General features: G+C 44.0%; 1 protein-coding gene, 1 non-coding gene and 2 pseudogenes across 3 annotated transcripts; 2 read left to right on the forward strand and 2 right to left on the reverse strand.

Moving 5' to 3' along the window:
• Window positions 1-7,366: 7,366 nt before the first annotated feature.
• On the forward strand, window positions 7,367-79,680 carry NYX (nyctalopin). Of its 2 annotated transcripts, XM_004281363.3 has the most exons (4): window positions 7,367-8,112; window positions 55,381-55,847; window positions 61,577-61,654; window positions 78,142-79,680. In XM_004281363.3, exons 3-4 carry the CDS (start codon window positions 61,633-61,635, stop codon window positions 79,551-79,553), a joined length of 1,434 nt encoding a protein of 477 aa, XP_004281411.1. In that variant the 5' UTR covers window positions 7,367-8,112; window positions 55,381-55,847; window positions 61,577-61,632; the 3' UTR covers window positions 79,554-79,680. The 2 variants fall into 2 exon arrangements, 1 of the variants encoding a protein (XP_004281411.1); XR_007474840.1 differs by lacking the exon at window positions 61,577-61,654 and having other exon boundaries at window positions 7,387-8,112; window positions 78,142-78,246.
• On the reverse strand, window positions 25,631-25,732 carry LOC117197266 (U6 spliceosomal RNA). Its single transcript, XR_004477798.1, has one exon. It is a non-coding gene; the product is annotated as a U6 spliceosomal RNA (small nuclear RNA).
• LOC125963074 (BTB/POZ domain-containing protein KCTD2-like) lies at window positions 35,306-39,264 on the forward strand (annotated as a pseudogene).
• Window positions 79,681-134,980: 55,300 nt separating the features above from the next.
• Window positions 134,981-135,925, reverse strand: LOC101284447 (signal recognition particle 14 kDa protein-like; annotated as a pseudogene).
• Between the last annotated feature and the right edge of the window lie 8,254 nt (window positions 135,926-144,179).

The following is a 144,179-nucleotide window of genomic DNA, read 5'->3' on the forward strand; positions in this document are numbered from 1 at the left end:
TATAGCACGTCTTTTCGTTGTCTTTTTTTTCCCTTCGGCTGCGTTGGGTCTTCGTTGCTGCACCTAGCTTTCTCTAGTTGCCGCGAGCAGGGGCTACTCTTCCTTGTGATGCGCGGGCTTCTCATTAAGGTGGCTTCTCTTGTTGCGGAGCACGGGCTCTAGGTGCACGGGCTTCAGTAGTTGTGGCACGCGGGCTCAGTAGTTGTGCCTTGCGGGCTCTAGAGCGCAGGCTCAGCAGTTGTGGCGCACGGGCTTAGTGGCTCCGTGGCACGTGGGATCTTCCCGGACCAGGGCTCGAACCCGTGTCCCCTACATTGGCAGGCGGATTCTTAACCACTGTGCCACCAGGGAAGTCCCTTTATCTTTTTTTTTTTTTTTTTTGCAGTACGCGGGCCTCTCACTGTTGTGGCCTCTCCCGTTGCGGAGCACAGGCTCCGGACGCGCAGGCTCAGCGGCCATGGCTCACGGGCCCAGCCGCTCCGCGGCATGTGGGATCCTCCCAGACCGGGGCACGAACCCGTGTCCACTGCATCGGCAGGCGGACTCTCAACCACTGCGCCACCAGGGAAGCCCCCCTTTATCTTCTTAACAGGGTCTTTTGTAGAACACTTTTAATTTTTTTTAAAACGTTTAAAATTTTGATGCAGCCCAATTTATCAATATTTCCTTTTGTGGGTCTTGTTTTTGGTGTCATGTCTAAGAACTCTTCACTTAGTCCTAGGTCCTAAAGATTTTCTCCTATTTTTTCTGATAATTTTATTGTTTTACATTTAAATTGATGATCTATTTTGACTCAGTTTTTACTGTGTGAGGTTTAGATTGAGATTTACTTTTTTATCTATGGATGTCCAATTGTTCTTTCTCTATTTGTTGAAAAGACTATCCTTCCTCCATTGAATTGCTTTTGCAACTTTGTCAAAAATCAGTTGTTTATCCCTGTGTGGGTCTATTTCTGGGCGCTCTGTTCTGTTTCATTGATCTATGTGTCTATCCTTCCACAAATACCAGAGTTTCAATTATGTTTCTAGCTATATAGTAAGTCTTAAAATTGGCTAGAGTGACTTCTCCCATTTTGCTCTTTTTCAGAACTGTTTTAGCTATTCTAGTTTTTGCCTTTCCATATTAATTTTAGAATAAGCTTTTCTACATCTACAAAAAATTTTTGCTGGGATTTTGATGGTTATTGTCCTGAACTTATAGATCAATTTGGGAGAGAACTGACATCTTTACTATGTTGAAAACATATATATAATATGTATTTTGAATTGAGGTATAATTGATGTACAGTATTATATGTTTTAGGTGTACAACAGTGATTCACACTTTTTAAAGGTTCTATTCCATTTATAGTTATTATAAAATATTGGCTGTGTTGTACAATATATCCTTGTAGCTTATTTATTTTATACAGGGTAGTTTGTTCCTCTTAATCCCCTACCCCTATCTTGCCCCCTCCTCCCTCTCCCCACTGGTAACCACTAGTTTGTTTTCTATATCTGTGAGTCTGTTTCTTTTTTGTTATATTCACTAGTTTGTTTTATTTTTTAGATTCTACCTATTAGTGATATCATACACTATTTGTCTTTCTCTCTCTGACTAATTTCACTTAGCATAGTGCCCTCCAAGTCCATCCATGTTGTTGCAAATGGCAAAATTTCATTCTTTTTTATGGCTGAGTAGTATTCCATTGTATATATGTACCACATCTTCTTTGTCCATTCATCTTAATGGACACTTAGGTTGCTTCCTTATCTTGGCAGTTGTAAATAATGCTGCTATGAACATCCGGGTGCATGTATCTTTTTGAATTAGTGCTAAAACTTATATCCAGCCAACAGGGAGATTATCTGGTACTTTTCACATGGAACACTCCCATTAATTCATCCTAGGATCATGCTTCTCTTTTGGAGCATGTCCATGGTGCAAGTGTCTCCATGAAATGCCACATTTTGTGGAGAAAGTTCATGCAGGAATATTAAGGAGTCCAGCTGCTAGTCATGGCAGCCTGGGTATTTCAGACCAACCCTCCTGTTGAAGATAACCATAAAAATGCAAGTGTAAATTTCATGCAGTCATTCCTTTTCTGAGCCAGTAAGCACCTCCTGGAAGGGTCAGCAGAGAGACAGAGGTCTCCCAATAGCCAATTAAGTAAGTTAGTAACTGCCTGTGCAGAAATTGCAACATTCAGCTAATCCCAAACTTGGAAGAAACCTTACACCTTTTCAGTTTCATCTTCTTAAAACTCATTATTTTGAGAGTACTTTGGAGTCTTCCTTGAATATTAATTCTCAGCATGCTTCGAACTTAATTACCATAGTGTTCCAGAATTTTAATAACACAAAATTTTAATGGCAGTTTTCATCAAGGAACTGTGTCCTTGCAATGTACTGTGGAGACTTCCCGTAGGAGTTCTTTTGCTGGCATACACTCAGGCAGAGCCTTCTCTTTCACAAGGGGCACAGAAGCTGCCATGTGCAATTCACACTCTTGTTCATTCTGTAGATTTCAAAGAGATCTACAGTGTTAACAGTTTATCTTGTAAGAGGACCTGTGGGATAAATTTATCTTGGTATTAGTGTAAAACAAATAGGCTTTGCTTCTAAGAAACATGTTTTTCTCTTCTGAACACTGTGGAAGCTGTACATGATTTCACTTGCCACCTCCCCCCGACCCCACCGAGCCCCAGGTCTATGGCATTTACTGACGATATCCCTGGTTGAATCTTCACCTACTCATTTTTTCTTTTCCAACTTTTTTTCATTTTCTTGCATGGAAATTTATAAGTTGCCTCCAAATTTTAGAGATAAGGTATAAATATATAAAATGAAACTTAGCACTATTTTTTTTTTTAGTGTATTGTTTTGGTTTCTTACCAAACAAGAAGGAATATCTTGAGGACAGGAATTTAGATTTAATGATGATAATAAAAATTACTTTTTAAGAATTAAAAAAATTTTTCCTAAAATTTGTCAGCACAGCAACTCAAGTAATCTTATTCATTTCCTGCTTAGGAATTGGGTGGGATACAACTCTTCAGATTTTATCTCTAGCGGGAAGTTGGGTTTATCTTCCTGTCTTGTGGCTTTCCAGAGGCTCAGTCCTGGATGGTTCCTATGAATGTGTTATATACTAGGGGAGATCAAACAACTGATGTGATTTGTTTTGAATGGTAGCGTCAATAAGGTGGACATAGCTACAGGCTTACTATGTTTTAATGATCAAGCAGCCAAAATAAAGGTGTTTTTAAAGGTGTGTAGTACCAGAAGATAAGGTTATGTTTGGGTAACAGCCCCGTTTAGAAAGCTTAAGAGGGCTTCCCTGGTGGTGCAGTGGTTGAGAGTCCGCCTGCCGATGCAGGGGACACGGGTTCGTGCCCCAGTCCGGGAAGATCCCACATGCCGCGGAGCGGCTGGGCCCGTGAGCCATGGCCGCTGAGCCTGCGCGTCTGGAGCCTGTGCTCCGCAACGGGAGAGGCCACAACAGTGAGAGGCCCCCGTACAGCAAAAAAAAAAAAAAAAAAAAGCTTAAGAAAGGAACTAGCATCATCACCCCTGGCCCTATCATGCTTTTTCTCCTCTCACATGTTTTCCATTACTTCCTAGTGAGGAAGCATGGAGGGTTCCTGTTTAAGGCCCAATCTTCTATTCGTGCCTTTCCCAAGAACCTAGTGCTGTGGTACTCTCTCATCTATTAGTGCATCATCCATATTGCCCTCTCTCCCAGATCATTCCTTTATTATCTCCCATCTCAAAGCCCTCTCTTGATCTCATGTCCCTCTCCTGCTTGCTACTCCATTTTTCTCCCCCCCACCCCAGCCTGTCTCCACAAAACCTCAAATTCACTGCAACTGCTTCCTTACCTCTTGTATTTTTCTTTTACTCTAATCAGCTTTTCTTCTCCATCATTCCACTGAAGTGGCTCTTATTGAAGTCACAGTCGCCTATTCTTCCTCATCTTACTAGGCCTTTCAGCAGCCAGCGCTGACACTGAGCGCTGTCTCGTTGACCCTTTTGTCCTAAGGTTCCCACAAGCTCACACTTACCTGGGGAGGGCCCCAGGGTGCAGTCATTAATCAGCCTCTCTGTCTCCAGTCTCTCCCTAAGTGCTTTCATCCATCTTTATGGCCTCGGCTATCATCTCTTTTAATTATTTAATGTTTTATGTAGATAATACATTCACTTATTTCATGTGATATATGAAGTTATAGTGAAGTTTTATTTCCACCTGCCCCATCCCAACTCGTAACCACATATTAGTTACTTGTATATCCTTACAGAGTGTCCATATACAAAAGTAGCAATGTATGAATATACTTTCTCCTCAGTTTACATGAAAGAACACTATAAACATTGTTCCATACCTTTTTCCTACTGTACAATATATACTGGAGATTTTTACATATCAGTACACAGAAAGAGTCCATTCTTCTTTACATTTGTATAATCAGAATATTCTATTGCGTGGCTATACCATAATTATCCAACTATCCTCCTATTGATGACCACATAGGTAGTTTTCCATCATTTGCTATTACCAGTGATTAACTTTGTACACATATGGAAATTGGAAATTTGGGTACATGTGAACAAGTTGTTCCCCACAGGAGTTGAATCAATTTGCACTTCCACCAGCAATGCATCAGAGAGCTTCTTTTCCCATAGCTTTGTCTGTGAACACAGTGACAAACTTGTATTTTGGCCAGTGTGACCGATTCTATTTTTTACCTGTATGGTTTTAATGAATAGTTCTCTTCTGAGTGACCTTAAACACCTTCCCGTATGTTTAAGGGCTATTTGCATTTCTTCTTCTGTGAATTATCTACAAATATCTCTTGCTTATTTTTCTTTTGTGTTAGTGGTCTATTTCTTATGGATTTGTAGAAGCTCTCTATATTAGGAAGATTAGTTCTTTGTTATAAGAGTAGCCAATTTTTTTTTAACACTTTGTCATTTGTATTTTCACTTTCACTTTCACATCATGGTTTTGTTTCTCAGCTATGCAGAGAGCTTTTTTTTCTGTTTAGTTTTTTTTTTTTTTTCTTTGCGGTACGCGGGCCTCTCACTGCTGTGGCCTCTCCCGTTGCGGAGCGCAGGCTCCGGACGCGCAGGCTTAGCGGCCAGGGCTCACGGGCCCAGCCGCTCCACGGCATGTGGGATCTTCCCGGACCAGGGCACGAACCCGCGTCCCCTACATCGGCAGGCGGACTCTCAACCACTGCGCCACCAGGGAAGCCCTTCTGTGTAGTTTATTTCATCAATCTCATGGCGGAGGGATGGCTGAGAGGCCCTCCATCTTGACCTTGCATCATTAGCCAATGAACTGAGTACCTGGAAAAGGAGGCTCTGTCCCCCTTTCCACACAGCCAGGCAGGGAGTCAGAGTGGTGGGTTGGGAGGCACTGTTTAGTTATTTTTAAACTTTGGTCATTTTCCAGAGCCATCTCCCAATCATCAACATTCTGGACGATGCCCTGGAGTCTGAGGGTTGTCAGTGCCAGGTGTGAGGGTGCTAGTGCCAGGCTAGAAACTGCCCCCCAGGGACGCAGTGGCCCCCAACCCGTCAAACTGGGTGGGCAGGGTGCCTGGTGAGGAACAAGGCAGCTCCAATCCACTGATGCTGCAAAGGAGCGAGGTCTGGAACGTGACTCCAGCTGAAGCTTCTGGAAGGTCAGTGTGGGTGCATTCAGAGTTCAAATTCTCAATGTCCCCCAATCCTGGCCTGGGGCTGGATGAGATTGGAGGGCTGGCCTTAAGCTAGAGCGAGTAGAAGGTACATCACGAGCTCTCCCGTGGATGTCTCCCTTCAGTTCAAAGCCTTATCTCAAACAGCCTCTATCCCTAGGACATGGCCCTGGGGACATAGCCCGAGCACCTGCGTGGCCTCTGTTCCTCAGGGGTGACCTTGCTCGCTCTTCCTCAGAGCTCTGGGAATTTTCTCAGCCTACTTAGGAGAAGCTGTCTTGACTCTTCCAGTCATGAACAGAGTTCCCCCACCCCCTCCTGGGACTGGAACTCTGTTTTCCAAAAGCTAGAAGATTGCCGAGTAGGCACAGGGCAAAGGGCTCAGCTGCTTTTCCCTCAGGGCAGAGTCCCCTTTAGCTCCACTCTCACTGGCTTCTGCGAGAGACGTTCCGATGGGCTTATTTATTTATGACTGAGATCCAGATGATGAGGCGACATGAGAAACATACAAAGGCTCCATAAAATTTAGCAAAGACTTGGGCAGCAGCCCATGTGGAATCCATTTGTTTTTCTATTTAAAAAGGGGTGGGGGAAAGCCTTCATTCCATAGCCGCAAAGGAACTTACACCATCTGCTCATCTCCCAGCCAAGGAATACAATTCCAGGAAGCAGGAGAAGGGAGGCTGATCAGTGATGGCTGTCAGCTGTGAACAGCTGTTTATTCTCAATGACTATTTCCACGTAGACCCATTGCAGGGATCTGCTGTCCTTTACACGGCAGAGACGAAACAAAACCCACCCCTTCCTCCGCCCTTTGACACGCGGTGACCCTCGCTCAGTCCTGCCTGGGACTCGATGACAAGCCCAGGGGCAAAGAAAAGCTGGGTCTCAACGGACTCTGACCTACCTCACAGGGAGTCTGTCCCCGCAAGGCAAGAAAACAGCCTTCAGTTGTTCCAGGGACTAAGGTTTCACTCTTCCTGTTGCCAGGAACTGAGCTTCTGAGTAGCGACTGTCCGCGTCCCACACAAATAGCTTCGTCTGGATTTGCAGCAAGATCTGGGCTGGGGGGCTTTGCTATGAATTCTAACCCTGTGATTTCAGCACATGTCCTCTCGATGTTGTAAAAGCGTGTGTGTGTGTGTGTGTGTGTGTGTGTGTGTGTGTGTGACTAGAATCACTTCTGGACAGGAAGTTATACAGGCAAAAAAACAAGCAAAACAAAACAACCCCAAAACAAACAAAAAAGATGACGCTTTGCTGTGAGTACAAAGGAGCCACAGCTCAGCATGACGGGTCCTTCCAGAGAGATAAGGAACTGGACAGCAAAAGTCACACGCCGCCCAAGCCTCAGAGAGGTCGAGGTGAAATGGAAACTTCCTGTTTATTTTAGTCCTTTAAAGCCCCGGGGGCGGGGATTTAAACCATGGCTGTGGCACTGGGAAGGAATCAGAACAGCTAGATCAGTCCAGAAAATTGTGGCGTTGCCTGGCTCATCGACCACGCCCTCGCGTTCCCACCTGAGGACAAAACGGAGATAATAGCATAATCACGCAAAGGAGTGACCCAGAACTTGCACCATATGCTTTCTTTTTTCATTTTTTCAAAAAAATTATATATTTTTAAAATTCTTGGCTGCGTTGGGTCTTCGTTGCTGCGCGCGGGCTTTCTCTAGCTGCGGCGAGCGGGGGCTACTCTTCGTTGAGGTGCGCGGGCTTCTTATTGCTGTGGCTTCCCTTGTTGCGGAGCACGGGCTCTAGGCGCGCATGGGCTTCAGTAGTTGTGGCTCGTGGGCTCTGGAGCAGACTCAGTAGCTGTGGCACACGGGCTTAGTTGCTCCGTGGCATGTGGGATCTTCCCGGACCAGGGCTCGAACCCGTGTCCTGTAGTATTGGCAGGTGGATTCTTAACCACTGGGCCACCAGGGAAGCCCCCCGTATGCTTTCGATTAACCTAATTTAACCTTACAGCGTCCTTCTTGGGGTGGGGGTGGGGATGGGGAGCAGATACCATCCTCGTTTTTTTTTTTTTTTTTTTTTTTTACATAATAGAGGCCTCCCAGGAGGCTAAGTGACCCAATCACACACAAACAGCAACTCAAAGGCTGAGTCGGGAACTGGCTTGGTCTCAGGCCCTCCCCCTAGCCCAGCTACTTCCTCCTAAATATCTCTAAGCACTCAGTTTCTTGGGCCTTTAGTTTTAGCACCTGGGCTGCAATGCTCACGCTCATAGTCTCGCCATTTCCACCATCCGCACTTGGAAGTGAAACCGCACACCCCAGATTGGGATTCGAACCCACAGTCTCTGGCTTAGTGGGGGACTCGAACCCACAGTCTCCCAGCTGAAACCTCACACCTCATCTCAGGACTTAATGAAGTTCAGATTCTTTAGGTCTCCGCACAGGAGGAATTCAGCGAGAGGCAAAGTGATAGGTAAGTAGATTTATTGAGAGAGATACGTACTCATTCCATAGACAGCGTGTGGGCCATCTTGGAAAGGGAGAGGCCTGGGGGTTGTGGAGGTGGTTAGTTTTTGTTTGTTTGTTTGTTTGTTTTTGCGGTACGCGGGCCTCTCACTGTTGTGGCCTCTCCCGTTGCGGAGCACAGGCTCCGGTCGCACAGGCTCAGCGGCCATGGCTCACGGGCCCAGCCGCTCCGCGGCATGTGGGATCCTTCCGGACCGGGGCACGAACCCGTGTCCCCTGCATCGGCAGGCGGACTCTCAACCACTGCGCCACCGGGGAAGCTCGAGGTGGTTAGTTTTTATGGGCTGTGTAATTTCATAGGCTAATGAGTGGATTATTCCAACTATTTGGGGGAAGTGGTGGGGATTTCCAGGATTTGGCCACCACCCACTTTTTGGCCTTTTATGATCAGCCTCGGAACTGTCACGGCGCCTGTGGGTGTGTCATTCAGCATATGCTAATGTATTACAATGAGGGTATAATGAGGCTCAAAGTCCACTGGAAGTTGAATCTTCCACCATTTTGGACCTAGCCGGTTCTAACCAGTTTATGTCGTATCCTAAACGGTTATGTCATTCTCTTAAAGGTTGTGTCCTGCCCTATTCCCCCCTGTCTCAGAAGGTCATCCAACCCAGGGTCACCCAACACCTCAGAGTAGTCCCAGCTAATTCTCAGGACGTGCACAAGCAAGGGCTTCCAGAATTTAGCACAGGGATGCTCAAACTGTGTCATACCTGTGGAGCATGTTAAAAATACATACGGCAAGGATGTGGAGAAACTGGAACCCTCATTCATTGCTGGTGGGATTGTTCTCTGGTGCAGTTGCTGGGGAAAACACTTTGGTGGTTCCTCAAAAGGTTAAACAGAGAGTTATCCCACGACCCAGCAATTCTACTACTAGGTATCTACCCACAAGAAGTGAAAACTTATGTACACACAAAAATTTGTACACGAATGTTCACAGCAGCATTATTCATAATACTGTAGTCAAAAAGTGGAAACAGGGCTTCCCTGGGAAGATCCCACATGCCGCGGAGTGGCTGGGCCCGTGAGCCATGGCCGCTGAGCCTGCGCGTCCGGAGCCTGTGCTCCGCAACGGGAGAGGCCACAACAGTGAGAGGCCCACGTACCGCAAAAAAAAAAAAAAAAAAAAAAAAAGAAAGTGGAAACAGCCCAAATATCCAGCAAAAGATAAATGGAAACAAAACGTGGTCTATCGCTACAGTGGACTATCATCCAGCAATTTAAAGGAATGAAGTACTAACACCTGCTACAACATGGATGCGCCTTAAGAACATGCTGAGTGCAGAAGCCAGTCACAGAGGACCACATATCATATGATTTTATTTAAAGGAAATTTCCAGATTAAGCAAATCCATAGAGACAGAAAGTGGCTTAGTGGTTGCCAGGGGCTGGAGGAAGGTGGAGGATGGCAGTGACTACTAATGGGTATGGAATTTCCTTTGTGGGTGATGAAAATGTTCTAAAATTAGCTAGTGGTGATACTTGCAAAACTGTGAATATACTGAAAACCACTGACTTGTATACTTTAAAAGGGTGAATTTTCTCATCACAAGGAAAAAAATTTTTTTCTTTTTCTTTGTATCTTTATGAGATGATGGATGTTCACTAAATTTATTGTTTACTTTAAGTTCACTTAAACTTATTCACTAAACTTATGTAAGCCATAAACTTATGCTATAGACCTTAAACTTATACAGTGCTGTATGTCAACCGTATCTCACTAAAGCTGGAAGAGAAAAAAGGGTGAATTTTATGGTATGTAAACTAGATCCCAGTTAAGCTATTACCAAAAAAACACATACACCTGGGCCTACCTTCAGAGATTCTGCTTTAGCAAGTCTGAGGTGGGAGCTGGCCAGCTGCCTTTTTAGTAAACTACCCTAAACGTTGGGGAGAGAGTGGTTTACAAGGAAATGTATGACGCTGAAACCGCACAGTTCAGACTGGGACTTGAACCCAGCCAAAACCCAGATTGGGACTTGAACCCACTGCCTTTTTTTGGCCACGCTGCACGGCTTGTGGGCTCTTAGTTCCCCGACCAGGGATTGAACCCAGGCCCTTGGCAGTGACAGCAAGGCGTCCTAACCACTGGACCACCAGGGAATTCCCCCCACTATCTTTTTTTTTTTGGCTGCATTGGGTCTTCGTTGCTGCACGCGGGCTTTCTCTAGTTGCGGCGAGTGGGGGCTACTCTTCGTTGTGGTGCGAGGGCTTCTCACTGCGGTGGCTTCTCTTGTTGTGGAGCATGGGCTCTAGGTGCGCGGGGCTTCAGTAGTTGTGGCTCGTGGGCTCTAGAGTGCTGCCTCAGTAGTTGTGGCACACGGGCTTAGTTGCTCCGCGGCATGTGGGATCTTCCTGGACCAGGGCTTGAACCCGTGTCCCCTGCATTGGCAGGCAGATTGTTAACCACTGCTCCCCCAGGGAAGTTCCCCCTCACTCCCTGCTATCTTTTAATTGAGATCACACACCTGGTCTCAGGACTTAATGAAACTCAGGTTCTTGATGTCTCCTTACAGAAAGAATTCAGTGAGAGACACAGTGATAGGTAAGAAGTGGATTTATTTAGAGATATACACATTCCATAGACAGAATGCAGTCCCTCTCAAAAGGCAAGAACGGCCTTGGGATAAACACACCCCACACACCGAGTGTGGGCCATCTCAGAAGGCGAGAGGCCCTGAAATATGGGGTGGTTAGTTTTTATGGGCTGGGTAATTTCACAGGCTAATGAGTGGGGGGATTATTCCAACTATTTGGAGGAAGGGGCGGGGATTTCCAGGAATTGGGCTACTGCCCAGTTTTTGGCCTTTTATGGTCGGCCTCGGAACTGTCATGGCGCCTGTGGGTGTGTTATTTAGCATATGCTAATGCATTACAATGAGCGTATAATGAGGCTCAAGGTCCACTGGAAGTTGAATCTTCTGCCATCTTGGTTCTAGTTGGTTCTAATCAGTTTTTGTCATGTCCTATGGCTATGTCATTGTTTTAAAGGTTATGCCCTGCCCCCTTCCCTCCTGTTTCAACATCACTCACATCCCTGAGGAGCTCACAGTCACACTGGGGAAACATAGGGGTCTCTTAGGGGACAATTCAGGGTCAAAATGTGTGGTCTTAGAGAAGAGTACAGTTGTGGAGAGAGAGGACCGTTGTGGGTCAGGGTGGCCTGGGAGGGGTGGGAGAACTGAGCAGAGCCTTAGAGGAGAGACAGGATTATGCAGACAGAAGGATGCATTCTAGGTGGGAGACTGGGCCTGGGAATGTGCATGGCATGTGCTGGGAGTGATTGGGGGTCTGCGCAGACTGACCGGACGGTCAAATTGGGGAAGTTGGGGAAGGCAGTTTTGCAGGAGTGGGCTGAGGTCCTCCCTGAATGCCAGGATGCATTGCAGCTGAAGATGTGGACCCAGAGATGATTATAATGATGTGAAGAAAGCAGGTTTTAGGAGGAATAGCCTGGCTTTTGTGTAAAAATGTACTGTAAGCAAGGAGTGGCAGTAAAAGGCCAACTGAGAAGCTGGGGCAGGAATCAAGAAATGAAATGGTGGGGTTCTAGGCCTGGGGCTTGATGGGGGACTGCAGAGGAAAGAGCAAAGTCAGAGTTTAAAGGGGAAATTAGAATGAGGTTGGCTAATGGAGAATGAAGAAAAAGAATCAGAGGGAACGCTATACAATCATGGACCCACAGCTGTTTCCCGAGTGAGACCAGGACCTGGTTTAAATCTCAGCTCTGCCACTATTGGCTGTGTGACTTGGGCAACTCACATGACCTCTCTGTGCTTTAATATTTCCAACAGTAAAATTCAAATAATAGTAACTGCCACATAGGTTGTCATGAGGTGTAACTGGGAAAATCCACTTGAAACAGGGAACACTGGGGAATTCGAAATGGGCTTTTCTGTCTTGCATTTCTACAGGCCACCTTCTCCCTGGGCAGCCTGAGGAGCCATTTGCTTGGGAGTGAGGAACGTTTTCCTAAGTTTCTTGCGAGAATCGGAGAGAATTTCTTGGAGAACTTAGATCACAGTATTTCTTCCAGGATCGACAGACAGTACCCCTTCTACCATCGATGGGGCCACGGGACTTGTCTTTGAGGAGGAGGATATGATTTAGAGGAAGTGAAAACCCAGCCTTTGTCCCTTCTGGTCACCAGGAATTGTGGGAAGAAACATAGAGGCAGGGCCAGGAGAGGTGTGGCAGTGGGTCCCGAGGTCACTTTTCTGGGCTTCTGGCCAGGAAAGGGTGGAAAGTTGGAGACATTGAAAGGGAAGCCAGAAGCAGGAGGCCTTTGACCAGATTCACCTTTGGTACCTTAAGAGGAGACTGGAGGTCACATGGGGAAGTCTTGGAGGTGCAGCATGGTGAGATAGAAGGGCAGGGCCGTAGCCATCCAGGAGTGTCCCATGGTGCTGCATGGCCTGGACAGAAATTTCTGTTCTGGCTGGATTCAGGCTAAGAAGAGGGAGTCAGGCTATAGGTAGAAATTTAGGAGTCCACATCCATTGAGCCCCTAGAAAGTTCTGCCCTGGGAAATAGAGAGTGGTGCAAAGGTCAATTACAGTTTGAGCTCTCAGAAAGTGATCCTTGCAAACAAGCTTGGTGAGCTCACTGACGAACAGGGCGGGGAGACGCATAAATTAGGGAAGATGAGGACAGAAGGCTGGAAGCACCCCCAGCTAAGGGGAGGACGAAAGACAGTCACCGAAGAGGCCAGCAGTGTAGCAGGAAAGCTGGAAAAGTACTGTGTCAAAGAGGCCAGAGACGGCCAGGGCTTCAGTTCCATGAGTGCTCAGGGCCCCCCCACTGCACTGGGCGGCCAAGTGAGGCTGATCTCTGTGGAAAGAGTTGCATTCCCTGCATCCTTCTCATAGTCATGCTTGCCTTACATTTTAGTGTGGGCGGGCTGAATTGTCCAGGCCTTCCTTGAGTGTACTTTTCTGGGGGAACCAGAGTGCTCTTGTTGGATCCCAGGCTGACAGGAAAGCATCCTGGAGGCCACCCAGGCCCCTACTGGTAGAGGCCCTGCTGAGGCCACACCTACTGGAGCCAGGACAGATGAGTCAGGGCCTTTGACAGCCCAGGGGAGTACTCCCTGTAAGCGGGGAGCCTGGGTCCTGGCTCCAGGCCAGAGGTCATGGGATCAACTCAGTCCCCGTCTACTTCCATGGCAACCTGGGCAGGGTGGCCCCATCCCAGTGCCAGCATGGCAGAGGCTGTGGGAGTGCCCAAGGGCAGGTGGGTAGGTCACTTCTGTGGCCAGGCCTGCCTGGTCCAGATCCCCGAACTGGGCCAGGAGGGTGTGTTGGGCAACTCTCTGAGGACGGCAGTGGCTGTACACACAACCCCCGATTTCCACATGACTTGCCCCTTCTTGTTCTTCCTGCCCGGGGTCATTTTAGCTGTGCCGTGGTTACTTTCCATAGCACTTGAACTGGAAAAGGAAACTAAAAAGAAAGAGCGCCTCTATTTGGACTCAGAGGGAAGTTTGGGGATGGCTTTTCAAAGCCCTGGTTGAGAAGGGAAGAGTGGGGATTCATTTTCTGAGGCTCTCGGATGCTTTGAGAAATTATAGAAATGACAACCGTTTATGCGATAATTCATCCTCATGGCACAACATGGATACAGCATAGCCCTGTTTGCCAAGTGGTTTTGAGATTTTTATGATTTGAAACTCCTGTGTTTTCTGCCAACTTTTATATGTGAAAGCTGTTCTCTCGAATTATTAAAGTAGACAATTCATTCTGGCATTCACCACTGTAGTTTGACCCTGGAACCTCAAAAATCAGTCTTCTCAGACTTCCCTGGTGGTCCAGTGGGTAAGAATCCATGCTCTCAATGCAGGGGGCTCGGGTTCGATCCTTGGTCTGGGAGCTAGATCCCGCATGCATGCCGCAACTAAGAAGCCCGCAGGCCACAACTAAACATGCCTCAACTAAACATGCCGCAGCGAAGATCCCGCATGCTGCAACTAAGACCTGGCGCAGCCTAAATAAATAAACTAGTTAAAAAATATTTTTAAAAATCAGTCTTCTCACTCAGTAGTCAGTAACATAAACTCCAAGCTTGTTCATTCATTCATTCAGTAAATAGTTTTTGAGCACAAAATGTGTGCCAATATACTGCTTGAAGCTGAGGATGCAGAGATGAAACATATAGTCTATGGGAGCAGGGAGGGAGCAAATAAAAACAAATGTATCCTGGGCTTCCCTGGTGGTCCAGTGGTTAAGATTCTGCGCTTCCACTGCAGGGGGCACAGGTCCGATCCCTGGTCGGGGAATTAACATCCCACATGCTGTGGGGCAACTAAGCCTGCGCGCTCTAGAGCCCGAGCACCACAACTAGAGAGCCCTCGGCATGGCAACTACTGAGCCCATGCACTCTAGAGCCCATGTGCCGCAACGAAAGAGCCCGCATGCCACAACTAAGACCCGATGCAGCCAAATAAATAAATATTAAACAACAACAACAACAAATGTACCCTTCCATTCCATGTGAAAGTGTTATGCTAGGTGGTACAGATGCTGTCTCCTGGGGGCCTCCTGAGCTCACTGGCAGCTGTGCTAGGCAGGTAACTGCTTTCTACCTCAGGGCCTGCCTCTCTCAGCTTCTCAGTTTGAGAACCTGGAGGGGCAACTGGGAATTGTAGGGAGAGAGTGTTTACCAAAGGGGAATGGGAGTTGGTGAAGAAATGCCCCAGCCTTATCCTCCACTGGGACAGATTTGAGGCATGTTTCCCGCCCCCTCCCCCAAATCAGACGATCCCCAGCGGAATTCAGCCTGGTTGCTCTCAGTGATAATCAACTCATAAACTTATCCTTTATTGGCTTCCCTCTGTCTCACTTTCCCCACTCTTTCACTGGTGATTCCTGGGGTCACCTCTCAAATAACAACCTGCACCCAAAATCCTTGTCTCAATGTCTCTTGGCTTGCTTTGGGGGGAGCACAAACTAAGACAGGGATGTGAACAGTGTCGGGGGGTTATGGGAACACAGAGGAGGGGCTCCTAATCCAGATGGGGTGGGTCATGACAGTTTCATCAAACAGAAAGCCTTGAACCAAGTCTGGTGAGAAGCCTGAGTTGGTCAGGCAAAGAAGGAGAAAGGGTTGTTTTCCAGGCAGAGGGGCCAACAAGTGGAAAGGGATAGGTGTGTAGGAAATCGTGGAGAACTGGAAATAGTTCAGAAGGACCAGGATGCAGGGTACGCACATGTGAGAGCTGTCCAGTGATCGTCCTTGCAGCCAGGGCTGGGGTGGGCTCTGAGTCTGCGGGGTCCCTCTCTGCCCTATTCCATTTGCCATCAAGTCCTTTCTCAATTTCAAAATTGGGTCACCATAAGCAAGCCCCCCAACCCAGTCTTCTCCTCCCAACTGGCGCCCGCTGGCAAAAAGAGACAACAGCTCATATTGAAATGCCAACTTTTTAGCAAAAGTTTAGAAATCTTTCACAAACGTAAGAACAAAAGCACATTTCCACCCTACTGTTTCGAGGGAAAGAATGTGGATAAAGCAGCCATTAGTCAATCGCTTCGTCCTGCAGGAAATATTTATGGCGCAGCTACTGGGAGCCAGGAGGGTGCACAGCCAGCACAAAGAAATGGCAGGCGCTGTTCTCACAGGGGACGTCTCTGTGCCCAATTGCAAGTGGACCTGTACCTGAAGATGAACCATAACGCTCATACCAAGTAAAAGTAGCCAGTTGAACAGAGGGGAAGTTTCTCCTTCCGTTTCTCCTGCTACTTTTCCTTTCCTCACTTCCTCCCTCCCCCTGTCTCCTGCCCTTCTTTCCTTCTTCCTCCCTTTGAAGGAGGAAGGAGAAACAAATGAAATATAGTTTCCTTCTCTTCAAGTACCCACAAGGGCAGAGCTAACCTTGTTCTTTTGTTTGTATTTATTTTTCTGAACAGGTAATACACACAAGAGAACAGAGGTAACCTGGGAACGATCTTCCTCCTCTGTCCTCTTGTCACTTGGTCCACTCCCCAAAGTGTTCTTGGGACAGGTTTCTTGTGTATCTTCCATAAATATCCTGTGCATTTACCAACATATCTGATTGTATCTATTTTTGGAGCCCCATATAAATAGTAGGATTCTATACACCACCTAAACCTTACATTTTTACCTAACAATAATTCCTGGAGATGTTTCTACATCGGTGTATCTGGAGTGGTCTCATTTTGGAGGCCATACCATCATGTATTTGGCTAGCCTGCCATCGATTAGATATTTAGGCGGCAGATGGTCTTTTGCTGTTACAAACAACACTGCAGTGTATGTTGTTGTTTGATGTTGTTGTTTGTCGATCATCTTGTACACGTGTGGATATACCCGTAGGATGAGTCTTTAAAGGTGGAGTTACTGGGTCAAACGGATGAGCAACTTTAACTTTTTTTTTGCGGTACGCGGGTCTCTCCCTGTTGTGGCCTCTCCCATTGCGGAGCACAGGCTCCGGACCCGCAGGCTCAGCGGCCATGGCTCACAGACCCAGCCGCTCCACGGCATGTGGGATCTTCCCGGACCGGGGCACGAACCCGTGTCCCCTGCATCGGCAGGCGGACTGTCAACCACTGCGCCACCAGGGAAGCCCCGAGCAACTTTAATTTTCATAGATATTGTCAACTTGCCCTGCATAGAGGTTATGCTTATTTACATGCTGGCCAGCAATAAATGAATAAGCCAGTTTCTCCACGCCCTTTTAAACACAGCATATTAGTTTTCTATGGCTGTGTAATAAATTACCACAAACTCAGTGGCTTAAAACCCCACCCATTTATTAGCTCACAGTTCTGTAGTTCAGAAGTCTGGCATGGCATGGCTGGGTTCTCTGCTCAGGGTCTCACAAGGTTAAAAATAAGGTGTTAGCAGGGCTGAGTTCTTGTCCGGAGGCTCTGGTGAAATATCTGCTTCCAAGCTTGTTTTTGTTGTTGGCGGAATTCAGTTCCTTATGGTTGTAGGACTGAGGTCTGCCTCTGCTGGCTGTCAGCTGGGGGCCACTCTCAGCTCCTAAAGACTGCCCACAGTCCTTGCCACATGGCCCCCTCCATCTTCAAGTGAACAACAGCTAATCAAATCCTTCTTGTGCTTTGGATCTCTGCCTTCCCTGTCTCTGACCTCTATACCTAGATTTAAAGGACTCATGTGATTAAATCATGCCACCCAGATTATCCTAAAGTCACCTGATTTGGGAACATTATCACATCTGCAAAATTCCTTCACAGCAACACCTAGATTAGTACATGAGTGAAGAACTGGGAGAAAGTGATGGTATACCATGGGGTGGGGATTTGGGTGACCACCTTAGAATTCTGCCTGCCACACACTGAATTATCAAACTTCTTCATCTTTGTAAAATGTGAGAGATGAAAATGGAATTTATTGGATTTTTCTCTTTCTATGTCTGGAAATCTTTTCACATATTTAAGATCCATTTACATTTCTTTGTTTTTTTTGGTGAATGATATCTGCTTATATCCTGTGCCCCTTTTACCCCTGGGTTTCTGGTCTTTTTCTTTTCCTTAAATTAGAAGAGCTCTTTATACGTTAAGGATCTTTGCTACCTTAATGACTTTGTTTGTCTTATCTATTTTACCTGGAACCCCACCCTCCTCCTTGCTACCTCCAGAAGCACCATTCATTCTTTACAGCCCAGGTCAAACCCACATTGCCCAGAGGGCCATGCCTGACCATACCAATGCTCATTTATCAACTCCTCTTGACTCTTTTCTTATGCTGTTCTATGTTGGTTACTCTTGGCTCCCCAGCTGTGATGTTGAGTGTTTTCATTGCAGGGATTCAAAGAGATTCAAATATAAGACTGAGCATGTGATATGCATAAAACTAGTATCTGTAAACCGATAAATTGATGCCTTGAACTGGAAGTCAAAAGTGTAGGCTTTGTCTTCACATTTCCTATGTTCATTACAAATACGCATCACCATACATCCCTAACAGCCTTGTCTTTGTGACTTCCATCCATTTTTGTAATTATTAAATGATACTACATGAGTAACCTCTCATGTAGTCACTCATTTTGTTAGTTTATTTCTCTTTGGCATGGTTTAAGTAGTAAAATTTGTCTCCAAATCTAACATTTTTGGATATTATTTGATTTGAAATTAAGATTTTATCAGAGAATATGTGTTCATTTCTTAAAGAGTCAAGTAGAACTGAAAGGCTCATAATAAATCAGGGCAATCACCCTGCCCCAGGCTTCCCTACTTCCTTCACTTTTCTTCCAAAGCAGATATTTTCAGCCCTTTTCTCTCTTCCTCCTGATATATCTCTCCATATTACTAGTTAATACACTTAAACCACTATGTTTTATTTTCTAAGTTTAGACATTATCTGTGGACTTCCCATCATGGTGATGAAAACTGGACCTTTTCAGATACCCTGATCCCATTTTCCCCCTCCCTCTGCTCCCCCCAACAGGGCTATATTACATTTTTTGGTTAAAACAAGTCAGCATTTCTGTTATTATGGCCAGGCAAACATTCACTGCTGAGCTAGATTGAGCTCCACAGCCACACTTTCTTTCTGACTCAACAGCTCTATAAATGTGGCTATATCAGTAAGGATGCTCTAAGCTGCAAGTAACAGAAAGCCCATCTCACCAACAGTGGCTAGAGACTTCCCTGGTGGTCCAGTGGTTAAGACTCCACGCTTCCACTGTAGGGGACATGGGTTCCATCGCTGGCCGGGGAACTAAGATCCCACAAGCCACGCCACATGGCAAAAAAACCCCAACCAAACAAACAAACAAACAAAACAAAACAGTGGTTTAAACCATAAGTCTCTTTCTTACTTTCTTAATGTGTGTAAAGCAGGAAGGCCAAAGGCTGGTTCAGAGGCTTGGCAGTGTCATCAGAACCCAGTCCCTTCCCTCTTTCCATTCTGCAATCCTGTGTCCTGGTTTTCATATTCAGTTTTGCTCCTAATAGCCACAAGGTGGTTGACACAGCTCCAACTGCGTCATTCAGGAAGAGAAAGAAAATTCCCCTCCCATGCCTCTGTCTTTTATTTTGTTTGGAGGGGAGGTAATTCCTTTCCCAGAACTCCAAGTGGACTTCCCTTTATATCTCATGGGTCAAAACGAGGTCGCATGAGCTCCCAGCTGCAAGGGAAGCTGGGAAAGCATTTTCACTTTCTATAATGAAAAAGGAGATGAGGAATGAGTAGCCAACCAATAGCATAAGCCTGTTGGGCTGTTTTTTTCCACAAGTGGCAGAAGACTCAACTTAACGTGGCTTAAACAATAGTGAGGTTTGTCATCTTGTAAAAGAAGTCCAGAGCTAGGGAATTCCAGGGTTGCTTAATTTAGCCACTGACTCAACAGTGGCAGCAAAGTTCCAAGCCTTTTCCATCTTTCTGCTAATTGTTGGCTTTGGTCCTCTGGCTGGTCTCGTCATGGTCACAGGGGGGCTGCAGCAGCTGCAAGGATCACAGAGCGTCAATTGGATTGAAGAGAGGATGTCCTGTCTCCTTGTCTTTTTCTTAAGTGTGAGAACTTTCTTGGAAACTTCACAGCAGACTTCTTCTTGGGTCTCATTGACCAGTGTTGTGTCACGTGTTTATTTGTAAACCAGTCACCATCAAAGGGGATAAATTACCATGATTGGCTTTGACTAATCAGTATTCTCCTTCTGGGGGACAGGAGGAGTCCCAACACTCCTGAAGTAGATGAAACTGACCTATACTTAAACGAAGTCAGAGTTCTATTAACAAAGAAGGAGGGATGGCTACTGCGGATAATTTCTGCCACACCATTTTTTCCTGGAGTTTATAATTGCCTAGATTTTTTATTCACCTATTTTTTAAAATTCCATGAATATTTATTGAGGCTCTACTAAGTTCTAAGCACTCTTCTAGGTATTGGGTATTCCTCTTAAACAAGAAAAACTTAGTACTTGGTTCAATGGACTTTACAACAGGATCATACAGGTTAGGAACATTGATTAGTGGGTAGTTGTCTAAGCTGTTATTAATAATTATCTCCCGCAATTTTCATGTCTGCATGTACTTGTTTGAGGAACTCAGTCTGCTCAACCATTATTTATTCTTCTTTAAACTTTCAAACATTTCTTGACCTGACTCTGAATAATTAATTTGAATTCTTAGGAGAGGTTTTACAATTTCAATGGTCAATTACTTTTCAGATCCCTCAAAATGGATAATCAACAAAACAATCTCACTTCCCTAGAAGTGAAAGGACCAATATTTTTGTTTTCTTGTGATGAATACTTTTAGGACCATCCAACCATTCCTGATAATGTTTAACTACTGTTCTCATTGAGAAATAAAGAAAGATGAGACACACTATGATATAGAAGGAAGAGGGATTTTTAAAAGACTTCATGCTTTTTTCAGATAATCCCATTCAGGGCGCTTTCCCCCCTATTGAATTAGAATAAACAATAGATGGTCTCAAGATTTGCCTCTACTGTCCTTAGCAATTGTCTTCTGAAATTTCATTTCTAGGAACTACAAAATTTCAGAAGTTTTTCTTTCTTCTAAACCCTACTGTAACTTTGTAAGTTTTGCTTCTCCAAAGTCAGTATTTATACTTTGAGCAGATGTGCCAGCAATCTCAGTAGCATGTTCTTTATGGCTCATAACAATGACAATATTTATGTAATCACTCAGTTAACTACCACAGTAGAATGTAAAGTTCAGGGGCTTTCACATTAACTATAGTGTTTTCATAAAAAATTTTAGTAATGATAGGAACAACTTTTTGTTTGAATTTAGAGAAATCTTTCTAAGAGATAACGTTTCACTCAATACCACTGGCTAATTCTTTTCTTTTTTCCCTAATTAATTATTTATTTTTTGGCTGCATCGGGTCTTAGTTGCAGCACACGGGATCTTTCATTGCAGCGCGTGGGCTTCTCTCTAGTTGTGGCGCGCAGGCTTAGTTGCCCTGCGGCATGTGGGATCCTAGTTCCCCAACCAGGGACCAAACCTGCATCCGCTGCATTGCAAGGCGGATTCTTAACCGCTGGACCACCAGGGAAGTCTCCCACTGGCTAATTCTTAAGAGTCTTTGGGGGACTTCACTGGTGGTCCAGTGGTTAAGATTCCCCGCTTCCACTGCAGGGGGCGTGGGTTCAACCCCAGGGAAGTTCTGCATACCTCGAGGTGTGGCCAAAAAAAGAAGAAAAAAAAAATTGAGGCTTTGGAAGAAAACTCTTCTACAATTGTTCCACTTTTTGTTAGTGCTGATAAAATATTGGTTTTAAATATGTGAAAATTGATGTTTAGTACAATCTGAAATCATGGCTCTGTTAGGTAATGGGGTGCTCCACTTAAATGACAACTGTTTATTTGACTATAAAAATACTCTTCCATTTTAATAGAATAATTTCATGAAAATTTTCTTCACAGACATAATAGAAGCTGCAGAACGGGTAGGGAACTGATGGTTCTTTGGCTGTGTTTGTGAAGTCAGATTTCCCACTGTAAAAAACATGCCACTTTTCCACTGAGTATAAATGGTACAAGGTCAACATTTTTAAAACTACGTCTTCTTCTCATGTCTTTTGCACTCATTTTGACACTGAAACAAAAAACTGCATTTAAATATTTCCTTGAAGGTTTCCCCAGACTCTTCAAACAGCCTGGAACGGTTGACAAAGTTAGGCCAACTGATTCAGGCACAGCCCGCCACGGACAGCCATGGAGCATTCCCCTGGGGGCCCAGGCCTTCAGCTGGTGAGGAGTTGCCCAGTGCTTCCCAGCCTCCCACTGGACTTTGCCCCTTGGCACTCCAGCTCCTGGTGCTGCATTTTCCCTCTCAGGTCCAGTCCTCCTCTTACCCTTTGGTCTCCTTGAATGATCTCAGCTACCTCAGGCCTGGCGCTCACCGGGCTCACCGAATTTGGCCTTGCCACCAGCTCTTTCTGTTCTAGCTGCATCCTGCAGGGGTCCTGCTCTGGCCTGGCCCCAGGATGGACCCCTGGACTTCCTGGCCACTCCTCACCACGGTAGAGTCATGCCCCATGTTACAGGGATAGGGATGACGTGACTGTCAGGTCCCGAGGCCTGCTTTTCAGGGTGTGTCATGTTACCCCCCAACCCCCCACCATGCATGCGTCCCTGCCGAGGACAGGCTTTGACATCCACTTCCTGATTACCGAGCATCCTGTTGGACTTCCTGATGGTTGTGCCCCATCCATCCATGTTACGGCGTGATCTGATACACCTCACTACCTGCATTCAACAGACCTCCCTTTGCCCTGTTTACCAAAGGGCCTTTCCACCTCCACAGGCCACCCTCTCCCTGATTTCCAATTGAGGCTACAGTGTTACATAATTATAAACTTCCTTGAGTGCTTTCTGTGTGCTGACACTGCACTATTTCCCATGGATTAGCTCCTTAAGCCTAGTTACAGCCCTGTGAGGTAGATAGTATGTTCAGCCCATTTCACAGCTGAGGGAACTGAAGCTTCCAGAGTTCCTGTCACTGGGCAAGAGTCACCGCAGCTTTCCGATTCATTCCTGGCAGCCGAACTGAATGACTCATGTGGCCCTATGCTAACTCATCATCCAGCTAACAGGTAACCTGTCAATTCACCTCCCTCTATCCAGAACATTCCATTCCTTGATCACTAGAGCTTTCATCCCTACTGCCTCTGAAACTAACTCATAATGCCAGCTGCCCGTTAATATCTAGCAAGGCTTCTCCTTGCCCTGGTAGGACACAGTGCCTGTCAGCTTTAAAGGAGGCCAAAGGGATACCCTACAATGAGGGCAAAAGGGAAATATGGCATGGGCCAACAGACATTGGGCTCCATGCGGACAATCAGAGAAAACAACCCAAGACTCTCCTCCCTCCCACTGCTTCAGCTGTCCCTGTTGAAAAGCTAAAGCCCACTTTCTCCACCCATGCAGGCTCACAGGCTTCCTCAGCCCCGTGGAATTCCACTGTCGGTGGCCCCTCTCTAGGCACCCCACAGCATCTTCTACCACTCCCTGCCTCAGCTGGCTCATCGAGAGCCTGCCCCATTTCCTCCCCGTATGAGTTTCCTATCACTGCTGTAACAAATGACCGCAAACTTAGTGACTTAAAACAATACCCATTTATCATCTTAAAGTTTGGAAGGTTAGAAGTCCAGACATCAAGGTGTTGGCTGCGTTCCTTCAGGAGCCTCTAGGGGAGAATACATTTCCTTGCCTTTTCCAGCTACAGGCTGCCTGCATTCTTTAGCTCATGGCCCCTCCCTCCATCTTCAAAGCCTTCAGCGTAGCATCTTCCAATCTTTCTCTCAATGTCTCTCTCTCTCTTTCTCACCTCTGCTTCCATCATCACATCACCATCTCTAGCTCTGACCCTTTTGCCTCCCTCTTAGAAGGACCCTTGTGATCACACTGGGTCCAGCTGGATAATCCTGGCTGATTTCCCCATCGCGAGATCCTGAACTTGGTCACATGTGTAAAGTCCTTTTTGCCACATAAGGTGACATAGTCACAGGTTCTGGGGATTACCATACCTCCCACCACAACAGCCTGCCCACTAGAGATGGGAAGCAGGAGGACACGGGGGAGGAAGTACTGGGTTGTGGCAGAGACCTTGGCTAGCTCTAGTTGATATGTACTGTGGGAAGAGGAGGTGGATCAGAAGCACCAGAGGAAACCTGATTTTCTTCTCAGGAAAAGGCAAAGATCTTTCCTTAGACAAATTTGGAGAAGCTCAATTCTTCCTTGCCCTACCCAGCTGCCTAGTGGGGAGATGGCAGAGGGATGGGGCCGCCCATAAACCAGGTCATCTTAGCACACCCCATAAGATGGATGGCCAGAAAGGAAAGCCACCACTTCCACACACATACCTACTCTTGCCCTGTCCATGTCCTGCCCCCTGGCCTTGCCCCTGTTCTATCTCTGCTTCTAACCTAGAGACTTGCCTGCTCACCTTACTTTCCCATCCTTGGCCCCAATGGTTGTTGAACCAGGCCCACCCTCTGGCTCTTCCTACTTCAGAAGAAATGTGTCTACCATCCTTGGTCCCCTGAATGCCAATCACTGTACCTCAAGGAGGAGGACATTGCTCAGGGAACTGTTCCCCTCGCCCACAGGCATTCTGACCAGAATGTGCTGCACACACAATCTTCCCTCAACAGAACATGGGTCACTGTGAGCTCAACTTTGTAAATAATTGTGAGGTGGCGTTTTTTTTTTTTTCTTTTTTTCAGCCCCACGATCTCAAACAATGCTTAATGATTCGGTCCATGTAGCTATAATTCATCAAGATCTTGGAATTTAGGGGGAAATGATGATTTGCAGTGACATGCAGATAGACTATTTAAAATCACGGTTGTCCCAGAATAGCCAGGACATATGCTCAACATCTGGAAAACAACCGTATGAATGGTGTGACCGCAACAGATACCAGAGAATTGGGAATTTTAAGAACTATACTGAGGGTTTCTGGGTCCTAAGAACAGCAAAATGAAGTCCTTGTAGATTATATAGCAAACTGTTTTTATTTTTCAAACCCTCTTTATTATAAAATAAAACACAGACACAAGCAAAGCAAATGTATGACAATGAATTATTTTAAGCCGAGCATCCTTTTAACTACCACCTAGGTCAAGAAATAGAGCTTTGCCAGGTACCCTAGAAACCACTTCATGTTTCCCATCCCAATCATAGCCCCCTCCCTTGCCCAGAAGTAACCATGATCCTGACTTTTATGTTAGTCACAAAAAAACAAGTGTTTTATCAACCAATTTTGCATCCCTACAGTAAGTTTAGCTTGTCTTTTAAAAAACATTTTTTATTGGAGTATAGTTGATTTACAATCTTGTGTTAGTTTCAGGTGTACCGCAAAGTGATTCAGTTATACACATAATCATTCTTTTTCAGATTCTTTACATATATAGGTTATTACAGAATATTGAGTAGAGTTCTCTGTGCCATACAGTAGGTCCTTGTTGGTTATCTATCTTATATATAGGAGCGTATATATGTTAATCTCAAGTTCCTAATTTATCCCTCCCCCCATGTTTCCCCTTTGGTAACCATAAGTTTGCTTTCAAAGTCTGTGAGTCTGTTTCTGTTTTGTAAATAAGTTCATGTGGCATTTTTTAGATTCCACATATAAGTGATATCACATGATATTTGTCTTTCTCTGACTTACTTCACTTAGTATGATAATCTCTAGGTCCATCCACGTTGCTGCAAATGGCATTATTTCATTCTTTTTAATGGCTGAGTAATATTCCATTGTATATATGTACCACATCTTCTTTATCCATTCATTTGTTGATGGATGTTTAGGTTGCTTCCATGTCTTGGCTATTGTAAATAGTGCTGCAATGAACATTGGGGTGCATACAGCTTTTTGAATTATGGTTTGCTCCAGATATATGCCCAGGAGTGGGATTGCTGTGTCATATGGTAGTTCTATTTTTAGTTTTTTAAGGAACTTCCATGCTGTTCTCCATAGTGGTTGTACCAGTTTACATTCCCACAAAAATATGGAATGCTTCATGAATTTGTGCGTCATCCTTGTGTAGGGGCCATGCTAATCTTCTCGGTATCGTTCCAATTTTATTTTATTTATGTTTTTTTATTTCTTATTTTTTATTTATGTTTTAATAAATTTACTTATTTGTTTATTTATTTAGGCTGTGTTGAGTCTTCGTTGCTGCGTGCTGGTTTTCTCTAGTTGCAGCGAGAGGGGGCTACTCTTCGTTGTGGTGCGCGGGCTTCTCATTGCGGTGGCTTCTCTTGTTGCAGACAACGGGCTCTAGGTGCACGGGCTTCAGTAGCCGTGGTTCGCGGGCTCTAGAGCTCAGGCTCAGTAGTTGTGGCACACGGGCTTAGTTGCTCCGCGTCATGTGGGATCTACCCGGACCAGGGCTCGAACCCGGGTCCCCTGCATTGGCAGGCGGATTCTTAACCACTGCGCCACCAGGGAAGCCCACGTTCCAATTTTAGTGTATGTGTTGCCGAAGTGAGCACTAGCTTGCCTTTTAAAAACTTTTATTTAAATGTCTTCTAAGTCACTTTTAACTTATTTCCCCCCTTCCATCCCTTTCTTTTCTTTTTTTAAATAACTTGTTTGTTTGTTTTAATTTATTTATTTTTGGCTGTGTTGGGTCTTCGTTGCTGCACGCGGGCTTTCTCTAGTTGCGGTGAGCAGCGGCTACTCTTCATTGCAGTGCACGGGCTTCTCAATGTGGTGGCTTCTCTTGTTGTGGAGCACAGGCTCTAGGTGCACGGGCTTCAGTAGTTGCGGCACGCGGGCTCAGTAGTTATGGCTCGTGGGCTTAGTTGCTCCGCGGCATGTGGGATCTTCCCGGACCAGGGCTGGAACCCGGGTCCCCTGCATTGGCAGGTGGATTCTTAACCACTGCGCCACCAGGGAAGTCCCCCATCCCTTTCTTTTCTTTACAGTTTATCTGTTGAAGGGCCTGAACCATTTTGTCCTGTAGGGTTTCCATTTTTCTGGAAGTTGCCCATTCATATTCATGGCCCATTCCTCTGCCCTCTATCAGAGGAGACTTGGTCTGTGAAAAGGAGAAATGGCAAACATGACCACCTTACCGGCTCATCCATGGTCTTTTCCCAGAGATCTTGTGAGGGGGACTGGTGCATACTTAGCTCTCCGTGGCTGTGGTGACTCCTGTTTCCTCAGCCTGGTCTACTGGGCTCTGAGCAAGCCCAGCTGTCCTCATGAAACTCCCTCCTGGTGCCCCCCACCCCATCCCAGGGCCAGGGGACCTCGCACACAGCCACAGTGCCTGGGCTTCATTCCCAGCTCTGGCTGGCTCCAGTGAGGTTGTGCGGGAAGCACCCAGCCCTCTCCACAAAAGCTGCTGTAGAGCCTGCCTGGGACGGGGCTTGTCCTCCCATAAAACGGCCTTGCAGTGGGTCAGGCAATCTCTGCCCGTGGTAATGCATCTGGCAAGTGGCTTCAAAAGTGAGCCTGTGTGGGGGACAGGGGGCAAGATAGGGGTAGGAGATTAAGAGATGCAAACTACTATGTATAAAATAAATAAGCAATGAGGATATATAGTACAGCACAGGGAAATTTGGCCATTATTTTGTAATAACTTCAAATGGAGTATAATGTATAAAAATATTGAATCAACACAAAAAAGTGAGAGTGTATCCTGTGAAGCACAGGTGAGCCTGGAAGTGTTTTTTTGTCACAGTCTTTTACTGTTCTGTCCTGTGTAGGCCTACAACATGGGCTGGGCTGCCCCAGGAGGCAATGGGAGGTCCTAATCCAATATTGCCCTGCAACCTGGGTAAGAGGGCCCGGCCCTGGGCTCCATGCTTTGGAGGGTGCCACATACCACAAGAACCTACAGAATACATACGGTAGAGAGTGCGTGGGCATCTCCGCCTTGGAATCCAGTGGTCAGTGCTGGCAGAGCCCTGAGCCCGGAGCTGGTGTGACTCACAACCGTTCGGGCCCCAGGGAAATACTTCTGCGCAGCGGCTTACACTGTGTTTTCAAAATAAAAGGCGACTATTTCTGGATGCTGTGAAGGTCTGTGGGCTGTGCCTCCCCTGATCTTGGAGAGGCCACTGCTTCAGAGGGCTGGGAGAATTTGAGCTGCAGAAAGTTGAGGTGAAAGAAAAGACAAATTGATTTGTCAAACCCTTCCTTCCGGAGAGCATGAATGCAGGAGATTCACACTTAATCAAGTATAATTTCCCATTGACGCTGCACGTCCGCATTCTTGTTTGCCTTTGTGGTTCCAGAGGTACCACATGGTGGCTAGGAGCACCATGAGACATTAAAAAATTCGTATTACTCTTTTTTGTTAAAAAATAAATTTATTTATTTATTTTTGGCTGCATTGGGTCTTCGTTGCTGCGTGTGGGCTTTCTCTAGTTGTGGCGAGCAGGGGCTACTCTTCGTTGCGGTGCGTGGGCTTCTCATTGCAGTAGCTTCCCTCTGTTGCAGAGCATAGGCTCTAGGCTTCAGTAGTTGTGGCTCGCGGGCTCAGTAGTGGCTCGCAGGCTCTAGAGCGCAGGCTCAGTAGTTGCGGTGCACGGGCTTAGTTGCTCCGCGGCATGTGGGATCTTCCCGGACCAGGGCTCGAACCCGTGTCCCCTGCATTGGCAAGCGGATTCGTAACCACTGCACCACCAGGGAAGCCCCGTATTACTCTTAAATCTATAATATGCATGGTACCTACACACACACACTTGTAATGTGCAGGAAACCTGATGTCAGCTCTCTACTATGGAGCCCAAAATGGGCATTGAACACTAATAATGCAAAAAGCTAAAAAAAAAAAAAAAAAAAAAAAAGCTATGTATTTATAAAAACAGTTACCAAGATTTAATTAAACTTTCAAATTAATAAAATTTCAGTATGATTTAAATAATTTTGACTTTAAATTCTGATGTATACATTTTAAATAGACATGTGCTATGGGGGCCTGTGGCTGTCTTCTTTTTTTTTTTAAATACTTATTTATTTTTTTGGCTGCGCCGGGTCTTAGTTGTGATTGAACCTGGGCCCCCTGCATTGGGAGCACAGAGTCTTACCCACTGGACCACCAGGGAAGTCCCAACTATCTTCTTACCTCAGGGCCAGACCTTGTCCTGGCCCCAGGCTCCCAGGCAGCTCAGAGTAATGTCCCAGAAGCACTGCTAACTGCAAACTGCTTTCTTTAAAGCTCAAGACCTGAGCCATTCTCCTTTTTTGAAAAAAAAAAAAAAAAGAAAATTTATTTATTTATTTATTTTAAATTTATTTGGCTGTGTTGGGTCTTAGTTGCGGCACGCGAGATCTTCTCTAGTTGTGGCATGCGGGCTTAGTTGTCCCATGGCATGTGGGATCTTAGTTCCCCGACCAGGGATTGAACCCACGTACCCTGCATTGGAAGGTGGATTCTTAACCACTGGACCACCATGTACCCTGCATTGGAAGGTGCATTCTTAACCACTGGACCACCCATTCTCCTCTGAGGATGCTACAGTTTCCTCCCTTTCCCCTTTTTGCCTCTATCTCTAACATTTCAATTATGACCACAGATTAGTTGATTAATTATAATCCTAAAACCCTTCAACTGTTTTGTGGTAGCCCAGAGTAGTAAGATGTCAGGATTTCTTCTCTTCAAAACTTTTCTGCTGCTTCCAAATTCTCCACTTTTCTAAATTTTCAAGTTTTCCAAATGACGTTTGTCATCTGAAAAAAAATTATAAAGAAAAGAAAAAAGACACACTTCCGTTGTTGAGAAGGATGTAACTCTTTTTGATCAGGAATCTGATTCCAATAGACTTTCAGAGGATTGATTCAGTCATTCAGTGACTATTGGCTGAGTGTCTACTATGTGCCAGGCACCATTCTGGAAGCTGGGGAGAGAAGAGCAAAGCTTTATTCTTTGGGGAAAAAAAACAAAACAAAACCACAGGATGAAGCCAAATGGATGATGGTTGAGAATGAGGAAAGTCAGGAACAGGTGACAACTCTGAATTGTTTTGGGATTAGTTTATTTTGTCCTCCAACTAAGTCTTCCGACCTATGAAATGATTTCAATATTCTGTACACAAGTTTATGCAACAAACCCTATTTTATTGTATTGTATTGTATTGTATTTTCTTCTAGTTTTATTGAGATATGTTGACATACAGCACTGGATAAGTTTAAGGTGTACAACATGATGATTTGACTTATATACTTCATGAAATGATTACCACGATAAGTTTAGTGAACATCTATCATCTCATATAGATACAAATTAAAAGAAAAAGAAAAAAATATTTTTTCCTTGTGATGAGAACTCTTCGGATTTCCTCTTAATAACTTTCATATATAACATATATTATATATGATACATAATATATAACATATATATAACACATTATATATAATATAATGTTAATTATATTAATCATGTTGTACATTACATCCCTAGTACTTACTTATAACTGGAAGTGTGCACCTTTTGACCACCATCATCCAATTCTCCCTCCCCCCAACCCCACCTCTGGTAACCACAAATCTGATCATTTTTTCTATGAGTTTGTTTGGTTTTGAAATGTAATTGTTCCTGGTACACAACACAGTGATTCGATATTTCTACGCATTACAAAATGATCATCATGATAAGTCTACTTTTACCATCTGTCACTATGCAAAGATATTACATAGCTGTTGACTACATTCCCCATGCTGTACATTTCATACCTGTGACTCATCTATTAATAAACCCTTTTAAATGGATAATTAGTTATTATTCCAATGAAATGGAATAAATTTTATAGGTTAAATATATTCATTTACACGTTTCTTAATTCTCTAGGGTAGAGCAGTTGCCCACTCACTCCTTTGAAAGATAAGACAAAGACATAGACAGCCACCCAGGGGATTCACAGGAAAGCTGGGACCAGAATTTGGGGAGACAGAATTGAATCACTGATTAACTAAGGTGCTCTGCTGAGTGACCTGGGACAATTCCTCTAACCTTTTGAGGAGATTCTGCTAAGTTGTCTTTAGTGTTCCGCCTTATCTTAAGCCCCTCACTTCCCTGGGGTTAAACCTGCAGTCTGCAAACCTGAGGTCTGATTCTGCCACAAAGCTCTATTTTCGGCTCCCTCAGCTAACTACTCTTCTCAACAACTCTGCTTTTCTCCTTGTGACATCACATAAGTCCTAGGAGTTGTCCTTCCCAGTCACTGAAGGGCTGTTCTATCTGTGGGAATATAAAGGTATGAGTATGCTTCGGCCCCAAATTTTATCTGACCGGTAGACATGAATGATAGATGTATTTGTATCCCAGACTTCTCCTTGGAGTTTCAGCTTAAATCTCCAATCGCCCATTAGCCATTTCACTGACTTTCAAGGGCTGTGCCGCCTCACATGTCTCAAACTGGCCTCATCACTTTCCCATCTACGTTATGTTTTTCCTCCTGTGTTCTCTTAACTGATGGCAACTCCATCTAACTAACCTAGCGAGCTCTAAAATGGAATCATTTTTGAGATTTTTTTTTGTGACGTACGAATGCTTATGTTTAAAAATTCATGGAAAAAAGCCTTAGTGAGAATGCATAATAATGAAAATCAACCTCTTTCATGGAGTCATGGGGTAGAAGACCAGTAGCCGCCTCCCCAGGTGAGAAGTCTACTGCAGATTTTGCATTGGTCGAAGATCTCAGCTTCTTGCTCAAAGAAATAGCAGGGACAGTTCTTTTTTGTGTGTTTGTTTTTATTTTTATTGAAGTATAGTTGATTTAGAATGTTGTGTTAATTTCTGCTGTACAGCAAAGTGATTCTGTTATACATATATATATTCTTTTTCATATTTCTTTCCATTATGGCTTATCACAGGACATTGAATATAGTCTTTTTTTTAAATTGAAGTATAGTTGATTTACAATGTTGTGTTAGTTTCTAGTGTACAGCAAAGTGATTCAGATATATATATATATTCTTTTTTCAGATTCTTTTCCATTATGGTTTATTACAAGATATTGAATGTAGTTCCCTGTGCTATACTATACTTATACTTTATTTTCTATCTATTTTATATAGAGTAGTGTGTATACGCTAATCCCAGGCTCCTAATTTATCCCTCCCCTCCCCTTTCCCCTTTGGTAACCATAAGTTTGGTTTCTACGTCTGTGAGTCTATTTCTGTTTTGTAAATAAGTTCATTTGTAGCATTTTTTAGATTCCACATGTAAGTAATATCATGATATTTGTCTTTGTCTGACTTGCTTCACTTAGGATGATAACTTCTAGGTCCATTCACATTGTTGCAAATGACATTATTTCATTCTTTTTTATGGCTGAGTAGTATTCCATCGTATATATGTACCACATCTTTATTTGTTCATCTGTTGATGGACATTTAGGTTGCTTCCATGTCTTGGCTATTGTAAATAGTGCTGCTATGGACATTGGGGTGAATGTATCTTTTTGCATTAGAGCTTTCTCTGGATACATGCCCAGGAGTGGAATTGCTGGTTTTTAGTTTTTAAGGAACCACCAGACTGTTTTCTATAATGGCTGCACCAATTTACATTCCCACCAAGTGTAGGGAACTTCCCTTTTCTCCACACTGGAATAGCAGGGAGGGTTCTATAATGCCCCCAGCATGGGGGCAGGGGCCCTGGGGTGATGGGGCACACCATGATGACGCCGGGAACTTGACAACTGCTGAAAAAGGCAGGCAGAGTGGAAGGGCAGTCCGCTGGAAGGGCAAAGTTCAGTTCTGGCCTCATGCCTCTTCCTGGCCAGCTGCCAAGCCTCTAGCCTCAGCATTTGAAACTTGAATATTTTGTAAACTGACCCCAAATTGAAGAGAGAAGTTTACTTCCATTGGAGGGGGGGAAATGGCATCCCTGGTGTTAGGGACTGTAGAAGGAGCAGCTTCTCCTCTGTCACTACCTGGTGGAGGGAAGGAAACAGGGAAGGCCTCAGTGAGGGGCTTTCTTATTACCTAGCTTCAGGCTAGCTGTTGCCTGGTTGACATTTCACTTAGCTGTGATGGAACTTCCTACAAAAGCATGGTTGTTTCCTTATGTTAGTAGAACTGGAGGAAAGCCTGTCAAACTTACTCTTGCCAAGGGTCTGGATGATTACTTCCTTCTTGAATTCATTTTGATCTGATCAGGTTCCCAGAGCCAGTACCATGCTTAGATCTGGGCTAGAGGGACCCCTGCCTCTGAAATGTGCTCCACATTTCAGAGAGCCATACAGGTCATAAAAACACACTTATTAACAAGCACATGGGCACCTCTTAGCTTAGGATCAGCTAGTCGGCATTGGCACAGTCTGGCCTGTGACCTTGAACATCCACTCCCATTACTGACTCGTGTTCAGGCATCTTGTGTCCTTCAAACCAAAGGTGACCAGAGCCACATGCTGTGGAGACTTGTGGGTTGGGCTGCTGAGGACGCCAGAGGTGGAGAGCATTTCAGAGTGGCTAGAGGGACTGAAGTGCTTGGTAAGAGAAAAGACATCATCACTGAATATCACACAAATATAAGCGATTGCCCCAGTGGTTCCAAGTGTCCATTTTCTTGCTTCTCTTAGAATCCCAATTCATGGTTCTGGAGGTACTCACAGAATTAAGGTGATTTTCACAACATCGCAACTGAGGAACATTGGCCAAATATTGAACAATATTTTAAAACATATAAATAATATAAACAATATTTTAAAACATAATATAAAAAATTTATATTATTCTTAATTTGGTATATATGTAGGTCTCAACCTAATGTGTGAAATGTGATACCAGATTTTTTATATTGTATTACTGTTATAAAATATTTAATAAGAATTAATTAAATTTTCAAAAACTTAAAATGTCATCTTTATTTAAATAATTCAGATAAAAATTTGATGTCTGTTGATTATATTTCCCAGTTAATTAAAAATGTTTTTATTATGGTAAAATGCACATAACATAAAATTTACCACCTTAACTATTTTTAAGTATACAGTTGAGCAGTATTAAATATATTTATATTGTTTTGCAATCATCATCGCTATCCCTCTCCAGAATTCCTTTCATCTTGCAAAATTGAAACTCTGTACCCATTAAACACTAACTCCCCATCCCCCGACCCCCCAGCCCTTGGCAACCACTGCCATTTAACTTTTTTTTTTTTCAATTTTATTTATTTTTGGCTGCGTTAGGTCTTCGTTGCTGCGCGTGGGCTTTCTCTAGTTGCAGCGAGCGGGGGCTACTCTTCGTTGCGGTTCACGGGCTTCTCATTGCGGTGGCTTCTCTTGTGGAGCAAGGGCTTTAGGTGCGCGGGCTTCAGTAGTTGTGGCACGTGGGCTCGGTAGTTGTGGCTCGCGGGCTTAGCTGCTCCGTAGCGTGTGGGATCTTCCTGGACCAGGGCTCGAACCCGTGTCCCCTGCATTGGCAGGCGGATTCTTAACCACTGCACCACCAGGGAAGTCCTGCCATTTAACTTTAATACACAATTTTTAATATTTTATAAGAAAAATGTTTTTGAAACATATGAAAATGTTTTAATATTTTGATTTTTGCTACCTACCTTAATTTAAAAATTTGATGTAAATATCTTAAAAATGTATACAATTTAAAAAAAAATGTATACAATTTTAATGCAGTTACATCTTGTGAGATAATAGAAAACATATTGGTCTCTGTCCCTGGTTTCTGGCACAAGCTCCCCAAACCCTTGTAATTTCCTAACTGATAAGAGCACTAGGAGCATCTTTTGTTCTAATATTTGATCTTTGGCCCCAGTTCCTGACACAGAGCTCTTAAGTCCCTTAGAATTTCCTGGGTGACAGCAGTGTCTTTTGAGGTGGCTCTTGGTGGGGTCCTGAATGGGGGCTGGATCACCAGTAAGACCAAGCCATGATTAGAAGCTTGGAATTTTCAGTCTCATCCCCCATTCTCCAAAGAGGGGAGAGGGGTTGGAAATGGAGTTAATGATCAACCATGCCTATGTGAGGAAACCTCCATAAATGTACCGCAAGTACCAGGTTTGGAGAGCTTCCGGGTTGGTGAACATGTGGAGATTTGGGGAGAGTGACTCACCCAGGGAGGGCTGGAAGCTCCAACCCTCTTCCCACATACTTTGCTCTACACATCTCTTCCATCTGCCAGTTCATCTGTATCTTTTATCATATCCTTTTATAATAAATTGGTAAACAGTATGTAAACTGTTTCTCTGAGTTCTGTGAGTCACCCTAGCAAGTTAATCAAACGCGAGGAGGGGGTCACGGGAACTTCCGATTTACAGCTGGATGGTCAGAAGTACAGGTAATAGTCTGGGCTTACAATTGGCCTCTGAAGTGAGGGTGGGGCAGTCTTGTGGGACTGAGTCTTTAACTTGTGGAATCTAATTCTGTCTCCAGGTAGATAGTGTCAGAATTGAGTTGAATTGTAGGACACCCACCTGGTGTTGCAGAGAATTGCTTAGTGGGGAAACCCACACATATCTGGTGTCAGAAGTGTTGTGAGTGTGGTCATAGTGTGGGTGTCAGAGATACATAGGAGGGAGACTGAATTTTTTCGAACACACATCTTCTGTTTAAAATTCTTTAGATAATTACTATCAACAGAACACAAGTTATGTGAAATTTTTAATTATAGTAGCATAATTTGTGACTTTGTAAACTCAGGCAATAAAATAAAATTTAAGCAATATATATGCTAATGTATGAATTATGTATGTCTTTATTTTATTAATCCTCCAAACTCACAAAATACAGACACACACAAACATAACTGACTTCAGTAGTCTTTGATGTTTTACTGAATTTCAGTCATACAAAAAATATCATAGGCGCGCGGGTAGCGGCGGCGGCGGCCCAAGATGGCGGAGCTGTAACTGGACCCGGCGATGGCGGGGCTGGGAGGGGGTGGCGGGAGTGGGCTGGGCGACGGGGGCGGCCCGGGTCGCGAGCCCCCCAGCCCTCGCCCCGCTGGCCCGACGCCCCGCGGGCACGGCCGCCAGCCCACCGCCGCCGCGCAGTCGCTGGAGCCGGGTCCCGGACCGCCCGCGCGGGCAGGGGCCGGTGGAGCCGCCCGCTGGGTCCGGCTGAACGTGGGCGGCACCTACTTCGTGACCACCAGGCCGATCCTAGGCCGGGAGCCCAAGTCTTTTCTCTGCCGCCTCTGCTGCCAGGAGGACCCGGAGCTGGACTCAGACAAGGACGAGACAGGGGCCTATCTGATTGACAGGGACACTACCTACTTTGGTCCTACCCTGAACTACCTCCGCCCTGGGAAGCTCATCATTACGAAGGAGTTGGCAGAAGAAGGTGTGGCTGGAGGAAGCGGAGTTTTACAACGTTGCGTCTCTCGTGCGACTTGTTAAGGAAAGGATACAGGACAACGAGAACAGAACTTCACAGGGCCCCGTGAAGCACGTGTACAGAGTCCTGCAGTGCCAAGACGAGGAGCTCACGCAGATGGTGTCCACTATGTCTGACGGTTGGAAATTCGAACAGCTAATCAGCATCGGATCTTCCTATGACTATGGAAATGAGGATCAGGCAGAATTCCTCTGTGTTGTCTCCAGAGAATGAAATAATTCTACCAATGGCATTGTCATTGAGCCGAGCGAGAAGGCAAAGATTCTTCAGGAGAGAGGATATCGGATGTAAAGTCCGGAGTCCTAACCGACGAGAGAGCAACCCAGCAGAGCACCTCTGTGAAGTTAAATCTTGCTCCTGTACAGTAACTGAACTACTGCAAAGCAAAGCTGAGCCTGGCCCCCCGGTGGAGAAGTGTTCTGGTCAAAACCAAAGGAACCCCAGCCCCCCCCCCCCCCCCCCCAGGAACCTGAAGACAGAGGCCGCTTCCGGCTGCAGAATACCTTTTCAGAACCTGCTTCTGTTTTCTTAGCCAGTGTTATAACAAATCTTTACAAGAGCAGCTGGGCCGGGTTCCCAGCTGGAGCTGATCTAGGGCTAGGGGGAGGGGAAGAGGAAGGCCTAGGTCTTTGCACATACGCTGTGCTTCAAGGAAGCTGGAGAAAACGAAGAGGTTTTTCCTTGCGCTGTGCCATGTTTCCACCTGAGTGGGCCATGTCGGACGTTGGCAGCCGCTTTGTAACACCATCTTTTTTTTTTTTTTTTTTTTTTTGTGGTACGCGGGCCTCTCACTGTTGTGGCCTCTCCCGTTGCGGAGCACAGGCTCCGGACGCACAGGCTCAGCGGCCATGGCTCACGGGCCCAGCCGCTCCGCGGCACGTGGGATCTTCCCGGACCGGGGCACGAACCCGTGTCCCCTGCATTGGCAGGCGGACTCTCAAACACTGCGCCACCAGGGAAGCCCTGTAACACCATCTTTCCCCGCCCATGCACCCCAAAATAATGCAGCAGATGCAGAGGGTTCTAGCTTCAGGTTGTTGAACTGAGGTTTGGATAGAGTTGCCAGAGTACCTCACATTCCTATGAACAAAGCCTCTTGGAGGAGGGGGAGGATAGGGTGTCCTTGGTTGTGGTTGGAGACTGGGGATCGCAGCTCTGGATTCGGGGCACCCAGCTGCTACCATGTTCAGCTTTGCGTCGTTTGTCTCCAGCAGCCTGGACCCCCCAGATAGCTTGCTTTCTCCCCAAGAAGAGGTTTGAGGCAGGCGGCATCCTGCGTTGAATGAGACAGACAGACTATTAGGCACTTTAGGTAGTTGATTAACTGCTTCTGCAGCCTTTTCTTACCCTGCATTGGCCCATCTTCCTTCCCTGACTTTTTAAAATGGGGCTGAGGGTAAAGGGACTTTAGACCCTCGATGGCTTGGGGTGGGGACGGCTGTTTTCTTTGAAAGTTGCCAAATGTGTTATGTTGTAGTATCCAAAAGTGGTATCATTTTTGTGATCGTCTCTTGGAAATGCCTTGACCCAAAGTGCGATATTTGTGTCTCTTCTTGGTTTCCGACCTGGGCGGTGTCAGTGAGCCCCGCACCATCCCCCATAGTGTGTGTGGGTTTGCTGGGCAGTCTGAGGACTCCCCCATCTCTGACCTAGCCCTCACCACCACTTCTTTCTGAGGAGTGCGAAGGCGTCGAGGATCCAACGCTGTTGGACCCAGAGGAGGAAAGCCCTCCTTTGGGCTGTGCCCTCGGAGCTCGTAACTGGACTCTCTAAGCTTTTGAGTCTCGATGAGCAGTCATGGAACGCAAAGGGGCCAGAGAGTCCTGACTTTGCCCCGGGTGACTTTCTTAGGGTGGCAGATGGTCTGGAGGAGGGGGAGGTGCCCGTGGGGAATGCTCCATCCATAAGAGCTCCCTCAAGCCCATGGCTCCTGGGCGCCTTCAAAGCTGAGGTTCTCTCTGCTCCACAGCTCAGCTGCTTACTGCGTGGGTCTGGGGTCATGGTGTTTTGGAAATGACTATCGACTAAGCCAAATGTCGTCTGAGCCTGTGACCTGCCCCTGCCCAGGTGGCCTAACCCTTCTCCAGGATTCGCACGTTGCCCTCATGTGTCTGTGTAGAGTAGGGTAGAAGTGTGTATCCAGGGCGTCTGCTGACACGCCATGTCTGCGCACAAATGTGAACGTGCACGTCAGCACCTCGGAAGTCTGGCCCGAGCCCAGGATTTTTACAGTTGTAAAATGTTAGAGGAACTTCTACCTACAATAAAAACAGTCACGCCTTCAGAAAGGTGACAGATGTCCATCCTGTCATCTTTCAGGGAAAAAAAAAAAAAAGATTTTGAGTGAGTCAAGGAAAAGCTGCCCTACGTAGGACAGAACTGTGGGCGAGGTGCTCTTTGGCCGATCTGAATAAGAACCGTCAGACTGAAAGGAGGGAAAGCAGCTGCATGTGGGGCCTCGTGCCCAATCAGATTTGCTCTCTGGGGCTCACCTGATGGTCAGCCTCTGGTCCCAAGCCAGCAAGAAGGAGGTGTGGGCCAGCTCCTCAGGATGCATTGTTTCTTTCATCATGCTTCTCAGAGGTCCACGGTGGAGCCTGCGAAAAGACTGCTGAGCCCCTTGCTAAGTGATCTGAGGAACTAGAGGGCTGCCTTTCACCAAGTTTCCCTCCTCCCAGCAACCCCATGACAATTTCAGTTGTTCCAATGCTCCAGGAATCTGAGAGTGATTCATTTCTTAAGGTTTCTGGAAAAGTATTTTGAACCTAGTTGGTGTTTTTTTCTTGAAAGCTTCTCCCTCCGGGGGAGTAACTTCAGGCAGAGGTCTGGCCATGGGCTGGGGGGTATCACATGACCAGCGACCCACGCTCTCCAGCTGCCCAGGGCTGCCACGTGGGGAGTGTCTCCCTGCTTCCTTCCCTGCCCAGGTCCGAGGCCGTGGGTGATGCAGGCCAGACCCAGGGAGCAGCCTGGCGTCTCCTGAGCGACGACCCCGAAGCCCGCTTCCATCTTCTCCTCAGAACCTGCGCTTTCTTGGCAGTGAGGCAGGGCCCAACCTCCTCTAGAGTAACTTAGTTTCTGCACAATTTTAACTGATCTCAGGGGTGTCCGTGAGGTGCAGAGGAGGAAGGGACAGAGATGCTGAGGGAGTAGGGCTGAGAAGTCATCCACACCTCCAGCATGGCCTTTGAGCCAGGCCTTAGGGACCATGCCTGTCACTTGTGGGTGCCCTTTGTTACCATTTGTGTGTTTGAATAAAGTCTGAAATGCTGTGACCCTTTTTTTTTTTTCCTCTCTGGTCAATAAAGACATGAAACAGAAAAGAAAATATCATAACTTTACATATATATTTATCAACTTTGTCATTGTGAGGGTGTATTTGTCAAGATAGGAGAATAGAACATGTTTTTTTTTTTTTGCAGTACGCGGGCCTCTCACTGTTGTGGCCTCTCCCGTTGCGGAGCACAGGCTCCGGACGCGCAGGCTCAGTGGCCACGGCTCGGACCGGGGCACAAACCTGCGTCCCCTGCATCGGCAGGCGGACTCTCAACCACTGCGCCACCAGGGAAGCCCTAGAACATGTTTTATTGAACAGTTTGCTAGTTGGGTGTATAACTTAGTCTTCAGGCATATGTTGTAGGGGCCTCCTTTTGTACTATTGTCCTGGACAGTATACTGTGGCCAGATTTAGCAAATAAAAGTACAAAAGCCGGGCTAGGGTTTTAAAAAAAACTTTAATAAACTTTTTTCACGTTGAAGTAAAAAAACAGAGAAGTGCCTAAAACCTACACGTGCGATTTAACAAATGTTTCTAAAGGGAACACACGTCAAAAACACCCAGATCAAGGAATAGGACATCACCCCCATCTTCGAAATCCCCAGGTATCCCTCCCTCCTGATCATTGTCTTCTGTCCTCAAGAAGTAATCCCTCTCCTGACTTTTATAGTAATCACTTCCATGCTTTTTCTTATATTTTGACCTCTCATGTATGCATTTTAAAACAATGTGGTTTAGCTTTGCCTGTGCTTGAATTTAGAGAAATCAGTTATACTGTATATATTTTGTGAGGGCTCCAAACACTCTCTTGTGGCATGTGGCTCTATTTGTTCACTCCCACTGCTGTATAGTATTCCATGGTATGAATATTACACAACTTACGTATTCTTTCTGCTGTTGGTGAACACCTGGGGTGTTTCCAGTTTGGAGCACTTATAAACAATGCTACCAAGACTATTTTTGCACACATATCCTCGTGCATATATACAAGGATTTTCCTAGGAATACTCTAGGTTTTAGATTCCCAAAATATGGAGATGAAATGAACATCCAGATAGGATTCATTGTATGTATTGGAAGTCTGTGCTTAAGAGACAAATGAATGAAAACAGAAATGAAGAATCTTACCTAATTCAATGAGCAAACTGTTGTTCAGGTTTAAGCCAGAAAGCTGTGTCGTTTTTATGTACATATGAGAATATACAGTTCCACTCCCTCTTGCTTCTTTTACTTTAAATTTAGGTATCATAGGTGTTTAGTTTGTGGATTTCTGAAGTTCTCAATCCTAGGAAAAAGAGAATGCAAAGTAGCCACTCAATTTTTTTGATCTTCCTTTTATCTTGCCAGTTTTGTGGTGGTTCCATCAGCTCAACTCAGTCCTATAATTATGGTATCTGTGTGCAGGAAACAAGATTTGGAAAGGAGGCAGAAACAGCTCCTGCTGACCCAGATCGATTTCTTCTGAGTGAATATCTGTAATTAGGCCAGTAATGATATTTTCCTGGAGAAAGAATTGAGTGAATTTAGGAAAAGGGTTTCAGAGCCCAACATGCATGTATGTGTGTGTGTGTGTGTGGGGGAGGGCAGGGGCAGTTGAAGTGCAAAATAAGAGTTCAGTTCAATATTTATCCACCCACTTTCTGCAAGAAACAGATTTTTAGTAACACGAATCCTGTCCTTTGAAGAGAGGAAGATCCTCCAAGAGTGAAGGAATATAAAAGTTTTAGAAAGAAACATGGGTGAGTTAAAAAAATATTTTCATTGGGAAAAGCCATTTAAAACAAGTTCCTAAACCCAGAATTCACAAAACAAAAAACCTGGTAGTTTTTTAAAAAATTTATTTATTTATTTATTTGTTTTTGGCTACGTTGGTTCTCTGTTGCTGCACGCAGGCTTTCTCTAGTTGCGGCGAGCAGGGGCTATTCTTCATTGCGGTGCGTGGGCTTCTCATTGCGGTGGCTTCTCTTGTTGCTGAGCGCGGGCTCTAGGCGCACAGGCTCAGTAGTTGTGGCTCGCGGGCTCTAGAGTGCGGGCTCAGTAGTTGTGGCGCACGGGCTTAGTTGCTCCGTGGCATGTGGGATCTTCTCGGACCAGGGCTCGAACCCGTGTCCCCTACACTGGCAGGTGGATTCTTAACCACTGCGCCACCAGGGAAGTCCCAAAACTGGTAGTTTTGATCAATATGAAATTTTAAATGTCTGTGTAAACAAAATACCATAACGACAAAAGATAAATACATACCAAAAAAAAAAAAACTTTGAAATACACATGGCAGACTATAGGCTAATTTCCTGAATATACAAAGAGCTCTTACTAATCAATGAGAACAAAGACTAGTAACCCAACAGAAAATGGGCAAAGGTCAGGAATGAATAATTTACAGAAAGAGAAATATAAGTGACTAATAGACATATGATAAGATGCTCAACGTAATTCCTAATTAAATAAACACAAATTAAAATGACAATATTAGCCTATCTAATGGTCAACGATTTAAAAGTTAGATAGAACCAGGACTTGGTGGAAACAGAAATTCTCATTCTCTCTTGGTCTGAGTGCAAATTGGCAATTCCTTCAGGAGATAATTTAGCAAGACCTAGCAATTTGGCAATATTTAGTACAGTTTAAAAATGCACAGGGCTTCCCTGGTGGCACAGTGGTTGAGGATCTGCCTGCTAGTGCAGGGTCCACGGGTTTAAGCCCTGGTCTGGGAGGATCCCAACATGCCGCGGAGCAACTAGGCCCGTGAGCCACAACTACTGAGCTTGCGCGTCTGGAGCCTGTGCTCTGCAACAAGAGAGGCCGCAATAGTGGGAGGCCCGCGCACTGTGATGAAGAGTGGCCCCCGCTTGCTGCAACTGGAGAAAGCCCTCGCACAGAAATGAAGACCCAACACAGCAAAGGTAAAAATGCACAAACTCTTTGAGCCAGCAATTCTACTTCAAGGAATTTATCCTACAGATATACTGAAACAAGTGAGTAAAGATAAATGTGAGAGAACATTCATTGTTACACGGCTTGTATTGTCCGAGGAGTGGCATTGGTTAAGTCATTTGCAGTACATCTTTACTGTGGTTGAATGAGGTAGATCTGTGGGTCCTGATGTGGAAAGATCTCCATGGTAGTCACTAAAGATGTTCCCAAATGTTCTGCCTCTGTTCTCTCTCCCCACACAGGGTAGGATTGCATTTTCCCACCCTCTTTGAAGATAGGTGTGGCCAATGATAACCAAGCAAAAATGACATATGTCCCTTCTGGGCCAACACCCTGAGTGTTGGTGTGTGACATCCCCTTCTCCCTGCCCCAATGACTGGACATACATGTTGGGATGGGACCTGGGTCTCTGAGCGACTATGATGAACATGAATATCTTATCTACCCAGCTTAGACAGGTAGTAGGAGGGGGAAATAAACATTTCAACCACTGAGACTGTGAATACTTTTCATTACTTCAGCATATTCCAGCCCATCATGACTAATACAATCTCCATGATAATTAAGTGAAAAAAACCCAAGTGCCAAAAGAGTGATCTCATTCATTTATATTCGTGAGTGTTTAGATGCTTAAGAAATTTCTGAAAGGAGAAATTTAATAGGGCTTACAAAAAAGAGGCAGAAATGAGAAAGGCAATTTCTGCTTTTCACATTATAACCTGTACTGTTGTGTTTAAAAAAATAAAAACATGGTAAGTTTAAATTTAAAACTAGCTAATGTTTCCACAAAAAGATTCCTACAAGAATGTTCATGGCTGCCTTATTCATAGTAGCCCCAAACTTGAAATGGCCCAGATGTCCACGGAGGATGGATAAACAATTGCAGTATAGTCATGCAATGGAATACTTACTATCCTGTAGTGGAAATGAATGAACTACACTTAAGGTCATAAGACAGATACTCATACAGATAAGACCTTGAGCAAAAGAAGCTACACACAGAAGAACAGGTACAGTTGATTCCATTTATGTATAGAAACTGGCAAAACGAATTTATGGTGGTAGAAGTTAGGAGAGTGGCTATCCAGCAAGGTGCTTGAGTTTTGTCTGGGGATGGGCTGGGGGAGGGGCGGGCTTCTGGGGTAAGGGCTGCACGGCTGTGCTGTTTGTGGAAATTCATGAAACTCTATCTTATCATAGGCGCACTTTTCCATATCCAGGCTGTACTTCAATTAAAAAGTGCAAAATCACATCTACTTGATATAAAGAATAAACAAACAGAAAGAAGGCAGCGCTGGGCTAGGACGGTGCTGGCCAGCGGTGCCCTGTTGGCAGCCGTTCCAGGTGGTGTGCAAGGCCGGGCACGTTCATGCACTGCAGCCCTGAGAGGCTAGGTCCCTGGTGCGAGCCCCCGAATAAATCCCGAGCAGGCTGCACCTCCCCTCTCATGCGTGACCTCGGTACCAGCCGCTTAGCACGGCGTTAAAAAACCCTCTATGGACATCTGCTGGAGCCTCCGTGGTGAGCAGGGCTTTCCAGCGGGGACAGTGCGTCCTTGGCAACCCGGGCAGGAGCCTCATTCTGTTGCAGGAAAGATACAGAAACACAGGCTCAGACAGGAGCTGCTGGCCTCTTGGCAGTGATGCTTAATTAGCTTCCTGCAGGAGACTTTGTTTTTAGCATCAAAAAAATTATCTAGTTGAAGCAATTTTACTGAACAAGGAATCAAATGAAAAACAATCTTATTGTTTAATCCATTCCTATATAGTGTAGTACAGGGGTCCTGCCTATTTAAAACTACTTTCATAATAATACTAAGGCAGTGTTTGCATTTGTCACTGTCATTCTCTCCCTAATGTACTGTAGTGTTTTATGTTTGCTAACACAAAAGATTGAGGGGAGAAGCACTTGGAGAATCCAGCTGTCTTCTTTAAACATAAAAGCTGAGAGATTTGCAAACATGTAAAACAATGCCACTCTTCTGGCTAATTTTTTTTTTGTTTTGGCAAATATAGTTATTTTTCATAAAAGAATATGATTTATGTTCATATGTAATGGGTTTCTTATTCTTATTTTAAATTAATGAATACATATTTTTAAATTTTCTGTTTTAATTCCTAATACAGTAAATATTGATAGATGTAACCCACACAAACAACAACTCTTTGAGGTCTTCAGTAAATTTTAAGAGTGTAGAGGGGTCCTGAGACCAAAACATTTGTGAACTGCTGCTAGCTCTATAGTTTTTTCAAAAACTACTTTTTCTTTTTTTTTTTTAACATCTTTATTGGAGTATAATTGCTTTACAATGGTGTGTTAGTTTCTGCTTTATAACAAAGTGAATCAGCTATACATACACATATATCCCCATATTTCTTCCCTTTTGCGTCTCCCTCCCTTCCACCCTCCCTATCCCACCCCACCCCTCTAGGTGGTCACAAAGCACCGAGCTGATCTCCCTGTGCTTCTTTTGAAATAACTTTAGATATACAGAAAAGTTGTAAAGCTGGTACCGAGTTCCTATGCACCCCTCACCAAGCTTGCCCTAATGTTAGCATCTTACATAATGTACATGGTACGTTAGCCAGAATGAAGGAACCAACACTGGTACATTACTATTAACTAAACTACAGACTTTGCTTGGATTTCCCCAGTTTTTCCACTAATGTTATTTTGTTGTTGTTGTTCCAGGATCCAATCTGAGATAGTACATTTAGTGCATGTAGTTTTTCCTAATTTTTAAAATTTCAGTAATGGTCTTTTTATACTTTTAAAATGTATGCATTATGGTGAATGCATAATATACACCCAGCTCTGTACTTACAATAGGTTATGAAAAGCTCATAAATCATAAGTGCAGAGCTGGATGAATATTTACAAACAGCAACCAGAACGAGAAACAGAATGTGACCATAGCTTCAGAACCCCCTTTCATGCCCTATTTCAGACACTACCTCCCCAAAGATAACCACCATCCTGATTGCTAACAGTGTAGAAGAGTTTTGCCTGGTTTTGTACTTTATGTAAATGGAATCATACAACGTGTGCTCTTTGGGTCTGGTGTTGTTTTTGCTCAACAGTCTGTTTGTGAGATTCATTCATTTGTCACGTGTACTGGCGGTTCATTCCTGTTGCTATAGAGCCAACTTTTTCTGTGCTGGACCAGAGAGTAAAGATTTTAAGTTTGTGAGCCATATAGTTTCTGTTGCAACTACTATAGTTTCTGATGCTGGTGAAAAGAGCCTTAGACAGAATATAAACAAATGAGCGCGACTGTGTCCCAGTAAAACTTTCAAAAACAGGCAGCAAGCTGGATTTGGCCTGCAGGTTATAGGTTGCAGGCCACTATATATAGTATCCCATTGTGTGAATATCCACAATTTACGGATCCGTTCTATTGCTGAGGTGTGTTCTAGTAGTTTTTCGTTTGGGGCTATTAGGAATGGTGCTGCTCTGAACATTCTAGTACATGAATTTCTCTTGGGTATACACCCAGGAGCGGAATAGATACCGCCTAATGGTTTTCCAATTTGATGGTACCAATTTACACTCCCAGCAACAGTGTATGAGAGTTCACTTATTCTGTATCCTTACCAACACTTGGTATTGTCTTTTGAGCCATTCTGGTAGATGTGAAGTGGTATCACATTATGGTTTTCATTTGTAATTTCCTGGTAATTAATGAAGTTGAGCAACTTTACATGGGCTTTTGGGAAGTGTATATTCAAGTCTTTCATTCCTTTACACTTACCATCAATGCATGCTTGCTATTTTAATTGCTTTTTCCACTTTAGATTATTTTATATGAACATTTTCATGTTTTTACATGGTCCACATATGTCATTAAAATTTTGCATAGTTGTCACCCGTACTGCTGTATATCGTGTTGTTTTCATAATTCACTATTATCAATAGCCTGAATGCTTTTTGTTCAATATAGGTTTTGTGTGTGTGTGTGTGGCGGAGGGTTCTTTGGGTTATACTTCCCAGAATAAGATTACTATGTCAAGAGTTTGAATAATTTTATAGTTCTTGTTATATGTAATAATTGTATATTTTGTATTATGTTTTCATTGCTTAAAAATATTCTCTTACAGAGTTGCATTAATCGACTCTTTTAATTAAAAGGTACAGAAATTGAACTAGAAACAGTTTAAGCCTCATAGGGAATTTCTTGGGAGGAGGGGGAAAGGGGAGTTGTTATTTAATGGGTACAGAATTTCAGCTTGGGATGATGGAAAAGTTCTGGAGAAGGATAGTGCTGATGGTTGTACAACCATGTGAGTATACTTAACGCCACTCCTCTTAAAAAGGTTTAAAATGTTAAATTTTATGTTCTATATATTTTACCACAATTTTTTTTAAAAAGAGGGGAAGCAACTGGACGTGCTTCTGGCACGGCTGGATCCAGGGATCAAAGAAATATCATTAGGATTCTGGCCCTCTCACTCCCATATCTTCATTCTTTTCTTTGTGTAGCTTTCAGTCTCAGGTAGACTCTCTCCACAAGGCAATTGAGATGGTCACGAGCGTCACAAGGTTTATGTTCTCCTTAACCCTTAGAATCTTGGAGAATTTACCATGACTCTCTCTCCCCCAATGTTCATATCAGACTTTGAAAAGGGCTCTTGATTCACCCGTGTGGATCACATGCCCATTAGGACAATCACTATCTTCAGAAGAATGAGTTACTCTGGCCACTTGGGTCACCTCCTCCTCACAGAATCAGGGGTTGACACTTCCACCAAAGTCATGCAGAGTTGGGGAGGGGAAGCTCCCCAGAGAAAGAGACGACCTCTGTTAGCAGAAGGGAGAATTGGGGCAGGACAAAAACAACAGATGTCCCCTACATATGTTCTGGATTTCCTGTGTAACTCAAGCACTTCCAAAGAGAGCATTTAAATGTGTCACATAGCATTCCTATGTGATCGGCATTTTGTTTTTGTTATTTTTAAAAATTTTAATGCCTTGTGGTTTGACTATTTGGTGGACCGTATTTCTGCCTTTCTGCAAATACCAAACCTAGTAAGTTGAATAAACTCGTTAATGTGCGCTAAATCAATGAAAGAATGAGTCTTTGTGGTCCAATATAGAATCATAGTTTTTCGTATGTTTGCGAATGGTATGATTTATGTACATTTGAGAAAAGACCATATGAACCTGTCCCATCTTTAGTTTCCCCACATGTCTGTTAAACTCATATTGTTTATGGAATTGTCTTCTAGCATGGATTACAGAGGCCCTGGAACGTAGTGAACACCCCACCAAGATTTTTACTGAATGAATTATTCAATCATATAGTATTTTCCAATATATTCTTTGTCTATTACTTCCTGAAATGGAATGTTGAGGGTTCCAATTAAAATAATATTTGTTTTTTATTTCTTCTTGCCTTTTTGTCCTTTTTTGTCCATTTTCTTTCCCTGACTTTGTTGCAATGGTTTCTGTAACACATACCTTCGGTATTTTTCAATTTTCATAATTTAATGTACATTTGGCCATTATGTAATGACCTTACTTATTGTACTGCCTTTTGCTATTACATCTGCTTTATCTGCTACCAAAACAGTAATCCCAGCTTTTCTTCTGTTCGCATAAGAATATCCTCTTACACCGGGGCTCTGTTGATTTTTTTTGGTTTGTGTGTCTCCTGTAAGCAACAAATTGTTAGATTTTGCTCTTTTAACAGTCAATGAACTGCCTTTTTTTTTTAACTGCCTTTTTTTTTGTTTGTTTGTTTGTTTGTTTGTTTTTCTTTCTTAGTGGTACGCGGGCCTCTCACTGTTGTGGCCTCTCCCGTTGCGGAGCACAGGCTCCGGACGCGCAGGCTCAGCGGCCATGGCTCACGGGCCCAGCCGCTCTGCGGCAGGTGGGATCTTCCCGGACCGGGGCACGAACCCGTGTCCCCTGCATCGGCAGGCAGACTCTCAATCACTGCGCCACCAGGGAAGCCCTAACTGCCTTTTTTAAGAGCAGAGTTCAGCCTCTTTACATTTGATGCTTTAATTGGTGAAATTTTACCATATCCCATTTCCTTTTAAATTTATTTAAATTTTCATTTGTTCTCTCCCTTTCGATTTATGGATTTTATGTGAGGTTCTTTCAACTTTTTGTTTCCTTTTGAATTCTATTAGAAGGTAACCTTAACTAATCTGTTTTTCTAAAGTTTTTGATTTATCAGGCTTTTACACAACTGTTTACTTCTAGTATTTACTTCTATTATTACCCTGGGATGCTTTGAATTCTCATGTAGGAATGTTAAAAGTCTAGTCTTAAAAACTTTATTCTCAGGCTTCCCTGTTGGCTCAGTGGTTAAGAATGTGCCTGCTAATGCAGGGGGCACGGGGTTCGAGCCCTGATCTGGGAAGATCCCACATGCCACGGAGCAACTAAGCCTGTGCGCCACAACTACTGAGCCTGCGCTCTAGAGCCTGTGCTCTGCAACAAGAGAAGCCACCGCAATGAGAAGCCTGCGCACCGCAACGAAGAGTAGCCTGCGCACCGCAACGAAGAGTAGCCCCCGCTCGCCCGCAACTAGAGAAAGCCTGCGTGCAGCAACGAAGACCTAAAGCAGCAAAACAATAAATATCAATAAATAAATTAAAAAAAACCTTTATTCTCTGCCCTCCTACCCTCAACCATCTATGGTTGTGAGATATTCTTATTAAAATTCAGGGAATTCCTTGGCGGTCCAGTGGTGAGGACTCTGTGCTTTCACTGCCGAGGACTCGGGTTCAATCCCTGGTTGGGAACTAAGATCCCGCAAGCCGAGTGTCATGGCAAAAAAAAAAAAAAAAGAAAAAAAAAAGAAATCACTCTGTACCAATTATTTCCCAAAATATTTACAGATTTGGGACTTCCCTGGCGGTCCAGTGGTTAAGAGTCTGCACTTCCACTTGCAGAGGGCACGGGTTTGATCCCTGGTCAGGGAACTAAGATCCCGTATGCACAGTGTGGCAAAAAAAGAGAAAAAAAAGAAAAAAAAATAAGATTTATTTTACTTTTTCTCGTCAAACTGGTCCTTTGGTGATATTAGAATGTACTAATTTATATATATATATATATATATATATACACACATATATATGTATATACATATATAACTGAATCACTGTACACCTCTCTCTCTCTCTCTCTATATATATATATATGTGTGTGTGTATGTGTACTTTGCTGTACATCTGAAACTAACACAACATTGTAAATCAACTATACTTCAATTAAAAAATAATTTGTAGCAGTTAAAGAAAATGTACTAATCTCTCATTTGCTTCTTGCTGATTGCAGACCTCCATCGTCTCTAAATTTTATTTTTGTGTTAAACCAGATCCTCAAAGAGCTATGTACCTGTGCCCCATCTTGTAGGCATTTGTAGCATGATGTTTATGGAAATGTGCTTTGACATATGTTGAAGACTGTAATGAGAAGTAGCCCTATTTAACTATTTATTGTGGAGATGGTTTTGAAAGCTTGTTTTGTTTGTTTGTTTGTTTAGATATCTCAATGCCTATATGTGTGTGTGTACCTATGTATATATGTGAGCCTGAGGAGAATATTTTCCTTAGTAACAGTGGCATTGTGTAAATTCATCGTATTCTATCTGTGATGGGGCTGTTGGCTCAAGTATTCTATCTGTGATGGGGCTGTTGGCAGTTGTGTTAAATTTGAAAGTCAGCTCTAAAAACAGTATGTAACCTTATATCATGAATTTTAGGCATTAACCTTAGCTTCATCTTATTTTTTCCTTCCTGTCCAATTTCTTCACTTTGGTTAGAAAAAATTGGGGGAGAAAAATTCTTATTATAGAGCCAATTTATTTTATTTTATATTTTGTGTTGTGTGCTACTAGAATCCCTTTTGGAATGAGATAAGTTTCAAAGAAAAACAAATAATAATATTCTTATTTGTATGTTCCAAGTCTGCTCAATGGATATTTCCCAAAAGATTGGCTGAGCACCTCCAAATTTGTGGCTCATCAACTGTGGACACACACCCATTAGAATTATGTGAGGCCGTAGCTTTGCTTGATAATCCACTTAAGTGAAGAATACTCTTCAATCTTTATGATAATCTTTAGTGTGGAGTTCTGTTGTTTCCACAAAGATCTTACATCCAAGGAAACCACAAGAGATCTCATTTCTGATATGATATTCACAAAATGACCTTAGAGATGGCCTTGGGGATTTATATGATGAAGGATTTTCATGTCCAATTTAACATTCAACTTAATGTTTGAAAAATAACAATGCCTTTCTGCACTTTCACCCACTTTGGTGGCTCAAGTTAACTAGAGATTCCCATGAGACCATCTTTACTAGAAATCCAATCCTTGTAGTTGAGTCTCTGCCAATAGTATTGGGTCAATTACGCATTTTGCTTCCTTGTTATGGATAAAGATGTAGTAGGAGAAATATTTATTAGTTTAAGAGTGGGGGGTAGCACTGTTTGTTGCTTATCATGTAGCCAATCCACCATCTACATTGCTAACAGAAGCCTGATTTTGTTTGGGCAACCATGTGCTTAGCTTCAGGGGACAAGGAGTCTTGAGTTTAGCTTATCATAGCCCTCTTGTTCCCCATCTCAAGAGACTTCCTTTCCTGTCTTCCTCTGCAGTTAAGAGTAGCCATGTGACCCATCAAGGCCAATAAGGTTGGAGGAGAAGTCTGCTGGGGGCTTTCTGGAAAAAACTTACTCTTGGTTAGAAACAGAGAGATGGGGAGAAGGTGGTGGTTTCCCTAGGTACACCTCCCTGCTTGCTTCCTTTGAATGTGTGTGAAGTTAATGTCTGGAGCTGTGGCTGCCATCTTGCAACAAGCCTGAAGGTGAGAAGCCAACATGCAATGGTGGGGGGAATGGAAGGTAGGAAAGCACCAGGTCTTCGGTGGTGTTACCTGCCGAACCAACCCTGAGCCCACCTACCTCAGATCTCTAATTAAGTAAACAATAAATGTCTTAAGGTTTTAAGATAGTGGTTCTCAAAGTGTATGCTGGGGATCCCTGAGACCCTTTAAGAGGTCCCACGAGAACAAAATTTATAATAGTGTAACTGAGCAGGACCCTATAAGGCCTTCCTGGGACAGGACCACCCCTCCCCCATGTCCTCCACCTGTCTCTTGTTTGTAGAAAACCTTTAGCCTCCTAGGCCTTCCCTGAGTTCCAAAGAATATATTTAATATATTTAATCAGAGAAGTGAGAAAATGCAGAAACAAAGGAAAACAGTCAAACAAGACAAAATAATAGTTTGGCCATTAAACAAAGTCAGGACCTTTAGTTCCTCCTCAAGGGCTATAGATAATCTTCGGAGCCAAATCCTTTGAGCTCTTTTGCAGACACTGAAGCCCCCACCAGGTGGAAGAAGTTAACTGTCTGCTGCCCACAGGCACGCAGACCCCAGACCAGCTGGAACCAGAAGGTTGATGTTGACTCCTGATTACCTCACCCCCAACCAATCAGAAGAATGTCCACCAGCTGATCACATACCCAGCAACACTCTCCCTCACCCTGTCTTTAAAAACCTTCCCCTGAAAGCCATCAGGAGTTCGGGCCTTTTGAGCATTAGGTGCCTGGACTCCTTGCTTGGGGCCCTGCAGTACACGCTGCATTTCCCTTCACCACGACCCAGTGTCAGTAGATTGGCTTTACTGCGCCGGTGAGGCGAGCCGGACCCAAGTTTGGTTCAGTAACAACAGTATTAAGATGTTATTAGCCCTTTTCACCCTCATTCTCTCATGAGCATACAGTGGGGTTTTCCAGAGGCTCCATGTTGTTTAATATCACAACAGATTGAAGGCAGAAGCTGCTAGAAAATCCAGCTGTCTTCTATTAAGTCAGACATGAAAGATTTGCAAAAATGTAACACAGTGTCATTCTCACTCATTTTTTTGTTTTGTTTTGGAGAATAGTTATTTTTCATAAAAATGTATTATTTATGTTGACATGCAATGGGCTTATTACTGTTATTTTTAAATGAATACAACTTTATTTTTTTTGGCCACACCATGTGGGATCTTAGTTCCCTGACCAGGGCTGTCCCCTGCATTGGGAGCGTGGGAGTCTTAACCACTGGACCGCCAGGGAAGTCCAAATGAATACAAATTTTAAAAGTTTCTCGGTTAACTGGGAAATACAGTATTAACTTCTAATACAGTAAATATTGATAGATATAACCCATATAAACAAAGGCTTTTGGGGATCCTCAATAATTTTGAATGAAGAGTGTAAAGGAGTCCTGAAAGCCAAAAAAGTTTGAGAGCTTCTGACCAAAGGCGTTATTAGGTGGATTTTTCTGTTAACTGCTGCAGAAATTGTACATTTCTGAAAAGCATTCCTGAATGACTTGGAACAGAATTCTTCTTGGGTGAGAACTGTCTTTGTTTAGAAAAGCAAACTAATGGGCCATTGTGGTTTTAGAAAGATAGCAGGGCTGGGGCCACCTGGGAATGAGACAGAGAGGAAGCCAGACTGCTCAGCATAAGAAAAGAATGAGAATCTGGGGTGAGTTTGCTCCGGAGAGGAACAAAGGAGAGGGAAAGGGTCCTCGGTGGGGAAAGGGGAGTGGAGCGAGGGGTAGATGAATGGCTGAGGCTACCTACATTATGTCTTAAACTCTCCAAGTCCTCTGTCTGCTACACATTCACGACAGCCTTGGTGAGTGGCGTTTTGGGGAGATCAAGGACAAGGGGCTTTATTACATGTTAGGGTTGACAGGGAGTGGAGAGAAAACGAGGTGAAGTGTGGGTGATAGAATTCTGAGCAAACCCCGGAAATCAGAACCGGAAGTCACTAGGTAAAATGTATCCTTCACCACCCCACTATCCCATGATTCCCTGTAGATATTGGAAAAGGACACAGGGTTTCCCATCACAGGGGAATTTGAGAACAGTATATTAGAATTTCAAAGAGCTGCATCACTGTAGCTGGTGTCTGCATTAGCAAAGCGCTTGTCAGCTGTTTCCCAGAGGGTTTGGCATTTAACAGCTGAAAAGCTGCCCTCATCCCTTTCTAGGTGCCAGGAGACAGGACTCTTGTAACTCCTCCCCTCCTGGTGAAGACTTAAAAAGCAGGTACAGGTCTCTGGAGATCTTTTTGGATGTAGTCAAGTTGATTTTTCCAAACATGCAATCTCAGCATTTGATTTTATTACTGCTGCCCTCTGGGTTTTGGCAGGCTTACCTAAAAGTTGGCTACTTTTAAATGTTCATTTACTCTGTTTACAAAGAAAAAGGTTTCTCTTGCCAGCATGCTTTCGCTCAGATTTGGGGACTCTGTACTTATTTAATATGTTTTAAAAGTCTAATGAGGAGTTAGTGAGCATTTGGAAACTTTGCAGCTTTCAGGATGAAAGCAGCCATCTGTGGTTATGACATCATCTCTGTTAATTACCCCTTTGCAAAAATCTGCCTGAATGGAGAAGAGGTGGGTGTGTCTATGTGGGTATTTAACGTGATGATTAAAATATATTAATGATAGTTTTCACTTCTCAAGCACCCTACATCTTAGGATATTCTTTAAAAGTGCTTCCACAGGCTTTAATTAGCCCTTATAACTCTACTAGGAAGAAGTAAAACAGCTCCATTTTACAAAAGAGGAAAGTGAAACACAAAGAAGGGTCCTGTTTGGAGGTAGAATAAAGCTGCCTCCTCACAGCTCAGCACTGAGCTCAATCTTTCTCCTCTGCTTGACCAAGAACTGACATCACAAGCTTTAAATGAGAAGCACAAATTGGTTCCCATCTTGACACGCTAGACACCTGAGCCAAAACAGAACACTTTAGGGTTCATGAGAAATTATTACTTATTATAAGCCACTTCCTAAAGTTATCTAAACAAACAAAAAACAAGAAAACCAAAACAAATCAAAGGGACTATACAGCTCAGAAGTTCTGATTCTCAGTTTCCTCTGTAGTTTAACCATTTTGAGTTCTGGGTTATGTATGAAAATGTTCTAGATCAGAAAAGGAAAGCACGATTGCCAATTATTCCACTTTTTATAGGTTGTTTTCATTTTCAATGAAGGAAATATAGGAAAGTTGATAGGAATGCATGGAAGGAAATGCAGAGAAAAATATAAAATTTTCTTCCCACCAAATATATTTAGCTATGTATCTGAAAGGGGCCAAATGAGGAGCATACTTTTAAAAAGCTATTATGAAAAACTTTCAAACACACACAAAAGTAGAGGCACCCCCATGTATTCATCACCCAGTTTCCACATTTATCAACTTTCTGCTATTTTTGTTTCAATTCTCCCTGCCCCTTGTTTTGTGGGAGTATTTCAAAGCAAATCCCAGATATCATATTTCACCATAATTACTTCTGTATTTTTCCTAATGCATAGAATTTAAAAAATAGAACCATAATACCATTATCACACCCAACAGAAAACCAATTCTTTAATATTATCTAATAATCAATCTGTATTTAGTTTCTACTGATGGTTTCAAAATTGTCTGAAAATTGCATTGAATACTATCTCTCTTTTTTTTTTGGCCGTGCCACGTGGCTTAGCAGGATCTCAGTTCCCCCACCAGGGATTGAACCCAGGCCAAGGCAGTGAAAGACCGGAATCCTAACCATTAAGCCACCAGGGAACTCCCAGTGACTCCCTCTTTAGTCTCTTTTACTTAACAGGTCTTCCTTCTTCCCCTTCGTCCCCCATTCCATTCATTTGTTGGGAAAACTGGATCATTTGCCCTGTAGAACTTTCCACAGTGTGTATTTAGCTTATTGTATCTTTGGAGTCTTTTAACATATTTCTCCATCCTTCACATTTCTTTAAATGGTAGCTAGATCTGGAGGCTTGATTAGCTTCAGGTTCTTTTTTTTTTTTTTTTTTTTCCCCTGCCGCAAACACTTCAATGGTAGTGCTCTGTGCTTTCTATTATGTCAGATCAAGAGGTACCTAATGTCTGGTTGTGCCACCTGGGGGGTATGTTTAAGAACGATCCGTAGGATGCATGATTTCATTGCAATACAGTGATTTCCTCATTCTATCACTTCTGCATTTATTATGTGTGATTCTTTTATAAAGAAAAACTTTCCCTTATCAGCTAGTGTATTTGGTTACCCTGAAATACAACCCATAAAGGAAAGGCAAGATAAATGTTTGATTCTTTCCCTGTAGTTATCACCTTTCAGAATAACACCCTAGTAACCTCAAAAGTCTACTGAGGAGTTTTTCAAATATCATTATAAACTCATGGATTTAACAAAGATATTTATTTCATTTTACAGTCAATATTCTTATTGGTCCATCTTTGGCCAGTGGAACCACTCAACGTTCCTTCTACTCAAATATCTTTGATGGCTTATCTTCTGAAATAATAAGACGTTCCAGGATCACGTTGTACTTTGCCTGCCCCAGACCTGGAAACAGACTTTTCTTCAAGGAGCTCTGGTTCCTTTTACTTGGAAATGAAGACACCTACTTTTGATGCATTGTAAAGAGCGATGATTTCAAAAGAGACTCCAAGGAGGTGTACCTTTGGGCAATGGGCAGCGTTTGTTGAGTGATACGCCAGGAAGGGACCCTGAGCCAGCTCTTCATTTACAGATGAGCAAACAGAGTTATCAGCCACAATCGGAGCTACGTGGCCGGGTCAGGAGGGCAAGGCTCTGGGACACCTTCCCCAGGGTGTGACCTTTGACAAGTCAGGCCCTCGCCCTGGCATCCCTTCCAGCCGGATATTCTGCGGCTCCAGGTACGTGACTAACGTTTCAGGCACAGATGCACCCTGGGACTTTCCCGGGCCTCCGTCCCGCCCCGCCGAGCTGGTGAGAGTGGCCCGCGAAGGAGGGGCCGGGCGGGGGTTGAGGGCTGGGAGCCGCCCTGGCCCGGCTCCGGAGCCTCAGCGCCCTCTGGCGGCCGCGCCTGGTGGGGTGGGGCTTGGCGGGGGTGGGGCTTAGCGCCCAGCGGCTCCGCCTCTTCGCCCCCGGAGGGGTTGGGGCTGGGCCGGCGGATGCGGGCAGGAGCTGTAGAGGCTTCACAGGGACGTGACCTCAAGGGGAAAGAAACCACTGTGTCACGAGTAGTTGCTAACCGGGGTTAGCGAGCTGAACTAGTTCTCCGAAGCCCGGGGAGGGAGGGATGGAAGGAGGGGCTGGGCCGAAATGTCCAGACCGCTGACTCGCTGCCTACTTGCCCCTCCATTAGCGCTGTGGTGCGTCCTGCGCCCCGGGGAGGATGCAAGGGGGTGCGAGCCCGCACCCCGACTGTGTCTGGGCCTGCAGTTGGGGCGACGTCACTTCACGGGGAGTCCGCGGAATGAAGGCACAGTTTTCTCTGCCCCTCCCTTCCCCTCCCCCCAATTCCAGAAATGAGGCCCCTGAGCCCAGGCAGATCTAACCAGACCCGTCGGAGCTGGTTTTCTATTGGAAGGTTGGAAGTGAAAGGAAGTAGGATGGTTTGCTCATAGAGAACAAAGGAGTTAGATGCTGTAGCCACAGAATGGGTTCAGCCAAGGTAGTTTAGGGGTGCCTGGCAAGAAGGGGAGTGACTCCCCTCCCCTTCCCCCTTTCCCCTTCTACTGCCGGCAGCGGGAGTGGCCACGGGGATGCGGAGAGATTGTGTCCCTGTCTTACTAGGGTCTCGGAATAACCCAGGGACTGGGAGACAGGAGGACTGGGTCCTAGCTTCACTTCCACTCAACTGTCACCCTGGGGAGCTGGTCACTTAACCTTTGTGGGCCTCAGTTTCCCGACTTGAAGAATGATGGTCTGGACTAGATTATGGAATAGTTTCAAGTACTGTAAGGCATGGGAAGTGAGGGTATCTGTCCTGAGACCACCGAGTAAGTCAGAGAAGAAGGTGGCGCTGGGGGCCAAGGCTGTCATGTGCCCCAGTCCTCCTTCCATAGTCCCCCCCCAACCTCTGCCCACCAATTCTCACGTGGGCTTCGTTAGCAAACATTTGTGCACTACTGCCTGAATGCCAAACATAGGCTCAGCCCTGATGTTTGTGGGACCTGGGACAAGAGTACACACAGAGGACCACATACCATATGTCTAAATATTTAAAAGTTATAAATCAGGCCAACAAACTCTTAAGTAAAATGTGTTCTACCCTTCTACCTTGACACATATACCTCCATGAATAACAATCTGGAAGGCCAGGTTCAAGTTTGGAATTCTTGTATTCCCCAGCGTTCTGAGCAGGAATGTGGTGGCACAGAGAGTGGCCCCAGCTCAAGGGCTGTGGCGTGGCTTCCCTCTTCCCTGCCTGCGTCCATCCCACACCACAAGGGCCCTTTCCCACACACGTCCTCAAGTGCAAACAGATGCCCTTTAAGGGGCCACTTCTCCAGTGTGCACAGTGGTGGTACAGTCTACCCTTGGAGGATGGACTAAGAAAAGCGGGTTCAGAATCTGTTGGGCAGGGAGTCCTGAGGTGCGGTGGCCCAATTCCTGGAAATCTCCGCCCCTTCCCCCCAATAGTTGGAATAATCCTCCCACTTATTGGCCTATGAAATTACCCAGCCCATAAAAACGAACCACCCCATATTTCAAGGCTCTCTCGCCTTCTGAGATGGCCCACGCTCTATCTGTGGAGCGTGTTACTGTCTAAATAAATCCACTTTTTACCTATCACTTCGTCTCCGAATTCTTTCGGTGACAAAGAAAGAATCTCGAATTCGCCAGGAACAGTCCCAGGTACCCAGAATCCGGTGGACATCTCCTTGGCACTTTGACTGCTCGTCCTCCATCTTGCCCAGTCTGAGGGTGGTACCTGCCAGGCGTTATGGGGGTGCAGACTTGGACCAAGCACAGCCCTGGACCATCTAGACACTCCAAAGGGCAGGGCTGATGCCTGTGGGCGAGGAGGGAGGATGCCAAGAGGGGCTCATTTCTTAGAGGAGGTAGTACTTGGGCTAAGCCTGCGGGAAGGTTGGGGTTTCAGCAGGTGGAAAAGTGGGGAAAGAAAGGAGCAAAGGCCTTGAGGATCAGCCATCCAGAGTCGGAATGTCTGTGAATTGTGACCATGGTGTAGAAAGGCTGGAGGCAAATCTGTGTCCTCGGAATATCGCCGTACCACGTAGGGTGCAGCCGCCAGCTGTGCAGCCCCTGAGGGGCAGCCCCACCCATCAGAGCAGGATGAGACCCTGCAGCCCATCCCAGGGCAACTCTGCATAGGGCAAGAGTCCCGACACCCCTCCCCGCACCATGCCTCCTTGGTAATCAGCATTTCCTTACCAATTCCAAGTTGGGGAAGCTTAGCTACTCCCCCAGCCGCCCTGATTTGCTGTAAGAGATGAGCCTGGAAAGAAGTTTTCTTTAGGAATTGGTGCGTTGGCCTCATTTTGCCTGCCAGCCAGAGGCTGCTGGAGAAGGAACGACCCCTCATCTCCTCTGGAGCAGCCTCTACCAAGGGCGGGAGTTGGTGGATAAGTGCCCCAGCTCCCTGCCCTGCAGGAGAGAGAATTCTGAGACGTGTGCTCTGTCTCGAAGAGCTTGCCAAGGGATTAGGCTCCGCTTGGTCACAGCACCAACTTGTTTGATAACACCATTGATTTCTACCTTCCTCGCTCTCCTGCTGGTGCTTCCGCAATTGCTTCACAAATCAAGTACTTCCATTCGTATCATTGTCCCAGGACCTGCCTCTGGGGGAATCTGAACTAAGCATAAGTACATTTCATGTTGCAGCTGGGCCGGGGCTTCGTCATCAGTAAATAAAAGCGTGGAATGACGCGATCGCTGACTTCCTTCCCAGGCTCTGCTGGAGTTTACCTCATCCTCCTGCCTCGTATCAAATGGAAACAGGGCACTTTGCTTTGTTTAACTCGGTGCCAGGCTGAACATGCCCTCGAGCGCTGGCCCTGCGGAATGGTCATGTTTCCCTGTGGTGTGTGTGTACATGTGTGCCAGCAGGAGTCGGGAGCAGAGGAATGCAAAGAATCTGGTTTAGTATCCAAATCCTTCCTGAGGGTGCCCATCGGAGGCCGCCGAAGTCTGAACCCCTGAACCCGAGGAGGAATTTTGTCTTTTCCTATCATTAGAGGCCCCGTGCTGAGTCCCTGCTTGCTGCCTCCAAACCAGTGCAGCAGGAATTACAAAGAAACACTAGGGGTCCCTCCCTCCCCGCCCCCCACACTGCTGATGGAAGCTTTTCTAGAAGGCCACCTGCAAAGGCAAAGCCTGGCGTCCTGGGCTGCCTCTCTATCACGGGCTCACTTAGCTTACCCCTCCTCCCTTTTCCTGCCCATCTAATCAGCCACCAGCTACATGGAGACAGAGAGCCAGCACTGGTGCTAACTGCCCCGGCAGCCCCCGAGTGGCTGGGGGCCTGCTGTCTTGCTCTCTGGATAACAGGGTCCAGTCTGAAGTTTCTCCTTGGGGGCATGACAGTCAATTGCACTTCCTGTGACAACCCCTCCCTCCTTGCTTTTTTTCCCCTTGGGAACTAGGTTTTGATGACGAGGCTGCTTGTTCCCCAGTTGCTGTCAGTGTGACTAGCTGGCCCAGTGAATGGGCCCTTCGTCTTTCCCCCGACAGGCTTCTCATTGCTGCTTACTTCCCACTCGGGAGAAATGTCTGATTTCGCAGGCGGAGGCGGTCTTCCTGAGGGAGAGCCTTGGTTTAGAGCCCCAGGCCCACTAGCCTGCAGAAGACTGAAGGCAAGGTGGACCCAGTAAGCACAGCCCAGGGTTGTAGGTGCCGACAGGCTGCTCTCACAGCCACGTTTCAGTCTGTGGCCTGCTGCAGAGGCTTCATGGGGCCAAGGTTTGGAATGAAGGCTGCAAGGCTGCCCCCAACACGAGCGGTCACAAGGGTAGAGAGCTGCCTACCGTTCTCACCTGGGCAGGGCGAGCCCACCCCTGGGGACTTCATTTGGGGGGCTCCCTTCGCCCACATCCGCACCCCATCCCCAGGATGGCTTCCTTCCCAGCAGAGGTTATGACAAGTTCAGCCGTATTTTGGCTTTCAAGACCCAAATGGAAGAAAACAAAAATTCCCCAGGGCACAGCAGCCTCAGATGCTTAGCTTCACACCCCGAGACCTCTTTGTGGGATGGGACTCCTGGCCCATCAGCACCGGCACACTGAGGCCGTGACAGCCAGGATGTAGCAGGTTGCCATGGATACCTGGGAGCTTGCTCAAGCAGAGCTGAGGGCCAGACCCTACAGCCAGGCCCGGTGGATCTGCTGGGCCCAGAAGAATGTGAGGGCAGCCGAACTGCTGCCACCACCTTGAGCAGACCCCCTTCATCACTCCCCTAAACCAGGGCTTTCCACTTCAGGGAGCATAGGAGTCTTGTTAAAATGCAGATGCTGATTCCAGGGGTCTCGGGTTGGGGTAGGGGTGCTGAGACATCCCCATTCCTAACCAGCTCCCAGATGCTGCTGCTGGTCTGAGGCCACACTCTGAGTCCTGATGGGTTTGAGAAATCTCAGCCAGCTTCTGAAAATGGCCCACGGACCTGCTGCCTTACGGGGTGGCAAGCATGGCCTTGACCCCAAAGCCGGGACTCTGAGCCTCGCGATAGTGAAAAGCCATCTCCAGTCTGTTTTTGGATCATCCGCCTTCAACCACTCCACAGAGAAAGGAAAGCGGCAGCCTGCATTTCGGGAAAACATCATCATTTTAAGCTGTTCTGTCCCTTCCCCACCTCTCCGAGTGATATGACATGTCCTTGTTGAAAATGCAGATAATGCTATTTGGCAGGAAGCCAATTTCTGGCTGCAAATTGCTTGGGGCTGGGGTCAGGGCAGGAGGCGGGGTCTGCGGAAGGTTTAAGGAGAGAAAGGGGCCAGGCAGATGGAGAAGCTGAGGCCTGGGGATAAAGCTGATTGGTGTGTCAGCAAAATCTGTCACTGGCTTTGGTGATTCGAAAGGCAGACACGTTCTCTCATCTCTGTTAATCCTCATCTGATACAGGATTTTCCTGCCATTAAATCTGGAGAAAGAAAAATAGGCACACTCAAACCTGCATAAGCAACTATTTCTCCTCTGCCCCGGCTCACCGTCCTCCCTGCCCCCACTTTCCTTCTCTGTCGAATCATTTTTAGCATCTGTGGCTGCTTGACTTGGGAGATGGATGGGCTGGGGGAGCCGAAGGGCACCTTGGAGGAGGAGCGCTATCAGGCAGAGCCCCAGGATGGTAAGCAACATTTGGGGACTATTCACTAATGCTTCTCTGCAGAGGTTTCCTCTCTGTCCATTTCCTTGCTGGGTTGTCAGTGAGTCCGTGTGAGTTGCTGCTGACGAAGGGTTTCCAAACACATCCAAGCTGTCAGTTTGGGGGGAGCATCTGATTGGCTGTTGTCACTGGTTTTTCTTAACCCAGCACCAAGGTGATGGGGAGAAATGCGTGCAGAGAAGAAGGGGGAAAGGCAGGGCATTCAGGAGGAAGTGGAGGTATAGAGAGGGGCCTGAGTGACCTGGTTGTCAAGGGACCCCTCCTGGGCACCCGGTGACCTGTGCTCTCTCCCCTTAGGTAGGGATTCCACAGCTGGGTGGTTTTAAGCCACCAGGTGCGTGAAAAGCTGCGGGATGCTGTTCCTGCTGCTGCATGGTGAGTTCCGAGGCCCCCTCCTTCCGTCCCCTAGCAGACACCTGCCAGTGGGTGTGGGGGTTGGGAAGTCAGTAGAAGATGCTAGAACATGCGTGGAAACCACAGGGCTTCTACCCAAGAAGTGTGGGCTTCAGGTGGCTTCCATGAAAGCTGTACCTGGACACCAATACTTCTGATTAGGTTTCACTGAATGTGCGATCATGGGGGAGGGTACAGAGAGTTAAAGAAAACAGCAGGTCGGGGCGGCGGGGTGGTGTTTTTGTTTGTTTTAAAAACAAAACTCCCGAGCCAAATATATGAAATAAACTCTTGGTGGTTTTCTTATTCTAATTTCAGATATGAATTCATTGATGTAATTACCAAAAACTATAGTGGTTTTCTAATCACATTATTTTAAGCTCAAGAGATACGGGAACATATGTATATGTATAACTGATTCACTTTGTTATAAAGCAGAAACTAACACACCATTGTAAAGCAATTATACTCCAATAAAGATGTAAAAAAAAAATCCCTTAAAGAAATCATCTTCCTAAAGGAGGAAGACGACATGAAAAATATCATGTTGGAATTATGTAACTATGGACGTTTAGGAATTTTTTCCAAGTTTTTTGGTCCTATTGTTATATGGGTTTTCATATAACAAGAAGACTCATCCCCAATTTTTTTCCACACCTCTACAGCTCCAGGTGTTCCAACCCAACAGAGATAGCCCAAGGAAAAATCCCTTGTTAAGTTCTGCAGTAAGCAATTTACACAGACTCTGTTCTTCTGACCCTCAGGTGAATGTATAATTATTTGAGGTTATAACGACCCACATAATAGACCTCTCTATGCCATGCTGGCAGAGAAAATGTTACCAGATAAGTCTAAGAATGGTAGTAATAGAATTTTCTTATTCTTTAATTCCACCTTTTCAAAAAGTAGAACTTGCTGTATTCAAGGAATCAACAGGTACACACTGTACCTTCAGTACACTCTAGGGATATCATGAGAGAGATAATTGCATACCCTTTGTCCTTGAGAAACTTACATTCTTTAATGGCCGGCTCAATAAGTAAATGAGCAAAAAAAAATTGGAACAAGGCTCAGGGAACAGTATGGATAAATAGGACATGACTTCCTAGCTGCAGGAGTCTCCAAAGGATAGAGGTTGACATTTATATAATTACAAACAGTCAGCTCCTTGCCATTTCTCCTACCTAGAAAGGATATGAAGTTTGATTGACTCATTGGGACAGAATGTTTGCTTCGAAGAGCCAACATTATTTTAATTCTGTACCCAAAGCTGTCCCGTTCCTCACAGAAAGCAGACAGTATTCATAGCCTGCATGCTGCCAAACAGGAACTGTCCCTGCTGCAGAGACCCGAAATACAGACAGGCTTCTTGTGACAAATTGGAGAGCTGAGCGGTGACATCATTTGCTAACAATAGATGCACTTAAAATTAATGACCATCTCCACATCCCCTGGCGCTTTCATTTAAAATGCACTCAGCAGCACAGACAATATTACTCTGACTACAAGTCACAAGGATTGCAGACAACGTGTTCCCGAGAAGCAGGCAGGGATAGGACTCTACCACCCCAGCTAGAGAAAAATGACTGAATCAGCCTGACAAAACAAGATCATGGTGGAATCAGAGGTGGCTCGTAGCAGGGTAAATCTAGGGCAAAACTGAAACAGAAATTCTCCACAGGAGAGTCTCCTGGAAATGCCTCTCCTCTCCCCCCTCCCCCATGGCAACCCCTTCAGGGTCTTCCTGCTGTCCACAATATCCCACTTCCTTGTCTTGCTTTACAGGGGTCTTCACCCTCGGCTTGCTCTAAACCATGAGTCTTTAATGAGGGCCAGGGTTTGGGGCTTATTTGCCTCCTGTCTCTAGAGTCTTACTGTAAGTTCTTTTTTTTTTTTTTACTGTAAGTTCTTAATGAGGGTTTGCTTGTTGAATGGGTGAAGCTGTCCAGATTAGAACCATGACAATACTTGATAAAGGTCTTGCATTAAAAAAAATATATATATATATATAAAACTCTTCAAATCCAATCATAAGACAACCCAATTTTTAAAAATTGGCAAACATTTTTGAATAGCTGTTTCATCAAGGAAGATATGCAAAATGCTAATAAGCATATGAAAAGATGCTCCACATCAGTAGTCATTGGAGGAATGCAAATCCAAAGCACAATGAGATGCCACCTCACACCCACTAGGATGGCTAGTCAAAAAGACCATAGCAGTTGTTGGTGAGGATGTGAAGCGACTGGGACTCCCCAGCTGGTGGGAATGCAAAACGGCACGGCCCCCGTGGAGAACTGTTTAGCAGTTTCTTGAGTCGGTCAACATATATTTACCATATGAGCCAGCAATCCCACTCCTAGATAAATGGGAAATGAAAACACATGTCCACAAAAAGACTTGCGCCCAAGTCCTTAGTCACTATAGGTGACTTTAGTCACTTTAGTCAGCTTTAGTCACAATAGGTGAAAACTGGAAGCAATCCAAATGTCCATCAGCAGGTGACTGAATACGCAAATGGCGGTACAGCCATACGACGGAACACTGCTCAGCAATAATAAGGAATCAACTGATCTTCGGAGCAACATTGATGAATCTCACAAACACAATGTTGACTGAAAAAACCGTTTTATTTCATTTACATGAAGTTCTAGAACAGGCAAGACTATACTTCGGAAACTGTTTCCTGGAGCAGAGGATGGGGAGGGGACTGCTGTCAAAGGGGCCTGAGAGGGCTTCCCTGGTGGCGCAGTGGTTGAGAGTCCGCCTGCCGATGCAGGGGACACGGGTTCGTGCCCCGGTCCGGGAAGATCCCACGTGCCGTGGAGCGGCTGGGCCCGTGAGCCATGGCCGCTGAGCCTGCGCGTCCGGAGCCTGTGCTCCGCAACGGGAGAGGCCACAACAGTGAGAGGCCCACGTACCGCAAAAAAAAAAAAAAAAAAGGTGCCTGAGGAAACTTTCTGGGTAGTAGGAATATTCTAAATTGTGATTGGGGTGGGGGTTATGTGGGTGTATATGTTTGTTATACTTTCTGAACTACGTACACTTAAAATGGATATGTTTTATCGTAAGTAAATTATACCTGAATCAACTTGACTTTAAAGAAAAAAAGGAAGGTTGTAGGGAGAGAGCAGCTGCACCCCAAAGAGAACAAATCCCTCGTTATTGAGAGCCAGGCACTGTGGAGAGCTGGGCAGTATGTGGGTGAGTTTCATCAACGTCATTACATAGATAAGTCGCTCCTTCCTTTTGATTGCCAAGTAGTTTTCCCTTGCCTGGGTGTACTGGTTTGTTTATCCATTACTCTATCGTTGAGCACTTAAGTTGTTTCCAGTTTGGAGCAGTTGTATTTAGACCTGGAGGACTTTCTGGGGCCTAGTGTTCTCCTCCTCAGATGGGACAGCTCTCCACCTCGAGATCCACAGGGCCTGCGAGGCCGTCAGCAGACCACCCCTCTGAAGACCAACTGATTTCTCCACCCCCGCCACCATGATTCACATTGGCCAGCAAAGCTGCAGTGTGAATCCATGAGCCTTTCTTTTCTGTCACAGAAGATACCTGCATGATGTGAGAAGCAAGTTCTGGGATCACTGTGAGATGAGAGGCCATGGAATGGTCTCCCTCACTGCATTTCTGCTTCCCTTAGCCCATTTGGTTCTGAAAATCCAGCACTGGGGCTTGGTCTGAGGAGTAATTGGGATAGCATTTACCGAGGGTGGGAGGGGAATGACTTGTAGAGCCAAAGTGGCTGAAGAGATTTTGCTGAAATCAGAAAATGGACCACATTTTCCCTTGCTATTTTGGCTTCGTGAGGCACAAGTTCTTTGAAAACAATGAGGATGAAGAAACACTTCAAACTCAGCCTGTGGTTGGAAACTCCATGAGTAACTCTTTTCCTAGCAAACCTCAAGGGGCAAAAGCATATACTGGAAACGCTGTGGACCTACGGAGAAATCCCTCAGCTGGTCTGCATTAAGACATCATTCCAAAAAAAATATAATTAAAAAAAAGACATCATTGTGCGGGCATCCGAGCCCGGCCATCGCCGCCTGCCTCCCTGCAGCTCGGGGGCTGGCCAGTATACTGGACCAGAATACAAAGGCAGGGACCCATTTCTGGTATTTGCCCCAATTCAGGGACACCTTGTACCTTTTTTGTTGTTGTTTGAAGTAAAATTCACATAACAAAAGATTAACCATTAACCAGTTTAAAGCGTACAATTCGGTGGCATTTAGTATATTCACAATGTTGTGCATAGATCCCCTCTATCTCGTTCCAAGACATTTTCACATCCCAAAAGGAAACCCGGTACCTATTAAGCAGTCACTACTCTATTCTTTCCGTCAGCCCCAGGCAACCACTAATCCACTTTCTTTCTCCATGATTTGCCTATTCTGGATACATCATATAAGTGGAATCACATGTGGCCTTGTGTGTCTGGCTGCTTTCCCCTAGCATAATGTTTTTGAGGTTCAGCCACGTTGTAGCATGTGTCAGTACTTCATTCCTTTTTACGGCAGATTAATATTCCACCGTGTAGCTAGACCATGTTTTGTTTATCCATTTACCTGTTGTTGAACATTTGTTGCTTCCATCTTTGGGCTATTGTGAATAGTGCCTTATGGACGCTTGCGTACAAGTATTTGTTAGAACACCCACTTTCGCCTAGGAGTGGAATTGCTGGGGCATGCAATAACTATGTTACACCCTGTAGTGTTTGATACCACACAGACGAATCCCATCTTTGTAAAGTTGGTCCACCTAGACGCCTGTTTTTTTTGGGGGGGATTGGATTTTCTTTTTTTATTTCTTTTATTTTTGGCTGTGTTGGGTCTTCATTGCTGCGCACAGGCTTTCTCTAGTTGCGGTGAGCGGGGGCTACTCTTTGTTTTGGGGCGCAGGCTTCTCATTGCAGTGGCTTCTCTTGTTGTGGAGCACGGGCTCTAGGCACGCAGGCCTCAGTAGTTGTGGCACAGGGGCTCAGTAGCTGTGGCTCATGGGCTCTAGAGTTCAGGCTCAGTAGTTGTGGCGCATGGGCTTAGTTGCTCTGAATCATTCCGGGAGCAGGGCTTGAACCTGTGTCCCCTGCGTTGGCAGGCGGATTCTTAACCACTGCACCACCAGGGAAGCCCGACCCTTGGTTTTTGACTTGGGCTATATATTGGAATTCCCTGTGGAACTTTTTAGAGTACCGATGCCTGCTTCCACACCTGAAGATTCTGATGTAATCTGTCTGGTGAGTTGTGAGTTGGTTAAAAGCTCCTTAGGTGATTCTAATGTGCAGCCCAGGTAGAGAACCATTCTAGATTCTTCCTTTGTAGTTTACTTGTAGTAATAACTTCAGTATTCTGACATCTGGTATTTTGCTTTCCACTCTGGGGCAGATATTCACATGGTCCTTGAAGTACTGGTCCCTTGGTGAGATTTAATCTTGTGACAACAGTGGCTCATGGAATCTGCTGTTAGCTTGGCCCAATGCTTTCACAGCTGTTTCAAGTATTACAAGTCATTTGTTCCTCATAATTGTCCACCTATTACAGATGAGGAAACTGAGAAACAAAAGAAAAAAAAAAACAACAAAAAAAGCAGTATGAGAGAGCAGGGGGGAAAAGGCAGTGTCATCAGAGTTTACGAGAGATTTAACGTGAGAGGCTGCACCCTCAGGAGGAGTGTTTCCAGACCAAATGCTCTGGAATGCCCCACATGTGAATCCTGGAGCTATGACAGAGGCAGGCTGAGCTGAGGCCCATCCTGCTGAATTTCTCATCTTCCCCTCCCTACCTCAGGCTGGGAATAAAAGCACTGAAGCCTTTTCAGATTTCCACATGGAGCCTTCCCAAAAATTCTGATGGGAGAAAATAAATTGCTAAGGAACTGCCAATGAGTTTGACTTTCTCTTCTCACAACCTGGGATCTTTATTTTAATTGGTAAATGTTTTTTTGGCCAAGGGATTCCCACGGAACTCAGCTCTGGACAGCCAAAGAGATTTGTCTTTGGAATGATCCCTTCTGATTCCAGGAGAGGCCGCTTTTCATTTGAATTTGGAAAAATTGGGGATGGCCTAAACAATTTTTGATTCCATTTTCTATATTTCCTGCCAATGAATGGCAAAGAGCTTCCTTTTGGTTGAGGGGGTGCTGCCTGGTCTCGAATTTGAGTCGTTTTCTCTTTCAAGGTGAGGAGTTCATGAGGTTCTCAGGGAAAGGGGGAGGGGCCGGAAGGAGGAGATGGTACCCAAGGGATTACGGGAACCTGTCTTACTTAGGACGTTGCTCAGGAATCTCACTGCAAAGCCATAGAACCCGCTCCAGGTCACTGAAGACGAGAAAGGGTTTATTCAGGGGTGCTAGGTGTTCCCAGGCTTCCTGGTTGGAGGTCCACTGCCTGGAGCAATGCCTAAATCAGGTAGTGGGGCAGTTCCAGCAAAGACCCCATGGCCACCACCACTGGCGGACACACCTGACCGTTCACAGGCATCCTGCTGGGTGCTGGGTGCCTGAAATTCCACCATGGGAGCCTGGAAGCCAGATGCCCTCTGCCACCATCCTGGCCAGAAAATGGTTTCTGCCTGACGCCTACTTCTGATAGGCAAAGCTAGGTCACATGCCTGGGCCCTAACTGCAAGGGAAGTTGAGAAAAGAGAGTTTCTGGCTTCTGTGTTGAGGAGGCAGGACTTACAATGTAGGAAATTCCCTAAATGTATGAACACTACTTAAAAGGAGCTGGGTAGCCGGAAAAGGCATCAAATGTCCACTACAAGCAGAGGTGGTTTGGTTGCAAGGAACAGAAATCCACTGGTCTGCCCAGATGTTTTGAGTGGGTTTCTGAAATGGAAGCAGGGAAATGTCACAGAAATAGCTATAGCAGGGCCTTATGGGAACTAAAGGGAGCTTTCCACTGTCCCTTATCTCCTTTTCTGTGATTCTCATGGCCAATCTACTCCTCTCTCTGCACACCAGTTTCCTTACCTTGCCTTTGGCTCCCACTCCCTGATGACTTTGACCTGTACATGGCTTTGGTACAAACCCCAGCCCCAATGCTATATAGCAGTTGGTGCTCACATGATCTCGCTGCCTGTTCCATGTTCACAGGGAAGGAATGAATCTGATTGGCTCTGCTTAGGTCAAAGGTTCACCTGGGCTTCTCTGGTGGCGCAGTGGTTGAGAGTCTGCCTGCCGATGCAGGGGACACGCGTTCGTGCCCCGGTCCGGGAAGATCCCACATGCCGCGGAGCGGCTGGGCCCGTGAGCTATGGCCGCTGGGCCTGCGCGTCCGGAGCCTGCGCTCCGCAACGGGAGAGGCCACAACAGTGAGAGGCCCGCGTACCGCAAAAAAAAACCCAAAAATGTTCACCTGCAGTCCAAACAGCTGTGGCTTGGAGGAGGCTGCAGAGAAATATGGGGTTTTGAGTGGGGTATTTTTTCTTAGACGTGGTGCTTGGCAACAGCTGCTGTCCAACTGTGGAAAATGAGAGCCAGAAGGGCCCTCCAAGGTCAGGAAGTGCAGGCTCTTCAGTTCACAGTTAAAGAAACAGAAGCTCAGAAAGGCTAGGGTTGGGGGGTGGGGGATAGTACAGTACAGTGGAAAGACAGAAATCAAAGGTTGATGGTGTTTAACCACCCTGAACCTGAGTTTCCTCTTTTTGTGAGTAGAAGAGAAGAATACTTACATTGCAGGGTTGTCATTAAACGGAATAATATATAGAGCAAGCTTTGGCCCGAGCAAATACTTATTAAAAGTTGGTTGTTATAAGAGCAAAAGAAACCCATAAACTGTGGTTAATTTGAATAGCATTAGACATGCTTATATCACCTGGACAACATATGGTACCATACTTCCCAAACTCTGCCCTGTGCATATTGGCTGTCTTTGGGGGTGGAATACGTCTGCAGGCCACGTTCTGTTGAGCTCCCAGAGCCACTTCCAGCAGCTCTGTTCTGGGACTGCATGTACATGTAATCGTATAGTATGTACTCATGTGTCAGCTCTCTTTTGCTCACTGTAATGTTTTTGTTGTGTCAATAGTTTGTTCCTTTTTATTGCTGAGTGGTATTCTACTGTATGGCTATATTGTAATTTATTTCTCTGCTGTTGAGTAATTTCCTGTTTTGGTCTATTCTGAATAAGCCACAGTGAACTTTCTTGTACAGTCTTCATGTGGACATTTTTTTTTCATTTCTCTTGGGTAAATACCTAGGAATGGAATTGCTGAATCATAGTCATATGTTTAGCTTTAATAGATACTGTCAAAGTTTCCCCAAGTTATTGAACTATTTTCCACTCACATCAACAATGTAAGAGAATCCCGTTGTTCTATATCCTCACCAGTATGTAGGGTTGTCAGCCATTCTAGTGAGTGTGTAGGGAAATCTCACTGTAGTTTTAATTTGCACTTCCCAAATGGCTAATTATGTAAAGCACCTTCTCTTGTGCTTAATGGCTACTTAATATTTTCTTTTGTAAAGTGTTCAGGTCTTCTGCTCATTTTTATTTAGTTTGTCTTTTCATTATTCTTCATTTGTAGGAGTAGTTTTTATATTCTGTATACAAGTCATACACACATACAGGCACACACACAAATGGTATCTTTTTAAAAAAATAGCTTTATTGAGATATAATTGGCATATAACAAATTAAGCATATTTAAAGTGTTCCCTCATGAAACCATCAGCACAATTGAGATAATGAACATATCCCACATCCATCACCCCCAAAGTTCATGCCCCTTTATAATCCTTCCCTTCTGCCCCTCCCTGCCCCCCCCATCCATCCCCAGGCAACCACTGATCTTTCTGTTACTATAGACTAATTTGCAGTTTCTAGAATTTTTTGTAAATGGAATCATACAGTATGTGCTCTTTTTTGTCTGGCTTCTTTCATTCAGCAGAATTATCTTGAGAGTCATCCATGTTATATGTATCAATAATCCATTCCTTTTTATCACTGAGTAGTATTCCATTGTATGCATATATCATAATTTGTTTACCCATTCAACTCTTTTTTAAAAAAATATATCTTAGAAGTCTTTCCATGTTATACAAATAGATCCATCTCCTTTTTATTTATTTATTTATACATTTATTTATTTATTTATTTATGGCTGTGTTGGGTCTTTGTTGCTGTGCGCGGGCTTTCTCTAGTTGCGGCGAGCGGGGGCTACTCTTCGTTGCGGTGCGCGGGCTTCTCATTGCGGTGGCTTCTCTTGTTGTGGAGCACGGGCTCTAGGCGTTCGGGCTTCAGTAGTTGTGGCTCACGGGCTCTAGAGTGCAGGCTCAGTAGTTGTGGCTCACGGGCTTAGTTGCTCCACGGCATGTGGGATCTTCCCGGACCATGGATTGAACCTGTGTCTTCTGCATTGGCAGGCAGATTGTTAACCACTGTGCCACCAGGGAAGTCCCCCCATTGAACTCTTGATGGGTGTTGGTGTTATTTCCAGTTTTGGGTTATTCTGAATAAAGCTGCTGTGAACATTCATGCCCAAGCCTTTTGTATGGACGTGTGCTTTTATTTCCCTACAAGTAGAATGGGTCAATCATAAGGCAGGCGTATGATTAACTTTTAAAGAAACTGCCACATTGTTTCCAACATGGTTGCACCATTTGACATTCCTACCAGCAGTGTAAGAGAGTTCCAGTTATTCTATATGCTCTCCAACACTTGGTGTGGTCAGTCTTTCTAATTTTAGTCATTCTAATAGGTGACTATTTTAATTTGCATTTCCCTAACAACTAATAATGTTGACCATCTTTTCATGTGTTTGTCTCCTGTATATCTTTTTTGGTAAAGTGTTTCTTCTAATATTTTGCCCATTTATTAATTGGGTGATTTATTTATTTATAGTTTATTATTTAATAATATTATCAAATAAGTTTATTTATAAAATTATATTATTTGAATATTATTATTTAATAAATTATTTATAATTTTTTAAAAAAATTATTTATAATTTGTTGCCTGTTTTCTTATTATTGAGTTTTGAGAGTTCTTTATACATTTTGAATACAAGTCATTTATGAGATATATACAGAGAAAATACACAGATATTTTCTCACAGTCTGTGGCTTGTTTTTTCATTCTCTCAAGTGTCTTTCAAAGATGAGAACTTTAAAATTTTGATGAATCTAATTTATTACTTTTTTCCTTTATGGTAATGCTTTTTTTTTCCCCTAAGAAATCTTTGCCTACTGCTAGGTCACAAAGATATTCTCCTGTGTTATCTTCAAGAAGCTTTATAGTTTTAGCTTTTACATTTAGGTCTTTGGTCCATCTAAAATGAGTTTTTGTGTATGCTGTGAGGTAGGGGTTGAGATTCTTTTTTATTTTCTAGGGATTGCAATATGCATCTTTAATTTATCATGGTCTACTTTTTTTCCCCCATGGAAAAACCCTCTTGTGTATTTGATTAAACAAAAATAAAATAAGCTACATAGGAACAATTTTAAAGTCCAAAGAGACACCAACTTTGTTTGAAGGCTGCAGTAGCTGATGCAGCATCTCCTTGCTACCTTTCCCAGCCTTCTCTGTGGACCAGAGCGATACATTCAGAAGCCTGTTAGCTAACACAGGAGTTTTTGAACACTTTCCCATTGGTTCTTCACCTGCTCATTGTCTGTCATGCCTGAGGCCTGCAGTATATCATTTAAGATTTAAAAGTAAAAATCTGGGGTGGGGGGAACCCACCCCAAACAAAAACCCACCTTAAAGGTTTGGGGAAAAGCCTTTGCTTCCCCATTCTTCACTTAATTGACAAGATCCACACCACCGCTGCAATGCCCATTCTTAAAAGCATCAAGAGGCAGTCAGCACCCAGATGGGCTTGCGGCATGGTTTCTGTGGCCCACGCAGTTATGCTGGTGGTGCATATCCCTTACATCAAGTCTGTATCGTGGTCTACTTTGAATTAGTCTTATACAGTTTCATGTGTAACACGAGATCCTTATGAGTACAATTTAGTTTACCCTTCTTCTCATTCTTTATGCTATTGTCATATTTTTCATTTACATATGTTATAAATTCCACAACACATTATTATTTTTGCTTTCAACAGTCACTTGTCTGTTAAGTAATTAAGGTCTTTTATATTTAGTGGCATATTTGCCATTTCCATTGCTCTTCATTCCTTCCTGTAGATCTGACTTTCATCTAGTGTCATTTTCCTTCAAGCTAAACAATGTCTTCATCTCTTGTTGTGCAGAAGATCGGGTGGAGATGCATTTTCTCAGATTTTGTTAACCTGAAAGCATCTCTACTGTACTTCATTTCTGAAGATATTTCCATTGGATATAGAATTCTGGGTTGCCAGATTTTGCTTTTGTTTCAGCAGCTTATAAGACATAATTCTATTGTCTTATGCCCTCCACTGTTTCTGGTACGAAATCAGTCATCACTTTTTTTTTTTTTTTTTGCGGTACGCGGGCCTCTCACTGTTGTGGCCTCTCCCGTTGCGGAGCACAGGCTCCGGACGCACAGGCTCAGAGGCCATGGCTCGCGGGCCCAGCCGCTCCGCGGCATGTGGGATCTTCCCGGACCGGGGCACGAACCCGTGTCCCCTGCATCGGCAGGCGGACTCTCAACCACTGCGCCACCAGGGAAGCCCCAGTCATCACTTTTTAATTGACGTTTACTCTATGTAATGTGTCTTTTTTCTTTGGATGCCTTAAAGAATTTTCTTTCTACTTTAGTTTTCAGCAGTTTGACTGTGATGTGCCTAGATAATACGTGTGTGTGTGCGCATGTGTGATATTAGTTGGGGTTTGCTGAGCTTTGTGTTTTTAATCAAATTTTGGAAATTGTCTTCAATTATTTTTTTGCCATAGTCTCTTTTCTCCTCTGGGGCTCCAAATACATGCATGTGTCTAATTGGTTGATATTGTCCTATAGGTTATTGAAGCTCTGATCATATTTTTTCCAATCTTTTTTCTCCCTGAGCTTCATTTTGGGTAATTTCTATTGACTTCTTTCAAATTCGTGAATATTTATTCCGTTGTGTCTAGTCTGCTGTTTTTCTTATTCAATGATTTTTTAAAAAAATTTCAGATATGGTATTATTTCAGTACTAAGATTTCTACTTGGTTCATATTCACAGTTTCCATACCTTTTTTTTTAATCGACCCATACTTCTAAAATTCACATTCCCCATGTCCTCATGCATTATATCCATCTTTTCCTATAAATTCCTAAACATAATTATAATAAATCCTTGTTTTGTAATTCTAACATCTGGGCTGTCACTGTGTCTACTCCTGTTAACTATTTGTTTTCCTCTTGAGCAATGTCGTGTTTTGCTGCTTCTTCACATATCTACTATTATTTGATTGTATAGCAGATATTGTGGTTATAGAAACTCTAGATCCTCTTATCTTCCTTTGAAGAGTGTTGAATTTCCTTCTGGCCTTCAGCTAAACTACTGGCAGATCCCCTTGATACAGGGGAAGCTTGGTTTCAGTCTTTGTTAGGGAAGGCCTAGTTCCGTTTTACCCTTTGCCCTGGGAAATGGTCTTTATTCCTGAGGTGTGGCCCTCCGGGGTTTCAATGGAAAGGTCGAGGTATTTTATAAGAGCTTCTAACTAGGTGGACTCTGAACTCTTAATCTGCTTTCCATTACTGGGAAATTGCTGAAATCTCTGTTTAGTTCTTTTGGAGTTCTGTTCTTGGCTTCTTGGACTCACTCCATATACATGCACTTTAGGACTCAAACAAGGATCTAAGCAGAGCTTGTGTGCAAATTTTGTGGCTCCCTCTTTCCTATGGTTTCCCTCCTCAATTTCCAGCCACTGTTGCTGCTATACACTCTGACCTCTAATTTCTCAGCCCAGTAAGACTCTTGCTTTCTGCTTGAGCTCTACTGCCCATGTGCAGTGTGGACTTGAAAATGCCCTGAGAGGAAAAGCCTGTTAAATGTGCCTCTCACTTAGTTTGCTTCTTTTCATTTAAGGGTCGTATCTACTCTGGTGGCCTGTTTAGGTTTCTCTCCAGTGCCTTCAAGTGATTTTTTAAAAAATTTAAGTACAGTTGATTCACAGTGTTGTGTTCAAATGATTTTTTAAAAATATCTTTCCAGAGTTGACACTAGCAATCAGCAGAAATGTTAGTCTGATCAAGCTACTCTGCCATTATTGCAAGCAGAACTCACCCAAATATGTTATTATTCTTTAATTTAATTAATTAATTAATTGGCGGCACCTCATAGCATGGGGGATCTTAGTTCACCGACCAGGGATTGAACTCGCGCCCCCTGCAGTGGAAGTGCAGAGTCTTAATCACTGGACCGTCAGGGAAGTCCCTATGTTATTATTTTTTTAAATTTTGTTTTGGGGACTTTCCTGGTGGCGCAGTGGTTAAGAATCCGCCTGCCAATGCAGGGGTCACGGGTTCGAGCCCTGGTCCGGGAAGATCCCACGTGCTGCGGAGCAACTAAGCCAGTGTGCCATAACTACTGAGCCTCTGCTCTAGAGCCTGCGTGCCACAACTACTGAAGCCCGCGCGCCTAGAGCCCGTGCTCCGCAATGAGAAGCCACCGCAATGAGAAGCCCGTGCACAGCAACAAAGACCCAACACAGGCATAAATAAATAAATAAAAATTTTGCTTTGGTGCCCTGTTTTTCTGGCTCACTAGGCATATACTTAGTCTTCATATTGGGTAAACCAATACTGGAGTTTGGTTGTCTGTTCTGAGAATTTACTTGATTTAATTTAAATTTCACTGAATAGTCCAGTAAATTAGTTATTGTTCCTAATGGCTCTCAGAGTTTCAGAGGCTGAAAATAGGTCTCTAATAGTGACATCTTGAGTGTTTAAAGTTAAAAAAAAACCCACTTTAATCTATTTTGTGAAATAGGTAATACATTCACATGGCTCAAAATGTACAAGGTAAAAAGATATACAATAAAAAGCTTCACCCCCACCCCTCTTGCATGTATTAAAAAAAAAAAAACTGGCAGCCGAAGAGCCCAAACTTTGATCTCTTGCGTTATGCAAGCAAATTGGTTGTATGCTGTCTGTCATAATCCCACGAATTCCTTAACAAAATTTTAAAAATAAATGACATCCCCCAGCAGGGATTGTTACAGAGGAAGACTTCAATTCTATTTAATTCTGCAAATACTTACTGAGCCATACAGTGTGCCTGGAACAATATTAGCTATTGTGGAGCAGAAACATGAGTCATATGGTTGAGAGTGCACTTCCCTTAATTAGAAAGGAGAAGAGAGTAGAATGAAGGATTATTTGTAAGGAAATCTGAAGCCTCTGCTTGACCCAGTTGGAAGAGTTAATAGAATAAGGTTCTGCCTCTGTCCAGCTGATGCCTGGAGTTAAGGTTACATTCTTGGCCCTGTCGCTCTAACAGGGTGTCTGTCTGTCCCGCCCAGCAGCTGCCCCGTTTACAGCCACGCCCAGCACAGGGTCCAAGAACCTTGCTGGAAGCTTGGTGTCTAGTTCACAGTTCTTAGGGAGAGGGAAAAGCTAAGTCTCTGGAATATCAGAATTTTGAACTAGCTACAGTTTACAACTGAAGGGTTCCTCAAAGGGCTGAGTGTTCTCCAGCCAAGTCTGAAAGGGCTGAATCCCCTTCCTAGAAACTGAGAAAAACATGAGTGTCCATAACAGATGTACTGAAAAGACATTGGAAGCTGAGCAAACCTACAGAGGCAGCAGCGAGCATGTCTATTGATACACACTCCTCGTGGGGCCACACCTTCAGGTTCCCACCAGGGCTTGGATAGGCAAGGCAGCATAACGTGTACACAGTGGGAGGGACTGCACGGTAGCCAGGGTGTTTGCTGGAATTTGGGAGTACTGTCGAGGACAGGTAGAAATTATAAATAGCAGTGGTCAGGTTTTACATCTGGGTACCTTTGCGCCTCTGCAGGAATTTCAGACGGAGCACATTCCACCTGCCAGCTGCTCCTGGCCAGAAAATAAAACTTGTGCCTCTTCCATCCTGCCTTTTCCAATGGAACTGAAGATGGGGCTTGGGACTTCTGGCTACCATACAGAAGCAGGCCATGCCATTCTGCTTTCCTGCAGGTGGCAAGCCACCTGGAGGGCTTTGGAAGGCTTTATCTGATCCTCCATTCAAATGCTCAGAACAAAATTAATTTATAAGCACCAGTCCTTCCCCTGAGGATGGAAAAAAGGCTCTAGAGAGTGAAGACTGGTGAATGGAATTAACCACACAGTGTCCACAAGTAATTTCTGAGATGTGTAAGAAGGTCATCGATAGTTTATTTAGTATGCTGTCCTTATGGCTTAATTATAGTGACTGTTAAAGAAAAAAAAAAGATTGATAGGCTTTACTTTCATTCCCAACCTGTTTCCTAATTCTCCCTTCTTAATGAGGCTTAATTTGCTCAGTGGGGGTTTTCAAAAATTGAATTATTATTTTTTTAAAAAATTTATTTAATTAATTTATTTTTGGCTGTGCTGGGCCTTCGTTGCTGCGCGCGGGCTTTCTCTAGTTGTGATGAGCCGGGGCTACTCTTTGTTGCGATGCGCAGGCTTCTCATTGCGGTGGCTTCTCTTGTTGCAGACCACGGGGTCTAGGGTGCGCAGGCTTCAGCAGTTGTGGCACACAGGCTCAGCAGTTGTGGCACACAGGCTCAGTAGTTGTGGCGCACAGGCTTAGTTGCTGCACAGCATGTGGGATCTTCCCGGACCAGGGCTCGTACCCGTGTCTCTTGCATTGGCAGGTGGATTCTTAACCACTGCACCACCAGGGAAGCCCTCAAAAATTGAATTCTTACGGTGGGAGGGAATAGAGCAGCACCAATAGAAATATAATGCAAGCCACACATGTTTAAATTCTCTAAGCAGCCCAATAAAAAAGGTGAAAAGAAACTATCGACGTTGATTTTAATATTTTCGCTAACCCAATATATCTAAAATATCGTTTCAACATGTAAGCAATATAAAAATTATTGATGAGATAGTTTACCTTTTTTTGGTACTAAGTCCTTGGGATCTGGTGTGTATTTTACACTGCGAGCACACCTCAGTTCAGGCTACTCACATTTCAAATGCTCAACAGCCCCATGTGCATGGGGGCTAGGTACTAGGCAGCACAAGGCTAGAGCGTAGGCCACAGTGATGCCCTCCAGGTCCCTCTATGCATGCAGACAACAGGCCCTGTAGGTCGCGGTCTAGGAGAGCACAAGCCATGATACAGGTGGTGGGAAGCGGGATTTAGGATTGGGTCAGGTGCCTGGATTCCAGCTGAGTTTTGCTGATGAACAGAACTTGAGAGCAAAGGCGAAGGGCGTGATGGGTGGGGAAACCTGAGTAAGGTCTGGGAGGCGGAACGAGGCCCTTTGGAGGACAGGGCTCTGCGGGACGTTTGAGAACTTGGTGGATGGCCGCATCCTACCACGCTTACGGGTAGGATTGGACCTGGGGCGATCCTGTGGCTGACAGTTGTTCCTTTTTTGTCTTTTCTCCTCCCTCCCCTCTCCCCCGTCCCCGCCCCCGCCAGCGGTGGTCCTCGGCCTGCCCAGCGCCCGGGCCGCCGAGGACGCCTGCGCGAGTGCCTGCCCGGCCGCCTGCGTCTGCAGCAGCGTGGAGCGCGGCTGCTCGGTGCGCTGCGACCGCGCGGGCCTCTTGCGGGTGCCGGCCGAGTTCCCGTGCGAGGCGGCCTCCATCGACCTGGACCGCAATGGCCTGCGCTTCCTGGGCGAGCGGGCCTTCGGCACGCTGCCGTCGCTGCGCCGCCTGTCGCTGCGCCACAACAACCTGTCCTTCATCACGCCTGGCGCCTTCAAGGGCCTGCCGCGTCTGGCCGAGCTGCGCCTGGCGCACAACGGCGATCTGCGCTACCTGCATGCGCGCACCTTCGCCGCACTCGGCCGCCTGCGGCGCCTTGACCTGGCCGCCTGCCGCCTCTTCAGCGTGCCCGAGCGCCTCCTGGCCGAGCTGCCCGCCCTGCGCGAGCTCGCCGCCTTCGACAACCTGTTCCGCCGCGTGCCTGGCGCTCTGCGCGGCCTAGCCAACTTGACGCATGCGTACCTGGAGCGCAGCCGCATCGAGGCCGTGGCCTCCAGCTCGCTGCTGGGTCTGCGTCGCCTGCGGTCGCTCAGCCTGCAGGCCAACCGCGTCCGCGCCGTGCACGGCGGCGCCTTCCGCGACTGCGGCGCCCTGGAGCATCTGCTGCTCAACGACAACCTGCTGGCCGCGCTGCCGGCCGACGCCTTCCTCGGCCTCCGCCGCCTGCGCACGCTCAACCTGGGCGGCAACGCGCTGGGCCGCGTGGCGCACGCCTGGTTCGCCGAGCTGGCTGAGCTCGAGCTGCTCTACTTGGACCGCAACCGCATCGCCTTCGTGGAAGAGGGCGCCTTCCAGAACCTCTCGGGCCTCCTGGCCCTGCATCTCAACGGCAACCATCTCACCGTGCTCGCCTGGGCAGCCTTCCAGCCCGGCTTCTTCCTGGGCCGCCTCTTCCTCTTCCGCAACCCGTGGCGCTGCGACTGTCGCCTGGAGTGGCTGCGGGACTGGATGGAGAGCTTTGGGCGCGCCGCCGACGTGCCGTGCGCCTCCCCGGGCTCCGTGGCCGGCCTGGACCTCCGCCAGGTGGCCTTTGGGCGTTCCGCCGACGGCCTCTGTGTGGACCCCGAGGAGCTGAACTTCACCGCGTCCAGTCCAGGTCCGTCCCCAGAGCCAGCAGCCACCACAGTGAGCAGGTTCAGCAGCCTCCTCTCCAAGCTACTGGCCCCGAGGGCCCCGGTGGCGGAGGCGGCCAATACCACTGAGGGGCCGGTCAACGCCTCGCTGTCTGACAGCCTTTCCTCCCGGGGCGTGGGCAGCTCGGGCCACAAGACACCGTTTCTCCTGGGCTCTGGTCTTCTGCTCAGCGTGGCCCAGCACGTGGTGTTTGTCCTCCAGATGGACTGACTGTGCCACCTTGGGGTGGCCCGGATTGCCTTGCCAGGCAAGGGAGTTTAGTTAACTGGGCTTGATGGTGGTTGGTGTGGGGAGAGGGGAACAGGATGGGGGCGGGGGTGAAAATTACAGCGGAGGGTGGAAGGAACAGTTTGCCTCCAGAGATGGCCCTGGGAAGAGGAGGACCCTGGGAAATGCCATGTGTGGGAGGGGGGAGATTATGGATTTCTGCTCCTGTCACATGGGCATAATTGGAAAAGAAGCAAGAAGGAACATGTGCCTTCTGGTGAGAAGACTAGGAATTGGAAGTTTCTAGGGCTACAGGGCTCCACTCCCATCCCTTCCCCCCATCTTCCAGGAAACTGGGCCTGCATGCCTGAATTAGAGTTAATCCATTGGCTGAGTACTAAAAACCGTGCCAATTCTCCTGGTGGGGAAACCATTAAGCCCAATCCCTGGAGCTTCCCTGGTGGTGCAGTGGTTATGAATCTGCCTGCCAATGCAGGGGACACGGGTTCGAGCCCTGGTCCGGGAAGATCCCACATGCTGTGGAGCAACTAAGCCTGTGTGCCACAACTACTGAGCCTGTGCTCTAGAGCCCGTGAGCCACAACTGCTGAGCCCGCGTGCCACAACTAGTGAAGCCCGTGTGCCTAGAGCCCGTGCTCGGCAACCAGAGAAGCCACCCACCGCAATGAGAAGCCCACGCACCGCAACTAAGAGTAGCCCCCGCTCGCTGCAACTAGAGAAAGCCCGCATGCTGCAACGAAGACCCAATGCAGGCAAAAATAAATTAAAAAAAAAAGTCCAATCCCTTTGTTTTCTACTACAACCCTCCTCCCCCTCCCCCAGGAGCCTGGGGACACTAGGGTCCAGGAAGATGGGTAGGACAGGAGAGAAGGGTGATGGGAAAGGGACTTAGACCTAAGGTGGTGGCAGTGATTCGTGCGGTCTGAGATGTGTTAGGGGGTGTTTAAAACAAAGAATCATTTCATTTACTCCACAGTTGTTCCCAGGGGTGGCCTTAGCCGCAAAGGAACTTTAGGGCAGGGTAGGGAAAAAAAGAGGAGGGGGCATTGTCTGTGGATAAATACATTTCTAAAAATACTACGGTTAAAAACAAAAAAAGATTAAAAAGGTTTCTGCAGGACTTTTCAAGAGTCTTTCATATGCAGACATGCATTGTGACTCTCCCGAGGAGGCCACAAAATCCTCTTTCCTGTTTTGTGGGAAGAGTGTCCAAAAGACACAGAGATGCTGTTAGTGGGGCAGGGAGTCTCCAGCTTGGATGATCCCATTAGGAGTGGGAATTATTATGGGGCGCACACTTTGGGGCTGACTAACGGGCCAAGAGGAAAGGAGGCAGCCAGTAGCTGGGAAGGGGGGCTGAGCGATTTCTCAGGATGGGAGGTGGCCAACTGTAAGCCCCCAAGCCTGAATGCCAGAGTAGAGGCTGTGTGTCTGCTACATAACATGCTCAAGCCGACCTCCACACACATGCAACAATGACTGCCTTTGTCAACATCCTGGCAATTCCTAATCTTAATGTCCTCTCTCTGTATTTGAAGGGGTGTGTTTTCAAAGACCGCATGGATTCAGGGTGTGCTGAGCTGTCAGTTCTTCAAGGCCATAGTGCTTCTTCTGTGTCTCTAGGTAATACAAACTATTAGAAATGTTGCAGAAAGCACCACTGAGTGCAGGAGTGTTCAAATGGATTGTGACCATTAGTGGTCATCAACTCAATTTAATGGGTCACAACCAGCATTTTAAAAAACAGGATAGACTCTGATGCCCAGATCCAAGAGGTAGATTGCTGTGTATAGAAGGAAGTTAATCTCCTGTCTTCTGCAGCACACAAGCTGCTATTTTTTTTTTTTTTTCTGTACGCGGGCCTCTCACTGTTGTGGCCTCTCCCGTTGCGGAGCACAGGCTCCGGACGCGCAGGCTCAGCGGCCACGGCTCACGGGCCCAGCCGCTCCGCGGCATGTGGGATCTTCCCGGACCGGGGCATGAACCCGTGTCCCCTGCATCGGCAGGCGGACTCTCAACCCCTGCGCCACCAGGGAAGCCCACAAGCTGCTATTTTTATCTTCAACATAACACACTCTGGTATCAGTATTGGGAAAATATTTGGCTGATGTAGATATGATCTGAGTAGTAATATCCTTTATTTGGTATTGCCCAGAGCAGAGCATATCACAATAATAAGTAAGGTGGGGACTTCTCTGGTGGCGCAGTGGTTAAGAATCTGCCTGCCAATGCAGGGGACATGGGTTCAATCCCTGGTCCAGGAAGATCCCACATGCCGTGGAGCAACTAAGCCCGTGAGCCACAACTACTGAAGCCCGCGAGCCTGGAGCCTGTGCTCTGCAACAAGAGAAGCCACCGTGATGAGAAGCCCACGCTCCACAATGAAGAGTAGCCCCTGCTCACCGCAACTAGAGAAAGCCTGTGTGCAGCAATGAAGACCCAACGCAGCCAAAAAAAATCAAGTAAGTAATGTGCATGTTACCACATTATGTTCAAATTTCACAACTGTGTATAGCAAGCCCGCAGCAAACAAACTTCTCAAATATTAGCGACAGTTTAGAGAAGGATTAAGGAAGAACAGGAGTCTCTGAGCAGAAGGAAAGGAACAGAAAGAGCAGAGAAGAAATGTTTGGCATCAGCCAATATTTTCTAAACTGGTAATTAGTTGTCTGAGATTGGGAGGTGGGGCGGGAGCTCAGGCAGGGGATGGGAAATATATCAAGAAACACTTTAGCTGTAAAAAAAATCTTAACTCCTGAGTCATGGAAATATTAAAGGAATTTACCAATCAAAAAAAAAACAGGATAGAAAAGTCACAGCATCACATGTAATATTATACGTATTGTTTTGTGGAACTTTTAATCTGTATGCGTTTGTTCAGATTATATATGTGTGTGTGTGTCTGGATTGCTGCATATTTATACTTTATTGTGGCTTATTGTTAAGTTTGAAAGTCACTAATCTGGAACATGCATGGTTCTTTTTATTTTTTTGCGGTACGCGGGCCTCTCACTGCTGTGGCCTCTCCCGCTGCGGAGCACAGGCTCCGGACGCGCAGGCTCAGCGGCCATGGCTCACGGACCCAGCCGCTCCGCGGCATGTGGGATCTTCCCGGACCGGGGCACGAACCCACGTCCCCTGCATCGGCAGGCGGACTCTCAACCACTGCGCCACCAGGGAAGCCCCTGAGCACCTTTTCATATGTACTATATTTGCTTTCTCTCTCTCTCCATATTGTTATCATTTCTCACGAACAGTTTGAGTTAGTTGTAAACATCATGACCCTTTACCCCTACATACCTAAGTGTGTATTTCCTAAGAGCAAGGACTTTCTCTTATCCATGATGCCATTATTACAATCAGGATCTTTATCATCAGTAGAATACTATTATTTAAAATATACTCTATACTGAAATTTCAACAGTTGTCAAAATGATTTTTTAGGCAGTCCTTGTTTTTCCTATGGGTGGAAAATGAGGTTCCTAGTTCATGGCTTGTACTCATTTGATCACAGTAATCAAAATTCTTAATTCGTTGGTTGATTTTAATGTTTCAAAATGAATTCGTTCTCTGAATGTCTTACTTTTCAAATGTGAGAACAAGATGAGGTCAGAAATGTTGTTTGCTCAAACTGTATGTTGTGGCCATGGTAACTGAGTGAGGCTCGTGAGAACCCTGGAGGCGAGATCTCTGCATTGGGTAACCATGGGAGTCGACAGCAGACCTGCAGCCTGTGTTACTGAGGAACAAGGTGCCACCTTGGGAGGAATGTCCTTCCTTTCATTTGGAGTGGGTTCCTGAGAGTCAGCTGCAAAATGCTGCTCCAGGTCTGCCTGGGTAGTTAGATGGTGAGCTTTTTACCGAACATTTGTTTGGCTTAAAGTTTCTGAACAAGTATCAACGCTGAAGTAGCCTCCGGGGAGACAGATTTTTATAGAGCTACCCAGCCCAGTAGAATTCTGGGAACGTGAGAGTTACTTTCCAAACAGATCCGGAGTTGCCTGGAATGAGTTCCCAGTCAATTGTGGCCATTATGAGCTCTCATGAGAGAAAGGGGAGTGGAGAGTTCCCAGTTTTGAGTTCACTAAGTTTCTCACCCCATCATTGGCTGTTTAGTACCTTGGGAAATGTTAAGGTACTATGAATTCTGCTAAGCAAATCTTTGTACCCGTCGGGATGGACCACATTATGCTGTGGTAACAAACAACCGCCGAACTTCAGTGGCTGACGGAGGGTTATTTCTTGCTCATGCTACATGTCCAACATGGACTTATTAGGGGGGCCCTGTGCATTGTAGCCACTCAGGGACCAAGGCTGAAGAAGGATCTGCCATTTGAGGACATTGTTATCCAAACATGGACTTTAGGGTTTGCTGCAACAGAGAAAGAAAGCTTGGGAGAATCATCACTCTTAAATGCTTCCACCCAGATGTGACACATGTTGCTTCTCATATTTTACTGGCCAAAAATGTCACACAGGGACTCCCCTGGTGGTCCAGTGGCTAGGACTCCATGTTCCCAATACAGGGGGCCCAGGTTCAATCCCTGGTCAGGGAACTAGATCCCACATGCTGCAACTAAGAGTTCGCATGCCGCAACTAAAGATCCCGCATGCCGCAACTAAAGATCCCGCATGCAACGAAGATCCTGCACACCTCAACTAAGACCCGGTGCAGCCAAATATATAAATAAATATTTAAAAAAATGTCACATGGCCACACTTCACCAAGGCAGGGAAGTATGGTCTCCCCATGTGCCCAGGAGGAGGGGGAGAACTGGGAATATTGGTGAACACTGGCAATGTTCCAAAGCACTAGAGGCTCCAGGTGGGTCACCTGATAGAACAAAGCCTGGACTGCTCAGAACTGTAAGAAGACATAGAGGCTTGCGGGGGCAATCTGGTGAGCGAGCCACTAGCCCCAGCCTTTCTCCCCTCCCAGCACCCCAACTAGGCTTTGAAGACAGTATTTGCTTTAGCCAATAGGAATGCTGTGGCCTCACTGTATTGGTTCTTTCAGGAAAGGGGAGAGAAAATGTAGAGACAAAAGGTTCATATTTTCCCCTTTGTTTTCCATGCAAAGACTCAACTTGCAGTATTAAAATCCCTGGAAGCTTGATCTTTGGAAAATTCCCTCTCAGAAAGCTCCCTGGCTGTTTTGAAGAGGTCTCCCTGTGGTGGTTTCACAAGGACGGTCAACAGCCCTCCGGTCCACCCACCTTTGTCAGGCCACCACAGTGTTACATTCTGGACGACACTGTCTGCTGGGCCCAGCTGTCCTGGGCTGTTGCTTCCCTCTGCCATCTTTACCTCAATCTCAAGGGAGGGGACCCTACTCTCTTCTCTGATCCTCTGGCCCTAGGACAGCTTATGCCCTCCCGCTAAGTCCCTCACAGCACAGAAGATCGCAGCAGCTGAGAAGTGAAGGATACCTGATGTGACTGTGCCCTCAAGGGCCCCTGCGTCTTAACTCCCTCCCCGACCCGCACGCTGGAAACGCCCAGGCCTCCCTGTTTCTGAGACCAAACCCCGGGGAGCTTTTTTCTTGTCTCCCAGGGTGGGGTCCATCAGAACCGAAGGGGCCAGTCAAGTCCGATCCTCAGCCTGTGTGCCTGCTTGCTGGCCGGTCCCTTCCTCCCCCCAGCTCCATGGGGTCAGAAAACTGCTGCTCAGAGCTCCGAATGAACAAACAGTTCTGGACACACCAGTTAGCCTCAAGTTGCACAAAGTAAAGTAACATTTCTCTCCAAAGAGCACCAGCATCTGGGAGACTGGGAGACACAGCTCAGAAAAAAATACAGCAATCTCCCTCCTTTTAAAGTGTTACATGTATGGGGACTTCCCTGGTGGTCCAGTGGGAAAGAATCCGCCTTCCAATGCAGGGGACGTGGGTTCAATCCCTGGTCGGGGAACTAAGATCCCACATGCTGTGGGGCCACTAAGCCCGCGCATCACGAGTACTGAGCTCACGCGCCTCAACTAGAGAGAGAAAAACCCGCACTCCACAACTAGAGAGAAGCCCGCACGCCGCAACGAAAGATCCCACGTGCCTCAATGAAGATCCCGCGTGCCACAACTAAGACCCGACACAGCCAAATAAATATTTTTTAAAAAAAGTGTTACATGTATGACCAAAGTTTCTTTAATCTTGTAAGATACTCCCTTTTCCTGTTATCAAACAGGACTCTTCACTTCCCCCTCTGAGACTGTGTTCAGGTTTCCCCCAAGAACGAGGAGTAGGTCCTGCCTTTCTGTTTGCACTGGGCCCCATGTCTTCACAGAGTAGAGGACTCTTTCCTAGAGGCCCACCCAAGTCTCCACCCCAGGGAGCAGAAACTGCTTGTGACAGTAAGTAAGTGTTCTGGGTTCCAGAGGTCCGAGAGTCTCATCTCCATCCTGTTCATTGTGTTGGCTGGGATGTGTCTCTGCACCTACTGGTTCTCCTGGGTGATGTATGTGGGGCTTTTGCGGCCAGTGTGGTCAAGAAAGGCCAAAGGGGACAGGAGTCAGGCCAGGGGAGGTGGTATTTTCATGTTTTAAACATCAGGAACAACTAGATCTCTGCTCCCTGCCCTCTACACACACATGCACTCACAGGGGCTGAGCTCATTGGAGGAGTCATGAGCAACCCCTCGTCTTAGAGCTCTTTGGCATCTGTCTATCTGTGGCCTGGGGTGCAAAGCTGGAGTGAAACATGGCCCCTCCATGGTGAGCCTGGCCAACTTCAGTTGCTGAATCAATGTTGCTTATATTCCTTCTATTTGTGTTCCAGGCACAGAAAATTCAGAAGCACTTAGACAGACATTTGCACTTTTTAAGGGAGTTCCCTTGAAATGTGGCTGACTTTTGCTACTGTGCTCCTGAGAGGAGAAAAAGAGTTTTTGTTCACAGCCAGACTGAGTGAAACGCCAGCTTGCAGGGAGGCCCGTGGAGGGCACACTGCTGTGGTTCCCAGTGGCCTAGCAGGAGTTCTGTCTGCCATGCCTGACCCATGGCCGAGGCCCACTTGTGGCTCACTCATGACCCATTAGTGGGTCATGGCATTGGTAGTGGCAACCAGCATTAAAAAATAATAGTGATAAAGTAGATGGGGAAACTTCAGCATGCATCACAGATAGTAAGAAAAGTATTATTTCATTAAACTTTGCTTCAGTTATATGTGTGTATGTGTATACTGGAACCCAGTATAAAAATGTATCTCTCATTGGGGGTCACAGTCGTAAATATCTGAAAGCCAGTATCATAGATCACTTTGATTCCTTAGTTGTTTTCAAAGAGCATGGGGTTGAAAGTAAAGTGCAGGACTCTGTTTTGTTGATTAATTTTCTCCCAGCCAATTTATTTTCTTGCATCACCACTAAAAAGTGGACTAGCCTTATTTATTCCCTGTTTAAAGACCTCGTTAGATCAAAAGAAGCAAGACTGAGCATTTGGAAGAGCACCTGGGCAATTAGGAGTTAGAATCGAGGTGCTCTTTGATGGACCTGAAGAGTCAGGGTGAAGTGGTACGTGCAAACCAGGTGGCTAATGGGTGTGGGGCTCCTGCAGTGAGGTTCTGTAGAGGCCTGCAGAGCACTAATGGCTGTTCATTTAATAAATTAATAACTAGTAATGAGAATGTCTTTGAAGGACCCTCTTGGTGTCTCGCAGTGGTATCTATTATTAAAGCATCTAGTAAGATGAAAAAAAAAATCCTCCAGGGTAAATGATTGAGATTGTGAACATTTAGGAAAATCCTGCTATGTCACCTCAATGCCCTGTTCCTAATATTCTATATAACTGCGTTTATAAGATGTTTCTAATTCTACTCCAAAATGCTTGTTGCTGTGGAATTCAAATGGGTACCATTATTGAATATTACGTGTCAGAGTCAGTACCTAATCGTCTAATTCTCCCATTCAGGCATTGTTATCTCCATTTTACAGATGTAGAAACTGAGGTTTGGATAATTAAGTGACTTGCCAAAGTTCCAGAGCTAGTAAATGGCAAAACTGGGATTTGAGTCCAGATCGCTAAGCTCCAGACCCAGTAAACTTCCCTGCCTCTAGATCGTGATGTGACATTTTTCACCTCTGGAAACTTTTCTCTTCTGGAGATAATAGTTGAAGTTCAGAGGAAATGACTTGAAAAAAAGATACCAAGAGAATTGTACACCATGACCAAGTGGGACCCAGAAATATACCCACACAATTAGGCTCAGCTCATTTTTGACAAAAGTGCAAAAGCATTTCAATGGAGGAAGGATAGCCTTAACAGGTATGTAAGGCTGGTTGAACATTTGAAAATCAGTGTAATCTAACATATCAACGAACTAAAGAAAAAAAAATCATAATCATGCTGGTTGGTACAGAAAAAGCATTTGGCAAAATCTAATGCCCATTCATGATCAAAACACTCAGCACGTTAGAAACAGAGGGGAATGATCCGAACTTGATAAAGAAGCGTTTAGAAGAAATCTACAGCTAATATCATGCTTACTGGTGAAGGACAGTGCTTTCCCATAAAAGCAGCAATAAGGTGAGGATATCCACTCTCACCACTTCTATTCAACGTAGTACTGGAAATTCTAGCTAGAACAATAAGTTAAGAAAAAGAAATAAAAGACATATTTGAGAGGAAGAAATAAAATTGCCCTTATTTGCAAATGACATGATTTTCTACATAGGAAATTCCAAATAATATACCCCAAATTCCTAGAACTAATAAGCATATTCAGCAAGATCACAGGAAACAAGATCAATACACAAAAATCAATCATATTACTTTTTTTTTTTTTTTTTCTGGCTGCGTCGCACGACTTGTGGGTTCTTAGTTCCCCAACCAGGGATTGAACCTGTGCCCGCTGCACTGGAAGCACGGACCGCCAGGGAAGTCCCCATATTTCTATATATTAACAATGAACACGTGGAAATAGAAATTTAAAAAACAATGCCATTTACAATCACTCCAAAGAAAAATGCTTACGTATACATTTAACAAAACATGTACAGCATCTGTGTGAAATGCTGATGAAAGAAACCAAAGACCTAAACAAGACTCACTGTGTTCATGGATTGGAAGACAACATTTAAAGATGTCAGTTCTTCCCAAATTGATCTACGGGAGTTGCTGGGGAGGAAAAGTTTCCCTCTACCCTACAAGGTTCTTCTGGCTGGTCTAAGAATTAAATTGACATGAGACAGATTAATAGGAGAAAATCAAACAAACGTTTGACAAACATGTACACGTGGGAGAGACCCAGGAGAACTGAATAACTCACCAAAATGGCCAAAGCCCTCACCTTAAATACCATCTTCAGCTAAAGACAAAAGAGGATGTTGAGGCTGAGGTGGGGGGGGTATCAGGTATGGGAGGAAAGCAGGAAAAGCAGAGTAAACAAAGGTAATGTTGTTATGCCGATTAAAGTCCTTACCTTCTCCACTGATAAGAGTTTCTAGAGGTAAGGTCATCCCCCTCTTCCTGGTACTGTGTGGAGACACCCTTATAAAAGAGATTTCCCTTATACATGTAAATGTCTCTTACAGAAAGGTAACTTCGACTTGGATTTCAGGGTGCCTCCCATGTCTGCTGTTTCTTAAAAAATAACCAATCTAAAATAATCTTTATGTCAAAGAGACACATTTTGGGGCGGCACATTTTGCCCTCCTACAGAGTAATGTGATCTCTATCACAGGCTCAGCAAAGTCCTTTGTAGACATAAGACAAGCATCTTTAAAATTTATACAGAAAGGGGGCTTCCCTGGTGGCACAGTGGTTGGGAGTCCGCCTGCCGATGCAGGGGACACGGGTTCGTGCCCCGGTCCGGGAGAATCCCCCATGCCGCGGAGCTGGGCCCGTGAACCATGGCCGCTGAGCCTGCGCGTCCGAAGCCTGTGCTCCGCAATGGGAGAGGCCACAACAGTGAGAGGCCCTAGTACCGCAAAAAAAAAAAAAAAAAAAAAAAATTTATACAGAAAGGCAGAGGCCATAGAATAGTTAAGCCAATCTTGACAAAGAAGGGTAAAGTGGGAGGAATCACTCGATGTGAAGACTTAAGTCTTACTCTGTAGCTACAGTAATCAAGAGAGTGTGGTATTGTCAGAGACAAGAGCATAGAAACATAGATCAATGAACAGGACAGAGAACCCAGAAATATACCCACACAATTAGGCTCAGCTCATTTTTGACAAAAATGCAAAAGCATTTCAATGGAGGAAGGATAGCCTTAACAAATGGTGCTGGAGCAATTGAACACCCACACGCAAAAAAATGAACCTAGACTTAAAGCCCACACCTTATATAAAAATTAACTCAAAATGAATCTTGGAATGAAATGTAAAATATAAAATTATAAAACTTTTAGGAAAAAAGTCCTTGGGATTTACGACTAGGTTAAGTTCTTAGACTTGACATTGTCAGGGAGGAAGAAAGTCAAAAGAGGATATTGGGGATAGTGGTTTGGGACTTCAAGGGCAGTGGAGGGGGGCAGGCAATTCACAGGAGATGGAAAAGCACTGTTTGGTAAATAAATGTTTGCTGGGCTATGCAGACCGTGGGACACAGGAATTTTAACAGACTTTGCTAGATTCCCCCTGTCTTCTCACCTAGTTCATACTGTAGTTATCTATGGTGATAGCTCCCTTCCTGGAACAGGTCCTCTATCTAAATCTTTTTAGGCAGTTAGGGGGATGGTCAAAGTTTCTTCCTGAGTCTTTGGGGGCCTTAAATAATCAGCCTACATCAATCCTCATGCCAAAGAGACACAATTCAGGGTGCTGTATTTTTTTTTAACATCTTTATTGGAGTATAATTGCTTTACAATGGTGTGTTAGTTTCTGCTGTATAACAAAGTGAATCAGCTATAGATATACATATATCCCCATATCTCCTCCCTCTTGCGCCTCCCTCCCACCCTCCCTATCCCACCCCTCTAGGTGGTCACAAAGCACCGAGCTGATCTCCCTGTGCTATGCAGCTGCTTCCCACTAGCTATCTTTTTTTTTTCATTCTAAATTATTTTATTCCAGATGATCAATCAATCTTCCATTTACTCATTTTTAGGGAAATAAATATGAGCCTTGATTTTTTTCGTTTGTTTGCATTTTGTTCTTTGGAAATATTTTACCTTGCTTAATTTTCAAGTCAATTAAGAGAATATTAATGAGTCATAATGGTCCAAATTGTAATATTATAGAATAGTTCTGCAAATGATGCTTTTTTCATAATGGGTTTTGTTCTATCAGGACTTGTAGAAAGGGAAGTAACAATAACAACAACAGAAAGAGTGTCAAGGTTGAGTTCCTTTGTTTTCCTAGAAATGCCTGAATTCTATAATTGAAATTGTTACTGGTATTGATTTCATTGTATATATAATTACATGTTATATACATATTATATAGTATAATGTTATATATGTTATAGTGTATATAATGAATATATGTTATATTATTTTGCTGTAATTAATGATAATATTCAACAAGTGTTTAAAATTTGAATTTCCAACAAATATTTACAGGATAGCCATAAGCTAACTTTTGTTAAAAATCTCCTTCCAAGTCTGTAGGGCTGTCTTTTCTTCTGCCCTCTTAAATACTACAGGTAATGACTGGTTGAGAACAGCATAAATTTATATTATTTCTTTTAAGGAATAGTAAATTATCCAAAAATGGGAATGAAATAATGCTTACAAATTATTTGTATCCCATATATAAAGATAGAACACAACATAGAACACAAAATCAAAATTTATATCATGCCAAACATAAAGATTCTAAAAGAATTTTGTTGAAGTACAGAAGTAATTCATTTGTTAACAGAAGTCATATTTTTTTAATTCAAACAGAAAGTCACAAAAATTATAATCATCCTCATCAGTTCACTCAGTCCCATTAACTATTTTTATCTTGATCTTTTTTTAGCACTTTTATGAATTCATCAGTTTTCCATTAGAGTTCTGAAAATGCTTATTCATTCAGTCCAGCAGTATAGTCAGTTATCAGAAACCTGTGCTTGTCAGAGTTTTTTCCATGAATTCCTTGAAGATGAAACCCTTTTACAGGAACATTTTTGCAAAACCAACAGAGTACACCCAGAACTGTCTGTAAATAACAAAAGACTTAAAAATGACCACGGTTAAAGATTTCAAAGTTCATAATAATGCAATTGACAAGGAACTTTAGTTATTTCTGAGATATACATTTTAAAATAATAACTAGAATTATGACTTATAACATTATACCAGAACATATAAGATTTTTAGGAATTTCATGTAATGTCTGAAACATTTATATCAACATATTTCCATACAAATAACCCAAAGAAAGTTTAGTATTAGTTTTATTTTTGTTTTTTTAAATTTTTAAATTTAATTTTATTTATTTTTTTATACAGCAGGTTCTTATTAGTCATCAATTTTATACACATCAGTGTATACATGTCAATCCCAATAGCCCAATTCATCACACCACCATCCCCACCCCGCCACGGCTTTCCCTCCTTGGTGCCCATACGTTTGTTCTCTACATCTATGTCTCAGATTCTGCCCTGCAAACTGGTTCGTCTGTACCATTTTTCTAGGTTCCATATACATGCGTTAATATACGATATTTGTTTTTCTCTTTCTGACTTCACTCTGTATGACAGTCTCTAGATCCATCCACGTCTCAACAAATGACCCAATTTCATTCCTTTTTATGGCTGAGTAATATTCTATTGTATATATGGACCACAACTTCTTTATCCATTCATCTGTCGATGGGTATTTAGATTGCTTCCATGACCTGGCTATTGTAAATAGTGCTGCAATGAACATTGGAGTGCAAGCGTCTTTTTGATTTATGGTTTTCTCTGGGTATATGCCCAGTAGTGGGATTGCTGGATCATATGGTAATTTTATTTTTAGTTTTTTAAGGAACCTCCATACTGTTCTCCATAGTGGCTGTATCCATTTACATTCCCACCAACAGTGCAAGAGGGTTGCCTTATCTCCACACCCTCTCCAGCATTTGTTGTTTGTAGATTTTCTGATGATGCCCATTCTAACTGGTGTGAGGTGATACCTCATGGTAGTTTTGATTTGCATTTCTTTAATAATTAGTGATGTTGAGCAGCTTTTCATGTGCTTCTTGGCCATCTGTATGTCTTTGGAGAAATGTCTATTTCGGTCTTCTGCCCATTTTTGGATTGGGTTGTTTGTTTCTTTAATATTGAGCTGCATGAGCTATTTATATATTTTGGAGATTAATCCTTTGTCCGTTGATTTGTTTGCAAATATTTTCTCCCATTCTGAGGGTTGTCTTTTGGTCTTGTTTATGGTTTCCTTTGCTGTGCAAAAGCTTTGAAGTTTCATTAGGTCCCATTTGTTTATTTTTGTTTTTATTTCCATTACTCTAGGAGGTGGATCAAAAAAGATCTTGCTGTGATTTATGTCAAAGGGTGTTCTTCCTATGTTTTCCTCTAAGAGTTTGATAGTGTCCAGTCTTACATTTAGGTCTCGAATCCATTTTGAGTTTAGCTTTGTGTATGGTGTTAGGGAGTGTTCTAATTTCATTCTTTTACATGTAGCTGTCCAGTTTTCCCAGCACCACTTATTGAAGAGACTGTCTTTTCTCCATTGTATATCCTTGCCTCCTTTGTCATAGATTAGTTGACCATAGGTGCGTGGGTTTATCTCTTGGCTTTCTATCTTGTTCCATTGATCCATGTTTCTGTTTTTGTGCCAGTACCATATTGTCTTGATTACTGTAGCTTTGTAGTATAGTCTGAAGTCAGGGAGTCTGATTCCTCCCGCTCTTGTTTTTTTCCCTCAAGACTGCTTTGGCTATTTGGGGTCTTTTGTGTCTCCATACATATTTTAAGATTTTTTGTTCTAGTTCCATAAAAAATGCCATTGGTAATTTGATAGGGATTGCATTGAATCTGTAGAAGAATCTGCATTGCTTTGGGTAGTATAGTCATTTTCACAATATTGATTCTTCCAATCCAAGAACATGGTATATCTCTCCATCTGTTGGTATCATCTTTAATTTCTTTCATCAGTGTCTTATAGTTTTCTGCATAAAGGTCTTTTGTCTCCCTAGGTAGGTTTATTCCTAGGTGTTTTATTCTTTTTGTTGCAATGGTAAATGGGAGTGTTTCCATAATTTCTCTTTCAGATTTTTCATCATTAGTATATAGGAATGCCAGAGATTTCTGTGCATTAATTTTGTATCCTGCAACTTTACCAAATTCATTGATTAGCTCTAGTAGTTTTCTGGTGGCATTTTCAGGATTCTCTATGCATAGTATCATGTCATCTGCAAACAGTGACAGTTTTACTTCTTCTTTTCTAATTTGTATTCCTTTTATTTCTTTTTCTTCTCTGATTGCCGTGGCTAGGACTTCCAAAACCATGTTAAATAATAGTGGTGCGAGTGGACATCCTTGTCTTGTTTCTGATCTTAGAAGAAATGCTTTCAGTTTTTCACCATTGAGAATGATGTTTGCTGTGGGTTTGTCATATATGGCCTTTATTATGTTGAGGTAGGTTCCCTCTATGACCACTTTCTGGAGAGTTTTTATCATAAATGGGTGTTGAATTTTGTCAAAAGCTTTTTCTGCATCTATTGAGATCATCATATGGTTTTTCTTCTTCAATTTGTTAATATGGTGTATCACATTAATTGATTTGCATATATTGAGGAATCCTTGCATCCCTGGGATAAATCCCACTTGATCATGGTGTATGATCCTTTTAATGTGTTGTTGGATTCTGTTTGGTAGTATTTTGTTGAGGATTTTTGCATCTATATTCATCAGTGATATTGGTCTGTAATTTTCTTTTTTTGTAGTATGGTTTTGTAGTCTGGTTTTGGTATTAGGGTGATTGTGGCCTCATAGAATGAGTTCGGGAGTGTTCCTTCCTCTGCAATTTTTTGGAAGAGTTGGAGAAGGATGGGTGTTAGCTCTTCTCTAAATGTTTGATAGAATTCACCTGTGAAGCCATCTGGTCCTGGACTTTTGTTTGTTGGAAGATTTTTAATCACAGTTTCAATTTCATTACTTGTGATTGGTCATTCATATTTTCTGTTTCTTCCTGCTTCAGTCTTGGAAGGTTATACCTTTCTAAGAATTTGTCCATTTCTTCTACGTTGTCCATTTTATTGGCATAGAGTTGCTTGTAGTAGTCTCTTAGGATGCTTTGTATTTCTGTGATGTCTGTTGTAACTTCTCCTTTTTCATTTCTAATTTTATTGATTTGAGTCCTCTCCCTGTTTTTCTTTTTTTTTTTTTTTTTGCTGTACGTGGGCCTCTCACTGTTGTGGCCTCTCCTGCCGCAGAGCACAGGCTCCGGACGCGCAGGCTCAGCTGCCATGGCTCACGGGCCCAGCTGCTCCGCGGCATGTGGGATCTTCCCGGACTGGGGCACGAACCCACGTCCCCTGCTTCGGTAGGCGGACTCTCAACCACTGCGCCACCAGGGAAGCCCCTCCCTGTTTTTCTTGATGAGTCTGGCTAATGGTTTATCCATTTTGTTTCTCTTCTCAAATAACCAGCTTTTAGTTTTATTGATCTTTGCTATTGATTTCTTTGTTTCTATTTCATTTATTTCTGCTCTGATGTTTATGATTTCTTTCCTTCTGCTAACTTTGGGTTTTGTTTGTTCTTCTTTCTCTAGTTCCTTTAGGTGTAAGGTTAGATTGTTTAGTTGAGATTTTTCTTGTTTCTTTAGGTACGCTTATATAGCTGTAAACTTCCCTCTTAGAACTGCTTTTGCTGCATCCCATAGGTTTTGGATCATCGTGTTTTCATTGTCATTTGTCTCTAGGTATTTTTTTTATTTCCTCTTTGATTTCTTCAGTGATCTCTTGGTTATTTAGTAACGTATTGTTTAGCCTCCATGTGTTTGTGTTTTTTTCCCTGTAATTCATTTCTAATCTCATAGCGTTGTGGTCAGAAAAGACGCTTGATATGATTTCACTTTTCTTAAATTTACTGAGGCTTGATTTGTGACCCAAGATGTGATCTATCCTGGAGAACGTTCCGTGCGCACTTGAGAAGAAAGTGTAATCTGCTGCTTTTGGATGGAATGTCCTATAAATATCAATTAAATCTATCTGGTCTGTTGTGTCATTTAAAGCTTCTGTTTCCTTACTTATTTTCATTTTGGATGATCTGTCCGTTGGTGTAAGTGAGGTGTTAAAGTCCCCCACTACTATTGTGTTACTGTTGATTTCCTCTTTTATAGCTGTTAGCAGTTGCCTTATGTATTGAGGTGCTCCTATGTTGGGTACATATATATTTATAATTATATCTTCTTCTTAGATTGATCCCTTGATCATTATGTAGTGTCCTTTGTCTCTTATAACATTCTTTATTTTAAAGTCTATTTTATCTGATATGAGTATTGCTACTCCAGCTTTCTTTTGATTTCCATTTGCATGGAATATCTTTTTCCATCCCCTCACTTTCAGTGTGTATGTGTCCGTAGATCTGAAGTGGGTCTCTTGTAGACAGCATATATATGGGTCTTGTTTTTATATCCATTCAGCCAGCCTTTGTCTTTTGGTTGGACCATTTAATCCATTCACGTCTAAGGTAATTATCCATATGTACGTTCCTATGACCGTTTTCTTAATTGTTTTGGGTTTGTTTTTGTAGGTTCTTTTCTTCTCTTGTGTTTCCCACTTAGAGAAGTTCCTTTAGCATTTGTTGTAGAGCTGGTTTGGTGGTGCTGAATTCTGTTAGCTTTTGCTTGTCTGCAAAGCTTTTGATTTCTCCATCGAATCTGAATGAGATCCTTGCTGGGTAGAGTAATCTTGGTTGTACGTTCTTCCTTTTCATCACTGTAAATATATCATGCCACTCCCTTCTGGCTTGTAGAGTTTCTGCTGAGAAATCAGCTGTTAACCTTATGGGAGTTCCCTTGTATGTTATTTCTCATTCTTCCCTTGCTGCTTTCAATAATTTTTCTTTGTCTTCAATTTTTGTCAATTTGATTACTATGTGTCTCGGCGTGTTTCTCCTTGGGTTTATCCTGTATGGGACTCTCTGTGCTTCCTGGACTTGGGTGGCTATTTCCTTTCCCATGTTAGGGAAGTTTTTGACTCTAATCTCTTCAAATATTTTCTCTGGTCCTTTCTCTCTCTCTTCTCCTTCTGGGACCCCTATAATGCGAACATTGTTGCATTTAATGTTGTCCCAGAGGTTTCTTAGGCTTTCCTCATTTCTTTTCATTCTTTTTTCTTTATTCTGTTCCTCAGCAGTGAATTCCACCATTCTGTCTTCCAGGTCACTTATCCGTTCTTCTGCCTCAGTTATTGTGCTATTGATTCCTTCTAGTGTAGTTTTCATTTCAGTTATTGTATTGTTCATCTCTGTTTGTTTGTTCTTTAGTTCTTCTAGGTCTTTGTTAAACATTTCTTGCATCTTCTCCATCTTTGCCTCCATTCTTTTTCCGAGGTCCTGGATCATCTTCACTATCATTATTCTGAATTCTTTTTCTGGAAGGTTGCCTGTCTCCACTTCATTTAGTTGTTTTTCTGGGATTTTATCTTGTTCCTTCATCTGATACATAGCCCTCTGCCTTTTCATCTTGTCTATCTTGCTGTGAATGTGGTTTTTGTTCACAGGCTGCAGGATTGTAGTTCTTCTTGCTTCTGCTGTCTGCCCTCTGGTGGGTGAGGCTATCTAAGAGGCTTGTGTAAGTTTCCTGATGGGAGGGACTGGTGGTAGGTAGAGCTGACTGTTGCTGTGGTGGGCAGAGCTCAGTAAAACTTCAATCCGCTTGACTGCTGATGGGTGGGGCTGGGTTCCTTGTTTGGCCTGAGGCAAACCCAACACTGGAGCCTACCTGGGCTCTTCGGTGGGGTTAATGACAGACTCTGGGAGGGCTCACGCCAAGGATTACTCTCCAGAACTTCTGCTTCCAGTGTCCTTGTCCCCACGGTGAGCCACAGCCACCCCCCGCCTCTGCAGGAGATCCTCCAACACTAGCAGGTAGGTCTGGTTCAGTCTCCCCTGGGGTCATTGCTCCTTCCCTGGGTCCCAATGCGCACATTTTGTGTTTGCCCTCCAAGAGTGGTGTCTGTGTTTCCCACAGTCCTGTTGAAGTCCTGCAATCAAATCCCACTAGCTTTCAAAGTCTGATTCTCTAGGAATTTCTTCTCCTGTTGCCAGACCCCCAGGTTGGGAAGCCTGACATGGGGCTGAGAACCTTCACTCCAGTGGGTGGGCTTCTGTGGTATAAGTGTTCTCCAGTCTGTGAGTCACCCACCCAGCAGTTATGGGATTTGATTTTACTGAGATTGCGCCCCTCCTACCTTCTCACTGTGGCTTCTCCTTTGTCTTTGGACATGGGGTATCTTTTTTGGTGAGTTCCAGTGTCTTCCTGTCAATGATTGTCCAGCAGCTAGTTGTGATTTTGGTGTTCTCACAGGAGGGAGTGTAAGCATGTCCTTCTACTCTGCCATCTTGGTTCCTCCTATCTGTCTGTTTTACATTTGGTAGTGTATATATGTCCCTGCCACTCTCTCACTTCATCCCAGCTTACCCTTCCCCCTCCTTGTGTCCTCAAGTCCATTCTCTACATCTGTGTCTTTATTCCTGTCCTGCCTAGGTTCTTCAGAACCTTTTTTTTTTTTTTTGATTCCATATGTATGTGTTAGCATATGTTATTTATTTTTCTCTTTCTGACTTACTTCACTCGGTATGACAGACTCTAGGTCCATCCACCTCACTACAAATAACTCAATTTCATTTCTTGTTATGGCTGAGTAAGATTCCATTGTGTATATGTGCCACATCATCTTTATCCATTCATCTGTCAATGGACACTTAGGTTGCTTCCATGTCCTGGCTATTGTAAGTAGAGCTGCAGTGAACATTGTGGTACATGACTTTTTTAATTATGGTTTTCTCAGGGTATATGCCCAGTAGTGAGATTGCTGGGTTGTATGTTAGTTCTATTTTTAGTTTTTTAAGGAACCTCCATACTGTTCTTCATAGTGGCTGTATCAATTTACATTCCTACCAACTGTGCAAGAGGGTTCCCTTTTCTCCACACCCTCTACAGCATTTATTATTTGTAGAGTTTTTGAGGATGCCCATTCTGACTGGTGTGAGGTGTTAGAGTGATGTATTTGGTCTGCCACAACATGGTTGCATTTTTTGGCCTGCCTTGGCTCCCACTAGTAATTTTCTTTGCTGACTTTTGTTGCTTTCTCTAGTTTAAAATACGTTCATCAGCAAAACAGAACACTGTCCACTATGCAGAACATCATCAAAAACTCCCCCCCACCGGGGCTTTGAAATGTCTCTCTGTGAAGCTGAGAAGTGGCATTGCGTGTTTCCCTGGCACGAGTTTTGGTCTTGTAAACTACTAGCATCCTCTGGTCCAGAGCTGGTTTCCAGATGGATGAACCCACCACAGACCTTCACTAATTTCAGGTTAGGGCCGACCAAGAACGACTTGTGCTTTCTGGTTTCCCTGGTACATGGCTGACATCACAGGGCTGACTCATTGTGATTAATACAGTGACTGCAGGCACAGTCTCCTGGAAAGACAAAGCCAGCATCACTTGTCTCACTTCACCACCAAGTGCCTAAGTTTCCATTTCCTCATTAGGAAAAGGCTTTTTACCTCAAAGAGCTATTGTGAGGATTGGAGAGTAGAAATAGCTGTGAAGCATTTGTGCCAGCCAAGGAAATGTGAGTCACCATTTGAGTCTCAAATAGGATTGGGTTCAGCTGTGAGTAACAGAAACCTCCAAATACCCGTGGCTTAAACAAGGTAGAAATTTATTCCTCTCTCATGATCAAGTCTCAGAGAAGTTGTGGGGGAGGAAAAATAATTTTTTCCTTGTACCCTTCTGAGTTCTTAGCAGAGACCACTGTAATAAAAGATTAACAGAGAAAAGGGACTTCCCTGGTTGTCCAGTGGTTAAGACTCTGTGCTTCCACTGCAGGGGGCGTGGGTTTGATCCCGGGTCAGGGAAGTTCCACATGCCAGTAAGGTGCAGTCAAACAAACAAAGAAACACACACACACAACAAAAAACACAGAGGAAAAAAAAAACTAGAAGTTTATTAACATATGTATCTCCTGTATACCTGGGAGAGACCCAGGGAAACTTAGTAACTCCCTGAGGTGGCCTAACAAGTTTCAATACCATCTTCAGCTAAAGACAAAAGAAAGAAGGGTGTGTGTGTTGGGGGGTGACCAGGAAAAGCATGGTAAACAAGGGTAAGGTTGTTACATTTAAGTTGGCACCTTCTTCACTGATAAGAGTTTCTTGTGATTTAGTCCTTCTTCTCTTCCTGGTATAGAGAGGAACCCACACAAATGGAGATTTTCCTTGTAAATGTAAATGTCTCTTACAAAAGAGTAGCTTCTGTTTTCAGAGCTTCTTTTATGTCTCACTTCTCAAAATAATCAGCTCAAAATAATCCTTTTGTTTGTTAAAAAAAAGACAATGGGCCCAAAATGGAGTCACTTGTGCTAAACCCACGTCACCAAACTGAGACTGAATACCTAATTTAAATACAGTTTCTAAATCGCAGCAAGATATTTTTTGACCTGCCTCATAGAGTAATGAGAATAAAAACAAAAAAACTGGGACCTAATTAAACTTAAAAGCTTTTGCACAGCAAAGGAAACCATAAACAAGACGAAAAGACAACCCTCAGAGTGGGAGAAAATATTTGCGAATGAAGCAACTGACAAAGGATTAATCTCCAAAATATACAAACAGCTCATGCAGCTCAATATCAAAAAAACAAGCCAATCAAAAAATGGGCAGAAGAACTTAATAGACATTTCTCCAAAGAAGATATACAGATGGCCAACAAACACATGAAAGAATGCTCAGCATCACTAATCATTAGAGAAAGGCTAATCAGAACCACAATGAGGTATCACCTCACACTGGTCAGAATGGCCATCATCACAAAATCTACAAACAATAAATGCTGGAGAGGGTGTGGAGAAAAGGGAACCCTCTTGCACTGTTGGTGGGAATGTAAATTGATTCAGCCACTATGGAGAACAGTATGCAGATTGCTTAAAAAACTAAAAATAGAACTACCATGTGACCCAGCAATCCCACTACTGGGCATATACCCAGAGAAAACCATAATTCAAAAAGACACATGCACCCCAATATTCACTGCAGCTGTATTTACAATAGCCAGGACATGGAAACAACCTAAATGTCCATCCACAGAGGAATGGATAAAGAAGATGTGGTACATATATACAATGGAATATTACTCTCCATAAAAAGAAAAGGAATTGGGTCATTTGTAGAGAAGTGGATGGACATAGAGACTGTCATACAGAGTGAAGTAAGTCAAAAAGAGAAAAAACAAATATCGTGTATTAACACATATGTGGAATCTGAAAAAATTGGTCTAGATGATGTTATTTACAAAGCAGAACTAGAGACACAGACGTAGAGAACAAATGTATGGATACCAAGGGGGAAAGGGGGGAGTGGGATGAATTGGGAGATTGGGATTGACATATATACACTATTGATACAATGTATAAAGTAGATAATAAATGAGAACCTACTGTAAGGCACAGGGAGCTCTACTCAGTGCTCTGTGGTGACCTAAATGGGAAGGAAATCCAAAAAAGAGGGGATATATGTATATGTATAGCTGATTCACTTTGCTGTACGGTAGAAACTGACACAACATTGCAAAGCAACTATACTCCAATAAAAATTAAATGAGCAAAAAAAAAAAATACAGTTTCAACCTCTCCCAGGAGTAGACTCTTAAACCAATCAGTTTGGAAGGTCAGCAGTAGTGAGGTAATCTGTCATCGCGCAAAGGAATGTGACCTTGTCACAAACAATCCACTCTTTGCCAGTAACTTCCTTGTCCTACCCTCTTCTGCCTATAAAACTCTTTCATTTTGTACAGCTCCTCAGAGCTCCTTTTTATGTGCTAGATGGGATATTACCCAATTCATGAATCATTGAATAAAGCCAATAAGATCTCTACAATTGGGAATTCCCTGGTGGTCTAGTGGTTAGGACTCTGCACTTCCACTGCTGGGGACCCAGGTTTGATCCCTGGTTGGGGAACTAAGATCCTGCAAGCTGTGCAGCACGGCCAAAAAAAAAACCCAAACAACAAAAAAAAGATCTTTACAATTTACTTAGTTGAATTTTGTTTTTTTAACATGGCAAAGAGGCGTATTTTGGGGTGGCATATTCTGCTACCCTCCAAAGTCTGGAGCATGTGTGGCAGCTCTGCTCCACAGAGCTCTTAAGGACCCAGATTCTGCCTATGTTATTAGTCCTCTGGGTGTGGTTTCTCTTCTCACAGTCATCTCTTGATCCAAGAGGGCTGCCGGAGCACCATCCAACTCTGAGGGGAAATACACTCCTTTGTGCATCTCCTCTACTTAATACTTCACTCCTGGCACTTCTGGTTACCAAATGAGTGGTGATGTTTCCCACACCAAACAATCCCGTGACACCAGCTGGGTGTCCTACAATTTAACTCAATTCTGACACTATCTACCTGGAGATAGAATCCCACAAGTTAAGGGCTCAGTCCCACGAGACTGCCCTTCCTCCTGCCCCCACTTCAGATGCCATTCACAAACCCAGGCTGTCACCTGTGCTTCTGACTGACAGGCTATAGATTGGAGGTTCCAATGACCCTCTCCTTGGGTTTGATTAATTTGCTAGAGTGGCTCACAGAACTCAGGAAAACAGTTTACTTATTATAGATCACCGGTTTACTAGAAAGGATATTAAAGAATACAGATGAACAGATACATAGGGCGAGGTCCGGAAGGATCCTGAGCACAGAAGTTTCTGTCCACATGTAGTTTGGAGTGTGGATGTGGATACATTTTTGTTCACCAACCAGGAAGCTCTGCAAACACTGTCCTTTTGGGTTTTTGTGGAGTCATGATTGATTAAATCCTTGACAACTGGTGATTAATTCAATTTCCAGCTGCTCCCAGGAGGTTGGGGGGTGGCGTGGGGCTGAAATGTCTAACCCTCGGCTCAGAAGGTTGGTTCCCCTGGCAACCAGTCCCCATCCCAAGGCTAATCCAGGACCTTGCCCCAAACACCTAATTAACATACCCACGGGTGCTTGAAAGGGGCTTGTTAAGAATGGATATAGTAAATAAATCTGTTTGTGCTATACCAGTTTTGCATGTTTTTTTAAGCTCTATAGGAATTTAGTGATGAGTTTTAACATTTATGAATGGAATAAATTCTGGGGTAGCCTTGAGGTTACCATATTGAGATTATATTTTAGTAATTTATATGTAGAGCTACTTCTGTGGCAAATAAACTACCAATCATTAATCTTGCCCTATGCTATTTGAACTTTGTATCAACTCAAGAATCTTAAATTTGTGGCAGAGACTGTTCTTATTGAAAAATAGCTACATAAGTAAACTTTATAATTTAAATATTAGTATAAAGGTTAAATCACCATCATTGACTAATAATCATACTTTTAATAGTGTGCTTATAACTATTACTCAGGAATTCTGAGCCAGAAATTCATTTAATAAACTTTCTGAGGACCTACCACATGCCAGGCAGTTTTCCAGAGGTTGAGGTATATCTGAACACAAGGACAAATCATTGCACTCACTGTGACAAGAAACACTCAGCTTTGAAAGCACACAGTGTGCTCATTAACAAAAGCCATAAAAGTAATTGAGTTCTGAATGAAATACTTGTGTATATATGTAAAGAATAACTAGAATTCTAGTGATGCCTGTCCTATTTCTCAAGCCAAATAACAAATATCTGCAATTCACATTTGGAGAAATTCCTATAGGCACTGGGCTAAAACTATGTACATGATCCTCAGAGCAATACTTAGGGGAGCTAGTAACATTGTCTCTGTGCTGCAAATAAGAAAATAGGTTTTTGACTACCTAACTTGTTCAAGGAAATAGGAAGCAGGAGAGTTGGAGTGGGAACCTACAACTCGTGGAGTCCACTCATGACTGGTCAATCATTCTACAGCACTGCCTCTTCTGAGTGGTATAAAGATCCTGAGTTTAAAGTCTCTAAATGTAATAACTGAGACTTTTCTGAAACTACTCTCTATGCACTGAAATATTAGCTGGCAAGAATCTTTAATTACTGAAAGCTAGCAGTCAATGAAGGAGTTGGACTCACTGATACCCTAGCTCAACATAATAAAGGCCATATATGACAAACCCACAGCCAATATTGTCCTCAATGGTGAAAAACTGAAAGCATTTCCACTAAGATCAGGAGGAAGACAAGGTTGCCAACTCTCACCACTCTTATTCAACATAGTTTTGGAAGTTTTAGCCACAGCAATCAGAGAAGAAAAGGAAATAAAAGGAATCCAAATCGGAAAAGAAGAAGGAAAGCTGTCACTGTTTGCAGATGACATGATACTATACATAGAGAATCCTAAAGATGCTACCAGAAAACTACTAGAGCTAATCAATGAATTTGGTAAAGTAGCAGGATACAAAATTAATGCACAGAAATCTCTGGCATTCCTATACACTAATGCTGAAAAATCTGAAAGTGAAATCAAGAAAACACTCCCATTTACCACTGCAACAAAAAGAATAAAATATCTAGGAATAAACCTACCTAAGGAGACAAAAGACCTGTATGCAGAAAATTATAAGACACTGATGAAAGAAATTAAAGATGATACAAATAGATGAGGAGATATACCATGTTCTTGGATTGGAAGAATCAACATTGTGAAAATGACTCTACTACCCAAAGCATGAAAATGACTCTACTACCCAAAGCAATCTACAGATTCAATGCAATCCCTATCAAACTACCACTGGCATTTTTCACAGAACTAGAATAAAAAAATTCACAATTTCTATGGAAACACAAAAGACACCGAATAGCCAAAGCAATCTTGAGAACGAAAAACGGAGCTGGAGGAATCAGGCTCCCTGACTTCAGACTATACTACAAAGCTACAGTAATCAAGACAGTAAGGTACTGGCACAAAAACAGAAATATAGATCAATGGAACAGGATAGAAAGCCCAGAGATAAACCCATGCACATATGGTCACCTTATCTTTGATAAAGGAGGCAGGAATGTACAGTGGAGAAGGGACAACCTCTTCAATAAGTGGTGCTGGGAAAACTGGACAGGTACATGTAAAAGTATGACATTAGAACACTCCCTAACACCATACACAAAAATAAGCTCAAAATGGATTAAAGACCTAAATGTAAGGCCAGAAACTATCAAACTCTTAGAGGAAAACATAGGCAGAACACTGTATGACATAAATCAGAGCAAGATCCTTTTTGACCCACTTCCTAGAGAAATGGAAATAAAAACAAAAATAAACAAATGGGACCTAATGAAACTTCAAAGCTTTTGCACAGCAAAGGAAACCATAAACAAGACCAAAAGACAACCCTCAGAATGGGAGAAAATATTTGCAAATGAAGCAACTGACAAAGGATTAATCTCCAAAATCTACAGGCAGCTCATGCAGCTCAATAACAAAAAAACAAACAACCCAATCCAAAAATGGGCAGAAGACCTAAATAGACATTTCTCCAAAGAAGATACACAGATTGCCAACAAACACATGAAAGAATGCTCAACATCATTAATCATCAGAGAAATGCACATCAAAAGTACAATGAGATATCATCTCACACCAGTCAGAATGGCCATCATCAAAAAATCTAGAAACAATAAACACTGGGGAGGGTGTGGAGAAAAGGGAACCCTCTTGCACTGCTGGTGGGAATGTGAATTGGTACAGCCACTATGGAGAACAGTATGGAGGTTCCTTAAAAAGCTACAAATAGAACTACCATATGACCCAGCAATCCCACTACTGGGCATATACCCTGAGAAAACCATAATTCAAAAAGAATCATGTACCAAAATGTTCATTGCAGCTCTATTTACAATAGCCATGAGATGGAAACAACCTAAGTGTCCATCATTGGATGAATGGATAAAGAAGATGTGGCACATTTATACAATGGAATATTACTCAGCCATAAAAAGAAATGAAATTGAGTTATTTGTAGTGAGGTGGATGGACCTAGAGTCTGTCATACAGAGTGAGGTCAGAAAGAGAAAAACAAATACCGTATGCTCACACATATATATGGAATCTAAGAAAAAAAATGGTCATGAAGAACCTAGGGGTGAGACAGGAATAAAGACACAGACCTACTACAGAATGGACTTGAGTATATGGGGAGGGGGAATGGTAAGCTGTGACAAAGTGAGAGAGTGGCATGGACATATATACATTACCAAACGTAAAATAGATAGCTAGTGGGAAGCAGCCACATGGCACAGGGAGATCAGCTCAGTGTGTTGTGACCACCTAGAGGGGTGGGATAGGGAGGGTGGGAGGGAGGGAGATGCAAGAGGGAAGAGATATGGGAACATATGTATATGTATAACTGATTCACTTTGTTATAAAGCAGAAATGAACACACCATTGTAAAGCAATTATACTCCAATAAAGATGTAAAAAAAAAAAGAATGGATAAAGAAGATGTGGCACATATATACAATGGAATATTACTCAGCCATAAAAAGAAACGAAATTGAGTTATTTGTAGTGAGGTAGATGGACCTAGAGTCTGTCATACAAAGTGAAGTAAGTCAGAAAGAGAAAAACAAATACCGTATGCTAACACATATATATGGAATCTAAAAAGAAAAAATGGTCATGAAGAACCTAGGGGCAAGACGGGAATAAAGACACAGACCTACTAGAGAATGGACTTCAGGACACACGGAGGGGGAAGGGTAAGCTGTGACAAAGTGAGAGAGTAGCATGGACATATATACACTACCAAACGTAAAATAGATAGCTAGTGGGAAGCAGCCGCATAGCACAGGGAGATTAGCTTGTTTAGATGTTTAAAAAAAAAAGAAGGTATGGTACATATATACAGTGGAATATTACTCAGCTATAAAAAGAAACGAAATTGAGTTATTTGTATTGAGGTGGATGGACCTAGAGTCTGTCATACAGAGTGAAGTAGGTCAGAAAGAGAAAGACAAATACCGTATGCTAACACATATATATGGAATCTAAGGAAAAAATAATGACATGAAGAACCTAGGAGTAAGACGGGAATAACGACACAGACCTACTAGAGAATGGACTTGAGGATATGGGGCGGGGGAAGGGTAAGCAGTGACAAAGTGAGAGAGTGGCATGGACATATATACACTACCAAACGTAAAGTAGATAGCTAGTGGGAAGCAGCCGCATGGCACAGGGAGATCAGCTCAGTGCTTTGTGACCACCTAGAGGGGTGGGATAGGGAGGGTGGGAGGGAGGGAGACGCAAGAGAGAAGAGATATGGGAACATATGTATATGTATTACTGATTCACTTTGTTATAAAGCAGAAACGAACACACCATTGTAAAGCAATTATACTCCAATAAAGATGTAAAAAAAAAAAGAGTGACAAAAGTCACTTTCATGGCTTTTATCACTTAGGAAATCCCAAGGCTGTAGGAGCTCCATGCTAGAAACAAGACGAAGACCAAGTACGTTATTATAAATCACAGTATCATGCCAGCAAATCCACATTCTAGCCAGAAGCAGGGAGGGAGGAAGAGGGTGAGGGAAAACACATCTTCTATGAAGAATGTTCTCTGGCGGTTGCACAAACCCCTCTGCTCCCATCCCATTGGCCAAACCTTAGTCCCATGACCAAGCCAAAATGCTGGGAAGGAGGCTGGGAAATGTCATTTTTCTCCCACTTGGTTATGTACCCAGCTAAACAATGAGGGTTCTATTACTACAGAAAAAGGGAAATTATATAAAAAGGGAGATTGCCACAACTTGGTTGGCACCCTAGGAAACTAGAGGCCTGTTATGTAACTTTCCCCAGTCACCTGTGGGAAGGATGTCAACAGACTTTTGACCAAGGCAACCAAAATATCCACAAGGGTACTTTCACATCCAAACTTCTCCAGGGTCACATCTGGACTAAAAGTCAGAGCCCCCTCCCCCCATCCCCACCCCTGAGAGAACTCACCCGACTTCCCAACTTTGTAAACTATTGTACGATCAGGCCACCCAGGATGGCTGTTCTCTTGCTCTCTGTATATCCCTAGCCCAACCAGTGCTTCCTTCACCTACACCTACTCACATGACTGACCTTCCTACATATTGGCCCCAGGCTCCAGCTAGTGGTTTGTTTGTTCTAGCCTTTAGATCAGAACATCTCCACCAGGATAGCTTATCAGAGGGGTGGTGAGGGGCGTGCCCCGCTGCTGGTTTCCGTGGTAACCGATGAGCCCACCTGACATCAATTCCCCCTATATAACTAGCAACCTCCCCCCGCCCCCGGATTGAAGACTGCCGCCATGTTCTGCTGGTGGGAGGTTGCTCCAGGTCCTTGCTTCAGACCTGTAAGATTTCCCCATCCGTTAAACTGTTGCCTGAGAGGAAATGTCGCGTCCTGGGACCCCCCAAGTGAGGGTGCTTCGCTCCGCGCAGGAAAGAATTCAAGAGCAAGCCAAAGAAAAGAAAATGTGAGTTTATTTAGAGGGATACACACTTCATAGGCAGAATGCAGACCGCCTCAGAAAGTGAGAGCGGCCCTGGGGTATGGGGTCGTTGGTTTTTATGGGCTGAATAATTTCGTATGCTAACGAGCAGGAGGAATATTCTTGCTGTTTCAGGGAAGAGTGGGGACTTCGCAGGAATTGGGCCACTGCCCACTTTTTGGTCTTTCACCGTTGTCTTGGAACTGTTATGGTGTAAGGGGGAGTGATTTTGAGTATTACAATGAAGGCATAATGAGCTAAAAGGTCAATCACCGGACTCTTCTCAAAGTCTCCTTGGTTTCAGCTGGTTCTCGCTGGTCGTTATCGAATCCCAACAGCTGCGCTCCTTCATTTATCTAGTGGTTGTGTCTTGTCCGTTTCCCTCCTATCTCATTCCTCCTCAGATTTTACTCCCATAGTTTTATGGGAAGCAGAAGGGTGATGGTCCTTCTTCTGGAGCTGCTTCAGGGCTGGGTAGGGGCATCAACCCTGCCTGTCAGGGAGTAGAAATCTCTGGATGCCTGGTCTAGGGATCTCAGGGGCAGGACAGCTTGTTTTAAGTCGGAAGGCAGTATGGGCAGGAATCCTCGCATAGCCATCATTTTGATGTGGAACTGTTGTAACCTGGAAAACACGAACTCTACCAAGTGGTTAAAGAGGCAGGGTCCAAAGAGGAGGAGAAGTATGGCCATGACTGGGCCCAGGAGGGGCAGGAACCGAGTAAGGCTAGGGAGGGTGCTCTTAATGGAGGACCAGATGGTATTAGGGTCTGACCTCTGGTTGTAGGGTGTAACCATGATGCTAGTTCATAAATCTTTTTTTTTTAAGGGATCAATTATAACAAATGCATCTCAATATTTTAAGTATGTATGTTATTGGTCTAGTATTACCCATAATATGATATGAATCAGGGTTTTATTTTATTTTATTTTTTTTGCGGTATGTGGGCCTCCCACTGTTGCGGCCTCTCCCGCTGCCGAGCACAGGCTCCGGACGCGCAGGCTCCGGACGCGCAGGCCCAGCGGCCACGGCCCACCGGCCCAGCCGCTCCGCGGCACGAACCCGCGCCCCCTGCACTGGCAGGTGAACTCCCAACCACTGCGCCACCAGGGAAGCCCCATAAATCTTTTGATGTCCATCTTGATCTGGCCAGAACTGTTGACATAGGTACTGCAGGTTTTGTTTATGACTGCACAAACACCACCCTGCTCGGGCAGCAGGTAATCCAAGGCCTATCGATTGCCCGTAACCACATTGGCCAGTGAGTCTAAAGAAGTTGAAATTCTATTCAGGACATTTCCAGTGGTCAGGGCTAGGCTCTCTAAACTGTTGGTTAGATTTTCTAGGGTTATCTCATGGTAGGCAAAGCCTCCCCATGGAGCCGCCAATCCCCCTGCCAGTCCTATTCCTGCCGATATTAATCTAATGGCCCTCCTGGGATGGTTTTGAGTGTTATTATGTATTGTTACTGTGAATGGGACCCAGGGTCCTAATGTACAGCCTCCCTTGTGCCACACTTTATCAACATAAGGATAAGCATTTACATAGGGGCCAAATTTTCCCTGGGGTGCACTTGTCTTTGGGCCCTCATTATGGGGAGTGCTACATATCCAGACATATTCTGAAGGTGCAATAAGAGATCTGGGAACAGAAGAATTTAACAAGGAAGCAGCTATCCGGCTCCATGGAAGGGGCAAGTTATGGACACAATGCGGGGACACGGGCCCGTTAGTATATTCAAAATAGTTAAGTCTGGGAGTATTCCATGCCCTCGGCTTAGATGAGATGGTGAAGTAAGAGGGTTTTACCCACTGCTTCCACAGAGCCCAACAATTTTTAGTCCATTCCATCCCTATCCTGTAGGCACGTGGGCTTCATTATAAGCACACAGAGTGGAGGCGTTCGTGGGAATGCCGTTTGGGTTCGGGTTCCAAAACACTGTGGTGATATTACCATCCGGTGGCCAGGGAGTTTTCCAAAGAGGCTCACCATAGCCAAGAGAACCATTAGAGGTGTAGTGGCATCAGAAGCATGACTGGTTTTCTGGATAACAAAACTAGCCATGATTAACGGAAAAGTGATGTCACCTTTTAAAAAAGAGTTAAATTGAGGCAAAGTATCGAGCCTGAAGCGGGTATTGTCCATTACACTCATATCTTGGGGTGGGCGGTGGGTTTCCATGTGTTTAAATTGACAATACTCTTGTTGTATGTACCTATTTGTACCTGTAACGATTGTTGTAAGCCAGGGTATTTATGGCAGACCCAACATTTAACTAGTTTTTCTCCTCGGGCGACTATTTTTTGTTTTTTTTACATCTTTATTGGGGTATAATTGCTTTACAATGGTGTGTTCGTTTCTGCTTTATAACAAAGTGAATCAGTTATACATATACATATGTTCCCATTTCTCTTCCCTCTTGCGTCTCCCTCCCTCCCACCCTCCCTATCCCACCCCTCCAGGCGGTCACAAACCACCCAGCTGATATCACTCCCTGTGCTATGCGGCTGCTTCCCACTAGCTAACTACCTTACTACGTTTGTTAGTGTGTATATGTCCATGACTTTCTCTCTCCCTGTCACAGCTCACCCTTCCCCCTCCCCATATCCTCAAGTCCGTTCTCCAGTAGGTCTGTGTCTTTATTCCTGTCTTACCCCTAGGTTCTTCATGACATTTTTTTTCTTCTTAAATTCCATATATATGTGTTAGCATACGGTATTTGTCTTTTTCTTTCTGACTTACTTCACTCTGTATGACAGACTCTAGGTCTATCCACCTCATTACAAATAGCCCAGTTTCGTTTCTTTTTATGGCTGAGTAATATTCCATTGTATATATGTGCCACATCTTCTTTATCCATTCATCCGACGATGGGCACTCAGGTTGTTTCCATCTCCGGGCTATTGTAAATAGAGCTGCAATGAACATTTTGGTACATGACTCTTTTTGAATTATGGTTTTCTCAGGGTATATGTCGGGCGACTATTTTAGATGTTCACTAAAGCATTATTTTCCCATTCCCCCTGAGCTGTGACCATCGTCAGAAGTCCTACTAGGAGTATCATAGCTTTTGACATCATATTACTATATTTTTATCTGAGACCCAGCAGGGCTAAAGAAGATGTTTACCAGGGGGAGGGGGTTCTGAAAAGCGGCAGAATAAGAGCGTGATAGAAACACAAGGATTACTAGGCCAACCCACCACAGAAACGTGAAGCCACTGATCTGTTCTCTTGAACAGGTATCTGAGCTCTTCCACTGGCTCTCAGGACTAGGTCCCCTCTGGTTCCGGTTGGGACTTATTCTAGGCAGATGTACCCAACTAGTAGCTTGACAGCAGTTGGGGTACTTAATAACACTTGATATGGTCCCTTCCATTTTGGTTGTAGCTGGTCCTCAGGGGACTCTTCCTTCAAGTTTTTAGTAGGACAAAGTGCCCTGACTTGACTAGACCGCCACCTTTTCTTTTGTGGGGATGAGCATCACTTTGTTTCCGTATTCTTGGAGGGTCCTTTGAATTTGGCTCAAGCTATCAATTGGGGAAACCAATTTGTGGGTTCCCTCATTGATAAGATATCTGAAGTCAAAAAGGGCCTCCCATAGATCATTTCAAATGGGCTAAGTTTTAAAATTCCCTTTAGGATCATCCTGGTCTATAGAAGGGCTACCGTCAGGAGGGAAACCCGGGTTTCTGAAGTCTCTTGGCACAGCTTAGCAAGCGTTCTTTTTAGGACATGATTTGCTTTTTCTACCTTGCCTGAGGATTGGGGCCTCCAGGAAGAGTGATAATACCCAGAGCTGGGGAAGCCTGCTGGGTCACCTTGGTGGTGAAGGAAGGTCCATCATCACTCTGTAGGCCTTTTGGCAACCCAAATCTCGGAATTATCTCTTTAAGCAGAAATTTGGTGACACCTTATTGTAGTTTTGATTTGCATTTCTCTAATAACTAGCAATGTTGAGCATCTTTTCATGTGTCTGTCGGCCATCTGTATGTCTTCTTTGGAGAAATGTCCATTTAGATCTTCTGCCCATTTTTGGATTGGGTTGTTTGTTTTTTTCATTTTGAGCTGTATGAGCTGTTTGCATATTTTGGAGATTAATCCCTTATTGGTTGCATTGTTTGCAAATATTTTCTCCCATCTGTAGGTTGCCTCTTTGTTTTGTTTACGGTTTCCTTTGCTGTGAAAAAGCTTTTAAGTTTAATTAGGTCCCATTTGTTTATTTTTGTTTTTATTTTCATTACTCTAGGATGTGGGTCAAAAAAGATATTGCTGTGGTTTATGTCAAAGAGTGTTTTTCCTATGTTTTCCTCTAGGAGTTTTATAGTATCTTGTCTTACATTTAGGTCTTTAACCCATTTTTAGTTTATTTTTGTGTGTGGTGTTAGAGAATGTTCTAATTTCATTTTTTTACATGTAGCTTTTACATTGTCTAGTTTTCCCAGCACCACTTATTGAAGAGACTGTCATTTCTCCATTGTATATTCTTGTCTCTTTTATCATAGATTAATTGACCATAGGTGCTTGGATTTATTTTGGGGCTTTCTATCCTATTCCATTGATCTGTATGTCTGTTTTTGTGCCAGTACCATACTCTCTTGATTACTGTGGCTTTGTAGTATAGTCTGAAGACCAGGAGCCTGATTCCTCCAGCTCTGTTTTTCTTTCTCAGGATTGCTTTGGCTATTTGAGGTCTTTTGTGTTTCCATACAAATCTAAAAATTTTTTGTTCTAGTTCTGTGAAAAATGCCATTGGTAATTTGATAGGGATTGCATTGAATCTGTAGATTACCTTGGGTAGTATAGTCATTTTGACAATATTGATTCTTCCAATCCAAGAACACAGTGTATCTTTCCATCTGTTTGTGTCATCTTTGATTTCTTTCATCAGTGTCTTATAGTTTTTAAAGTACAGGTTTTTCTCTCCTTAGGTAGGTTTTTTTCCTGGGTATTTTATGCTTTTTATGAGATGGTAAATGGGATTGTTTCTTGAATTTCTCTTTCCGATCTTTTGTTGTTAGTGTATAGAAATGCAACAGATTTCTGTGTATTAATTTTGTATCCTGTGACTTTACTGAATTCATTGATGAGCTCTAGTAGTTTTCTGGTAGTGTCTTTAGGATTTTCTATGTATAGTATGTCATCTGCCAACAATGACAGTTTAACTTCTTCTTTTCCAATTTGGATTCCTTTTATTTTATTTCTTTTTCTTCTTTGATTGCCACGGCTAGGACTTCCAAAACTATGTTGAATAAAAGTGGCGAGAGTAGACATCTTTGTCTTGTTCCTGATCTTAGAGGAAACGCTTTCAGCTTTTCACCATTGAGTATGATGTTAGCTGTGTGTTTGTCATAATGGCTTTTATTATGTTGAGGTATGTTCCCTCTATGCCCATTTTCTGGAGTTTTCTTTTTTATCATAAGTGGATGTTGAATTTTATCAAAAACTTTTTCTGCATCTATTGAGATGATCATACGGTTTTTATTCTTCAATTTGTTAATGTGGTGTATCACACTGATTGAGTTGCAGATACTGAAAAATCCTTGCATCCCTGGGATAAATCCCACTTGATCATGGTGTATGATCCTTTTAATGTGTTGTTGGATTCAGTTTGCTAGTACTTTGTTGAGGATTTCTTCATCTATGTTCATCAGTGATATTGGCCTGTAATTTTGTTGTGGTATCTTTGTCTGGTTTTGGTATCAGGGTGATGGTGGCCTTGTAGAATGAGTTTGGAAGTGTTCCTTCCTCTGCAATTTTATGGAATAGGTATTAACTCTTCTCTAAATGTTTGATAGAATTCACCTGTGAAGCCATCTGGTCCTGGACTTTTGTTTGTTGGGAGTTTTTAAATCACAGATTCAAATTTCAGTACTTGTAATTGGTCTGTTCACATTTTCTATTTCTTCCTGGTTCAGTCTTGGGAGATTGTACCTTTCTAAGAATTTGCCCATTTCTTCTAGGTTGTCCATTTTATTGGCATGTAGTTGCTTGTAGTAATCTCTCATGATCCTTTGTATTTCTGTGGTGTTGGTTGTAAATTTTTCATATCTAATTTTATTGATTTGGGCCTTCTCCCCCTTTTTTAAAATAAATTTATTTATTTTATTTATTTATTTTTGGCTGCATTGGGTCTTCACTGCTGCACATGGGCTTTCTCTAGTTGTGGTGAGTAGGGGCTACTCTTTGCTGTGATGCACAGGCTTCTCATTGTGGTGGCTTCTCTTGTTGCAGAGCACGAGCTCTAGGCACCTGGGCTTCAGTAGTTGTGGTGCGTGGACTCAGTAGTTGTGGCTCACAGGCTCTAGAGCGCAGGCTCAGTAGTTGTGGAGCACAGGCTTAGTTGCTCTATGGCACATGGGATCTTCCCAGACCAGGGCTTGAACCCATGTCCCCTGCATTGGCAGGCAGATTAACCACTGTGCCACCAGGGCAGTGCCCCCTCTCCCTTTTTTATGTGATGAGTCTGGCTAAAGGTTTATCAGTTTTGTTTATCTTTTAGAAGAACCAGCTTTTAGTTTCATTGATCTTTTCTATTGTTTTATTAGTCTCTATTTCATTTACTTCTGCTCTGATCTTTATGATTTCTTTCCTTCTACTAACTTTGGGTTTTGTTTGTTTTTTCTCCAGTTGCTTTAGTTGTAAGGTTAGGTTGTTTGTTTGAGATTTTTCTTGTTTCCTGAGGTTAGCTTGTATCACTCTAAACTTCCTTCTTTTTTAAAAAATTATTTATTTGGCTGCACCAGGGTCTTAGTTGCAGTATGCGGGATCTTTTAGTTGCAGGATCTTTTAGTTGTGGCATGCGGACTCTTAGTTGTGGCACGTGGGATCTAGTTCCCTGACCAGGGATCAAACCCGGGCCCCCTGCATTGGGAGCATGGAGTCTTAACCACTGGATCATCAGGGAAGTCCCAAACTTCCCTCTTAGAACTGCTTTTGCTGTGTCCCATAGATTTTGGATCATTGTGTTTTCATTTGTCTCTAGGTATTTTTTGATTTCTTCAGTGATCCATTGGTTGTTTAGTAGCATATTGTTTAGCCTCCATGTGTTTGTGTTTTTTTGCAGTTTTTTCCTTGTAGTTGATTTCTAATCTCATAGCATTGTGGTTAGAAAAGATGCTTTATATGATTTCAGTTTTCTTAAATTTACTGAGGCTTGCTTGATGGCCCAGCATATTATCTGTCCTGGAGAATGTTCCATGTGCACTTGAAAAGAATGTGTATTCTGCTGCTTTTGGATGGAATGCTCTATAAATATCAATTAAGTCGATCTGGTCTAATGTGTCATTTAAGGCCTGTGTTTCCTTATTGATTTTCTGTCTGGATGATCTGTCCATTGATGTAAGTGTGGTGTTAAAATGAGGTATCACCTCACACTGGTCAGAATGGCTATCATCAAAAAGTCTACAAATAATAAATACTGGAGAGGGTGTGGAGAAAAGGGAAGCCTTCTACACTTCTGGTGGTAATGTAAATTGGTACAACCACTATGGAGAACAGTATTGAGCTTCCTTAAACTAAAAATAGAGCTATCATATGATCCTGCAATCACACTCCTGGGCACAAATCTGGAGAAAACCATAATTCGAAAAGATACATACACCCAAGTGGTCATTGCAGCATTATTTACAATAGCCAAGGCATGGAAGCAACCTAAGTAGTCATCAACAGATGAATGGATAAAGAAGGTGTGGTATGTTTATACAGTGGAGTATTACTCAGCCATAAAAAATAAACTAATGCCATTTGCAGCAAAATGGATGGACCTAGAGATTATCATACTAAGTAAGCCAGACAGAGAAAGACAAATATCATATGCTGTTTCTTATAAGTAGAATCTAAAAGAAAATGATACAAATGAACTTATATACAAAACAGAAATAGACCCACAGTCATAGAAAAGAAACTTATGGTTACCAAAGGGGAAAGGGGGGGAGGGATTAATTAGGAGTTTGGGATTAACATATACACACTACTGTATGTAAAATAGGACCTGCTGTATAGCATAAGGAACTATACTCAATATTTTGTAATAATCTCTAAGGGAAAAGAACCTGAAAAAAATAGATACATATGTATGTATAACTGAATCACTTTGCTGTACACCTGAAAACTATCATATTGTAAATCAACTATACTTCAATTTAAAAAAAAAGAAAAGAAAAAAAAGAATATACTTCAAAAAAAAAGCAGAAATGTGGATACTTCTATTGCCTTTTCAGTCCTAGTAGGGAAAGCTCTTATCCACCCTGTAATGCTGTCTATGAATATCAATAGGTATTTCCATCCGTTATATGGGGTCATATGGGTGAAGTCCATTTGCCAGTCTTCCCCTGGATATGTTCCCTGGTTTTGCATGGGCTGAGTTAAGGGTGGAGGTATGGGGTATCTTCCTGGGTCATTGCAGCCACAAAGCTCGCAAGCCTTGGTGACATTTTTTAACAGTTTTGGACAGGAACACCTTTACACCTTGCTTTACCCAGGAACACCTGAGTAACCAGTCTGAATAGAGAGTCCCGCACCAAGTGGGAGAATTCGTGGAATTGCTTTATTCTTTTCCATTGCTTGGCCCCAGGAATGAGAAGCTTGTTATCTTCGGTCAGCCACCCCGAGAGGTCTCTTTCCAGTCCCCTATATTTAGCCCACTCTGTTTCTTCAGGTGTATAAGACGGCACCATTGGGAAGGGTGGAGTTTTAGGTATGAGAACTGCAGCTTGTAGGACCGGCTGTTCTTTGGCTGCAGTCTTAGTGACCTTGTCGGTCAGGGCCTTTCCCCTTGTAAGGGAGGTGTTGCCCCTTTGGTGACCCCTGCAATGACAGTAATCTCCTTTGGAAGCTGAACTGCTTCTAGGAGTTCTAGAATTTCTGCCTGGTGTTTCATAGGGGACCCTTTGGCTGTTAGTAGTCCCCTTTCTTTCTACAAGGTGGCATGGGCATGTAGCACTAGGAATCCATACTTGGAAGAAGTATATGTATTGACTCTTAATCTCTTTCCTAGCTGGAGTGCTCTGATTAAGACAGTCGACTCGGCCTTTTGGGCAGAAGTGTGAGAGCGTCGAGTTCTAGACTCAGCAGTTATCTGCAGGCTGACTATGGCATAGCTGGCATTTCTTACCCCTTCATGTGTGAAACTGCTTTCCTCAGTAAGCCATTCCACAGCAGGATTGGTCAGGGGCTCATCCCTGAGGTCAGGTCTACTGGAGTAAAGTTGTTCAATAGCCTGCACACAGGAGTGAACGAGGGACCCCTGAGGTGGCAGTCCAGCATCAGAGTAGCTGGGTTCAGGACTTGGCAAACCTTAAGAGTTACATCTGGTGTGTCAAGTAGGAGGGCTTGGTATTTAAGTCATCATCCACCCATCAGACATTGGTGTCCCTTTGCTTCTAGGACTCCTTGTACCTGGTGAGGAGCTAGGGCTTCCAGTGATTGTCCCAGGGTGAACTTCTTGGCCTCTTCTATTAGCAGAGCAGTGGCAGCCACTGCCCTAAGCCATCCTGGCCATCCAGTGGACACCTGATCAAGTTGTTTTGAGAGATAAGCTCTTGGTCCAGGGAGGTCCCCGAGTTTTTGGGTGAGGACACCCAGGGCTACCCCTTGTCTCTCAGCCATATAGAGGGTAAAGGGTTTTTCTAAGTTAGGGAGACCTAATGCAGGGCTGGTCCCTCATTTTTGTTTTAGAGCTAGGAATGCCTGCTGGCAACCTTCATCCCTGTTGAGGGGTTTGTGGTCATCTCCTTTTAGGGCCTCATAGAGAGGCTTTGATATGAGTCCGAATCCAGGTATCCAGATCCTGCAGAATGCTGCCATCCCCAGAAAGGCCCTCAGTTGCCTCTTAGTCTGGAGGAGTTGAAGGGTTATAATGGCTTCTTTTAGGTTCTGAGCTAGAGTCCTCGTCCCATGGGTGAGTACATATCCCAGATGCTTAACCTGTTGGGTGGAAATCTGGGCCTTGTGAGGAGAGACTTGATATCCTCGTTCCCCTAGGAAGTTGAGGAGCTGAATGGTGTTTTTATCTGTGTCCTCCCTACTGGGACTGGAAATTAGGAGGTTGTTCACGTACTGTAAGAGAGACCCATTAACCAGCTGTAATTCTCTGAATTCCTTTGCTAATGTGTTCCCAGACAGGTAGGGGCTATCCCTGGATCCTCGGGGCAGCACCGTCCAGGTTAGCTGGGAAGTGTTAAGAGTGTCTGGATCTGTCCACTCAAAGGCAAAGAGATATTAAGAGTCTGAGTTCAGGGGAATGCCAAAGAAGGCATCCTTTAGGTCTAGCACTGTGAACCAGTTCGAATTTTCTGGAAGTTGTGTCACTATGGTGTATGGATTAGGGACTGTAGGGTGAACTGGGACCACTGCCTCATTAACTGACCTCAGGTTCTGAACAAACTTGTATTCTTCAGTTTGCTTTTTTTTATGGGCAGAATGGGATTATTAATGGAGATTGGCAGGGTCGTAACAGCCTATATTTTAAGAACTTGGTTATTAAAGGCTGGATACCTCGTTGGGCCTTGGACCTCAAGGGATACTGTTTATTCCACAGGTAATCAGCATTGGGTTTTAATGAAATCTGAACTGAGGGCACATTAGTAGCTCTGCCAGGAACCTCAGTGTCCCAGAAAGAGGGGTTTACTTGAGAAACAATATGGGGTGGAAGGGAGATCTCCTCTGATGTGTGACTGAGGCAGGCTCCCATGGCCAAGAGCCGTCGTTTCTCCTGGTGGGTGCCTTCTCTGAGGGGGTCTCTGAATTGAACTAATGTCTGGAATTTAGTGAGCAAATCCCTTCCCAACAAGGGGACTGGGCACTCAGGCATGAGTAGGAACTGGTGTGCAAAGGTAAAACTTCCTAGTAAGCAACCGGGGGTGGTAGTGAATCGTTCGGCTTTGGGCTGTCCATCGATCCCCGTTATTATACATGATTGGGAGAACAAGGGTCCAGGGAAATCAGTCAGCACAGAGTAGATGGCCCCTGTATCTAATAAAAAAAATAACTTTCCTACCTGCCTCATCAAGGGTTACCTGAGGTTCCTCCAGGGAAATGACCAGGTGTCCTTTGGGAGCCAAGGAGTGTCCTGGGTCCCATCTGTCCTCTTGGCCACCATCGGTCTGGGAGCCCCAAGTCCCCTTCGGGACTGGGGGCAGTCCCTTTTCCACTGGCCCTCTTGTTTGTATATCGGGCAGGGTCCTCATGGACTTTTCCCATACAGCGGGCATTTGTCCTCCTGGCTGCATTCAAAACAGGTCCCTTCTCGGTGGGGCAGATTCTGCCTTCGTTATGGGCTTTCACAAGGTAGGGTAAGCCTGAGGTGGTGCAGGGGCTAGGGCTGCCGTCAATAGTTGTGCCTTTCCTTGTTGTCCCTGAATCCTTTTTCCTTCCTCAACCCTATCTCTATTGTTAAATACTCCAAAGGCCAAGTCCATGAGCTGACTCATGAGGGCTTGGGGTCCCATAGCTGCCTTCTATAATTTTCTCCTAATGTCTGGGGCAGATTGAGTGATAAAACGGGTATTTACTAGGACTTGCCCTTTGCGGGTGTTGGGATTAATATTGGTATACTTTCTAAAGGCTTGCACCAGGCAGCCCTGGAAGAGGGCCTGATTCTCATCTTTTCCCTGTGTTACTTCTCTGACTTTGTCCTAACTAACAGGATTAACAGCACATGTTTTCATCCCTTCTATGAGGCAAGTTGTCATGTGGTTCTTGTGTTCAAGCCCTCTACCTCCCTGTTGTTAGTCCCAGTGGGGATCCTGGTGGGGGATTGCATCCCCTCCAGTAAGGTAGATTATTTGTCCTTGATTTTGGGCTGCCAGTTCATCAGCATATGCCTGGGCTACGCCAAGATTCAGCTTTTATCTTCAAAGGTGCAGCAGGTAGAAAGGAGGGCTGTAGGTTGCTCCAAGTAAGTTCAGAGCACATTGTCAGCTTGGTGAATTCCTCTATGAACCGACTAGAGTCCTTGGGAAAATGTCCACATTTCTCTTTGAAAGTAGCTAGGTCAGCCATAGGAGAAGGGATGTGGACTCTGATTGTTCCTCTCTCACCAGCCAGCACTTCCCTTAAGAGACAGAGTTTGGTATTGGGAGGTTGGCAGGGAGCCCTGCTTCACGTAGTATTGGCAGGACTTGCCTCTGGTAACAAAGGATACAGGACAGGGCTGGAGGGATAAGGTGGTAGGATTTCCAGCAGCCTAGGTGGGGTGCTAGGGGTAGACAGTCCCTGTCCTCCCTCAGAATTGGGGGAGGGGGTAGGAGTTCCTGGTTGTGGACCTCAAGGAGGTGGACTCATAAGGGGATTATCAAAAACATGAGGCTCCTGTGAGGGAAGAAGGCACTTTGAAGGGGTGTGAGCCAGGCACACGCAGCAGTTTATTTTTATTTATTTATTTGGTTGTGTTGGGTCTTAGTTGTGGCAGGAGGGCTCCTCAGTTGCGGCACGTGGGCCTCTTAGTTGTGGCACGTGGGCTCCTTAGTTGTGGCTCGCCGGCTCCTTAGTTGTGGCATGTGAACTCCTAGCTGTGGCATGCATGTGGGATCTAGTTGCCGGACCAGGGATTGAACCCAGGCCCCCTGCTATGGGAGCGTGGGGTCTCAGCCACTGCACCACCAGTGAAGTTCCCAGCAGGAGTTTTTTAGATCTGGATCTTGGAATAGGGTCATGAACATTTGGACATATGGGATTTCCCCCCATTTACCTTCCCTTTTACAAAATAGGTCCAGGTGCAAGACGGTATTGTAATTCAATGACCCATTTTCTGGCCAGATCTGTTGGTCCCCTGGTTTGTATTGGGGTCATGCAGTATTGGAAAAGAAAATTAATTTCTTTTTTCTTAAGCTATACTGTCTAAGTTTACCCCAATTCGTTAATATGCATCCTGATGGGGAGTTATTTGGGGGTGTTTGTAGTTGCCCCCATTTTTGGTTAGGATGTCATGACAAGACAGGGATCTGACGAATCCTAGCCAAATGGTAGTTATCTGTCCTGGTGCTTTCCCAGTGTCCCTGATATCCCAAACATGTAAGAAGGAAGTGCACACCTAAGGACTTCAGTGGATGGACCCTCTCAAGTGGGTGTTGTAGAATCAAGTTCTGATGGCAGATAAAGAGGTAGTATAATTGGCCGGATCCATGATGGCCCCTGACTCCAGGGTAAGGAATTTAGCAGAAATAGTGTTTAATTAAGCAAGGAGAACTGGGTTGGTGGCCATCCAGCCTTAAGAAAGAGTTTGTTTGGCAAAGGCAGTAGTGAGATCCCTGTAAGCACCCAAAGTCTTCCTGTTCGGTGAGCCTGAGGAGGCCCCCCAGGTTAGTTAAGGAGAGGAATAAGAGCCAGCAGGAGGAAAAGCAACCTGAGTGCTAAGGCCTAAACCCTTCAGAGAGGGAGGGAGACCTAGGCCCTGAATCTGTTAAATGAATAATCTTTATCATCCTGTGAAAGAAGCATACTTTTATTTTTAATTTTATTTTAATTTCTTGGCCGCATAGCTTGTGGGATCTTAGTTCCCCAACCAGGGATCAAAACCGGGTCCATGGCAGTGAAAACCCAAGTCTTAACCATTGGACCACCAGGGAATTCCCTAGAAGAAAAGAAGCAGATAGAGTTGAAGGGTAGGGCTGGGGCACCACAAGGTGATATGATGATAGTAATACAAGGAAAAAGTTCTCTTCAGGATGTGACCCTTATGATGATTAGCATAACAATATCGGATCAAACATCCAACAGGCGAAAATCAGCTGGGGACTCTGGGTAATAGTAGGTCTTGACCTGAGGGGAGGCTAAAGAGGGATACCTCTGTACTCCCATGGAACAGAGGCAACACCTGAGCTGTTGGCAAAATCATCAAGGGCGCTCAAGGACCAGTAGACAGTCTAAGAAGTTAAGAGGGGTTGAGAGGAGTAGGAGGAGGGGAAAGTCCAGGGTGACAAATTTTTCAAATCCAAACCAGGCTAGGGAATATAAGTCTGCAATTCCCACATGAGAAGTGCCTGCCAGTGACCTCTGCTCAGGGGTGCAATGAGGCCCTGAGCCCCAAGAAGCACTCAGGGAGGGCCAGGCCACAAAGGTAGCAGAGGATTCTTATAGTACTCCTATTTGGGCCCCTGATGTAGTTCTGGGTCCCAGAATTGGACTGAGACTGGGAATGAGTAGGGAGGGGGAATTGGGCTCAAGGAGCCATGGAGGGGGAAACTCACCCAATCAAGTCACCAATTATTTGCTGTGGTCTTAATTTGGAAGTCCGGGTGGTTGCCTTGTGGATCTTCTCAGGTCCAAAGAGATAGAGTGATATAACCAGAAGGTGGGAAAGGAGGAGAGAGAGCTAGCAGAAAAAAGCCTCAAGCTCGGTGGGCTCCTTCACGGCCAGAGAGCTAGTCTCTGCCGGATCCTGTGGGTAGCGTCAGCCACTACCTAAGGAGCTACTTGGTTTGCATGGCTCAGGATGAGCCCCAGCCACCTTCAGTGGAGGAAGGGAGCTGTAGCCTCATAGGCAGATCAAGATTATGCCCAAGTGAGGGTCCTGGGCTTCGTGCAGGAAAGAATTCAAGAGCAAGCCAAAGAAAAAGTGAAAGTGAGTTTATTTAGAGAAATACATACTCCACAGGAAGAATGATGAATGTAGATGCAAAAATTCTCAACAAAATATTAGCAAGCTGAACACAACAACACATAAAAAAGATCATACACCACGATCAAGTTGTATTCACCCCAGGGTCACAAGGATGTTCAACATATGCAAATCAATCAATGTGATATACCATATCAACAAAAGGAAAGACAAAAGCCATGTGATCATTTCAATAGATGCAGAAAAAGCTTTTAATAAAATTAAACATCTATTCATGATAAAAACCCTTACAAAAGTGGGTGCAGAGGGAACATACCTCAACATAATAAAAGCTATTTATGACAAACCTACAGCCAACATAATACTCAGTGGTGAAAAGCTGAGAGCCTTCCCACTAAAATCTGGAGCAAGACAAGGATGCCTACTATCACCACTTCTATTCAACATAGTATTGGAAGTCCTAGACATAGAAATCAGACAAGAAAAAGAAATAAAAGGTATCCAAATTGGGAGGGAAGAGGTAAAATTGTCATTACATGCAGATGACATGATACTATTTATAGAAAACTCTAAAGACTCTACACACAAACTACTAGAACTGATAAATTCAGCTAGGTAGCAGGATATAAGATTAACATACAGAAATTTGTTGCATTTCTATACACTAAAAATGAAATCTCAGGGAAAGTAAAAAAAAAATCATTTAAAAATTGCATCAAAAAATAAAATATTTAGGAATAAACCTGACCAAGGAAGTGAAAGACTTATACACTGAGAAGTGTAAAACATTGATAAAGGAAACTGAAGATGATTCAAAGAAATGGAAAGGTATCCCCTGCTCTTGGATTGGAAGAATTAATATTGTTAAAATGGCCATACTACCCAAAGCAATCTACAGATTTAATGTGATCTGTATCAAATTACCTGTGACATTTTTCACAGACCTAGAATAAATAATCCTAAAATTTATATGGAACCATAAAAGACCCAGAATTGCCAAAGCAATCTTGAGGAAAAAGGAAAAAGCTGGAGGCATAACCCTCCCAGACTTCAGACAATAGTACAAAGCTACAGTAATCAAAACAGTGTGATATATGGATCAATGGGCAGAATAGAGAGCTCAGAAATAAACCCACACACCTATGGTCAATTAATCTTCGACAAAGGAGGCAAGAATATACAATGGAGAAAAGACAGTCTCTTCAGCAAGTGGTACTGGGAAAGCTGGACAGCTACATGTAACTCAATGAAGTTAGAACACTCCCTCACACCATATACAAAAATAAACTCAAAATGGCTTAAAGACTTAAATATAAGACATGACACCATAAAACTCCTAGAAGAGAACATAGGCAAAACATTCTCTGCCATAAATCATACCAATGTTTTCTTAGGTCAGTCTCCCAAGGCAATAGAAATGAAAGCAAAAATAAACAAACGGGACCTAATCAAACATAAGCTTTTGCATGGCAAAGGAAACCATCAACAAAATGAAAAGACAACCTATGGAATGGGAGAAAATATTTGCAAATGAGGCAACTGACAAGGGCTTAATTTCCAAAATATGCAAACAGCTCATACAACTCAATAATGAAAAAACAACCCAATCAAAAAACGGGCAGAAGACCTAAATAGACATTTCTCCAAAGAAGACATACAGGTGGCCAACAGGCACACGAAAAGATGCTCAACGTTGCTAATTATTAGAGAAATGCAAATCAAAACTACGATGAGGTATTATCTCACATCAGTCAGAATGGCCATTGTCAAAAAGTCTACAAATAATAAACACTGGAGAGGATGTGGAGAAAAGGGAACCCTCCTATACTGATAGTGGGAATGTGAATTGGTACAGCTGCTATGGAAAACAATATGGAGGTTCCTTAAAATGCTAAAAATAGAGTTGCCATAGGATTCAGGAATCCCACTCCTGGGTATATATCCAGACAAAACTGTAATTCAAAAAGATACATGCACCCCAATGTTCATAGCAGCACTATTTACAATAGCCAAGACATGGAAGCAACCTAAATGTCCACTGACAGATGAATGGATAAAGAAGATGTGGAATATATAATATATACAAAGGAATATTACTCAGCCATAAAAAAGAATGGAATAATGCCATTGACAGAAACATGGATGGACCTAGAGATTATCATACTAAGTGAAGTAAGTCAAAGAGAAAGACAAATATATGATATCACTTATATGTGGAACCTAAAATATGACACAAATGAACTTATTTATAAAACAGAAGCAGTCATAGAAAACAAACTTATGGTGACCAAAGGGGAAAGGGTGGGAAGGGATAAATTAGGAGTTTGGGATTAGCAGATGCAAACTAGATAAACAACGAAGTCCCACTGTATAACACAGAGAACTATATTCAGTGTCCTATAATAAACCATAATGGAAAAGAATATGAAAAAGAATATATAAATATATATATATGTATAACTAATCACTTTGCTGTACACCTGAGACTAACACAACATTGTATACCAACTGTACTTCAATAATAAAAATAAAAAAATAAGAAAGAGTGGCCCCAGGGCATGGGGCTGTTGGTTTTTATGGGCTGAGTGATTTCACCTGTTAACAAGTGGGAAGAATATTCTTGCTATTTCGAGGAAGAGTGGGGACTTCCCAGGAATTGGGCCACTGCCCACTTTTTGGCCTTGTATGGCCTACCTTGGAACTGTCATGATGTGAGGGGAGTGATTTTGAGTATTACAATGAAGGCATAATGAGCTAGAGGTCAATGACCGGACTCTTCTCAAAGCCACCCTGGTTTCAGCTGGTTCCAGCAGGTCGTTATCGCATCCCAACAGCTGCACCCCTTCTTCATTTATCTAGTGGTTGGGTCCTGCCCCTTTCCCTCCTATCTCAAAACCATTGATGGCTCTGTTGCTGACTTCGGGCTCTTGCTTCGGTCTCAAGGATGGGCAAGTACAGGGACTGTAGACCTGTGGGGTGCAGCCCAACAACTATTGAGGAAGAATTTTAGTGAAAGAACCTTAGCAAACCCTGGCTGGGTTTTGGGCTATGCTGACTCCAGCCAGCCAGGTCCCAGGCCCTAAGGGGCTTGCCTGGGCTGGACAAGAGTGGGGCCACCCCTCAGTCTCTCTGCCCCCTGCAGGGAAGGACTGCTCTCTTGGCCACAACTTCTCACGTTCCTCCTGCCCCCTCCAGTCCCATCTAGAGGCCACCAAGCAGTTTCTGCAAGCACACAGGGGATGGGAGTTGGCCTTTCTTCTCTCTAGAACTCGGTGGCTCGACATCTGGGTGAAGGATCCACATGTGAGAAATCAAGTGACCTTGAAAGAAACGACTTAATCTCTTCAGGCCTCAGTTTCTGCATCTGTAAGGTGGGCATAATGATACCTACCTCCAGGGTGGTTTTGTGGACTACACGCCAAAAGCAGGCCTGGCACACATTAGGTGCTGCACGACAAATGTGGCTTTCCCTCCTGCCTGCTCCTGTCGCCACCCACATGCGGCACAAAAGCTGAGCAAGTTTTCTTAAGGCCGACCTGGCAAATTTCTATAATGACAGGAGGGCTCTTCAGTGGGGTCGCAGGTCATAGCTGATTCTCCCTTTGCCCAAGGGAACGTGCAAAAAAGACCTAATAAGACTGATCCTTATAAAGTATCATTGAGAGGGTGAGGGGCTGTTCCAGATTAAAGGGGTCTGAGGAATGTCTGATACTGGATTGGCAGGAGCCTTGCTATATGAGACAGTACTGAGGCAGGTGGTGAAATTTGAAAATGGACTATGGATAAGAGGGTCGTGTTAAGTTAAATTTTCTGGATTTGATCATCGCATGGAGGTTATGTGAGAGAATGTCCTTGTTCTTAGGACACATATGCAGAGGTGTTTAGGAATGAAATATCGGGATGTGGGTAGTTTATTACCAATTGGTTCAGCAAAAACAAATCACACTGAGAATAATAGTGCATATGTTTTATATATCTCTATCTATCTATATATGTGTGTGTGTACATAGAGAAAATATGGCAAAATGTTACAAGTAAGTGAATCTAGGAGAAGGGTTTATATAAGACTGATTGTAGTATTCTCATAATTTTCTCGTGGGTTTGAAAGTTTTTCAAAATAAACTTAATTTAAAAAAAAGAAAGAAACTAAACAACATTTTTAAAGGCTTGACGTCCCCTGGGGTAGTTCACACCTGTGTGAACACATTCCAGTAGGTGGTTTGCAATGTTTCAGCATTTCAGGCCAGTCCCAAACATCCGTTTATATCCAGGCAACAGTTACCTTGGACATCTAGAGGGTGCCTAGCCTGGGCTGAGGTGTTGAGGGGCAGCAGGGGCACGTGGCAGCAGTAGGCAAGGGGCTGGGGAGGGGAGGGCAAACCTAGCCCAGGGTCCCCCCAAAGGAGGGCAGGAGAGCCTGCAGCTGGGGCCAGAAGTGAAGGTCAGAGAGGTCTGGGGGAGCAGGAGGCCTGGGGGTGTTGCCTCAGGGCCTTGGGATAGCCCTGTCCTCAACCTCTTTGAAACATTTCCAAATTCCAGTTCAGAAATTAGCTGCCCACTGTACAGTGCTTTTCAAAGGAAAGGTCAAGCTCAAAGCCATGGCCAAATCCAGGGCCGTGGAGGGAAGGAAATGACTCCTGTCAATGTCAGATACCTTCGTTCACTCTTTAACCAGTTCCCATTTACGAAGTGCTTATTCTGTGCTGAGCACTGAGCTAGGTTGCTGCTGAGGGTAAGGCACAGTGGCCTAGTATAGGAGGTGGATGTGTACACCAAGCGTGGCAGTTCAGGGAGACTGACTTCATGAATTCAACACAGGGCAGATGTCGGAGAAGGCTGTACAGAGGAAATGGTTCTTGAGCTAGGTTCTGAAGTGAGCAGGGCTCCCCAGCTGGAGAAGGGGAAGGGTGATCCCAGCTGAGGGCACAGCACCAGCAAAGCCACAGAAACTTGGGAGAACATGGCCCAGTGCAGGTAATGGCAAAATGGCTGGGGCTACTGGTGTGTGGTGGGGGAATGTTGGGAAATAAGGCTGGGGAGGAGGCAAAAGAAGATTGGAAACATTTAGCAAGCACCTACTATGCCCGTGGTACTGTGCTAAGTACTTTATGGACATTGGTTGAATTTTTGCAACCATGTTGTGAGGTAGGTGTAGATATTATATTATCTCCATTTTACAGATGAGTAAACTGAGACTTAGAGAGTTTAGGCATATTGACAAAGACTACACAAGGACTCAGTAGGGCTGAGATTTGAATTAAATCTGTTTGATCCCAGGGCCTATTCTCTCAAACAATAAGACTTTTTCTGGCAGTGGTAGAGGATGCCCCAGAAGCTTGCTCTTCTCTATCTATCTATCTATCTATCTATCTATGGCTTCAATGAGATATAATTCATATGACATACAATTCTTCCATTTAACCATTCAGTGGTTTTTTAGTATATTCACAGGGTTGTATAACCATCACCATGATCAATTTAGAACTTTTTTTTTTTTTTTTTTTTTTTTTGTGGTACGCGGGCCTCTCACTGCCGTGGCCTCTCCCGTTGCGGAGCACAGGCTCCGGACACGCAGGCTCAGCGGCCATGGCTCACGGGCCCAGCCGCTCCGCGGCATGTGGGATCTTCCCGGACCGGGGCACGAACCCGCGTCCCCTGCGTCGGCAGGCGGACTCTCGACCACTGCGCCACCAGGGAAGCCCCCAACCCTATTTTCTTTATCAATTCATCAGTTGATGGCACTTACAGGCTTTTAAGCCAAAGAGAAGCAGGGAGTGTTGTGATTTAGAAACATTATTTTGATGAGTCAGGAAGTGAGATGAGCTGAGGCTAGAGGCAGGGAAACAGGGTGCCATTTCTTTTCTTTTTTTTTAAGATTTATTATTTAATTTATTTTTGGCTGCATTGGGTCTTAGTTGTGGCATGTGGGATCTTTGTTGAGGCATGTGGGATCTTTCGTTGTGGTGCACGGGCTTCTCTCTAGTTGTGGTGTGTGGGTTTTCTCTTCTCTAGTTGTGGCACGCAGGCTCTGTAGTTGTGCACAGGTTCTAGAGTACGTGGGCTCTGTAGTTTGCGGCATGTGGGCTCTAGTTGAGGCGCGCAAGCTCAGTAGTTGTGGTGCGCGGGCTTACTTGTCCCGCGGCATGTGGGATCTTAGTTCCCTGACCAGGGATCGAACCCACATCCCCTGCATTGTAAGGCGGATTCTTTACCACTGGACCACCAGGGAAGTCCCCAGGGTGCCATTTCAGTGGGCTCTGTAAGAAAGGATGAAGGCATCCCAAGTGAGAATCAGGGTTTGGCTTCTCCCGCATCTTGGAATGCCCCCACATAGGAAGGGGAGTGAGAAAATACTAAATGACCACTGTAGTGCAGTTAAGAAACACATTGTCCTCCATTCAAAAGAATCCCCTGGGGCTTCCCTGGTGGCGCAGTGGTTGAGAGTCCGCCTGCTGATGCAGAGGACGTGGGTTCGTGCCCCGGTCCGGGAAGATCCCACATGCCGCGGAGCGGTTAGGCCCGTGAGCCATGGCCGCTGAGCCTGCTCATCCGTTGCCTGTGCTCCACAACGGGAGAGGCCACGACAGTGAGAGGCCCACATACCGCAAAAAAAAAAAAAAAAAAAAAAAAAAAGAATCCCCTGGTAAGACAGGAATAAAGACACAGACCTACTAGAGAACGAACTTGAGGATGTGGGGAGGGGGAAGGGTGAGCTGTGACAAAGCGAGAGAGAGGCATGGACATATATACACTACCAAACGTAAGGTAGATAGCTAGTGGGAAGCAGCCGCATAGCACAGGGAGATCAGCTCGGTGCTTTGTGACCACCTAGAGGGATGGGATAGGGAGGGTGGGAGGGAGGGAGACGCAAGAGGGAAGAGATATGGGAACATATGTATAACTGATTCACTTTGTTATAAAGTAGAAACTAACACGCCATTGTAAAGCAATTATACCCCGATAAAGATGTTAAAAAAAAAAAAAAAAAGAATCCCCTGAAGATCAGAGGACCAAAGACTGGCAGTGGAGATGAGGAGGCACATTGGACAGAGGCTTAGAAGGTGAAAGTATGATAAACTTCTACTGAAGGAAACTAGAAGCTTCATACAGGATTTCTACTAGACACCCACAGCAAATGTCATGCTAATAGTGAAACATTAAGAATATTTGTCATTAGGACTTCCTTGGTGTCACAGTGGTTAAGAATTCGCCTGTCAATGCAGGGGACACGGGTTCAATCCCTGGTCCAGGAAGATCTCACGTGCTGAGGAGCAGCTAAGCTTGTGCACCACGGCTACTGAGCCTGCGCTCTAGAGCCCACGAGCCACAACTACTGAGCCTGCGTGCCCAAACTACTGAAGCCCGCGTGCCCTAGAGCCCACGCGCCGCAATTACTGAGCCCACACGCCACAACTACTGAAGCCCACATGCTCTAGGGCCCACATGCTGCAACTACTGAAGCCCGTGTGACTAGAGCCCGTGCTCTGCAACAAGAGAAGCCACTGCAATGAGAAGCCCGTGCACCACAACAAAGAGTAGTCCCTGCTTGCCATAACTAGGGAAAGCCCGCATGCACCAACAAAGACCCAATGCAGCCAAAAATAAATAAATACTTTTTTTAAAAAAGAGAGACTTCCCTGGTAGTCCAGTGGTTAAGACTTTTCCTTCCAATACAGGGGGTGTGGATGTGATCCCTGGTTGGGGAGCTAAGATCTCACATGCCTTGAAGCCAAAATACCAAAACATAAACAATATCGTAATAAATTCAATAAAGACTTTAAAAAATGGACCACATCAAAAAGAATCTTTAAAAAAAGTATTTCTCATTAAAGTCAGGAAAAGGTAAGAGTGACTACTATCATTGGTGATACATATTAGGCTGGTGGTCCTTTGCCAATACAACAAGACAAGAAAAATAAATGAGACATATTAAATCTTGGAAAGGATGAGGCAAATTTGTTATTATTTGAAGACAATACAGAAAAATTTGAGCAAATAAGCTGATAAATTACTGAAAGTAATAAAGTTCAGCAAGGTGGGCAGATAAAATAATCAGCTTATAGAAATCAGTAACATTCTTTTTTTTAAAATAAATTTATTGATTTTATTTATCGATTTTTGTCTGTTGGGTCTTCGTTGCTGTGCGCAGGCTTTCTCTAGTTGCGGCGAGTGGGGGCTACTCTTCGTTGTGGTGCTTGGGCTTCTCATGGTGGTGGCTTCTCTTGTTGCAGAGCACGGGCTCTAGACGTGTGGGCTTCAGTAGTTGTGGCACGCAGGCTCAGTAGTTGTGGCTCAGGGGCTCTAGAGCACAGGCTCAGTAGTTGTGGCACATGGGCTTAGTTGCTCCATGGCATGTGGGATCTTCTCGGACCAGGGATTGAACCCATGTCTCCTGCATTGGCGGGAGGATTCTCAACCACTGCGCCACCAGGGAAGCCCTGAAATCAGTAACATTCTTATTCATCATCTGTTTTCATTATCTGTTGCTTCATGATAAACCATTCCAAAAGTCACTGGCTTAAACAACCATCATCTTATTACCACTCATGTTTCTGTAAATTGACTGGACTCATATTGAGAGTTGTGCTCCATGTGATGTTAGCTTTGCACTGATTCTGAGGTTTAAATTTTTTTCATTTTTTTAGTTGAAGTATAGTTGATATACCATATGATGCCAGTTGATGGTGTACAGCATAGTTATTCACAATTTTTAAAGGTTATATTCCATTTATAGTTACTACAAAATACTGGCTATATTCCCTGTTTTGTACAATACATCCTTGTAGCTTTTTTTGTACATAGTAGTTTGTACCTCTTAGTTCCCTACCCCTATCTTGTCCCTTCACCCTTCCCTCTCCCAACTGGTAACCACTAGTTTGTTCTCTGTATCTGTGAGTCTGTTTCTTTTTCTGTTATATTCAGTAGTGTGTTGTAGTTTTTAGATTCCACATATAACTGATATCATAGAGTATTTGTCTTTCTCTGTCTGTCTTATTTCACTCAGCATAGTGCCCTCCAAGTCCATCCATGTTGTTGCAAATGGCAAAAATTCATTCTTTGTTATGGCTGAGTAGTATTCCATTCCCACCCGCCCCCACCTCGTTCTCTCCTTATCTTTATCCATTCTTCTGTTGATGGACACTTAGGTTGCTTCCATATCTTGGCAATTGTAAATAATGCTGCTATGAACATTGATGTGCATGTGTCTTTTTGAATTAGTGGGGGCTTTTGTTGTTTTTGTTGTTGGTTTTTTTGGTTTTTTTTTTGGACATATACCCAGGAGTGGAGTTGCTGGGTCATACAGTAGCTCTATTTTTAGTTTTTTAAGGAACCTCCATACTGTTTTCCTCAGTGGCTGCACCAATTTACATTCCCACAAACAGTGTAGGAGGGCGCCCTTTTTTCCACATCCTTGCCACCATTTGTTATTTGTGGTCTTTTTGATGATATCCATTCTGACAGGTGTGAGGTGATATCTCATTGTGGTTTTAATTTGCATTTCTCTGATGATTAACAATGTTGAGCACCTTTTCACGTCTCTCTTGGCCATCTGAATGTCCTCTTTGGAAAAATGTCTCTTCAGGTCTTCTGCCCATTTTTTAATCAGGTTGTTTGTTTTTTGATGTTGAGTTGTATGAGCTGATTTATTTATTTATTTATTTATTTATTTATTTATTTATTTATTTGGCTGTGCTGGGTCTTAGTTGCTGCACGTGGGATCTTTGTTGCCACGTGCAAGATTTTTGTTGCAGCATGCAGAATCTTTAGTCATGGCATGTGGGCTCTTAGTTGCAGCATGCAGGATCTAGTTCCCTGACCAGGGATTGAACCCAGGCCCCCTGCATTGGGAGCATGGAGTCTTAACCACTGGACCACCAGGGAAGTCCCGGATTATATATTTTGAATATAAAGCCCTTATCAGTCATGTCATTTGCAAATATTTTCTCCCATTCAGTATGCTGTCTTTTCGTTTTGTTGATGGTTTCCTTTGCTGTGCAAAATCTTTAAAATTTTCTGTAAGTTAAAGTATGACAGGGACTTCCTTGGTGGTGCAGTGGTTAAGAATCCGCCTGCCAATGCAGGGGACATGGTCCCTGGTCTGGGAAGATCCCACATGCCACGGAGCAACTAAACCTGTGCGCCACAACTACTGAGCCAGCGCTCTAGAGCCCACGAGCCACAACTACTGAGCCCACATGCCATAACTGCTGAAGCCTGCGTGCCTAGAGCCTGTGCTCCACAACAAGAGAAGCCACTGCAATGAGAAGCCCGCGCACTGCAGTGAAGAGTAGCCCCTGGTTGCCGCAACTAGAGAAAGCCCGCGCGCAGCAATGAAAACCCAAAGCAGCCAAGAATAAATAAATAAATTTATTAAAAAGAAAAGTGTGACACACATTCAAAAGAGGGCACAAATCCTAAGTGTACAGCTCACTGAAATTTTACAAAGTGAACCTATCTGTGTATTTTGTATCCAGATCAAGAAACAATACGGGGGACTTCCCTGGTGGTCCAGTGGTTAAGACTCTACTTCCATTGCAGGGGGCATGGGTTTGATGCCTGGTTGGGGAACTAAGATCCCACATGCTGCACAGTGTGGCAAAAAAAAAAAAGAATGAGACCAGCACTCCCCATAGTCCTCCTTCAGGCTACTACTCCCCATAAGGATAGCTATTGTTTTGAATTCTAACACTATAGATTAGTTTCCCTTGTTCTGTGCATTAAGTAAATTGAGTCATACCATAAGTTTTCAATTTTTTCTCCTACGTTTAATTCCCTGGAGTTATCCTTAACTTGTTAAGTATTTGGAGTAATAGTGGCACAACTCTGTGCTGGCGTTCCGGACAGAAACCGGTGCTTGGCCCTTTTTTTCCAACCTGACTTAACTACTGAGGCCACAAGCAAAATACTTTTGCAAACTCACTGAGGCTAAGAGTGGGTAAGTGACTTATTGAAGTATAGTTCATTTACAATGTTTCGGGTATACAGCAAAGTGATTCAGTTACACACATGCACACACATATATATTCTTTTTCAGATTCTTTTCCATTATAGTTTATTACAGGATATTGAATATAGTTCCCTGTGCTATACAGTAGGACCTTGTTGTTTATCTATTTTATATATAGTAGTGTGTGTCTGCTAATCCCAAACTCCTAATTTATCCACCCCGCCGCCCTGGCCTTCCCATTTGGTATCCATAAGTTTGTTTTCCATGTCTGTGAGTCTGTTTCTTTTTAACTTTTTATTTTATATTGGAGTATAGCCGCTTAACAATATTATGATAGTTTCAGGTGCACAGCAAAGCGACTTAGCCATACATATACATGTATCCATTCTCCCCCAAACTCCCTTCCCATCCAGCCTGCCACATAACATTGAGCAGAGTTCCCTGTGTTATACAGCAGATCCTTGTTGGTTATCCATTTTAAATATAGCAGTGTGTACATGTTGATCCCAAACTCCCTAACTATCCCTTCCCCCCAGCCTTCCCTCGAGTAACCATAAGTTCGTTCTCTAAGTCTGTGAGTCTGTTTCTGTTTTGTAAGTAAGTTCATTTGTATCGTTTCTTTTTAGATTCCATATATAAGGGATGTCACATGATATTTCTCTTTCTCTGTCTGACTTACTTCACTCAGTATGACAATCTCTAGGTCCATTCATGTTGCTGCAAATGGCATTATTTCATTCTTTTTAATGCCTGAGTAATATTCCTTTGTTTATATGTACCACATCTTCATTATCCATTCATCTGTCTGTGAACATTGAGGTTGCTTCCATGTCTTGGCTATTGTAAACAGTGCTGCAATGAACATTATGGCGCATGTATCCTTTCGGACCATGTTTTTTTCTGGATATATGCCCAGGAGTGGGATTGCAGGGTCATATGGTAGCTCTATTTTTAGTTTTTTAAGGAACCTCCATACTGATCTCCATAGTGGCTATACCAATTTACATTTCTAACAGTGTAGGAGGGTTCCCTTCTCTCCACACCCTATCCAGCATTTATTGTTTGTGGATTTTTTGGTGATAGCCATTTTGACTGGTGTGAGGTGATATCTCCTTGTAGTTTTGATTTTCATTTCTCTAATAATTAGCGATGTTAAACATCTTTTCATGTGCCTCTTGGCCATCTGTATATCTTCTTTGGAGAAATGTCTATTTAGGTCTTCTGCCCATTTTTTGATTAGGTTGTTTCTTTTGATGATATTAAGCCTCATGAACTGTTTGTAAATTTTGGAGACTAATCCTTTGTTGGTCACATCATTTGCAAATATTTTCTCCCAATCTGTAGGTTGTCTTTTCGTTTTGTTTATGGTTTCCTTCTTCTTTTTTTTAACTTGGAATCTTTATTCTTGATTTTGTAATAGGCTTATCCTTAGTTTGATTAAGCAAACTCTCATTTGGCTATGAGAACTCATTCAAATTTGCTAAAGGAACTATGATGATAAAATTATACAGCAAGTTGGGAAAAATACCCATGAAATAACACAACTTTTTTATAAAGTTGTCAGGTTTCAATTCCAGTAACCCATAAGACAGGGCCTAAAGCCTATTCATAATCACATCATTCCAGAATGAGGAGCTATTGCCAGAATCTTTTTATGGGGTGGGAAAAGGAATAAAAGATGGTCAGTGCTGATAAATACAGGTTTAATGATACAGTGCTCTTCACAGACGGCTACAGAGACCGTAAACTATTATCCAGAAACATATAAACATACAACACAGACCACTTAGCCAGATCTAAAATAAACTGGCTTCTTGTAGCTACCCTGTAAACACTACAGCCCTTCTTCCATCCAAAAATGACCCTAATCTCACATGAAAACAGTTATTGTAGGGGAATCAGAAACCCAGCTTTGTGGCCAAAAGTAAAAACCAAAGGAAAAGTAGCAATTCAGTGGTTAGCTGGTGAAAGCGGGAAATCTGGTACCCTTCACTGCGCTGCTTTGCTCTTCTTACTCTTGCTCTTTTTGTCCCTCTTCTTCAGCCCATCCATGTTAGCTCTCAGTAGGTTTGAATAAGCCATCTGAAACTTACTTCTTTGGAGCTCACCACAGTGCTGATCTTCTTTTCCCCATCAGTAGCTCTTAACAGACACTTGTTATCTGAGGGCTCAAAACCCTCCACAGAACCCTTCCTTGGAATGGGTTTAGTTCGACCATCATACTTCTTCAGGGTGATGAACATGCTGCCTGACAACCAGCACTTCTGGAGGAACCTGGTCAGCTCCTTCAGGAACTGCTCACTCTCGAGCAGCACCATGCTGGCACTGCTGGCTCTGCTCCGTCAGCATAAGCCCTTATGGTTTCCTTTGCTGTGCAACAACTTTTGAGTTTAATTAGGTCCCATTTGTTTATTTTTGTTTTCATTTCCATTATTCTGGGAGGTGGATTGAAAAAGATATTGCTGCGGTTTATGTCAGAGAGTGTTCTGCCTATGTTTTCCTCTAGGAGTTTTATAGTGTCCAGTCTCACATTTAGGTCTTTAATCCCTTTTGAGCTTATTTTTATATATGGTGTTAAAGAATGATCTAATTTCATTTTTTTACATGTAGCTGTCCAGTTTTCCCAGCACCATTTGTTGAAGAGACTCTTTCCTCCATTGTGTAGTCTTGCCTCCTTTGTCATAGATTAATTGACCATAGGTGCATGGGTTTATTTCTGGGCTTTCTATCCTATTCCATTGATCTATATTTCTATTTTTGTGCCAGTACCATACTGTTTTGATGACTATAGCTTTGTAGTATAGTCTGAAGTCAGGGACCCTGATTCCTCCAGCTCCTTTTTTCTTTCTCAAGATTGCTTTGGTTATTCAGGGTCTTTTGTGCCTCCATACAAATTTTAAGACTTTTTGTACCAGTTCTGTGAAAAATGCCATTGGTAGTTTGATAGGGATTGCATTGAATCTGTAGATTGCCTTGGGTAGTATAGTCATTTTGACAATATTGATTCTTCCAATCCACGAACATGGTATATCTTTCCATTTGTTTGTGTCTTCTTTGATTTCTTTCATCAGCATCTTATAGTTTTTTAAAGTACAGGTTTTGTCTCCTTAGATAGGTTTATTCTTAGGCATTTTATTCTTTTTGTTGCAATGGTAAATGGGATTGTTTCCTTAATTTCTCCTTCTGATCTTTCATTGTTAGTGTATAGAAATGCAACAGATTTCTTTGTATTAATTTTGTAACCTGCAACTTTACCAAATTCATTGATGAGCTCTAGTAGTTTTCTGGTAGCGTCTGTAGGATTTTCTATGTATAGTATCATGTCATCTGCAAACAGTGACAGTTTAACGTCTTCTTTTCCAATTGGGATTCCTTTTATTTCTTTTTCTTCTCTGATTGCTGTAGCTAGGACTTCAGAACTACGTTGAAGGTGGCGAGAGTGGGTGAACATCTTGTCTTGTTCCTGATCTTAGAGGAAACGTTTTCAGTTTTCACCATTGAGTATGCTGTTAGCTGTAGGTTTGTTGTATATAGCCTTTATTATGTTGAGGTATGTTTCCTCTATGCCCACTTTCTGGAGAGTTTTTATCATAAATGGGTGCGGACGAGCTTTTTCTGCATCTATTGAGATGATCATATGGTTTTTATTCTTCAGTTTGTTGATGTGGTGTATCACACTGATTGACTTGCTGATACTGAAAAATCATTGCATCCCTGGGATAAATTCCACTTGATCATGGTGTATGATCCTTTTAATGTATTGTTGGGTTTGGATTGCTAGTATTTTGTTGAGAATTTTTGCATCTAAGTTCATCAGTGATATTGGCCTGTAGTTTTCGTTTGTTTGTGGTATTTTTGTCTGGGTTTGGTATCAGGGTTATGGTGGCCTCATAGAATGGGTTTGGGAGTTTTCCTTCCTCTGCAATTTTTTGGAACAGTTTCAGAAGGATAGGTGTTAGCTCTTCTCTAAATGTTTGATAGAATTTGCCTATGAAACCATCAGGTCCTGGGCTTTTGTTTGTTGGAAGATTTTTAATCACAGTTTCAATTTCAGTGCTTGTGATTGGTCTGTTCATATATTCTATTTCGTCCTGGTTCAGTCTTTGGAGACTGTACCTTTCTAAGAATTTGTCCATTTCTTCCAAGTTGTCCATTTTATTGGCATATAGTTGCTTGTAGTAGTCTCTTATGATCTTTTGTATTTCTGCAGTGTCAGTTGTAACTTCTCCTTTTTCATTTCTAATTTTATTAATTTGAGTCCTTTCCCTTTCTTGATGAGTCTGGATAAAGGTTTTCTTTTGGCTGAATTGGTTCCTCATTGCTGTGTGCGGGCTTTCTCTAGTTGTGGTGAGTGGGGGCTACTCTTCGTTGCAGTGCATGGGCTTCTCGTTGCGGTGGCTTCTCGTATTGCGGAGCACAGGCTCTAGGCGCACAGGGCTTCAGTAGTTGTGGCTTGTGGGCTCTAGAGCTCTAGCTCAGTAGTTGTGGTGCATGGGCTTAGATGCTCCATGGCATGTGGGATCTTCCCAGACCAGGGCTCGAACCTGTGTCCCCTGCATTAGCAGGCGGATTCTTTTTTTTGTGTGTGTGATATGCGGGCCTCTCCCGTTGCAGAGCACAGGCTCTGGACGCGCAGGCTCAGTGGCCATGGCTCACGGGCCTAGCTGCTCTGCGGCATGTGGGATCTTCCCAGACCAGGGCACGAACCCGTGTCCCCTGCATCAGCAGGCAGACTCTCAACCACTGCACCATCAGGGAAGCCCGGCAGGCAGATTCTTAATCACTGTGCCACCAGGGAAGTCCATGGCTTAAGGTTTATCAGTTTTGTTTATCTTTTCAAAGAACCAGCTTCTAGTTTCATTGATCTTTGTTATTGTTTTCTTTGTCTCTATTTATTTCTGCTCTGATCTTTATGATTTCTTTCCTTCTACTAACTTTAAGTTTTTGTTTGTTCTTCTTTCTCTAGTGGCTTTAGGTGTAAGGTTAGGTTGTTTATTTGAGACTTTTCTTGTTTCCTGAGGTAAGATTTTATTGCTATAAACTTGCCTCTTAGAACTGCTTTTGCTGCATCCCATAGGTTTTGGATCATTGTGCTTTCATTTTCATTTGTCTCTAGGTATTTTTCTGATTTCCTCTTTGATTTCTTCAGTGATCCATTGGTTGTTTAATAGCATATTGTTTATCCTTCACATATTCATTTTTTTATAGTTTTTTCTTGTAGTTTATTTCTTTTTTTAAAAAAATTATTATTTATTTATTTTTAGCTGCATTGGGTCTTCGTTGCTGCACGCAGACTTTCTCTAGTTGTGGCAAGTGGGGACTGCTCTTCATTGTGGTGTGCGGTCTTCTCATTGTGGTGGCTTCTCTTGTTGCAGAGCCTGGGCTCTTGGCACATGGGCTTTAGTAGTTGTGGCTCGTAGGCTCAGTAGTTGCGGCTCATGGGCTCTAGAGCGCAGGCTCAGTAGTTGTGGCACAAGGGCTTAGTTGCTCCATGATATGTGAGATCTTCCTGGACCAGGGGTTGAACCCATGTCCCCTGCATTGGCAGGCAGATTCTTAACCAGTGCACCACCAGGGAAGTCCCTTGTGTAGTTTATTTCTAATCTCATAGTGTTGTGATCAGAAAAGATGCTTGATATGATTTCAATTTTCTTACATTTACCAAGGCTCGCCTTGTGGCCCAGGATGTGGTCAATTCTGGAGAATGTGCCCTGTGCACTTGAGAAGAATGTGTATTCTGCTACTTTTGGATGGAATGCTTTATAAATGTCAGTTAAGTTCATCTGGTCTAATGTGTCATTTAAGACGTGTTACCTTATTGATTTTCTGTCTGGATGATCTGTCCATTGATGAAAGTGGGGTTTTAAAGTCCCCCACTATTATTATGTTACTGTCTATTTTTCCCTTTATGGCTGTTAGTATTTGCCTTATACATTGAGGTGCTCCTATGTTGGGTGCACCCATATATCTTCTTCTTGGATCGATCCCTTGATCATTATGTAGTGTCTTTCATTGTCTCTTATAACAGTCTTTATTTTAAGGTCTATTTTGTCTGATGTGAGTATTGCTACTGCAGCTTTCTTTTGATTTCCATTTGTGTGGAATAGCTTCTTCCATCCCATCACTTTCAGTCTGTATGTGTCCCTAGGTCTCAGGTGGGTCTCTTGTAGACAGCATATATACAGTCTTGTTTTCGTATCTACTCAGCCAGTCTGTGTCTTTTGGTTGGCACATTTAATCTGTTTACATTTAAGGTGATTATCAATATTCCTATTGCCATTTTCTTAATTGTTTTGGGTTTGTTCTTGTAGGTCTTTTTTCTTCCCTTTCTCTTTTATTCTCTTGTGGTTTTTTTTTTTTTCTTTTCTGTACGCAGGCCTCTCACTATCGTGGCCTCTCCCGTTGCGGAGCACAGCCTCCGGACGCCGAGGCTCAGCGGCCATGGCCCACGGGCCCAGCTGCTCCGCGGCATGTGGGATCCTCCCAGACTGGGGCACGAACCCGTGTCCTCTGCATCGGCAAGTGGACTCCCAACCACTGCACCACCAGGGAAGCCCCCCATTTTTTTTTTAAGTTGCTAGTCTCTTTCCCGCCTAGAGGAGTTCCTTTAGCATTGGTTGCAAAGCTGTTCTGGTGGTGCTGAATTCTCTTAGCTTTTGCTTTTCTGTAAAGCTTTTGATTTCTCCCTCAAATCTGAATGAGGGCCTTGCTGGGTAGAGTATTTTTGGTTGTAGGTTCTTCCCTTTCATCACTTTAAATATATCATGCCACTTCCTTTTGACTTGAAGAGTTTCTGCTAAGAAATCAGCTGATAACCTTATGGGAATTCCCTTGTATGTTATTTGTCATTTTTCCCTTGTTGTTTTTCATATATTTTTTTTTGTCTTTAATTTTTGTCAGTCTGATTACTGTGTGTCTCGGCATGTTCCTCCTTTCGTTTATCCTGCCTGGGACTCTCTGCGCTTCCTGGACGTGGTTGAGTGTTTCCTTTCCCATGTTAGAGAAGTTTTCAGCTATTATGTCTTCAAATATTTTCTCAGGTCCTTTCTCTCTCTCTTCTCCTTTTGGGACCCCTATAATGTGAATGTTGGTGTGTTTCATGTTGTCCCAGAAGTCTCTTAGACTGTCTTCATTTCTTTTCATTCTTTTTTCTTCTGTTCTGCGGCAGTGATTTCCACCATTCTGTCTTCCAGGTCACTTATCCGTTCTTCTGCCTCAGTTATTCTACTATTGATTTCTTCTAGTGTATTTTTCATTTTAGTTATTGTATTGTTCATCTCTGTTTGTTTGTTCTTTAGTTCTTCTAGGTCTTTGTTAAACATTTCTTACATCTTCTCAATCTTTGCCTCCATTCTTTTCCTGAGATCCTGGATCATCTTCACTATCATTATTCTGAATTCTTTTTCTGGAAGGTTACCTATCTCTACTTCATTTGGTTGTTTTTCTGGGGTTTTATCTTGTTCCTTCATCTGGGACTTGATCCTTTGCCTTTTCATTTTGTCCAAGTTTCTGTGATTGTGGTTTTCGTTCTGCAGGCTGCAGGATTTTAGTTTTTCTTGCTTCTGCCATCTGGTAGATGAGGCTATCTAAGAGGCTTGTGCAAGCTTCCTGATGGGAGGGACTGGTGGTGGGTAGAGCTTAGTCTTGCTCTGGTGGGCAGGGTCAGTGCTCAGTAAACTTTAATCTGCTTGTCTGCTGATGGGTGGGGCTGTGTTCCCTCCCTGTTAGTTTTTTGGCCTGAGGCGACCCAGCACTGGCGCCTACAGGCTGTATGGTGGGGCTACTGGTGGCCTCCCAGAGGGCTCATGCTGAAGAGTACTTCCCAGAACTGCTGCTGCCAGTGTCCTTGTCCCCGTGGTAGGCCACAGCCACCCCCTACCCCACCTCTGCAGGAGACCCTTCAACCCTAGGAGTTAGATTTGGTTCAGTCTCCTATGGGGTCACTGCTCCTTTCCCCTGGGTCCTGGTGCACACAAGTCTTTGTGCGTGCCCTCCACGAATGGAGCCTCTGTTTCCCCCAGTCCTGTGGAAGTCCTGCAATCAGATCCCTCTGGCGTTCAAAGTCAGATGCTCTGGGGATTCCTACCTCCGTTGCTGGACCACAGGCTGGGAAGCCTGATGTGGGGCTCAGTACCTTTACTCCAATGGGAGAACTTCTGTGGTATAATTGTTTTCCAGTTTGTGGGTCGCCCACTGGGCAGTTATGGGATTTGATTTTATCATGATTTCACCCTTCCTACCATCTCATTGTGACTTCCCCTTTGTCTTTGGATCTGGGGTATCTTTTTTGGTGGGTTCCAGTGTCTTCTTGTCGATGGTTGTTCAACAATTAGTTGTGATTTCGGTGCTCTTGCAAGAAGAGGTGAGTGCACGTCCTTCTACTCCATCATCTTGAACCAGTCTGTTTCTGTTTCGTAAATAAGTTCACATGTATCGTTTGTTTTTAGATTCCACATATAAGTGATATCATATGACATTTGTCTTTCACTGTCTGACTTCACTTAGTGTTATAATCTGTAGGTCCATCCATGTTGCTGCAAACGGCATTATTTCATTCATTTTTATGGGTGACTAATATTCCATTGTATATATGTGCCACATCTTCTTTATCCATTCATCTGTTGATAGACATTTAGGTTGCTTCCATGTCTTGGCTATTGTAAATAGTGCTCCTTTGAATGTTGGGGTGGATGTATCTATTTTTTTTTTTTTTTTTTTTGCGGTACGCGGGCCTCTCACTGTTGTGGCCTCTCCCGTTGCGGAGCACAGGCTCCAGACATGCAGGCTCAGCGGCCATGGCTCATGGGCCCAGCCGCTCCGCGGCATGTGGGATCTTCCTGGACTGGGGCACGAACTCATGTCCCCTGCATCGGCAGGTGGACTCTCAACCACTGCGCCACCAGGGAAGCCCTGGATGTATCTTTTTGAATTAGAGTTTTCTCTGGATATATGCCTGTGAGTGGGATTATTGGAGCATATGGTAACTCTATTTTTACGTTTTAAGGAACCTCCCTACTGTTCTCCATAGTGGCTGTACCAATTTACCTTCCCACCAACAGTGTAGGAGGGTTCACATTTCTCCACATCCTCTCTAGCATTTATTATTTGTGGAAATTTTGATGGAGGCCATTCTGACTGGTGTGATGTTATACCTCATTGTAGTTTTGATTGGCATTCCTCTAATATTTAGTGATGTTGAGCATCTTTTCATGTGCTTATTGGCCATCTGATGTCTTCTTTGGATTAACATCTGTTTAGGTCTTCTGCCCATTTTTTGATTCGGTTTGTTTTTTTCATATTGAGCTGTATGAATGGTTTGTATATTTGGAAATTAATCCCTTATTGGCCACAGCATTTGCTGGGAGAAAAATATTTTCTCCCATTGTGTAGGTTGTCTTTTCATTTTGCTTATGGTTGGGCCTTGGTGAGTTTAAGATGCCTATTCGACATCCAAGTGGAGGGATGAAGTAGGCAGGTGGATGGATTAACCGATGTAAGTGAGGGAGCTGGTGCACGTCCCCTGCATTGGCAGGCGGACTCTCAACCACTGCACCACCAGGGAAGCCCCAAATTAGAGTTTTTGTCTTTTCTGGATATAAGCCCAGGAGTGGGATTGCTGGGTCATATGGTAGTTCTTTTTTGTTTTTTTAAGGAAACACCATACTGTTCTCCATAGTGGCTGTACCAATTTACATTCCCACCAACAGTGTAGGAGGGTTCCCTTTTCTCCACACCCTCTCCAGCATTTATTATTTGTAGATTTTTTGATGATGGCCATTTTGACTGGTATGAGGTGATATCTCACTGTAGTTTTGATTTGCATTTCTCTAATAATTAGCGATGTTGAGCATCTTTTCATGTGCCTGTTGGCCATCTGTATAGCAAGTATCTTTGAACACTACAGTTTTGCTTGTTTTCAATGTTTAGGTAAATGGAATCATACTCTACGTATTCCTTTGTGTGTAGCTTCTTTTTATTTGACATTATATTTGTGAGTTTTATCCATGTTGTTTTGTGTGGCTATTGTTTGCCCATCTTCCTTGCTATGTAGTATCTCATTGCATGAATATACTACAATTTATATACTTATTTATTCTACTGCTGCTAGATATCTGGATTATTTCCACTTTGGGGGTCTTAAGAATAATGCTACAATTAATATTCTTGTACATATTAATATTCTATACAAGTATGTGCATTTCCATTGTATATATACCAAGGATTGGAATAACTGGGTCATGGGTTATTCATATCTTCAACTTTAGTTGATAACACCAAACTGTTTGCTGGTTTACATTCCCTTCCATAGTGTATGAAGTCCCCATTCCTCCACATCATTACCAGTACTTGCTACTATTTGACACCACCAGTGTGTTGAGTGTATAGTGATACCTTGATGTGTTGAGTGTATAGTGATGAGTGGAGTGTATAGTGATGTTTTACTGTACACTCCCCTGATTTCTACTGATGTTGAGAATATATTTATTGGTTAGTTGGATATCCACTCTTGTGAGGTATGTGTTGAAGTCTCATACATTTTTGTTTGGTTGTTTGGTTGTCTGTCTTATTGATTTGTAGGAAATCACCCGTTGCCATA

Source organism: Orcinus orca, chromosome X, assembly GCF_937001465.1.
Source record: "Orcinus orca chromosome X, mOrcOrc1.1, whole genome shotgun sequence".
Lineage (NCBI taxonomy): Eukaryota > Metazoa > Chordata > Mammalia > Artiodactyla > Delphinidae > Orcinus > Orcinus orca.

Coding starts and splice junctions, on each gene's coding strand:
- NYX (XM_004281363.3), top strand. CDS start 61,633: ATGCTGTTCCTGCTGCTGCATG. Junction 61,655..78,141: donor GCTGTTCCTGCTGCTGCATG/GTGAGTTCCGAG, acceptor CGCCCCCGCCAG/CGGTGGTCCTCGGCCTGCCC.